This window comes from Anomaloglossus baeobatrachus, chromosome 2 (genome assembly GCF_048569485.1).
Source record: "Anomaloglossus baeobatrachus isolate aAnoBae1 chromosome 2, aAnoBae1.hap1, whole genome shotgun sequence".
NCBI classification, from domain to species: domain Eukaryota; kingdom Metazoa; phylum Chordata; class Amphibia; order Anura; family Aromobatidae; genus Anomaloglossus; species Anomaloglossus baeobatrachus.
The window spans coordinates 750,155,632-750,299,810 of NC_134354.1; the positions used below are offsets into that span (position 1 = coordinate 750,155,632).

The 144,179-nt window shown below is 49.5% G+C and overlaps 1 protein-coding gene across 1 annotated transcript; it reads left to right on the plus strand.

The window, feature by feature from the left end:
• Positions 1-14,362: 14,362 nt before the first annotated feature.
• On the plus strand, positions 14,363-111,026 carry ANGPTL5 (angiopoietin like 5). The gene is made up of 8 exons (XM_075337475.1): positions 14,363-14,461; positions 47,308-47,473; positions 50,515-50,618; positions 55,959-56,052; positions 59,167-59,267; positions 82,674-82,794; positions 107,339-107,524; positions 110,707-111,026. Exons 1-8 carry the CDS (start codon positions 14,363-14,365, stop codon positions 111,024-111,026), a joined length of 1,191 nt encoding a protein of 396 aa, XP_075193590.1.
• The last annotated feature ends 33,153 nt before the right edge of the window (positions 111,027-144,179 follow it).

The window sequence follows — 144,179 nt, forward strand, 5'->3', positions numbered from 1 at the left end:
AAGTCTCCTGCGCATGCTCCAGTAGCGAATAGTGCGAGACGAGTGCGCATGCTCTGTTAGCATTTGTAGTCTGGAGCGGCACATGGAGTCGGAGAATAGGTGGCGCATGCGCATTTGCGCTGGGAGGGAGCAAGTGACAAAAATTAGCTTGTAGGCTCAGCAGCTCATCATTAAGATTTGTCAGTCACTGGCTGCTGAGAAAAGGGGTTGATTTTAAGTTTTAACTATGTTCCTGAGTCATTGCTAACTACCTGCCTGTGATGCCCAGAGCCAGCTCTGCTTTCACACATCAGGTTTTTGGCATCAGGCACAATCTGGCAAAAAAACTGATGCAACGGATCCAGCGAAAAAACGGATCAGTTGCATCAGGTTTTTCCATCAGTTCCTTCAGTTTTTTGACAGATCCATTATAATACTGAGCATGCTCAGTTCAAAAAAACCGTATCCGGCGTCAGTATCCGTTTTTGCCGCATTACACCAGATCCGGCGTCCATAGGCTTCCATTATAAAACAAGCTGTACGACGATGGATTTTCGCCGGAGACAAAAAACGCTCCCCTCAGCGTTCCATCCGGCCGCCGGACAAGCAAATTTTGCCGGATCCGGCGAAAGCCGGATGGAACGCAAGGCCATCTGGCACAATCCGGCGCTAATAGAAGCCTATGGAGGAAAAAACGTATCCGGCGGCAACAGACGCCGGATCCGTTTTTTCAGGTTTTTGCCGGATTGTGCCTGATGGCAAAAAACTGATGTGTGAAAAGCTAGTTTCACACATCCAACTTTTCGCTGGTTTGCCGGATACGCCAGTACAGTGTATACAGTACAATGGCAGCGTGACAAGCGCCGGTCACATGCTGTCATGTGACCGGAGCATGTGACCCGGAAATTGCGGCGCTGCCATTGTACTGTATACACTGTACTAGCATGCACCGAATCCGGCAAACCGGCGAAAAGCCGGATGTGTGAAACTAGCCAAACCAGCCTTAGGCTGCTTTCACACATCAGTTTTTTGCCATGAGGCAAAAAAACGGATCAGTTGCATCAGGTTTTTCCAGCCGTTTCTTCCGTTGTTTGACGGATCCGTTTTGATACAGTTTAAAAAAACGGAAACCGGCGCCAGATTCCAGCATATGACGGATGACGTTCCATTATAAAAAAACGCCGTATGGCGCCGGCGCGATCCTTTTTTTTTGAAGGGGACAAAAAACGTTCCCTTCAACGTTCCATCCGACCGCTGGACAAGCAAATTTTGCCGTATCCGGCGAAAGCTGGATGGAGTGCAAGGCCATCCGGCGCAATCCGGCACTAATAGTAGTCTATGGGAGAAAAAACGCATCCGGCAGGAACAGACGGCGGATGCGTTTTTTCATGTTTTTGCCGGATTGCGCCTATGGCAAAAAACTGATGTGTGAAACCAGCCTTAGAACGGTCACTGATACCTGCGCCTTCTCTTCCAGGCAGCACCTTCTCTTAAGGACAAACCAAAAAAACCTCTAAAAACACTGATATTTTATTTGTATGTACTAAAATCCCCAGGAAACATACCACAAACAAAAAAGTGGTGTGTAAATACTACAAAAGGGTAATTTGTGACAGGTAGGCAGTGGGGGCACCAGGGAGTGACTTTATAGTAAGAACATTACTTGATATAGTCAAACGTGGCGAGGGCTTCACCCTGGATTCAACCTGCCTCACAACGGAACTTAAATCGCGCTAGGTTTTATGGCGCCCCCATTCCTCGGCGGCTATCCCTGTTGCACCCCAATCTATCAGTGATAGACTTATCAAGTAAGTGTAATCCCAAGATGGAATGATCCAGGCCTTAAGTCACCAAAAACTCCTCAACAACCCGACGCGTTTCCCCCCAGGGATTGGGTTCATCAGGTGTCAAGGGACTGAAAAACGTCCCCCAATAAAGGCCACTTGTCCAGCAGTCTCCAATTAGAATAAAATGCCTGAGGATAATGATATGTCTAGTCCTCGTGAGGCATATTAGAGGATCCTGTCATCCTGTAGAGATATAAATGAGCCATCTCTTCCAGGCAGCGCCTTCTCTTCCTTGCAGCACCTTCTCTTCAGAGCAGCGCATTCTCATCCGGCAGTGTCTTCTCTTCCCGGAAACGCATTCTCTCCCAAGCAGCGCCTTCTCTTCCAGGCAGCGCCTTCTTGTCCGGGCAGCACCTTCTCTTCAGGGCAGCACCTTCTCTTCCAGCCAGTGCCTTTTCTTCCGTGCAGTGTCTTGTCTTCCAGGCAGCGCCTTTTCTTCCAGGCAGCACTTTTTCGTCCGGACGTCGCCTTCTGTTCTGGTCAGCACCTTTTTTTCTGTACAGCGCATTCTCTTCCGGACAGCACCTTTTCTTCCAGGCAGTGCCTTCTCTTGTGGGCAGTACCTTTTCTTGCTGGGAGCACCTTTTCTTCCGGGCAGCGTCTTCTCTTCCGAGCAGTGCCTTCTCTTCCGGGCTGCGCTTTCTATTCCTTGTAGCGCCTTCTCTTCCGAGCAGCACCTTCTCATCTGGCCAGCACCTTCTCATCCGGGCAGCACCTTCTCTTCTCAGCACTGCCTTCTCTTCCAGGCTTCGCATTCTCTTCCTTGCAGTGCCTTCTCTTCCGAGCAGCACCTTCTCTTCCGAGCAGCGCCTTCTCATCTGGGCAGCACCTTCTCTTTCAGATAGTGCCTTCTCTTCTGGGAAGCGTCTTCTCTTCCGGGCAGCGTCTTCTCTTCCAAGCAGTGCCTCCTCTTCCGGGCAGCGGCTTGTCTTCTGGGCAGCGCCTTCCCATCCGAGCAGTGCCTTCTCACCTTGGTAGCACCTTCTCTCACGGGCAGCGTCTTAACTCCTGAGCAGCGCATTCTCTTCCGAGCAGAGCCTTATCATCTGGGCTGTGCCTTCTCTTCCAAGCAGCGCCTTCTCTTCCGGGCAGCGCATTCTCTTCCTTGCAGCTCCTTCTCATTTGAGCTGCGCCTTCTCATCTGGGCAGAGCCTTCTCATCAAGGCAGCGTCTTCTCTTCAGGGCAGCGCCTTCTCTTCCAGCCAGCTCCTTTCCTTCCGGGCAGTGTCTTCTCTTCCAGGCAGCGCCTTTTCTTCCAGGCAGCACCTTCTCGTCCTGACAGCGCCTTCTCGACTGGGCAGCGCCTTCTCTTCAGGACAGCACCTTCTCTTCTTGACAGCACCTTCTCTTCCAGCCAACGCCTTTCCTTCCAGGCAGCGTCTTCTCTTCCAGGAAGCGCCTTTTCTTCCAGGCAGCACCTTTTCTTTTTTCCTTTTTTTCTGGACAGCGCCTTCTGTTCCGTGCAGCACCTTTTCTTCCGGGCAGCGCCTCCTCTTGCAGGCAGCGCCTTTTCTTGCGGGAAGCATCTTGTCTTCCGGGCAGCGTCTTCTTTTCTGGGCAGCGTCTTCTCTTTCGGGAAGCACCTTCTCTTCTCTTCTGGGCAGTGCCTTCCCTTCTAGGCAGCATCTCCTTTTTCGGGCATCGCCTTCTATTCCGGGCAGTGCCTTCTCTTCCGGGCAGCGTCTTCTCTTCCGAGCAGCATCTTCTCTTCCGAGCAGCGACTTCTCTTCTGGGCAGCATCATCTCTAATGAGCAGCATCTTCTCTTCTGGGCAGCGCCTTCTCTTCTGGGTATTTGGGTAGCGCCTTCTCTTCAGGGCAGCACGTTCTCTTCCAGGCAGCGCCTTCTCTTAAGAGCAGCACCTTCTCTTCCGGTCAGCACCTTCTCTTCTGGGCAGCGCCTTCTCTTCTGGGCAGCACCTTCTCTTCCAGGTGGCGCCTTTTCTTCCAGACAGTGCCTTCTCTTCCTGGCAGCACCTTCTCTTTGGGATTGTGTCCTCTCTTCCAGGCAGCGTCTTCTCTTCCGAGCGGTGACTTCTTTTCTGGGCAGCGCCTTCTCTTCTGGACAGCACCTTCTCTTCCAGGCGGCGCCTTTTCTTCCAGGCAGTGCCTTCTCTTCCTGGCAGTGCCTTCTCTTTGGGACAGTGTCTTCTCTTCTGGGCAGCGTCTTCTCTTCCGAGCAGCGACTTCTCTTCCGGGTAGCGCCTTCTCTTCTGGGGAGCGCCTTTTCTTCTGAGCAGCATCTTCTCTTCCGGGCAGAGTCTTCCCTTCCAGGCAGCATCTTCTCTTCCGAGCAGCGTCTTCTTTTCCAGGTAGTGCCTTCTCTTCTTTTCTTATTGGCAGCGTCTTCTCTTTCGGGCAGCGCCTTCCTTTCTGGGCAACATCTTCTCTTTCGGGCATTACCTTCTCTTCCGAGCACCACCTTCTCTTCCGTGCAGCGTCTTCTCTTCCTTGCAGTGCCAACTCATCCTGGCAGCGCCTTCCTTTCCAAGCAGCGCCTTCTCATCTGGAAAGCACTATCTCTTCCGAGCAGCACCTTCTCCTCTGGGCAGCGCCTTCTCTTCCAGGCAGCGCCTTCTCTTTCAGGCAATTCTTTCCCTTTCGGGCAGCACATTCCCTTCCGGGCAGCGCCTTTTCTTCCAGGCAGCAATTTCTATTCTAGTGCTATTGTGGTAATACCAAACTTGTTCATTCTTATTGTAATTTTAGTGATGGCAAAAAATTCTGATATTTGTAAAATAAATTGTTTGCGTTACCATTATTCTGAGACCCATAACATTTTTATTTTATCATGCATAAAGCAGGGTGAGGGCTTGCTTTTTGCAGGCAAAGCAGCAATTTTTAATGATACTATTTTGAGCTATCTATAAAGTTTTGCAAGCGCTTAATTGTATTTTTTGGAGGAAGAGCGGCAACTGGATAAGCAGCAATTTTTGAGAAGACAAGTGACAATTCTGGCCTTTGATTTTTTTCTTTTCGGTATTTAATATTGTTTCAATAAATTTATATTTTGATAGATTAACACTAGAACTACTGGACTCGTGACACCTACTAGAACTACATAGTGCGAAGTAGTCAAAATGACTACCTCATTTAGTTCTAGTGTTAAACTTCTATACATAGAAAAATTTGGAATATCGTCAGTTGTCTGCCCTTATACTGAATTCCTGTGGAGCTCGATTGACTTTCACAGTTTGATTTTGTCCTCTTTTACAATCCTAAAGAGAGAAACCTACAGGTCCTCTTCTTCCAATTCTCCACCTAAAAAATGTTCTCTAGCCTCAAAATCTCTTCACTAGGTCTTATTTTAGGTCCATTCTTCTCTTCTCACTGGTCACCCAGGTGTTAAATGAACTGGTGAATGCCTTTCTTGTTTCCATTGGTGGGCCAAATGGAACCAAGACATCAAAAAATGAGTGCCATCTTTTCCTTCTGTAAGCATAACAAACGTTTCTCTGCTAATATTGGTGATGTTCACACAAGTCTGCTATAACTGTGTATAATCTCTACAAAATAGTTTGCCTATTCATCACTGCTGCCTGGCAGTTAACCACTTTTCTGTTGATTGCGTACATCTCTGCTATTGACCATCTGTATGCTGATAACATGTAATTGTGCCTTTAACTATTTGTCTGCTGCATGTCTAAAGGCTGCTTTACATGCAGCGATATCGCTAGCAATATCGCTCGTGAAAGCACCTGCCTCCGTCATTTGTGCGTCACGGGCAAATCGCTGCCCGTTGCGCACAATATATGAATAGGAGAACAGAGGGAGTGGTAGTCAAAGGTCATACAAAAGACCAGCAAAACATAAATGACGTCAGTCACTGCTTTTTTGCAAAATTATGACAAATATTTATTAAATTGAATAAATAGCAAAAAAGTGACATAGAGACATAAACAAGCACATTACATACAGATCAGGCTCAAAAGGAGATGTCACTGAAGTACAATAAACCAAGGATCCATATCCCATCAGGGGAGCAGTGTAGCAAGATAGTACAGAGGGACATGGTCTGATGAAGACTCCGGACAATAGATACAATATAACTCCAATGTCTCAAAGTGTGCACACATATTACAGTAGGCACTCAAGGGGACAACAACTATAAGGAGTCCAATAACCGGAGAATCAGACCATGAACCATGTATTAATCATATCCAAACAGGTAACAGTCATTAAATATACAAAGTAGAATTAGTCCCTGCACTGCACTCACCCATGATGTGGAGGTGGAACCCGAGCAAAACGTGCCCCGACGCGCACGTTTCGATGTCTTCTTCGGGGGGCCGTGGTGTGTCCGTTGCGCACAATATTGCTAGGCCCCATCACACGGACTTACCTTCCCAGCGACGTCGCTGTGGCCGACGAACCGCCTCTTTTCTAAGGGGGGTTCGTGCGGCGTCACAGCGGCGTCCAATAGAAGCGGAGGGGCGGAGAGCAGCCGCATTGTTGACACGCCCACCTTGTTGCCGGAGGACGCAGGTACGCAGTTGTTCGGCGTTCCCGGGGTGTCACACGTAGCGATGTGTGCGGCCTCAGGAACGACGAACAACCTGCGTCCACAACGACCAACGAGATTTTGAAAATGAACGACGTTAACACTCGCTCAGAGCTGTTACACGCAACGTCGTCACTAACGAGGCCAGATGTGCATCACGAATTCCGTGAACCTGACGACGTCGTTGCGTGTAAAGCCCCCATTAGACTGACTAGAAAAAGGGGGAAGGGCGCACCGCCAGAAGTAATAAATAATGGGTGCTCACCCATGCAGTAAAAGGACCATAATGTAAGAGGAGGGAAAGTACTGCACAAAAATAGGGAGCACATCCAAGTCAATATATATAAAAAGTATATCCTTTATTGTAACAAAGTTAAAAGCATTAAAACCAAAAAACACACCCAGAAATGAGTCGAGGTGTAACAGCCCCCATATCAAAACCACAGTAAAATGATTACTAACAATTTAAACAATTGTATCACATAAATATGTGCACAGCAATATATGTGCAATTACATGTCCTCTAGAAATGGTATAAACCAAGTCCATCCATGAACATGTGTATGAAAGCGTATAAGGTTAAAAGAAGGTAGACATATAGATATACACAGAGATCAATAGAGGGACTACTCACAATAGAATATGTAAACAATGATCCTAGTGTCTGGCCAAGGATGATGCAATTACTATGCCGTTTTTTTGAAAAATTGCAATCTATAATAAAGGCAAAGGTACATAGGCCAGAGCAGACCTTGTGAGAAGGCGGGATGCCATAAGACAAGCAAGGGGGTAGTGAAGGAAAGTCCTGTGGGTGAAGCCCCACGCGTATAGCCGCAAAAAGCAGCTTGCTCAGGGGAAATGTTCCACTCTCACTAGAGTAAAGGACCTTTGATGTCCTGACTATTATCTCACCAAAGGTCCTTCTACACTTTTCTAATTTTAGAAACTGCACTAATAATTCAGGCCTGGCATTACTATTACAGTTTCAGGTTTGTAGTCCTGGACACCATGCCCCCGCAAGTCTGTGCCAGCCATACCTGACACTCAGGAAGAGGGACCTGCCGTCCCCTCTCCTCTACCTGCCCCACATGAGAGTAGTGGGGTCAGAAGGTCCACACGCCCTAACTTCGGTCAGCCCCTACTCAGATACAGGGAGACTGCAATCTACGGGTGTTGTATGTTGATTGTTTGAATGAATGTCAATTAACCGAATTCTCACCAGATTAAAAATGTTGAGCGATAGCGGTTCCCGGCTACCATACTGCCCGTCCCCGTTGGGACTTTGTTGACTCCCCGTTTCAGTTTAACCCCCATTCACATAGAGACAAGGCCGAGAACTTGCAGGCCACCCAAAAACATTATTAGGCCTTGTAAATAGTCCCTGGACCACCTTTTCATTGTCCTGCAGTCTCCCGAGAGGCTGGTTGGAGGAAGAGCCTGCGGGATGTTGTAGGCCGAGGTCCCGTCACCATGCAAACTGGTGACAACCTTCCGGGTCAGGGGTCCCCTGGACGTGGGTCCTGTGAGAGACTTATTACCCGGCCCGTGTGGGCAACACCCGGACCCGAACCCGATTCCTGGACTGGGGAAAAGGGGTGCTGACCTGTTTTTAGAGGCAGCATCAAGGTTTAGGTTTGCTTGGGTGGGCAAAATGGAAAGGACCCGGTCCCGTCCCGTTCCCGGTTAATAAAAATGTTTGCAACGTTTAAGTAAACTGCCTCCCGCAAGGGAAGAACATAAGTTTCCATATAATGTAAATATGTTATTATACTTGTAATCTGTTATTTTGTCTTTTACAGTTCAAAACAAAAATAAACCGGTGGTGGTCGGACAGCCCACGGACGGTCTGTGGTTAACCAAGGGGGAGTGTGACGCCCTGGACAAGCCAGGTAGTCACAGATAGAGCCCCGCACAACACCAGTCCCCTCACTAGGTAACACCAGCCAACCACATATCACCCTAGTCACCTCCCTCAGGGCTGGATGGACACACCAGGGGGCAGATCCAGGCGGTTGGACACACCCACCGAGGAGTTCAGAGAGCCTGAGGTAGGAAACCACAGTTCAGTTCTAAAAGGGCAGATCAGTTTGAGAGTGGAGTGGAGGAGGTCAGGCCTGTGTGACAGGCCTGTGACAGACTGACAGGTGCCAGGGTTGGAGCCTGGGCACCTTTGGCTAGGAGGCATACGGAGGCCTCTGTCTGAAGGAGCCGGGAAGACGGCTTGGTGGAACCGTTGTGGACCGGGACAGGGTAGTGGCCCACCGGTACCAACCTGGGGAACCGACTCGGAAACCAGAGCACCAGAGGGGGTACTCAGACCCTGAAACGAGATCTAGAAACTACTGGACTGAGTTAATTAACTGATTGTGGTCTGGACTTTAGGTCCTTTCCCACCCAAAGTCCCTCATAGAAGACAACAGCCCAACGAGGGGGATAGAAGGCCACCGCCAAGGCTCAGAGATCCCACGGGCCAGCGTCTGCGGGCAAACGGGCTCTTCCGACATCCAAAACCCGGTGAGTGGACTCCTGGCGCTGCAAGCGCAGGTAGTCCAACAACTCAAACAGGTGCAGGAGAAAGGCAGAGACCACCAACCAGGTGGGGGAACCCGACTGCAGCCGGCTGCGGGCACCGACCACCATCATCTTGATTTACGAGAGACTCGAGTGTTTCATTCTAATAGTGAGTACACCAGTGCCCTCCGGCCGCCCATCTCCCTGCACCGCCAAAACACCCCCAACGGGTCTTGGGGCCACTATCCCTGCCCACGGAGGGGTTAACAACTTGCTGCATACTATCTCCCCCGGGTGCCCCGTAACAGCAGCGGTGGTGCCCACCTTCACCACATCCCGTGGGTGGCGTCACAAACTTAAAACACGGCTCTGGCCATACACCTACGTCTCCCAAACCGCCAACCCCTTTTTGGTCGGAGTGACCGCAGGACTCCCCGGGTCCGGAGACCCTCGAGCCACCCACTGAAGGTCCGGACCCGAGCGGCTCGGTTGCGGCCGAGCACGGGGCAGCACATGTACACCGTGTGCAGAATTATTAGGCAAGTTGTATTTTAGAGGATTTTTTTATTATTGATCAACAACTATGTTCTCAATCAACCCAAAAGACTCATAAATATCAAAGCTTAATATTTTTGGAAGTTGGGGTGTTTTTTTTTAGATTTGGCTATCTTAGGAGGATATCTGTTTGTGCAGGTAACTATTACTGTGCAGAATTATTAGGCAACTTAATAAAAACCAAATATATTCCCATCTCACTTGTTTATTTTCACCAGGTAAACCAATATAATTGCACAAAATTTAGAAATAAACATTTCTGACATGCAAAAACAAAACCCCCAAAAAATTAGGGACCAATATAGCCACCTTTCTTTATGATGACACTCAACAGCCTACCATCCATAGATTCTGTCAGTTTCCTGACCTGTTTACGATCAACATTGCGTGCAGCAGCCACCACAGCCTCCAGACACTGTTCCGAGAGGTGTACTGTTTTCTCTCCCTGTAGCTCTCATATTTTATGAGGGACCACAGGTTCTCTATGGGGTTCAGATCAGGTGAACAAGGGGGCCATGTCATTATTTTTTCATCTTTTAGACCTTTACTGGCCAGCCACGCTGTGGAGTAGTTGGATGCGTGTGATGGAGCATTGTCCTGCATGAAAATCATGTTTTTCTTGAACGATACCGACTTCTTCCTTTACCAGTGCTTTAAGAAGTTGTCTTCCAGAAACTGGCAGTAGGTCTGGGAGTTGAGCTTCACTCCATCCTCAACCCGAAAAGGTCCCACAAGTTCATCTTTGATGATACCAGCCCATACCAGAACCCCACCTCCACCTTGCTGGCATCTGAGTCGGAGTGGAGCTCTCTGCCCTTTACTGATCCAGCCTCTGGCCCATCCATCTGGCCCATCAAGAGTCACTCTCATTGCATCAGTCCATAAAACCTTTGAAAAATCAGTCTTAAGATATTTCTTGACCCAGTCTTGATGTTTAATCTTATGTTTCTTGTTCAAAGGTGGTCGTTTTTCAGCCTTCCTTACCTTGGCCATGTCCCTGAGTATGGCACACCTTGTGCTTTTTGATACTCCAGTAACGTTGCAGCTCTGAAATATGGCCAAACTGGTGGCAAATGGCATCTTGGCAGCTTCACGCTTGATTTTCCTCAATTCATGGGCAGTTATTTTGCGCCTTTTTTGCTGCATCCCTCTGCAAGACATCTCACAATTTTGGACTTTTCAGAGCCCATCAAATCTCTCTTCTGACCCATTTTGCCAAAGGAAAGGAAGTTGCCTAATAATTAAGCACACCTTATATAGGGTGTTGATGTCATTACACCGCACCCCTCCTCATTACAGAGATGCACATCACCTGATTTACTTAATTGGTAGTTGGCTCTCAGCCTATACAGCTTGGAGTAGGACAACATGTATAAAAAGTATCATGTGATCAAAATACTTATTTGCCTAATAATTCTGCACACAGTGTATACTGTCTGGGTCAGTTACTAATGCGCTAATGTGAAGGACTGTATCCAAATCTATGTGTGATCACTGTGGGTGAGTCCACAGTTAGACCCGCAACACACATCCGTGTAATTTGTACGTGTGCGGTACGTATTTGCACGTACCGGAGACAAGTACACACGGAGACCCATGTTAATCAATGGTAGATCGCACACACACGTAAAATCACACGGAACGTGTGACCGTGTGGTAAGTACGTGTGTGCGCTTTTCTACACGGACAACATGTCCGATTTTGGCCGGCAGCACGCAGGCACGGACCCGCTTTAGTCTATGGGTCCGTGCCTGCACGTACCGCACACGGAGTATGTCCGTCTTCAGCACGTTTCGTGCGTGTGCGTTTTTACACTAGCGATCTTATTTTTTGTTTTTTTTTTAAATTAAATTCAGTATACTTACCTTTTTTTCTGCTGTTCTCAGTCATACTTACATTGGCGCTCGTTTTTTTTCTTCCCCCAGCTCATACCGCTCCCCGATCACCAGCGCCGCGAGGAACAGCTGTGCAGAGAATACGCAGCAACAATTACTTTGAAAATGCCGGCCGCTCATTAATCAATCTCGTATTCCCTGCTTTCCCCACCCACCGGCGCCTATGATTGGTTGCAGTCAGACACGCCCCCCACGCGATCAGCTGTATTCAGTGTTGGCCACGAGTAACCTCAGTGACAGCTCAGCTGATCGCGCTATTGCCTTCATTAGCTGCGTGGAGGTGACAGGAGCGGCGGGGTCTTCTGCAGCTCCGGTCACCTCCATGCAGCAGAGCTGGAAGTGACGCTGGACCATCCTGGAGTAAGCCGGACATGGAGGGCTTTTTCGGGCTTATTAAAGTGGTGAACCAGGGTATATGTTTGAGTTTTTTATTTCTAATAAAGGATTTTTTCGGGTGTGTGTGTTTATTTACTGTAATTTACAGATTAATCATGGAAGGAATCTCGGGGAGACGCCTGACATGATTAATCTAGGACTTATTGGCAGCTATGGGCTGCCAATAACTCCTTATTACCCCGATTTGCCAACGCACCAGGGTAAATCGGGAAGAGCCGGGTACAGTCCCAGAACTGTCGCATATAATGTATGCGGCAATTCTGGGCGGCTGCTGACTGATATTGTTAGGCTGGGGGGCTCCCCATAACGTGGGGCTCCCCATCCTGAGAATACCAGCCTTCAGCCGTATGGCTTTATCTGGCTGGTATTAAAATGGGGGGGGGACCGCACGCCGGTTTTTTTAATTATTTATTTATTTATTTTACTGCACAGTATAGACACGCCCACCGGCTGCTGTGATTGGGTGCAGTGAGACACCTGTCACTCAGCATGGGGGGATGTCTCTGACTGCAACCAATCACAGGCGTCTGTGGGTGGGGAAAGCAGGGAATACGAGATTGATTAATGAGCGGCCGGCATATTCAAAGTAATTGTTGCCGCGTATTCTCTGCACAGCTGTTCCTCGCCGCGCTGGTGATCGGGGAGCGGTAAGTATGAGAGAGGGCTGCTCACTTCAGTCACTCGGGGGATTAGCAGTCACTGGTGAATCCTTCACAGGTGACCACTAATCAGTACACGGCACACAGACAGAGCCGCGGCATGACAATGAAGTCGGGTGAAGTTCACCCGAGTTCATTCTCATCGCGCAACTCTGTCTGCTGTCAGTCGACATGTATCAACGACATTGTGCAACACACAAACGGACATTCCCCACGGACATTCCACGTACACATACACGGGCATTTTACACGCACACACGGACATTTTACACGAACACACGGCTCGCATACGCCATCACACAGATGCCATACGTACCGGAGAAACGCCCCAAAAAAACGGAACACGGACCCGAAAAACGGATCGTAAGACACGTACGTTTTTTTTTGCGGAAGTGTGTTTTAGGCCTTAAACGGACTGGAAAACCATGTTTGTTTATTTTGCCTGTAAAGCTGCAAGAAGCTCATGTTTTGTTTAAGGAGCAGTTTATGCAATACTAGAAGGTGGCCCGAATCTAATGTATCGGGTAGTCTAGAATGTGTATGTAGGTTAGCAGATGGAATAATAATGTAATGAATGGACTGGGTTGGGTTTAATTTAGTTTTCTTATAATTGTTTATTGGTTTTAAAATGACAAACAACAGAAGGAACAGTTTTAATAGAGGAGTCTAATGTTTAATGATGTCCATAGCTTGTAATGAAAGAAGGCCATGAACAGTGTAAAGTTAAGTAAGAATGTGCTGATGCTGTGATGTGGCCCAATGCTGGTCTGTGCCCCCATCATGGTGCAGCCACCATCCTGACATGTGCCCCCATCCTGCGGGGTAATGTGTGCGGGGGGCAGAGTGCGGGGTGTGTGGAGCCGAGCGGGGTCATGGCGCTGAGGATGTCAGTACCGGGGACTGCAGGTCTGGGAACAGGTGACTATTCGTGTGTGTGTGTTGAGTGTATACATGCGGGGGGTGGAGTGCGGGTGAGGTGGAGCCGAGCGGGGCCATAGCGCTGAGGACGTCAGTGCTGGGGACTGCATGGCTGGGGACAGGTGACTATTCGTGTGTGTGTGTGTGTTCAGTGTATACATGTGAAGGGCGGAATGCGGGGGGGGGGTGGAGCCGAGTGGGGTAATGTGTGCGGGGGGCGGAGGCGAGCTGTGGGTATGTGTCAGCTGGGTTACCGGTGTGGGCTCCCGGGGGTGCAGCACTCAACAGGGAGTTGGGGCTCTGCGTGGGTGCGGGGAAAAGTGTTGGGCGTCATCCTGTCGGCCCGTAGTTCGGGCTGTTAGCTGAGCCGTTGGTCGCAGGCTCTTTAGCGCGCGTGGTGTGGCGACGGTTGTCACTGTAATTACGTAATTTTGGAGCAAGACAGACAGACAGAATAAGGCAATGATATATTTAGATGTTTTAATAAACTGCTAGACTTCTTGAAGAGACAGTATTCCTGAGTCTAAAGTGAGTTAAAATCCCCGCTATACAGTATGTGAACTGGGTGCAATCTTACTATATATATACACATACATTACATTACAATTCACATGGCACAATATGTACAAGAAATGCAGGATTACACGACAATACAATAGCGCGATTGGTGTCTTCAAGGGAAGGAACTCAACAGCTCCCAGTCCTTACAGCAGCATGTTTAAGAAGCTTTCCTAGAAACAGATATAACACATTATACAGTAAAAGAAGAAGAATTAAGAACGTGATGACTTTTGCTTGTTTTTTTTGTTAATTTTATCTGGTGAATGCAATTACAATAAAGCTCGTTCTGTCGTTTAACGAATTGCGCTAATTAAGAACAAGTGCATTCTTTTCAGATTCGAAATTAGCTGTGAGCTCCGCTCGTGAGACTTCTTTTTTTTTTTTCTTCTTCTAGTTCTGATTAAATCCAGGCGGGAGAGCTGGCGTTACTTCTACAGCTCTCTATCCAGCAACCTTCATCTCCAGCATCTGCGGTCTTGCTGGGTTTTCAGAAGGAAATCTGAAGGTTCCTCAAGTGTTTGCATTTCTTCAAATAGAGATGATGATGCGCCTCTGTGCTGCTGCACTGATCTTCTGCCACCTTGTTTTCCATAGAGGAGAAAGCATGATGACCAAGGAATATTCCATCCCCAACGCAAAGGTAAGACGATCTAATATCCTATGTGCCAAACTAATAACTTATCATTCTGTAATTCAGCATGGATACATGCCGAAAATCTTAAGGGGGTTCTCTGTATTTATAAATATGGCTTAAAGAAGTCATAAACAATCATATAAAGGTATAGATTTGTAAAAGCAGGCATTACTTTATAGACATAAAAAACATTGATGCCAATAAATGCACCCACCTTTAGACACTCAGAGGAAAGGGGCAATGCCCCAGGGTCTCCACCATTTATGGGTCCTCCACCAGGCTCCTTAGCTAAATCTGGCTGCTAGTTTCTCCAATTAGGTTTGCTAAATTGGAAACCGAGAATCTTGGTATTGTTATATTGGTACTTTTATTTAGGTAGCATATGACAGTATTAAAGTTTTTTCTATTTGGACATAATAATCACATATGGTGCTGATATCTGCCAACATCACTTCTGCTATATCTGTAAAACTAAAATGCATATCTACCCCATCATCAAAAACAGTCATAGACGTGTAGCAATGCCTCATTTATCTATAACTAGCTGTAGTACCCGGCGATGCCCGGGATAGTAACTATCTCTGTCTCTCTCCCAGTCTCTGTCTCTCTCCCAGTCTCTGTCTGTCTCTATCTCTCTCTCTCTCTCTTCGTCTCTCTGTCTCTGTCTGTCTGTCTCTTTCCCTGTCTGTCTCTTTCCCTATGTGTCTCTCTATCTCCTTCCCTGTCTGTCTTCGTCGGTCTCTCTATCTGTTTCCCTGTCTGTTTCTTTCCCGTTCTGTCTCTTTGTCTGTGTCTGTCTCTTTGTCTGTCTGTCTCTGCCTGTCTGTCTCTTTCCCTGTCTGTCTCTTTCCCTGTCTGTCTCTTTCCCTGTCTGTCTCTTTCCCTGTCTGTCTCTTTCTTTCCTTGTCTGTCTGTCTCTTTCCTTGTCTGTCTGTCTCTTTCCTTGTCTGTCTGTTTATTTCCTTGTCTGTCTGTCTCTGTCTGTCTCTTTCCTTGTCTGTCTTTGTCTCTTTCCCTGTCTGTCTCTTTCCCTGTCTGTCTCTTTCCCTGTCTGTCTCTTTCCCTGTCTGTTTTCCTGTTTGTTTCCCTGTCTCTTGTCTTTGTCTGTCTGTGTCTCTCTCTGCCTGTTTGTCTCTTTCCCTGGCTGCATTGTGACACGCCAACATTAAATTCAAGGGCGTGGCTGAACATTGTGACTCCCAGCTCCATTGACTTTAATGGAGGCAGGTTTTTTCAGCGAATAACTGTAAAGCGTGGGGTTAAAATTTCCCCTCAAAATATAGTCTATGATGTTCCCCGAGTCAAATGAGGTGTTTTGTTAGCGGACATACACAAATACATACGCACACACACACACATACATACACTCAGCTTTATATATTAGATGGGTCGGGGTCGTCTCATCATACACTTTTATTGCATATTCAGGTGATATGACGTTTTGCCTGTGCATAAGCGGCTTTGATCATTCACTTCTATGGGAGTTCCGAAAAGCGAATTCACCTGCATACAACCAGAATGGGAAATATCAGCCCCTTTAATATTTTTTGTAGCTGATCTAATTTTTTTTTTATGCCTTTCGCTCAGACATGACATTTGTATTTATTAAAAACCTTTATATGATTTTCTGGTTTTTTTGCTCTTTTTTTTCCAACACCTATAACTTTATTATTTTTATGTCAACTTGTAATTTTGAATGATACTATTTATTTATTTCTGACACATAATGTACTTAAAAGTGGTAAAAAAAATTACTTAAGGGTTAAAAAGGGTAAAAAAGGCAATTTTGCTATTGTTTTTTGGGTTTAGTTATATTTATGATGTTCAATGTATTGTAAAAATGACCCTGACGCACGATTCTTCAGGGCAGTATCGTTATGGGGATATCAAACTTGTACAGTTTTTTTTTAACTATTGTAGTTTTAATACTTTATGGTTTAAAAAAATTCTGAACTTTGTAAAAAAAAAAAAAAGATTTGTATCACAAAATTCTGAAGTTTTTTTTTGTTAGGAAACCAGTGTGAGAGCGTGCTTTTTGCCTGCCGAGTTGTAGTTTTTAATGGTTCTCCATTTTCACATACATGCAACTTTTTGATTTCTTTCTATTGTATTTTTTTGGGGGGAGTTAAATATGGGTTATATAGGCAAGTAGTCTTTTCTTAGAAGAAGAGGGCTTGAACTCTAGCGCCACCTATTGGAAGTAGCAATCCAAAAAGTCAATGTCGACCCGTTAACGAGTCTTGCCAAACCAGACACGCTATTTGCAGACACGTGTTTCAGATTTTTTACCCCTCATCAGTGCAAAGCAGGAGAGCTGATTTGGCTGGGTGAGAGGCCTCTGACAGGGTCCAACAGGTAGCATCCCTCTTTGCGATGCTGGTATAAGGAGACTCTTATAGGCCATGCAATGTTGTTCTGGGAAATTAAATATACAAATAGCCTCTTCAAAGAGGAAGAGAACAGGATTTCTAGTGCCACCCATTGAAAGCAGAAATCCTCAAAATCAGCATCAAATCTTTAAAATAAGGGTTAGATACTATTATATTTTCAGGGATAAAAGTGACAGCATCTAAGTTGCTTTTTTTTTATTCTTAAAGGGTAGCTGTCAGGTCCCCTATGCCCTCCAAACCAGCAGCATTCAAATCTGTATGACCAAAGTCCCTACCTAAGGGTAGGTTCACATTTCCGTCAATTTGTATCAGTCAAAATCGCGGCTCTGGTAAACAACGGAATCCGTTTGGCGGATTCCGTTGTTCCCCTAGACTTGTATGAGCGGCGGATTGTGACTGATGACGCTGTGTTGCATCCTCCGACCCGACTGATCAGTCGTGGAACGACTGACCGTCGGGCGGCAGGAAAGCAACATGTAGTGTTTTTTGAGCAGCGGAATCCTTTTAATTCCGCTGCACATGCTCTCTCTCGGCGGCCAAACGATCAGCTGATCGCCCGGCGGCCGGCTTCTGTGAGCGATCAGCTGATCACCCGGCGGCCGGCTAATGTGAGCGATCAGTTGATCACCCGGCGGCCGGCTAATGAGATCGATCAGCTGATCGCTCTCATTAGCCGGCCGCCGGGAGATCATCTGTTCACTCTCAAAAGCCGGCGGCCGGCTATTGTGAATGATCAGCTGATCGCTCTCTCTCTCACGTTTTACAACGGAATCCGACAATTAATTCTATTATTGTCATCCGTTGTACAACGCATCAGTCACAAGCATCAAGCAACGCATGTGACTGATGAAAAACAACGGAAATGTGAACCTGGCCTAACCAGTCCTGTATAGTCTGCATAGTGTTATTCACCACACTGAATGTCTAATAAAAGCATTTATAACCTCCAGTGTTCCAATGCTAATTAGGGCCTTGACTAGTGGATGGGACGTTAGTTCCCCAATCTAGTCGGCTCTCCTTCCATGTTATCACACTCCTTTCGGTGTGATAACATGATTTCCACAAGCCGGTACATCGCAGCTCCTGGAAATCTTGCGCATGCGCGCAGCTCATTTTGGCAGCGGCACTGCACTTTGTTTGAGACGGATGTAGAAAGGAGCACTGCGCATGATTGGAAGAACAGCTTCTGTATCTCCAACCATGCGCAGTGCACCTCTCTACATCCGTCTTCAGAAGCGCCGTCACACTGCTGAAATGATCTGTGCGCATGCGCAAGATTTCCCGGAGCTGGTGATGCCGACTCGTTGAAATCATGTTATTTTTACAGGGGTGTGATAACATAGAAAGAGGGCTGACTAGTCTGCGGAAATAACACCCCATCAACTAGTCAAGGCCCTAATTAGCATTGGAACACTGGAGGTTATAAATACTTTTTTTAAACATACAGTTAGGTGACTAACACTATACAGGACTGGTTAGGGAGGGACTTTGGTTATACAGCTGTGAATGCTCGGGGGGCATAGGGGACCTGACAGGTTCCCTTTAAAGGATTCTTCTAACGAGTCAGTGTCACACTGTACAAAGGCTAGTAAGATGTTTTACAGCGTAATCCCCACTAGGTGGCAGCAGAGTAGTGAAGGAGAGAGAAAGAAACAATGTAATGGAAAGACAGCTGAAGTACAGCAGAGTAAGTTCAGCAGGCAGTTAACAGGCGAACCACCAGGGGGCAATAGAGTAGTCACACAGTCAGGGTCTAGCCAGGAAAGTCAAGTCACTGCAAAGGGAGGATCATTATCAAAGTTAGAACGGAAAACCGAGTCGGTAGCCAGGAGATCAGGTATGCAGAGGGAACACAAACAGCAGACAAGATCGGGAAGTCAGGGACCGGGACAGGCAGACGAACGGGAGAGGGTACAAGTCAGGACACAGTAGTAGGGAGGCAGATCACCAGAGACAGTATACATGCTGCAAGGCAGAAATATCACTGGCACTGAGCCATAGGTAGAGCGGCAATATATAGTGTCCTGGTATCCAGAACAAGGCAAGGGAAGTTAACCCCTGACATGACCAGGCCAGAGCTGGGTGTAACCACAGCAGGGAAAATCCGGCCTGGATCATGACAGTCAGTTAATGAAGTTATGGTCCCAATAACTGACATAAAAGTCTTCATACAATGACATTTTATACTGGTGGCCTAAAGCCATGGAAAGTAAATATAACTGAAGCACACACGTAGCTGGGTGATGCCAGCCTTCCTGCTCCGCTGACTGTTAAATCCATTGACTCAGAAGCTGGAACATTTTAATACTTGAAGCTTCAAATTGGAATGATGATATATTTTTTGTCTATTTGGAATCCCGGATACATCTAGTACAGAATTGGGATACAGAAACAGAAGACACTACTAGGTTTCTATAAGGTGTAGCTACAACTATGTCTTATTGGAGCAATCTATGTGTAGCCATAAATCAGTACAGTTTAGGCGAAGCACCAGCCTTAGGACTTATTCAGACATTTTATTTTTGTGCATAGTAAAAAAAACTTCTGCACTTCATCAGTGTGCTAGATTAAATTTTCATCAATTTTTTTGTCCATGCATTCATTTGTACCTCCAATATAGCATACATTTTTCTCATCCCCCCCCCCAAAATACAACTTTCGAAGCTTCTTTTATGCTTTAGGCTGTCCTCACACATCCGTGTTTTCAGTACGTGTGTTGTCCATTTCGACACGTACCAGAGACACGGGCACATGTGTAGCCCCATTTAAATCAATGGGTTTGCTCACATATTCCTGCTGCAAACGGCGACATGTCCGTTTTTGGCCAGCACGGGTGTCACACGGACTTCACATCTATGTGATTCATGTGACATCAGTGTGACATCTACCGTAGGACACCCATTCACCGACATTAAATGGAATTTTACACTTACCTGTCCCAACGCTGCTGTCTCTGGCACTGCTGTTTCTTCCGGGTCCCGCTCATTATGTCTGATGAATATTCACTGCACTGACTGCAAAGCAAGTCTGACAGCACTGCTGGAGACAGGTAAGACAACAAGTTCATGCTGTCCATGTGCTATTTGGATGTCACAGGGATAGCACACAGAGAACACACACAGGACACACAGATGGCCATATAGACCTGTACCACAGACAGTGTAAAGGGAGCATTAAAAAGTATAAAATGGAAGTATTTAGATGACTCACAGACAAACTGGTGTACAATGGGATTTTTGAAAATTGCAATGAAATCCTAGCATGGTTCCCCCATATTTATTATTTGCTAGATCGATATTATGTTGAGAAACAATATTTCTCTCAAATACCTTATGTTGGCAATAGTACCTGTGAGTGGCGCTATTGTGGACTGCTCTTCCCCATCGCCTGATCCCAGGCTCCGTGACCCTGGGGATCCGGTAATATCACATCAACTTCCTGCTGACCAGACATCACCGTGGCCGGCCGCAGTCTCCGTGAGTGATTGGCTGTGGGCAGCCCAGCGTGACAGCCCATCAGCTCCCTGCCCCCTCCTCCCTCACAGCAGAGCGCTGCAAGCAGGAGACACGCTGGGCTGTGACGAGCGGTGAAACACCGCCCACCGCTCAGTGACCCAGGAAGACTGGGGCCGGCCGCGGTGAGGTTGGGTGAACAGTAAGTTGATGTGACATCACCGGATTCCCGAGGTCAGGGAGCCTGGGGGTCAGGCAATCAGGAAGAGTGGACTGCAATAGCGCCTCTCACAGGCATTATTGCAAAAATAAGGTATTTGAGAGAAACATAGTTTCTCAATATAATATCGATCTAGCAAATAATAAATATGGGTGAACCCCTTCTTTAAGGCACTCTCCCACTAGGGGAGATACATGAGCAACATGGTCAGTTAGTTAGTGTTGTCATTGTATTTGGCTAGTTGTCAGGTCCCCTTGTTCACTGTCCGTTATCCGTGCCAGTATCCACCTACCCATGCATATCACCCTATCCTGGTTGTGCCCTCTGAAACTCTGCCTGTCTTTCCTGGCCGTACTATCTGCCTCAGCTGTCCCAGCTACACCTGTCAGCCTCAGAAACTCTACCTTCCTCAGTTCTAGAGAATCTGCCTGTTCGCACCTGTGTCTGTCTGTGCCCTGGGAGTCAGCTGCCACAATCCTGGTCACTATCCTGGGAGTGGCACCTGGCGTCTGCTTCGACAGGTGCTTAGTTAAGCCCCTCCTGTTCTGTCCCTACTTAAAGGCGATGGAAGGTGCGTAGTTGTGAGAGGTTGTGAGAATCTTACCTTCGTTTTTCCTATAGGTGAGGCAGACAGGACCAGAGCGCTCCAGAGTGAAACATGCACATGCTGAGATGAAACAATGATGGTTTATTTTCTCCAAAGGTTAGGACATGCAGAGTGCAGTAATCCAAGTACTTGGCATTGTAATTCTCCAGTGATGTTTGTTTCTGAAGCTACTATGTGGTTAGAAGACTTTGCTTCAGCCGCTCCAATAAGGGATGTGTTTCTCACAAAACTCTGGCTGGAATGAACATACCAGGATGTGATGCAAGAGGGTCATCAGACACTCCCATGGGCTGGACAAAAGAAACAGAGGAGCTGAAAGGTCTGACCAGTTGATGGCAGCAGAGACAAGCATGAAAAACATTAAATAACAATTTTAACTAAGACAAATAGAAACAGCACACTCCCCGTCTGAAATTCACTTTGGGGATTTCACTATTGAGTCCATAATACAACCTGAATGGAAAGGCATGTTAAATGCAAAAACAAGCTCAATTGAGTCCAAAACAAGAAGGATGGCTCAAAGTTCAGGTCCGGTAGCGTTCATCCCGTAGGGACGCTCTCTATGGGCAACAGCAGAACAAGTTCGTGGATTGGCCTTGCAAAGGTCTTCGTCTCACCTTTCCTGATGACCTTTAGATCCACCTTCCGAACATTGTCGTCCTGGCTAGGCAGTATCCTAGTAATCAGTCCCATAGGCCAGTCAGTCCTTTCTGTGGTCTGATCTTTCATGAGGACTAGGTCTCCTTCTTTGAGGTTCGGCTTGGGATGTCGCCACTTCTTTCTTCCTTGAAGAATGGTGAGGTATTCCTTCCCCCATCGGTTCCAGAAGTAGTCAGCCAAGTATTGAACCCGTTTCCAGTGTTTTTGATAAGTGTTCGCGTGGGTGAACTCTCCACTGGGCATTACTGCGTTGTCAGTTTTTTGGGTAATAAGAATAGTAGTAGTCAATATGGTTGGTGTTTCTGGATCCATGGTCACCGGCACAAGGGGTCTTGAATTGATAATGGCTGAGACTTCAGCTAAAAGAGTGACTAGAGTCTCATGTGTGAGTCTTGAGGAATTGACGTCCATTAGCATGGAGTTCAAAATGTTGCGTGAAATCCCGATCATCCTCTCCCAGGAGCCTCCCATGTGAGAACTGTGAGGGGGATTGAAGATCCAGGTGCAACCTTTCTCTACCAGCTGATCTTGAATAGGTTTGGTGTCGATGTTCAGTTCTCTACATGCACCGACGAAGTTGCTTCCACGCTCAGACCTCAGCTGTTTCACTGGTCCTCTGATGGCAAGGAACCTTCTCAAGGCGTTGATTAGGCTGGAGGTATCCATGGACTCTAACACCTCAATGTGAGCGGCTCGAACACTCATGCAGGTGAATAACACAGCCCACCGCTTGCTGTTTGCTTGGCCTCCGCAAGTTCTGCGTGTGGACACCATCCATGGTCCGAAAACGTCTAGGCCCACGTAGGTGAAAGGTGGCTCTGTAGAAAGTCTGTCTGTAGGCAAGTCAGCCATTTGTTGGTACAGTTGTTTTCCTCTTGCTTTACGACAGTGCATACAATCACAATCGTGTAGTATTTGTGCTACACGTCTCTTCATCCCAATAATCCAGAGGCCTGCAGACCGTAAAGCACCTTCTGTAATTTGCCTGCCTTGGTGTTCAGTCTTTTCATGGTGGTGTCAGATCAGCAAAACTGTAACATGGTGTTTGTTGGGAATGATGAGAGGATTTTGTTCTGCAACTCCAAGATGAGCCTGGTTCAAACGACCGCCAACTCTCAGTAAGCCGAAACTGTCGATGACTGGGTTTAAATTGGCAAGAGGACTTCTTAATGGAATCTGCTGTTTGTTGTATAAACACATCCATTCTATGGCAAATTCACTCTGTTGGAGGTGGCGTATTATGAGGGACTCGCTATGGGAGATGTCCTCAGCAGAAAGGAGTTTGTGGCAGGCATGCCAGCGATGACAGTCTTTGTTTTTAAGTTCCGTATGATAGCATGTGGCGATGTGCACTAACCTAGCGACAGTCCTGACGAGCCTCATCCAGCTGGAGAAACGTTCAAAACGTTGACAACTGAGGTTGGAAGTTTTTTCTGCACTGGTGGCCAGGGTATTGACTTCAGCTCGGACATCTGGATCGTCGTCTGGATCAAGGATGCTGAAGGCTTCCTGGACACCTTCTTCTGACTGTCTCAGCAGGAACTCTGGACCTGTAAGCCAAGAAGAGTTAGCAAAGGAACTTATAGACATAGGTCTGGTTGCGTGATCTGGATTCAGTTCAGTTGGTACAGGTTCTGCTAGGTTGTTGCAGACTTCTTTGTCCATAAAGGCGACGCTGTGTTCTCTCATTTCAGGCTTGCTGTTCATGGAACCCTGAAGAGAGTTAAATTTGGTCTGAGCTTGATCTCAAGTTGTTTGGGAGTCTTACCCTGGTAGATCGGAAGGGTAATGGAGAGACCCAGTGGTTGGTTTTGTCTTTAGAAGACTCACAGTCCATTATTCCGATGAATTCTTTGTCCTCTACTGACAAGGCTACTTTATCGTCGTCCTTGGTTGTGAGAAAGACTGATCTTCCCAAGTTGTCGATATGCAGAGAAGAAGCGATGTCAGGTAGCTGTATTGTGTCTGGAGACTTCTCTTTCACTCCATAGTGATGAGGACATGGCATTAGGCAGGTTGTGCGCCCATCTCCATACACGTAAGTCTTAAAGGAATCAATTCCTGATCGGTCAACGCACACATTTCCTATGACTACCCATCCCAAGTCCAGTCTCTGGGCATATGGTGCATAGTCAGGCCCATTACACTGCTGTCGCACCTTGTGTACCCTTAGATTGTCTCTGCCGAGCAGGAGTAGAATCTCTGCGTTATTGTCCAGAGGTGGGATAACACTAGCGAGGTGTCTTAGGTGTGGTTGATGAAATGCAGCTTCTGGGGTAGGAATTTCATTCCTGTGGCTGGGTATTTGGTCACATTCAACAAGCGTTGGTAGAGGTATTTCAGTCTTCCCATTGATAGGAGAAGCAATGAATCCCTGGGCTCTTCTGCCGCTAGTCTCTATGCGACCCGAGCAGGTGTTCAAGGTGTAGAGTTCTGATGGTCCATTAATTCCGAAGGCTTCAAAGAATTTGGTTCCTACCAGGGACTGGTTGCTTTGGTCGTCTATGATGGCATACACCTTCATTGCCTTTTCTGGATGTCCCTCGGGATAAACCTTGATGAGGCATATTCGGGCACAACATTTCTGTGTTTGGCCCTCTCCACATACCTCTGACCATGAGCAGGAGATGGCTGTGGTGGTGTCAGTCTGATTCTTGGGCTCCCCGCCATGACTTGGAGTGGGAGTGGTGGTGACTGCAGCCGGTGTGTCTCTAGCTAGCTGGGTTGGGTGCATGGCTGAAACATGTTTTTCACTATGACACTCCTCACACTTGACGATGGATTTACAGTCCTTGGCCATGTGCTCAAGTGATGCGCAGCATTTGAAACAGATCCCAAGCTCTGTGAGGACTTTCTTGCGCTCTTGTAGGGTTTTGGATCTAAACCCCCTGCACTTGTTCAGTGAGTGCGGTTTTTTATGGATGGCACATTCTTGATTGAAAGACTTATCTCGTGATGAGATGGTGTACTGTTTATCTGTGGGTGCTGCAGGTGATGGTAGCTCAGTCTTCCTGACACTCACAGTGTTCTTAATGTCTCTGCGTTTGTGTATGGCACCTTCATACCTTGATGATGATGATATTGCAGCTGCCGAAGTGTTGAACTCTAGCAAGTCGAGGCTGGGGTCGTTCCTCATCTGGGCCTGCTCATCGATGAACTTGCAGAACTGAATAAATGGGGGAAAGGTGACGTCATGCACTCTTTTGTACCTTGAGACTGACATTGCCCATTTCTCCTGCAGACTGTATGGCAGCTTCACCACGATTGGGTTCACTCCATGGGCTGTATCCAGGTAGCACAGCCCAGACAGACGAGGATCTCTTTTGGCGAGCTCCAGCTCCATGAGCAGATCACTTAGGTCTTGAAGCTTGTGGACTTCTTTAAGGTTGATCTTTGGGATGTCCTGCAGTCTCTTGAATAGGGCTTTCTCTATTGCTTCTGCGCTGCCAAAGGTGCGTTCCAGTCTTTGCCATGCAGCAGCGAGACCTGCTTCTGCTTGTCCCACATAGACGGTTCTGAGGCTCTTGATACGGTTTGTAGAGCCTGGGCCCAACCACTTGATCAGGAGGTCGAGCTCCTGTTCTGCAGTTAAGTTGAGATTGGCGATGGCTGCCTTGAAAGTTGCTTTCCAGGCCCTGTAGCTCTCTGCACGATCATCGAATTTCGTGAGACTAGTGTTGATTAGCTCACTGCTCACCATGAACCTGGCAAACTCAGACATATCTGATTTCTCACCACTTTTTGCCATGACGACTCGTGATGCCCCTGGGGCGTATGGGCTGCCTGGCGTGAATGGATGAGATGTTCCCGGGTAGAATGACGTTGCTGTAGGGTTGAGCTGTGGTTTAGCCTCTGTAGATTCTGATGACCACTGCTTGAGCTGTGGAAGTGGGTCAGGAAACACTTGGTTGCCATCTTGCCATGGTGACTGTGTTTGAGAGGGCACCTCTTGGTGACTGTTATTAATTTGCTCAGGTGCTTTAGGTGGTACTGGCACTGGTAGAGGTAAGTTGGAGGTTTCGGTGTTGTCGGCTTGGACGGTACTGCAAACCGGGGTTGCTACAGGTAACTGATTCAGTACATAGTCTCTTGTGCGATCAACTGGATTGTCTGCTTCCAGTGGTGGCGAGTGAGCTGGATCAGGACCTTGGATCAATGCTTGCTCAAGTAGTCTCACTTTAGCCAGTGCAACTTCCTCTTCCATCTGTGACCGAAGAATCTTTATCCGAGCCTCCGCTTCTGCCCTTTTGGCTTCTGCTTTAGTGGCTTCTGCTTTTGCAAGGGCTTCTGCTTTAGCGGCTTCTGCTCTTGCAAGGGCTTCTGCTTCTGCCTTTTTGGCTTCTGCTTTAGCGGCTTCTGCTTTTGCAAGGGCTTCTGCTTTAGCGGCTTCTGCTCTTACAAGGGCTTCTGCTTCTGCCTTTTTGGCTTCTGCTTTAGCGGCTTCTGCTTTTGCAAGGGCTTCTGCTTTAGCGGCTTCTGCTCTTGCAAGGGCTTCTGCTTCTGCCTTTTTGGCTTCTGCTTTAGCGGCTTCTGCTTTTGCAAGGGCTTCTGCCCTTTTGGCTTCTTCCTCTACCTTTCTTTCTGTGAAGGAACGTCTCACTTTGGATTCCTCTGCTCTTATGTGGGCCTCTAGTATCCTGTCGCTCAGGGCTGAGCTTCTTGAGGATGATGACCCGGATGACCGAGAGGAACGTCTAGATGAGGTTGATCGGTGTGATCTAGTTTCTTGCTGGAGAGAGATACGGTGTTCGGCCTTGTCTATGGCATCTTGCACCTTAGCATCTCTTTCCTTGTCCACCTCTTCTGCCTTGCTCAGGTCTCTTGTATCTTTCGTGAGCTGTGTTCAGCCGTTCCATAGTGGCTAGTAAGCATGTGGCATCACCTGATGAGGATTCAAGTCTTGACATGTAATAGGTGACTCGTTCCCACAGTTCCTCCAGGTGTTCACATAGCTCATCTTTTATAGTGTGATAGTTCTCAGTGGCCTTTATCGTGGGTTTGGAAGAGCGCTTCAGTCGGACAACTTGGTCTGCTGGAAGCGTGGGCTCTGCCTCCTGGGCTTCATAATGGACAGTATCAGATTGTATTTGCTCTGTTTCAGCAGTGGGGAACTGTCCGAGGTCTTTTTCGGCCATTTTGATTTAAGGTGTACTGTCTCTTTAAGAAACTTGACTTTTGAATAGGGGTCCGAAAATTGTTCTGCAGCTCTGCAAGGACTCCCTGATGAGATTCCCAAGGTGTCTTTAGCAAAACTTGTGGTTCGCAGTCCAGCAATGTGCAGTAATGAGGTATAATGTACTGCAAGTCTATAGAAGGAGTATAGCAAGAAAGAAGCAGCAGGTGCATAAATTGTCCCTTTACAATGCAAGCAGAGGTGACACAGGACGTGGCAGATGGGAGAGCTTCCCCTTAGGCTTGTCCAGGCATGCACTGTTGCAGGCAGACTAGTACATAAGGCTTGTTGCTAGGCAGATTACATGGGAAGTTACAGGGCTCTTAGGGATCTGTAGCCGGGGTATTGGGCTGTTAAGCAGTCTTCTGACTGATTGGGCTCTCCAGGAAGTTTTAGCTTTGGGCTCTTAAGCAGTCTTCTGACTGTTCTGTCCCCACTTAAAGGCGATGGAAGGTGCGTAGTTGTGAGAGGTTGTGAGAATCTTACCTTCGTTTTTCCTGTAGGTGAGGCAGACAGGACCAGAGCGCTCCAGAGTGAAACATGCACATGCTGAGATGAAACAATGGTGGTTTATTTTCTCCAAAGGTTAGGACATGCAGAGTGCAGTAATCCAAGTACTTGGCATTGTAATTCTTCAGTGTTGTTTGTTTCTGAAGGTACTACGTGGTCAGAAGACTTTGCTTAAGCCGCTCCTATAAGGGATGTGTTTCTCACAAAACTCTGGCTGGAATGAACATACCAGGATGTGATGCAAGAGGGTCATCAGACACTCCCATGGGCTGGACAAAAGAAACAGAGGAGCCGAAAGGTCTGACCAGTAGATGGCGGCAGAGACAAGCATGAAAAACATTAAATAACAGTTTTAACTAAGACAAATAGAAACAGCACACCTCCCACTAAAGGGTACTCCCGGGTACCCCCTGTGGTCCAGTGGGTCCACTCCTGCTCACCGACTCATCATTACCAGTGACAAACGCTACATTGGTTTTCTCATAACCTACAGTATATTCAGGAGCACACATCCAGGATTTCTGCTTGCTGGGGGGGGGGGAGTGCGCTCCTGATGATTGACAATTTAGACTAGCGTCATGGTTGTGCTGGGGGCCCAAACTGTCCTCTCTCTGTGCATTAGTAACATTTTTGGCTCTTCATCATCTTTCACTTTGCAGCATCGGAGTGCAATGTCATCCATCCAGCTTCAGAGCAGCACCGAAAAGCTCTGATGCAGTAATCCCAACCTTTCTTGACTTGATACCCACTTTCAGCTTCGAGACACAACCAGTGCCCAACCCCAAGCATAGTGACACCCATCGCACCTGTATAATGGGTATAATGACAGTCCCCACAGAAAGCAGACCGAGACCTTGTGTCCCCCTTTGTTATAGGCAGTATCCTTTCAGGGATACCCTATTTGGTATTCTCGCATCAAACACGCTCACCACACTATTGCATCCAGCTTCAAGAACTCTTGTAAATGTCAGTATCATTATATCTCCACCTTAGCATATTTATTTCACCACCATCCAGATCTGCACTTCTATGTGGGGATCCTCAAAAAAGTGACCCTCAGGAGACCTGCTCTTCATAGCTTTTTGCTAGATTTTTGGTAACGCACAAAGCTGGCAGACAGCCGCGAGCCACACATCATGGGCCTAAATGTGGCGCCCTAGCCACAGGTTGGGGACCCTTGCTTTAAAGGAAAGAGCTTGTAAGCACTGCGGTTCTTTTCTAGGAATTCGACCACCTCCGATAGAAGTAACCACTAACCAAGATAAGGATCCCATAAACTATAGAATTCTTTGTCCTTGAGAATGGAGAGGATTTTTTAAGCTATGTGCGCACTTTGCGTTTTTTCATGCGTTTCCGCAGCGTTTTGAACTGCTGCGTTTTAATGCAAAAAGGCATGCGTTTTGATTTTTAAGCAAAGTCTATGGGAAATAGGGCTTTCTTGTGCGCACAATGCTTGTAAAAACGCAGCGTTTTAGGTGCAGAAAATTTGTCAAAAACTCTGCATTTGAAGAAGCAGCATGTCAATTGTTTTTGCCATTTTGGCAGCGTTTTGCTAACATTGGAGTCAATAAGATCTTTCAAAACGCACACACAATCAAAATCCAAGCGTTTTACATGCTATTTTGTTGCAGAATACATGCTTTTTTGACCAAATAAATGCATGCGTTTTTGTCATTAAATTGAAGTAATGATGTGTCCCTTTACACATACATATAGTCCGACAATTAAATTAATGGAAAACAATATTTTAAAGTAATTTTAGCCATAAATATAAGATCACAGTTAGCATTTTAATAAAATGAGCTATTTTGTGTATGAATTTAATCATGATATTTTTATTCTTTTTTTTTACATTTTTTTATTAGTGTTTGAATGTTAAAATTTTAGTTAGTCGTGTGTTTGCAATGAAAACGCATTTGAATTTAAACAATGAAAAAGCATGTAAAACGCGGTCAAAACGCGGTAAAACACATGCGTATTTTCAGCGTTTCTGTGATCCAAACAAAATGTGACAGACAAATTCAGCCAGAGGATGCGTTTACAACTGCAAGTACCTCGACGCAAAGTGCGCACATAGCCTTAGAGATGGAGTGCAGTTACCTGCTTTTACAAGCAATTTGAAAGGAAACCCATTTCCTGGCCATGATGGAGCATAACGTCTCTAGTGAGAGGGACAGAAACTTTACAGAAATGATCAATGACACTGATAGTTTCTCATGTATTTCATAGTATCACTTTAAATGAGGTACTTAGCTTCCCTGCTTCATGAGTATCGGGATAGTAAAGGTGACCATACAGATTAGATACCTGTGATACAACCATTAGTTTGGCTGACATGTATCTAATAGAAGCATAGAATAGTAGAGTTGGAAGGGACCTCCAAGGTCATCGTGTCCAACCCCTTGCTCAATGCATGATTCACTACCCAACTTCTCCATACACAAGATCTCTTGGATTGGGTGAGCCTTAAGGGTGCTTTACACGCTGCAACATCGCTAGCGATTGCTAGCGATGTCGAGCGCGATAGCACCTGCCCCCGTCAATCGCTGCTGTAGTGAACATTATCGCTACGGCAGCATCACACACACATACCTGGTCAGCGATGTCACTATGACCACCGAACAATCCCTCCTTCAAGGGGGAGGTGCATTCAGCGTCACGCGACGTCACTAAGCGGACGCCCAATAGAAGCGGAGGGGCGGAGATGAGCGGGACGTAACATCCCGCCCACCTCCTTCCTTGCGCATTGCCGGTTGACGCAGGTAAGGAGATGTACGTTGTTCCTGCGGTGTCACACATAGCGATGTGTGATGCCGCAGGAACGAGGAACAACATCGCTATTAAGCAGACAACGATATTTTCTGTTTGGACGACCTCTCCAAAACCAACGATTGTTGCCCTTTTGCGATTGTTTAAGGTTGCTCGTACCTGTCACACGCTGCGATGTCACTAACGACGCCGAATGTGCATCACAAACACCATGACCCTGACGATAAATCGTTAGCGATATCGCAGCATGTAAAGCCCCCTTTACTGTGTGTTTTGATGGAGCCTTTGCCAGTAATAGCCTATTTTCCCAGTTGGGAAGTACTCATATGTATTAGATGGTTGACCAATATTGCTGAAATTGAGGGACAGTGATGGCATTTACATCTTTAGTATGCAGATACGGTTGAATTCTGTATAATAGTGGAACAGGGCATAGTTGACTCTGTTCCACCATACAGCTTGTGCATCTGAGTATCAGAGCAGCAGGTACATTGACATCACTACTAGATTGTGTCTTCTGCGTGGTGCCTCAGTCCACACTCTGCACAGACTGGGGCAGTATATAGACAAACATGACTAGGAGTATTTTTATATTTTTATTTTATCAGTTAGTAATTGAAGGCTGTGTGACCACATAATGTGACAGAAGGGGCTATGGAGACATCATTCTGTGTGTGGTGGAGCTATAGGGGGGCATCACAATGGGTAGTGGGGCTGTAGGCATAATACTGCTTACGAGTCCTCATAATATGTGATGGTGACTGTGGGAGCCATCATGCTGTATGGTGGCTATTGAGACCATCACACTATTTAGGAGGACATCATACTGTTTGATATGGGGGCCATGAGGATACCATACTGTGTGTGGGGCCTTAATACTGTATGTGGGGCTGTGGGTGTCACCATACTGTGTAGGAGGCTGTAGAGGCATCATACTGTGTGGGGGGGTCTTTGGAAACATAATACTGTTTCCAGTGGCACCATGGGGGCAAGGTGGCAGCATCTTACTATGTTGGGGCAATGTGGGGGCATCATACTGGGCCTAGGGGGGGCTGTGGGGGAATTCACTCTGGTGGTATCATCTTGTGTGTGGCAGACAATTTGGTGGGCATCATACTCTATGGAGGCCATGAAAATGGTATCATAGTGAGAACACTATGGGGCCTAAAAAGGGGCAAAATTACTTTGTAAGTGTTGCAATACATGTCCTCCCTGTCCTTAAATGTTGGGATGTATGCCATGCTTTGACAGTGCTGTAACCCCACCTTGTCTGCTGAATTTTTTTTTTTTTGGGGGGGGTTGTTGGTGAGGCCTAATTAAGAATTTTGCTATAAGGTTCCGTTAGTTCTGTGTACACCCCTGTTGATGGGTTTCACCGACTTTTATCTAACCCTCAAGGCCTCTACAGTGGAAGGCCTTGCTCTCTCCTCAGCTCCTGTCACACCTCCCTCATTTCTTCAGCCTCTGCTGCGGCAATAAATCTCGGTCCCTCTGATCCCTGTCAATAGCAACTCAACACCCCGGGTGGTATTGTGTTGATAGCTCTAAACCCATTTATGTGAGTAGGAAAGACAGTGCCTTTTAGAAAGTCCATACCAGGTTCACGCGAGTGGTGCCCTGCTTCTACATGATTGTCCACTCATGTGATCATGGACCTCTAGACACCGGCCACCAACCATAATGCCACCTGCAGGACACCAACCTGTCAGGATAATGGAGCCTTGTCGTTCGCACTCCAGAAGGCAGAAGTTCCCTTGTAGTCCCAGCATAATATGTCCCATATTATTCGCTTGAGTTCCTGGTTATAGAGCTATGAGAACAGTTTTTAATGTCTTTTTGTGGTTTCAGGGCATTTTTTTGATGTGCTTGTTTTATGTTATGGGAGAACATGTTGTCAGTGGCCTTGCGTGACCTGCCCTGCGACTGCTCCCAGCTCTGCGTTGTTGCTCTTGTTAGGAAGATTTAGCAATTTGCTGCCAATTGTGTTTGGATTTTTTTGACATTTTAAATGTCCCACGTTGTCAGAGAAGGTGTTTTTTGGCTTTAGTTTCTGCTTAGTTTGCACAAATGTCCGGAAATGAGCAATGTATAGCTCTGTATAGTTAACCTCCCGAAGACTCAATTGTATAGAGTCATTTTTTTTCTTTTGCCTCACCAAATTCAGACAAGCATAACAGGTAAAAGGTCTTGTTCTCTCTGAAACAACAATCATAAATGTCCAATCCCCTAAGTGTAGCAGTTGTTTTAGCTTTAGGTGACTTTTTAAAACAAGATTCCTTGTGTAAGATGGTGGAGACAGACTGTTTCTTACATTACAAGTTGCCAAATGTTGGTCCGGTCCGCCCCTACTAATGATTTTTTTTGTTGTGCCATGTTGGCGTTAATCTTTGTTGGGTGTGTCACCCTTTTTATTTTCCACAGTAAACTTATTGTTCTATTTTTTTATTGCCCTTATGTTGTGTTTCTCATTTGTGGGAGTGGGGTGTTTATTGTGATGTAAAGTGAGAACTTCTGACCACTAGATCCAGGCTGTGTTCTTGGGCGAAAAAGGTTATCCTGGAACAATTGGAACAATTAGGCATAAGTGATGGATACTGGGTATATGGTGACTGATGGCGCACAATGACATCATGTCTGGACAAAGAACTTGAGAGAGAGGGTATTAAAGTCTGGAGTCAGTCACAGATGGAATATCAGAGGTGGAAGTTATTTGTTCCAAAACAGCCCTTAATTGGAAACAGGCACTTTCGAAGGTTCGGATTGTTGACATTGCTCTTTGGAGAGGAATGGGTTGCCACCATGTCTGTCACTGGTGTGGAAGACTGGCCATCAATAAAAGAAGGCTGCCACTTGGAGGCTTCGGAGTATGCCAGGTTTGGGAGTATCTTGCAAAACTGCAGATTTAGGAGAAGTCACTAAATGAGAAAAGAGACCACTTGGATTCTACAAACTCTGAAAGCGGGGGTACCATGTCTGTGAGGTTGAAATAGGGAACCTCTAAATACAAAGAAAGGCACCAGGAGCCAGTTGTGGATCGGTCACCCTCCCATATGTCTAATAATCACATCCAGTGGGTATAGCCTCACTTCTACTAGAGACTGAAAAGAACAGAAAGGAAGATTGGTGAGTGCAGGGGACCGGCTAGCTTAGTGGCCTTGTCAAGCTTGAACATAAGCTCACACTATTGTGTTCGGTTTTGACTTGAGAGGGCGTTTTAACATTCAGTACACCTCTTAATGCTAATACAGCACGTCCGTGCACATCAGTCCGATCATGAACTCCAATGGACACATACTGTCTGTAGGTCTACTGATACAAACTCTCCTGACCAATTTGCATAGATGTCTGAACAGCCACTTACATGGACATGAGGAATAACACTTTCTAAGATGAAGATAAAGAAGAGAATCAAACTCTACTCTCAAGATGACGTCTCACCACCTGTGCACTTCACTTGCTTCCATCCCACCTTATCCCAAACCTCACCACAGTCTTCACCCCAACCCTAATTCATCTCTTCAACAAATCACGAACAACTAGTGTCTTCAACTCATGCTTTAATCATGCCTCCATCACACCTATGTTTGAGAAATCCTCCCTTGAGCCATCCTCTGTATCTAGCTATCGCCCCTTATTGCTTTTCCCTTATGCCCCAAAACTACTAGAACAGTATGTCCATCATGAGCTGTCCTACGACCTCTCCTGCTGCTCCCTCTTTGACCGGTTACAATCTCGCTTCCGACTGTACCATTCTACCGAAACTGCCCTAATTAAGGTGACCAATGACCTACTAACCAAAGTCAAGCGACACTACTCTGTCCTTCTCCTCCTGGACCTGTCCTCATCCTTCCACACATTAGAGCATTCCCTCTTACTACAGATTCTCTCATCTCTTGGCATCACAGACTTGGTCCTATCTTTGATCTCTTCATTCTTAACTAATGGGACATTCAGCTTCTCCCACTCTCACACTACCTCCTCATCTCATCCCCTATCTGTCGGTGTCCCCTAAGGTTTTGTTCTATGACCCCTGCTTTTCTCTATCTACAACCTCCGCCTGGGACAGCTCATAGACTCCTATAGCTTTCAGTATCACCTCCTTACTAACCAGAATCCTTTAATGTCCTTCCTCTCTTTCATCCATTTCTCTGCTCAGTTTCTACATGTTAACATGGACAAAACAGAATTCATCATCTTTCCCCCACCTCACTCAACCCCTCCAACAGACTTGAAGTCAATGGCTGCTTACTGTCCCCAGTTCCACAAGTTTGTTCCCTCTGGTTAACCCTTTACTCTGATGTCTCCTTCAAACCACATATCTAAATGCTTTCAACCTCCTGCTGACTGCAACTCAAAATTATTTCCGTACATTCCTTAACCAAGAATTTCAAAAAACACTGGTGCATGCCCTTATCATCTCCCGCCTCGACTACTACAACCTCCTGCTCCGTGGTCTCCTTTTTAACACTCTTCTCTCTGCTAATCCCTTCAGTGGCTTCCCATTGCCCAGAGATTTCAGTTTCGAACCCTAATCATGGCATATAAAGCCATCTACAACCTGTCTCTTCCATACATCTGTGACCTAGTCTCTTGGTACACAACTTTCGATATTCACAAGATCTCCTTCTCTACTCCCCTCTTATCTCCACTTCCCACAATCGCATTCAAGATTTCTCACGTGCTTCCCCCCCATACTCTGCAATTCTCTACCCTAAAATATAATATCACTGTCGCCTTTCGTGGAAACCTTCAAAAGGAACCTGAAGACTCACCTCTTCCGACAAGCCTACAACCTGCAGTAACCCTCAGTCCACTATAACGTCACACGACCCGCTCTACTCTCACCTACTTCATCCTCACCCATCCACTGTAGACTGTGAGCCCTCGTGGGCTGGGTCCTCTGTTCTCTTGTACCAGTCTGTGCCCTGTATTGTTCATGATTATTTTACTTGATTTATTATGTTTACCCCTTTTCATATGTAAGGCATCATGGAAAAAATGGTGCTATTGTAGCGCCCAGGGAAGGGGGTACTCGGTCTCGGCAGAATATACCGTTAGGGATGTCACTTTGGTGGCCGTTGCCGGTTCCGTGCCCTGGGCCCCTTTTTATAAGGAGGGATATTTACAGGGGAAAATAGAGTTAATGTCATGTGACGCCACCTGTGGGTTGCGGTTAAGTATGGAGAACTGTGGCTGCTAAATGTGGGTACTCCCAGAGCTGGGGTGATTGCAGCAATGGTGTTAGGCCCCCTGCAGATAGGGCCGTGCCTGGGAGATTATAAGGAGGGCAATAACGGAGACCACACCAGGTTGTCTTTAACAGTCTGTACTCACTCAGGCCATTGGATTACTGGTTCAGGTCCCAGGAATATCAGTGCCAATGTAGTGACCCAGGTTGCTCTGTCCCCGACACTCTCCGTTAGTTGGGTCCCCGTAGCATGGAGCACTTGGGGCCGACTGTCCTTTTTGGGGTACAGTCTCCTTCTTCGTACGGCAGGCAATGCGAACCCTTTGGAGAGGTAAGTGTCCGAACCCCGATCTTAGTTTACTGCTTATGCCCCCGGATTATTTGGTTCGGTGACGTCCTTGAAGGTGTCCTCACCGGGCAGGTATTTATCAAGCCGTGTAGAACTGGCACCTGATCTAGAGCCCTGTTCCCCGTGCGTTCTCCGGTCGCAGCGATATCTCCGGTACTTGTCCTGACGATCTCTCTCCTGTGCCCCCGGGTCACCGCTGCACAGACCCAGCTCAGGCACATCCGCATACCTCTCCTGTGTGCCACACTCTCTCTACTACTGACTGACTGCTGACCCCTCCCACTAGGCTGGCTAATCCCAGGGACTCGTTCCTTTCTATGGCGATCATCCCCTTACATGGTTAACCCTCTATGCTTGGTGTGGAGTGGAGAATTTAGGATTTTGGTTGTGCTTTGGTGGTATCGGCACTGGTACTCCAAGTCCCAGGGGGTAGGTCCTGCATCCCCAAGAGGATGCAGTTCCCTGTAGTGCCCTGAGTGTCTCAGGGGCGCTACTGACTCGCCCACCCCAGGGCTATGGGACACCCGGTGCCGGGCCGGACTAGTCCGGTGGTAGTCAGTGGTGGCTGGGCCCGGCTCCGTGGCCCTGGTGGGTGTCAGTATAATATGTGGCTGATGACTTTAAGTTTGTGTTCGTGACGCCACCTGTGGTATGCGGCTAGTAAGCCGCCGCTGCCGTGTAAGGCCTCCGGGGTGATGAAGTGGCAGCAATGGTGGTACTGCTCCCCACAGGTGGAGCGGTGGCCCGGGACACAGTTGGTGCTTGTGGAAGTCTATGGTGTGGTGTGACTAGCACGGTGCAGGGCCGACAAGCAATGAAAGAAACAGGCACAAACAGTAGTCTCTTTACCTTCTCCTCTTTTACTCGGCAGAAGTTTAGTCCAGTGAGACCGTCACAGATGGTAAAGATGGTCCGGCCGGCCTGGAAGTGCCTGGGGTGATCTTTGGCCAGTTGAGTATGAGGCCTACTCCTTAATCTTTCTTTGCTGTTTTAGGACACTGCACTTTGGGGTTAGCAATTGCCCTCTTGCTGCTGGGACCGGTGGTTCGTCCCTTTTTCTGTGGGGTAGACTGCGCAGGCCCTCTCTGGTGCTTCTCTGCTGGAGTCCACACCAGGCCCTTGGGATGCAGCTGTACCTTCAGATTGCTTCTGGGCCAGGGGGCTTGCAGCTCTCCTGCCCTCCGGATTCAGCTACCAGGGATGGATTTTATGCCCTGGCAACTACAGACTCCGATGTCCGAGTCTCTGCTGTGCCTCTCTGCTCCCCTTGCTTCACTGGGCCAAGCTATCCCAGCTCTAGGCCCCAGTTTCACAAGGCAGCACTACTCTGCGTCTGCACTCTTTCACTCCTGTGTCCAGACTAACCACTACTTCCTCCCTTCAGCCAGACTTAAGGAATGCTCCCTGAAGTTCCAGGTTCAGAGCTCCCTCTGCTGGCCGGAGGGAGAACTGTGTTGGGTGTTAACTTACTGGCCAATAGATCTCCCAATTACCTCCAGGCTCAGCATTAACACTTTGGGAGGGCAATGCTGTTGTGGCGACCAGGTCCTGGGGCGCCACACTCCCCCTTAGTTAAATTCAGTACTCCCGGACTGTAGAAACAAACATGACATGTTAGAACATTTCATCCCATTATGGGAGGCGCAAATACTTTAACGTTACAAACTTAAACATTACTATAAGAGTCCAGTGTGGCTCCCTGCCGGGTGTCCATTACACTGCTCCATGGGGGACCCGCCGCGATCAAACCCCCAACGTAGGCTCTGGGCGTGCGTCAGAGCATTGATGACCCCACTCTATGCACGCCGGACGGGTTTTTCTTCAGGGGTGTTGAGCACACTGGTGCTAACTATGAACAATTTTTAGGTGTTGGCCACCCATAGTCCAGTGGCCCAATTGTCCATTTTCGCAATCAAAGAAAAAGAAAAACATTTTGTACACAACCTTACAGACATTTTGCATAACTATGTACATTCTAATAAATACTCCTTCTTTTTCCCTTATACAGTTGACTCTCTATACCTTGGAGGGGGTTGTCCCCGAGTGCTGCGTTGGGACCTGCGTAGCTCTGGTGTTTGCCCCTGACTACGTGGTGCGTCTTCTACCTCAGCACTACAGGTGGGCCTAACCCCGATAGGTAAGCGTGATGGTTGCCTATGTGGTCTAAGAGTCGCCAAGGGTATGACAGGTTCACCACTGACAGGGGGTTGATCCTCCTGTTCCACTGCTGGCGTGTCATCTCGTGTTGGAGCGGACGGTTCTTTAGGTGGATCCGGAACCTTTTCTGTTTCTGGCTCGACCAACTGCGGAAACGTCAAAACTGGTACCACTATGGCATTGTTTATTCGGGTCCAAGTTTTGGGGAATTTTCCAAGAATGGTTTGAATCATCTCCCCTTCTTTCTCTTGACTTTGGGGACTTCCTTGTACTTCTTCCATTTCTCTTTGGATTCTGCACCGTTCAGGGCACGCTTTCAGGCGGTCTCGAGAAATTGCTTGATAGGTCTTGCCTTCATCCTTGCTTATGAGGCATACCTTACTATTGTCAAAGTTGGATGGGATAATGGTGTAGGGCTCGTTTTCCCACTGATCATCCAATTTATGCGTCCTCCGCTTCTTCTTGAGGACTTGTTCTCCAGGTGCTAAGGGAGTTGCTGGGGCTGTTTGATTGTAATGCTGCTCTTGTCTCGTTCTTGCTTGAGACAGGCTCCTCTCTACGCACTCCTGGACCTTACGGTACCGCTGCTGCCGTTCTGTATCCCAATCCTCTATTTCTTGAACCGCCTCAGGCGACACAGTCCCCATCTCAAAGTCTACAGGCAACTTGCCAGGTCTGGCTCGCATCAGGTAAGCGGGGCTGCAGTTGGTCGAATTTACTGGGATATGGTTGTACAGGTCTACCAGATCTGGCAACTTCTCTGGCCATTGGTTCCTTTCTTCCAGCGGTAGGGTCTTCAGCATATCGATAACCACATGGTTCATTTTCTCGCACAGTCCATTGGTTTGGGGGTGGTACGGTGTGGTTCGAATTTTCTTACAGCCGTACATGTTACAGAACTCTTGGAACACTTCGGCCTCGAATGCAGGACCTTGATCAGTCAGTACCCTTTCCGGATAACCGTGAGGTCGACAAAAGGATGCCTGGAACGCTCTAGCTGCTGTTCTGGCTGTCTGGTCCTTCACAGGCACTACTACCAGGAAACGAGAGTAATGGTCCACAATGGTGAGGGCGTACACATAGCCTGACCGGCTTGGTGTTAACTTCACGTGGTCCAGGGCCACCAACTCCAGGGGCTGCTTTGTGACAATTGGCTGTAGGGGAGACCTTTGGCTGGCATCATCCTTCCGCCTCAGGTTACACGGGCCACAGTCTCGGCACCACTTCTCGATCATCTTTCTCATGTGCACCCAATAGAACCGATCACGGAGTAGGGCCTCCAACTTCTTCCACCCGAAGTGTCCTGCGTTATCATGATACGCTGCTAGGACCATTGGAGCATCCCTCTGCGGAACCACTATCTGCCAGACAAGTTCATTTGTTCGCCAGTTGACATATCTCTTGCAGAGCTTGCCTTGGTAGGTGAACAGTCGTCCCCTCTCCTTCCACAGCTGCTGGGCTTCCTCTGGAGCGTCTGGGCCAAGATGGGTCTCAGCTTGCGCTAGCTTCTCTTTGACCAATCGCACGGCCGGGTCACCGTTCTGTGTCTCTTCCCAATTATGGTGGAGTAATGGGTTGACCGAGACCTCGTGCTGGCTTGAGCGCTTCACTCCCACAGCATGCTCACACTGGGAAACACCTTGGTGATGGAAAGCCGGTAACTCTATCTCTTCGAGTTCATCCAGGTCTTCTCCAGACTCGGGTAAGTGAGGCATTCTGGACAGCGCATCAGCATTGTTATTCTTCTTGCCAGCCCGATACTTGATGGTAAAGTCAAAGTTAGACAGCCGGGCCATCCATCGCTGTTCCATCGCACCTAACTTGGCTGTTGCCAGGTGTGTCAACGGATTGTTGTCCGTGAAGATGGTGAACTTGGCCGATGCCAGATAGTGCTTGAAGCGTTCAGTCACTGCCCAAACAATAGCGAGGAACTCCAGCTTGAAGGAACTGTAGTTTTCTGGATTCCTTTCTGTGGGCCGAAGCTTCCTACTGGCGTACGCTATCACCCTCTCTCTGCCTCCCTGTACCTGGGACAGAACTGCTCCCAGTCCCACGTTGCTGGCGTCTGTATACAGTACAAACGGTTGGCTGTAGTCAGGGTAGGCCAGAATTTCTTCTCCCGTGAGAGCCCCTTTCAGCTGGACAAAGGATGTTTCTAGTTGGCTGCTCCATTCAAATGGAGGGCTCTGCTTCTTAGCCTGCTTTGGCTGGCCCACCAGGAGATCTTGAAGGGGAGCTGCTATCTTGGTGAAACCATCAATGAACCTTCGGTAGTAGCCCACCAGTCCAAGGAACTGCCGCACCTCCTTCACTGTGGTGGGTCTTGGCCAGTCCTTGATTACAGTGACTTTCTCCGGGTCAGGTGCCACACCTTCTGCGCTGACCACATGACCCAGGTACTGTACCTTTGGCTTCAAGAGGTGACATTTGGACGGCTTGATCTTCAGGCCATATTTCGACAAGGACTCAAACACTTCTGCTAAGTGCTTCAGGTGGTCCTCATAAGTCTTGGAGTAGACTATGACATCATCCAGGTACAACAGCACGGTTTCAAAGTTGTGGTGGCCCAAGCAGCACTCCATCAACCTTTGGAATGTCCCTGGGGCGTTGCAGAGCCCGAATGGCATACAATTGAACTCACAGAGGCCCATTGGTGTCGTGAATGCAGTCTTCTCCTTGTCCGCCTCTGCCACGGGAACCTGCCAATACCCACTGGTGAGATCCAAGGTGGAGAAATAGTTAGCTGACTTTAAGGCTGTTAGTGACTCCTCTATTCTGGGCAGTGGATAAGCATCTTTATGTGTAATGCGGTTAATTTGCCTGTAATCTACACACATTCTCATTGTACCATCTTTTTTCTTTACGAGCACTAGTGGAGCTGCCCAGGGGCTACAACTATCTCTGATAACCCCAGCCTCCTTCATTTCTCGTAACATTTCCTCGGCACACTGATACTGTGCGGGGGGTACAGGGCGGTATCTCTCTTTAATGGGATGATCACCCGTGGGGATTTGATGTTTAACCCCTTTCACCTGCCCAAAATCTAGGGGGTGTTTGCTGAAGACCCGCTCGTACTCCTGTACCACCCGGTAAACCCCATGCTTTTGGTGCGAGGGGGTGGAGTCGGTGCCTACATGTAATTTTTGGCACCAGTCTTCCAGCTGCCCCTTGGAGCCATTGTCTTCCGCCTGGTCGGACGGGATCAAGGGTTCCACTGCTTTAATGGTATTGTTGCTGACAGTGTACAGTTTTGCTACAGTGGCGTACCGGGGCAATTTGGCCTCCTCCTCCCCACAATTCAAGACACGGACGGGCACTCTCCCCTTGCGGACGTCCGCTACCCCTCTGGCTATCAGGACTCCAGGCCTACTGTCTGAATACACCGGTTCTACCAAGGCATGGTAATCCTGACCCTTGAGGCCTATTGCTGCCCGACACCATATCAACATTTCATTTCTTGGGGGTATTGCAATGGGGAGGGGGTCACTTACCCTCACACTGCCAATTTCTCCTCCGGCCAGCTCTACCTGCTGCCTCCTCATCAGGGCTCTGATCTCCCTCTGTAGGGCATGCTGCTGCCCGGAGCTGGCAGTTTCAGACGCCTGTTGCAACAAAATTATCACTTCGGCAATACAATTTTCTATCACATTTGTACCAATGGTTAGCAGTGGGTCAGATTCTTTGCGATCTATATCTACAATTATCATCCCCTGACATGGCAATTCCACCCGCCCCACTTTAATGGTTACTTCTTTGTACCCAATTTGAGGTAAGGGCTGACCATTACTGGCCACAATTGTTAAATCATCATCTGGGCCATGGTCAATGTCTGAATCAGCCCAATATCTTTTGTACAGTTTGTGGGGGATGGTTGTTACCTGGGACCCCGTATCCAGGAGGGCATTCAAAGGGATCCCATCCAGCACAATGGGAAGGACCGGTCGTCCTCCCACATACTTGCTGCGGCTGGGGTTTGAGCCGGGCTTCCTTACACCTGGGGGTTGGCTCCTGGCCCCAGGCTCAGCCCATTTAAAGGACAGCGTCGTGCAATGTGGCCCGCCTGGCTGCAGCGGCGGCAGATCGGTTGTCCTGTTGAATCATACCGGTCTGTGTCTCTGCCTCGGGTCGGCGGAATCCTCCTCTGTCGCATCCATGGGACGTCATCTGGGCTGGAGGCCAACTCGATTTTTGCAGGCGAGGGGGTCATTTGTAGAGACTGCACGGTCTTGGCAAGGGCAGCCACAGTCTTGGTCAGCTCCTGGAACTGCTGTCTGAGCTCTGCAGTGGGATCCTTATCCAGGGACTGCGCCTCAGCCCCTGCAGTGGCTCGTGTTGCAGGCACCACCCCGGGGTACGTGATAGCAAGAGGCCGGAGGGGTACTGGGTCATTCGGTGTAGATTCTCTCAGTACCCTGATGGCCTGGTCCTTAAACTTTGCAAAGTCCAGAGCAGGGTTCTGCAGGGCCAGGATACGCAGCTGGGTCCTGTGGGCGTCTGACAGGAGCCCCTCTATGAACTGCTCAGTTAGGAGTTTGTCTTCTTCACGTACACTCTCTGGGTCCACCTGTTTAACTGCTTTCAGGGCCTCTTGCAGGTTTAAGGCATAGTCCCTTATGCTGTCTGTGGCCCGCTGCTTGCACCCAAAGAATCTCATCTTTATCTCTGCTGCGGTGCGGGTGTCAAAAGTACTCTTTAGCTTGGCCAGTATCTGGGCTGCTGTCCCTTTATCTGTATCAGGCCAGGACTTCGCTTCACGCTGGGCTGCGCCGGCTAGCTGTCCCATTACTATGCCCACCTTCTGGCTCTCAGTCAGCGGATACACCCGGAATAAGCTGTGCAGGCTTTCTCTGAAGTCACTCAAGGTATGGGACTCCCCGGAGTACTGCGGCAGCCATTCTGCTCCCGGTATGTACGGCATGGTGATCGGCATTACCGGCGCTACAGTGGGGGCTGGGGCGACGGCGACTGGGACTGCTTCGGCCGGTGCTGCGGCGCCTTGGGCGATGGCAGCCACCTGCTCTCCCTCTGAGTCGGACATCTTCCTCCCCCTTAGTGAACCTTACCAGGCTCCGTTCACTTTTCAAATTTTCTTCTGGGTCGCGCGGGGTTAACAGCGCTCTGCTCTGATGGCGCGCTCCCTTCGCGCTCTTTGTCAGGCACGCCCCCCTTCTTCCTGCGCTCGGCGCGGCTAATGGCGGCGGCAATTTACAACCAGTACACAGTCTTTTAAGCACAATTCCTGCAGGCGCACAGTACCCGGTGGGACCGGGCACGAAATCCTGTTCGTGACGCCAAAAGTTGACTCGCCCACCCCAGGGCTATGGGACACCCGGTGCCGGGCCGGACTAGTCCGGTGGTAGTCAGTGGTGGCTGGGCCCGGCTCCGTGGCCCTGGTGGGTGTCAGTATAATATGTGGCTGATGACTTTAAGTTTGTGTTCGTGACGCCACCTGTGGTATGCGGCTAGTAAGCCGCCGCTGCCGTGTAAGGCCTCCGGGGTGATGAAGTGGCAGCAATGGTGGTACTGCTCCCCACAGGTGGAGCGGTGCCCCGGGACACAGTTGGTGCTTGTGGAAGTCTATGGTGTGGTGTGACTAGCACGGTGCAGGGCCGACAAGCAATGAAAGAAACAGGCACAAACAGTAGTCTCTTTACCTTCTCCTCTTTTACTCGGCAGAAGTTTAGTCCAGGGAGACCGTCACAGATGGTAAAGATGGTCCGGCCGGCCTGGAAGTGCCTGGGGTGATCTTTGGCCAGTTGAGTATGAGGCCTACTCCTTAATCTTTCTTTGCTGTTTTAGGACACTGCACTTTGGGGTTAGCAATTGCCCTCTTGCTGCTGGGACTTGTTGTTCGTCCCCTCTTCTGTGTGGTAGACTGCGCAGGCCCTCTCTGGTGCTTCTCTGCTGGAGTCCACACCAGGCCCTTGGGATGCAGCTGTACCTTCAGATTGCTTCTGGGCCAGGGAGCTTGCAGCTCTCCTGCCCTCCGGATTCAGCTACCAGGGATGGATTTTATGCCCTGGCAACTACAGACTCCGATGTCCGAGTCTCTGCTGTGCCTCTCTGCTCCCCTTGCTTCACTGGGCCAAGCTATCCCAGCTCTAGGCCCCAGTTTCACAAGGCAGCACTACTCTGCGTCTGCACTCTTTCACTCCTGTGTCCAGACTAACCACTACTTCCTCCCTTCAGCCAGACTTAAGGAATGCTCCCTGAAGTTCCAGGTTCAGAGCTCCCTCTGCTGGCCGGAGGGAGAACTGTGTTGGGTATTAACTTACTGGCCAATAGATCTCCCAATTACCTCCAGGCTCAGCATTAACCCTTTGGGAGGGCAATGCTGTTGTGGCGACCAGGTCCTGGGGCGCCACACTACACTATAATAATAATTATTATTAATAATAATAATAATAATAATAATAATAATAATAATAATGAGATCCTAGTTGTACTTTATTAATACAGACTAGTCACACATGTTTTATCTTCTAGTTTTAATATAGCATTAAAGGTTTTTGCTATGTAATCTAACAGCAGCATGATGTAGGCAAAGAGACCCTGATTCCAGTGATGCATCACTTAGTTTACTGGGTGCCGCAGTTGTGATAGAATCACAATTTTCTCAGTTTTGTACATTTAGCAGAACTCAGATATTCACCAGTGTATAACACGTCCATGTTGAGGAGGACCTTTCCATTAAATACTTAATTAACCTCTTGACAAGGGATTGTGGGAAATATGTCTTGGGGTGAACTCTTAACCAGAGATCCCTAGTTGCCTACTGCCTGGCCTAATTGGTATAGACCAAGTGCATGTGTAAAGAATTCACACCAGACAGTCCATACCACTGATTGGCAGCTTTCTAGGTACACTGCTGGGTAAGGAGTTGGTCTTGGGGGCACAAGGTCAGTTGTCCTGTAGTGATAATCTCCTGTTGACAAAACACTGATTGTATTGAAATATCAAAGCACAGTCCCATGAGTCTCAGCCCTTAAATTATGCTGCTCTTAAGGGTGCTTTACATGCTGCAACATCGCTAACGATATATCGTCGGGGTCACGGTGTTTGTGACGCACATCTGGCGTCGTTAGCGATATTGCAGCGTGCGACACCAAGGAGCGACGATCAATGATCGCAAAATCGTTCAAAAACGGTGATCGTTGACACGTCGCTCCTTTCCTTAATATCGTTACTGCTGCAGGTACGATGTTGTTCGTTGTTCCTGTGGCATCACACATCGCTATGTGTGACTCCGCAGGAACAACGAACATCTCCTCACCTGCCTCCACTGGCAATGCGGAAGGAAGGAGGTAGGCGGGATGTTATGTTCCGCTCATCTCCACCCCTCCGCTTCTATTGGCCGGCCGCTTAGTGACGCCGCAGTGACGTTGCTATGACGCCGAACGCACCTCCCCCTTGAGGGAGGGATTGTTCGACGGTCACAGCGACGTCGCTGACAAGGTATGTGCGTGTGACGCTGCTGTAGCAATAATGCTCGCTACGGCAGCGAGCACCAAATGTCACACAAACGACAGAGGCGGGTGCTATTGCGCTCGACATCGCTAGCAATGTGTACAGTTAGGTCCAGAAATATTTGGACAGTGACACAATTTTCGCGAGTTGGGCTCTGCATGCCACCACATTGGATTTGAAATGAAACCTCTACAACAGAATTCAAGTGCAGATTGTAACGTTTAATTTGAAGGTTTGAACAAAAATATCTTATAGAAATTGTAGGAATTGTACACATTTCTTTACAAACACTCCACATTTTAGGAGGTCAAAAGTAATTGGACAAATAAACCAAACCCAAACAAAATATTTTTATTTTCAATATTTTGTTGCGAATCCTTTGGAGGCAATCACTGCCTTAAGTCTGGAACCCATGGACATCACCAAACACTGGGTTTCCTCCTTCTTAATGCTTTGCCAGGCCTTTACAGCCGCAGCCTTCAGGTCTTGCTTGTTTGTGGGTCTTTCCGTCTTAAGTCTGGATTTGAGCAAGTGAAATTCATGCTCAATTGGGTTAAGATCTGGTGATTGACTTGGCCATTGCAGAAGGTTCCACTTTTTTGCACTCATGAACTCCTGGGTAGCTTTGGCTGTATGCTTGGGGTCATTGTCCATCTGTACTATGAAGCGCCATCCGATCAACTTTGCGGCATTTGGCTGAATCTGGGCTGAAAGTATATCCCGGTACACTTCAGAATTCATCCGGCTACTCTTGTCTGCTGTTATGTCATCAATAAACACAAGTGACCCAGTGCCATTGAAAGCCATGCATGCCCATGCCATCACGTTGCCTCCACCATGTTTTACAGAGGATGTGGTGTGCCTTGGATCATGTGCCGTTCCCTTTCTTCTCCAAACTTTTTTCTTCCCATCATTCTGGTACAGGTTGATCTTGGTATCATCTGTCCATAGAATACTTTTCCAGAACTGAGCTGGCTTCATGAGGTGTTTTTCAGCAAATTTAACTCTGGCCTGTCTATTTTTGGAATTGATGAATGGTTTGCATCTAGATGTGAACCCTTTGTATTTACTTTCATGGAGTCTTCTCTTTACTGTTGACTTAGAGACAGATACACCTACTTCACTGAGAGTGTTCTGGACTTCAGTTGATGTTGTGAACGGGTTCTTCTTCACCAAAGAAAGTATGCGGCGATCATCCACCACTGTTGTCATCCGTGGACGCCCAGGCCTTTTTGAGTTCCCAAGCTCACCAGTCAATTCCTTTTTTCTCAGAATGTACCCGACTGTTGATTTTGCTACTCCAAGCATGTCTGCTATCTCTCTGATGGATTTTTTCTTTTTTTTCAGCCTCAGGATGTTCTGCTTCACCTCAATTGAGAGTTCCTTAGACCGCATGTTGTCTGGTCACAGCAACAACTTCCAAATGCAAAATCACACACCTGTAATCAACCCCAGACCTTTTAACTACTTCATTGATTACAGGTTAACGAGGGAGACGCCTTCAGAATTAATTGCAGCCCTTAGAGTCCCTTGTCCAATTACTTTTGGTCCCTTGAAAAAGAGGTGGCTATGCATTACAGAGCTATGATTCCTAAACCCTTTCTCCGATTTGGATGTGAAAACTCTCATATTGCAGCTGGGAGTGTGCACTTTCAGCCCATATTATATATATAATTGTATTTCTGAACATGTTTTTGTAAACAGCTAAAATAACAAAACTTGTGTCACTGTCCAAATATTTCTGGACCTAACTGTATATATAGTGTAAAGCACCCTATAGACTACATAGCAAAAACCTGCTGACAGATTCTGTTTAATCTCTTATCCAGTAAATTTTTCAATGGACAAACAACCCTGTGCATTGCGTATATTTGGCCTCCTGTCTGTATAATGTTCTCGTTACGTTGCAGGGTCAGGTCGGGTCAGTATCAACCAGTGTTATGGAGGAGGCTCTCAAAAATGTCACATCATCAATAAAGAAGAAAAGCAAAGAAGCAACAACAAATCCGGACAAATGTTTTCAGACATGCAGAGAAATGTCATTAATAGTACGAGATCAAAAATTCGGCATGTGCAGTAAGTAAATTTTTGTCTTACTGCGCCCTGTAGAATATATTATAGGACTGCTCTTGTATACAGAGGAGTATAGAGTAGATGGTGGAGACATTTAAAAAGGGTTGTCCGTTTGTTTTTCTAAAGTAATTGGGGATTGATTTAAAAAAAAAAAAAAAATCCCTCTGAGTCGTCCCACCAACATTCAAAGGGTCTCTAGAACGATGACATGTTGTCCTGACTGCTGAGGCCACTTACATTATTCCTCTCTTGTTTAGTCCGATAGCTGCCCGCCCAGCACATAATATCCATCCCTATTGCCTTTTTGGCCCAATAATTTTCTGTTACTTTTATATTTTTGATTCTCTGCCCCCCACCCCCCCATTGAATTATAACATATTATTACCATTGGTATCATGTCATATTGTGAATTGTGCCTCAAACTCTTCTCTAAATGGTTTCTTTAATGTGTGCACTTAAAGAGGTTGTCCACTACTTTTACATTGATAGCCTAGCCTTACAATAGGTCATCAATGTCTGATTGGCCTCAGTCCGACATCTTGCACCCCCATCGATCAGCAGTTTACAGTGTCGGTGGCAGCAGGAGGCAGCCGTAAATGCTCAGTTCAGCAGCTGCTCCGTCAACTGATAGCTGCTGTGGTTGGGTACTGCACATTCGCCTCTTATTGATTTGCATGTGCAGTACCCGACCGCGGCCACTATTGGCCGCTATTAATTGACAGGGCAGCTCTGGCACTGAGAATTTGTGTCTGACGCCGACAACACTGAGGCGAGGTGATCGGTGGAGGTGTCGCGGGCGGAGGAGGGGATGCTGCGCTCTCCCACTGCTCGGGTCCGGCTGCTGCTGCTCGGTGGTGGCTCGAGCGGTGGGCCGGATCCCGGGGACTCGAGCGGCGTTCCTCGCCCGTGAGTGAAAAGGGGATTTGGATTGGATGGTGGGGATTTGGTGATTGTCCGTGACGCCACCCACGGTTGTGGTGAGATTGGTGACACCACCGCTGCTCTGGACGGGGATCCCGGGAGTGATGACAGGGAGCAGCTTGGATGTTAGTTCTCCCCTCTGTGGGTAGGGGGTTGGTTGTCCCGGGGCCCGGTGATGGGGTAGGGATGGATGGCAGGCGGGTTACGGGGCCTGGTGAGGTGCAGGGTCGCGGGGGCAGCGCTGTGTCGCGCGGCACGGTGGTACTCACTCAGCCAATGATGAGGACACAGTTCTCGGTAAAACACACGGCTGGATGGATGGGTCCCACAGACGGCTGCGGTGTTGTTTCTCCCGGCAGGTTGATGGTGACTGCCTTTCCCTGCACCTATGTACTGTAAACGGTTCCAATGGGTTCCCACCGGTAACCCGCTCCCCAGCTTGGATGGGAGCTGAAGGAGCCCCTTTTGCCCGCAGGCTCTGGCCCTGGGAACGGTAGCCTTGGCGGTGGCTGTGTTTCCCTCTCACGGTTGGACTGTTGCCTTCTGTCGGGACTTGGCTGCTGGGAAACCCAGGAGGTTCCCTTCGCTGACGGATTTGGCAAATTCACGGCGACTCCTAGCCTTGCCGGGGTCCGTAAGCCCCTGCGAGATGGTGCTGACTTCTCTTTGTGTACCGGTCCGGTACCACCGGGCCACCGCTCGTCCACGGTCCTTACGGTAGACTCTGATAGGCCATTCCTGCAGACGATCACCACCGTCTGCCAACCTTGCTGATCCGTCCGGGCCACACACCCGGACCAACTTCAGGCTGCTTAACTGCCACTTTACTCCTCTCTCACCTCTACTCCAAACTAAACTAAAACTGCCTTACTTTTCCCGCCTCCAGGACTGTGAACTCCTCGGTGGGCGGGGCCAACCTCCTGGCCCACCCCCTGGTGTGAACATCAGCCCCTGGAGGAAGGCAATAAGGGTTTGTGTCTGACTTCGGTGTGCCTGACCGGGAGCGTGGGGTGTGTGGGTGTTGTTCTCTGTGGCCCCTGGCTTGTCCAGGGCGCCACAGAGGTGTTGGGTGTTGGACCCCAGATGATCAGACAAAACATTGGAAGGTGGCTGCTATTAGTTGATGGGGCAGCTCCAGAACTGAGCATTTCCAGGTGCCTGCTGCTGCTGCCGACACCGATAACAGCTGATTGGTGGAGTTGCCGGTTGTTGGACCCTGGCTGATCAGGCAAAACAATAGGAGGTAGCTGTGCAATACTCAGCCGTGGCCGCTATTAGTTGATGGGGCAGCTACGGAACTGAGCATTTCCAGCTACCTACTGCCACCACCGATAACAGCTGATCGGTGGAGGTGTTGGATGTTGGACCCTGGTCAATCAGACAAAACAATAGGAGATGGCTGTGCACTTCTTGGCCATGGCCACTATAAGTTGACCGGGTCTGAAACGGAGCATTTCTGGCTGCCTTCTGTCACAGCTGGCCCCGATAACAGGTGATCGGTGGAGGTGTCGGGTGTTGGACCCCAGCCGATCAGACAAAACAATAGGAGGTGGCTGTGAAGTACTTGGCCATGGCCACTATCAGTTGATGGGGCAGCTCCAGAACTGAGCATTTCGGTAGCCTACTGCCACCGCTGGCACCGAGAACACCTGATTGATGTAGGTGCCTGGTGTTGGACCCTGACCGATCAAGCTAAACAATAAGAGGTAACTGTGCAGTACCCAGCCGTGGCAGCTATTAGTTGACTGTGCAGCTCTGGAACTGAGCATTTCCGGCTTCCTGCTGCGCCTGCTGCACCGATAACAGCTGATCAGTGGAGGTGGCAGATGTTGGACCCAGACCGATCCAACAGTTTATGCTATGACTGAAGGGGATATGCACCTCTTCGACAGCAGCAGTCATATCTCCTCCGGTGAGCTGGAGATAGAGCAGTCCGACCTTGAGCTTCTTTCCATGATGTGCTTTTGAGTGCAGCTTTGTGATGACTTGCAGCATTCTCATTTATTATATATTCTGCAAATTTTTCATATAATTTCCATCTAAATGCATTAAGTGTTCATACATGTTTCCTCACATATAAATCACAGCTGTAACCCGTGAAACAAAATATTATTTCACTTCAGAAAATCTGCAAAACTCTCTTTTAACTTATGCAAGAAGTACAAAGAAGATGTTGAAGAGCATGATGGAGGAACATCAAAAATCTCTGGACTTCCTCTTGAATCAGGTGCAAATACTTCTTTTTTACAATTGTGTTGCAATTTCTATACTTGATGAACTCTAGCGCCACTTATTGGAAGTAGCAAGCCTAAAAGTCAAAAGTGGCCCTTTCACGAGCCTTTTCATATGACTAAGGCGGGCTTTGCACGTTGCGACATCGCAAGCCGATGCTGCGATGTGGCACGCGATAGTCCCCGCCCCCGTCGCAGCAGCGATATCTTGTGATTCCTGGCGTAGCGAACATTATCGCTACGCCAGCTTCACATGCACTCACCTGTCCTGCGACGTCGCTCTGGCCGGCGTGCCGCCTCCTTCCTAAGGGGGCGGGTCGTACAACGTCACAGCGACGTCACACGGCAGGCGGCCAATCAAAGCGTAGGGGCGGAGATGAACGGGACGTAAACATCCTGCCCACCTTCTTCCTTCCGTATAGCCGGCGGCGGCAGGTAAGGTGATGTTCCTCGCTCCTGCGGCTTCATACACAGCGATGTGTGCTGCAGCAGGAACGAGGAACAACATCGTACCTGTTGCGGCAGCGTAATTTTGAAGAAGTCGGAGCCTACACCGATGATACGATAACGACGCTTTTGCGCTCGTTAATCGTATCATCTAGGATTTACACACTACGATGTCGAAAGTGACGCCGGATGTGCGTCACTTTCGATTTGACCCCACCGACATCGCACGTGCGATGTTGCAACGTGCAAAGCCGCCCTTAGGATTTATGTCAAATCAGAACCTCAATTTGCAGACACAGTGTTTCGGGGTGATTGCCCCTCATCAGTGCAAATTATGAGATCTGATCTGGCTGTATAAGAAGCTGTAATGGGGGCTAAGTGGAAAACCTTTCTCCTTGCGGAGACTAACAAATCAATGTGGCTGCCAGTGAAGAGTCTTAAGGCCACTTTACACACAGAGATAAAACTGCGGCAGATCTGTTGTTGCAGTGAAATTGTGGACAATCAGTGCCATGTTTGTGGCTGTGTACAAATGGAACAATATGTCCATGATTTCACTGCAACCACAGATCTGTCAAAGAGTTATCTCTGTGTGTAAAGTGGCCTTTAAGGCCGCTTTACATGCTGCGACATTGTTAGCGATGTTGCTAGCGATCGCACCCGCCCCCGTCGTTTGTGCGTCATGGGCAAATCGCTGCCCGTGGCGAACAATATTGCTGGTAGGCGTCAAATTAACTTACCTTCCTAACGACGTCGCTGTGGCCGGCGAGCAACCTCTTTTTTAAGTGGAGGTTCGTGCGGCGTCACAGCGACGTCACACAGTGGGCCACCAATAGAAGCGGAGGGGCGGAGAGCAGCCGCATGAACGTCACTCCCACCTCGTTGCCGGAGGAAGCAGGTACGCTGTTGTTCGTCGTTCCCGAGGTGTCACACGTAGCGATGTGTGCTGCCTCAGTAATGACAAACAACCTGTGTACCAAACGAGCAATGATTTTTGGAAAACGAACGACGTGTCAATAACCAACGTTTTTTTACACGTTTCGGATCGTTAGCGGTCGCTGGTAAGTATCACAAGCAACGACGTTACTAACGAGGCCTGATGTGCATTACGAATTCCGTGACCCCAGCGATATATCGTTAGCGATGTCGCTGCGTGTAACGCGGCCTTTATAGCTGCAATGCTCCTCTGGGAAATATTCCTAAAGGCCGCTTTACACGCTACGACATCGCTAATGCGATGTCGTTGGGATCACGGAGTTTGTGACGCACATCCGGCCGCTGTAGCGATGTCGTTGTGTGTGACACCTATGAGCGATTTTGAATCGTCGCAAAAACGTTCAAAATTGCTCATCGGTGACATGGGGGTCCCTTCTCAAATATCGCTGCTGCAGCGTGTGTATCTCAGAACTTCTGGTATCTCCAGCATTAATCAGAGAGACAGGGTGGATAGCAATGTGAGCAGCCTCTTACTACCCTGGCACCTATGGTATAATACAGGGGGTACTATATTAAATATATAGGGTGGATAGCATTGAGAGCAATCTCTTCTTACCTCAGCAACTATGGTATGCCCAGTTTTAGATCAGATAGACAGGGTGGGCAGCAGTGAAAGCACTTCTATTTTCTCTCAGCACTCCTTCAATTTACAATATTAGATCAGATAGGCTGAATGGATAACAGTGTGAGCAGTCTCTTCTTACCTCAGCACATCTGGTATCTCTAGTATTAGATCAGATAGATTACCTCCCAAGACAAAATGAACATGATTCAATTGAAGGTGTTTAGGGATTTATTTATAATGTACCTTTTTTTTATAAAATGTTCCAGGAGAAACCCTTCTAATATGTATTATACACTAAAGGCCGCTTTACACGCTACGATATCGCTCAAGCGATCTCGTTGGGGGTCACGGAATTTGTGACGCACATCCGGTCGCTTTAGCGATGTCGTTGCGTGTGACACCTATGAGCGATTTGAAATCGTCGCAAAAACGTGCAAAATCGCTAATCAGTGACATGCCCCCCTATTCCTAATTATCGCTGCTGCTGCGTGTACGATGTAGTTCGTTGTTCCTGCGGCAGCACACATCGCTGTGTGTGACACCGCAGGAACGAGGAACCTCACCTTACCTGCGGCCGCCGGCAATGAGGAAGGAAGGAGGTGGGCGGGATGTTACGTCCCGCTCATCTCCGCCCCTCCGCTTTGATTGGGCAGCCGCTTAGTGACGTCGCTGTGATGCCGCACGGACCGCCCCCTTAGAAAGGAGGCGGTTCGCCGGTCACAGCGACGTCGCAGGGCAGGTAAGTAGTGTGACGGGTCCGGCCGATGTTGTGCGCCACGGGCAGCAATTTGCTTGTGCCGCACAACCGATGGGGGCGAGTACCCACACTAGCGATATCGGTACCGATATCATGAAAAGGCTCGTTAAAGGGCCAGTTTTGACTTTGAGGATTGCTACCTCTAATAGGTGGCGGTAGAGTTTGTTTACTTCCTCCTTGAAGAGATAATTTGAATATTTCCCAGAGGAGCATTGTGGCTATAATCCTCCTCACTGACAGCCAGATTGGTTTGTCAGTCTTCGCAAGGAGAAAAGTTTATATACTCCTTATACTTGTACAACGCTCTTTCTAGTTCATTAACAAACTATGACCAGTTCATCTGCCTTTTTGGATTTATCACCAACAAGTATGCTTTGCTCATTTTGGAGATTGCAAAGATTAAATACTACCACAATAGTTCCTCATTTACCCTGTGTTGCCTGATTCCCTTGTAAATTACTGCTGATTACTAGGGGAATCTGAGTTTTTCAACAAAAATATGGATAGCTCCTTTAAAGGCTATGGGCACTTTTGCTAGTGGTAAACTTGAAATAAAAGACTTGCACTTAGGGGTACTTTACACGCTGCGACATCGCTAGCCGATGCTAGTGATGTCCAGCGCGATTGCACCCGCCCACGTCGCACATGCGATACGTGGTGATTGCTGCCGTTGCGAACATTATCGCTACGGCAGCGTCACACGCACATACCTGCCTTGCGACGTTGCTGTGACTGCCGAACAATCCCTCCAAGGGATCCCTCCATGTCACCGCGACATCACTAAGCGGCCGCCCAATAGAAGCGGAGGGGCGTAGATGAGCAGGACATAACATCCCGCCCACCTTCTTCCTTCCGCATTGCCGTCGGGCTGCAGGTAAGGAGATGTTTGTCGCTCCTGCGGCTTCATACACAGCGATGTGTGGAGCTGCAGGAACGACAAACAACATCGTACCTGCGGTCGCATCGACATTATGGAAATGAACGACGTGACACAGATCAGCGAGATTGTACGCTTCTGTGCTCGTTCATTGTTCCACCTAGGATTTACACGTTGCGATGTCGCTACCGGTGCCGGATGTGCGTCACTAACGACGTGACCCCAACGATATAGCGGTAGCGATGTCGCAACGTGTAAAGTACCCCTAAGATTCAGACAGCAATCTTCAGTCATTTTTTGTTAAACCACATGATATACAGTTTACAATGTGCTCCTGTTTTAAACCTTTCTTAAGTCAACTTGTCCCTTCTAGAAATATAGCCTGGATGTAATGTCTGTGCATCTAGAATGCTGCAGTGCTCCTTCACTAGCTCACATGTACTAACACAGCTTCATTCCTGGACTTGTTGCGGGTGACAGACAGTCCTGTGGTGTCCGGCAATAGAACGTCACAGTGTTTGGCTGCGCAAAATGCTCCCTAACTTTCTATTGTTCCTGCTTATCAGTATTCAGTGTGCTGGGTAGCTCCTCTGCTGGGTTTTTATCCTTTTCCCTTTAAGACCCAGGGGAGCTCCTATTCCCTTCAGCTGCTAATCATTTGTATTTCCCCTTGGGTTTAAATACCCTGATTTTCCCTGGACAGGTGCTGGTTGTATTTTCAGTTTATTCAAGCTCTGGTTGCAAGTAGGTGGCTCATACTCCTCTGTAGTATTGTTGCTGAAACTTTGTGGATAAGTAGTTAATGCATTTTCCCCGTATGTCCTCCTTGTGTCTTCTATAGTGTTTAGTGGGGTTGACGAAGAGCTCATCCCATCTGTTCCCTATTTATGGTCCAGCACTAGGGATACCTAGGGTCAGGTATCCGGCTCGGCACATAAGTGCGGAACCTATCTAGGGTGATGATGGACCCCAGAGACCAATTGGAGGTTCGGTCAGGGGTCACCATCTCCCCTTTCCCTAGACACAGGATTTCCCTTACGCCATTCGCTTGGTACTTCCCCATATCTAGCGTGACAGGACACCCTTGTGCAGTCAGAGACAGATGATAACAAGCGTTTGTTCTCCACTTACTTATTCTGTTATAAGTTCTCTTTCATGTCTACACACTTTATACAACCATTCTGATTTATCCCCTCTACTTATACAATGACAGCGTGTGCTTTCCTTACTATGTATACTCTTATACAGTACAGCCTGAATGATCTGCCCTTCCTGAAGACTTGGATGCTTTCCTCCCTGATAACACTTGCCAACATTACTCAGTAGTGTAGGGATATTTAAATCCCACCTAGGAATGCCTCAGACCAATCCAGGAATTCCCACTTTTGTGCAGTTTTACACCATGCAGCAGAAAAGCCAGCCATGTACAGGAGTTGCACATTCTTACAGCATCAAAACTGTAGAAGATGCTGTTAAAGAATCTGCATGTAGGAAGCAAACGAACAATAAAAATATCAGTGCAAAAGTGTCCATAGCCTTTATGTTTCATTGGGATTTGTCTCCTAATTTCTGAATGACAAATCTGCCTAATGCTATACTGCCTAATGTTTACCATTACTATGAATCTTCATCTACCCTGTATTATAACATTCTCTATGGTGCCGTGTACTTAATGTTCTCATTATTACCTATAGGTGAGTGAACTAACCAATAAGGTTCTTCTTTTGAATGCAGAAGTCTTGAAAAAACACAATGATCCTTTTCCTCATAGGCCCTTTCAGACACATGGTAAGAGTTTGTTTTGTCGAATGTTGAATGGGATCTGTCACCAGATTTCACAATGCAAACTGCATGCATTACACTGGATCGGCGTGTGTTCAATATCCAGCCACTTCGCAGCCATTGAAGAGGAGTGTACCACAATCAACAGCTCAATCAACTCAATGCACAGGAGATGATTTCACACTGTGTGAGGCAAATGGTGGTCACACAAGATGTCTGGTTGTATGCCCCGTCCCTCCCGAACCTCTCGATACAGTCAAACTGTACATTTTACAGTGGCCTTATATTGTGGCCAGCATAAGGCATACCTGTGCAATAATCATGCTGGCCAGCCTAAGGCACACCTGTGTAAGAATCATGCTGGCCAGCTTAAGACACACCTGTGCAATATTCATGCTGTCTAATCAGCATCTTGATATGCTGCACCTATGAGGTGGGGGGATTATCTCAGCAAAGGAGAAGTGCTCACCCACACAGATTTGGACAAATTTCTGAAAAATATTTGAGAGAAAAAGGCCTCGTATGTCCATACAAAAAGTCTTAGATCTTTGAGTTTAGCTCATGATAAATGGGAGAAAAAAACTAAAATATTATCTTTATATTTTTGTTCATGCAATTTGTATTGTGGTGAAATCTGGGAACAGATTCTCTTTAAATATACAAATACGATGATGATAGATAATGCAGAAAGGATGATAATATACAGTATTTTTCAGATTATAAGACACACTTTTCCTAGAATTTGGGAGGAAATGAGTGGTGCATTTTATAAGCCGAATGTAGTTTACCGGGGGGGTGGTGGAGAATGGTCACCGGAGGCACGGGCAATGCTGCGGACACTGTTCTGTGCTCGCTAAAGGTGGTTAGACAGGGGTCATCCTAAAAATATCGGCGGTGCGGGCTTCAAATAATGTTCCCCAGAGTTGGCTCTTGCGCAGATTGAGCTCTTGGCACAAGATCTCTTCTGCCCGTGAGCCGCCTCCGGCCCATTGATCTCCCAACAGCGGACTTAAGGAAAACTGTGCCCGGAAGTGGCGCGTGCACAGATGAGATCTCGGCTTGTCATTGAGTCGATAGCTCAATCTGCGCACGTGCCGACTACGGGTGCCATTTCTTTGAAGCCCTCACTGCCGACAGTTTCTGGTCGATCTTGCCTCACAGCGCCTGCAGCGAGCATCCAGGACACCCACCACACTGCCCGCAGCATTGCCCTACTCCACCACCGCCCCTGCCTCCTGTGACCCGCTCCACTATCGCTGCTCCCCCAGTAAAACACCACCAGATTATTAGATGGACCTCATATTTATTTTTACCTTTTTTCTTTTTATCTCAAAATGTGGGGTGCGTCTTTTAATCTAGTGCGATTATAAAACAAAAAATAGGGTATAACATTGATGCCATTTTATTTTCATTCTTCTCTACAAGGGTGGGTAAAAAGTCAGAAACCAAAGAAAAACTTGTAAGATATTTCATATTAGATCGATACGATTCAGTATTAGCCAATTACCGAAACATTTATATCATTTATATGAGCTATGATCACATATCACAGGCTTTGACAATTCGCTTGTTCCACTGTACAACAGATGTCAGCGGTGTCCGATCAGTTTGGTTTCTGTCTCTGTATTTTCCGTTTTCAGAGGAGACAGATGTACTTCCTTTCAGCTCAAAAGGGTCAATTTCTGCACTAAAAATTTCAGTCGTGTGGGGATGAGGTTGGTTGAGATCTCATCTACTTGTCTGCTACTGTATTCCTATGAGGTCTTTCCACATCCAAAACTGCATGGAAGATCCACAGCATTTTTGTCCCATGTGGATGCACCCTTAGATGGATAGTCATGAAAACGTGTATGAGATGTGATCATAGAATATACAATAATCTGTTACTGGAGATAAACAGACCCGTGAAAGTTTGGTCCGGTTGGGTCAACATTGAATCAATTTCAGTTTGGGACCAGAACTTGACCCGAACCCCAATGGGAGTCACTAATTGGGCAGTTTGAGTCCCTGCCCACATGCAGCCAGCCATAAACAGATCACTTCCGGGGGCGTGTGGGCGAGGCTCTTCAATATTTTTTGGGGAGTTGCACATTACATCCAATCACGCTGTTGTTACCTCCAGTGCGGCCCAATCAAACACTGCACAAGGCTCGCACTGGGCCGAGCACCGAGCGTACCTGAGCACAGCGATGCTCTCACGAATTAAGTTCATAGAAACCCACCTGTTACCCATCAAGTCCCATTTCTGCCATGTTAGGATATCCGCAAACAATGTCTTTTTCAGGTGTATTCCAATTGAACCCGCCTGAAAATGCACTAAAAACAACTTAATATTCTAGCCTTTGTAATTTCCTTTAATTACTACCTTGAAGATTGTGGGCCCTAATACAAGATCTCCAACAGGGTCCCCAATTATTTCGAGTCTTTACTAGTAATAGTCTTTTTATATGGGCCAAAGAGCCCTGCACTTTGTAAATCAGGAAAAGGTTTAAAGAATTATCATTTTAAAAGTTTAAATTACAAAAAAATATACTGTACCTGTTCAAAAGTGATGGCAAGGACGCCAACGAGGCATTCTTCTGAAGCATCTTAGTCTTTGAAAACTGGGCAGGTACAATGGTTTATAAAAGGTGCTATAAGCACATTCCCTTAAAGGGAATCTGCAGCAGATTTTTGCTACCTCATCTGAGAGCATCATAATGTAGGCAAAGAGATTCTGAATCCAACGATGTATCACTTAGATCACTGGGTGCAACCATTGTGACACAATCAGAATTTTTAGATTTAGACATGTAGCAGAGCTGAGGGAGCTGTCCCCACCCACACCTGGCTCTCTATAGAGATTGTACATTGGCAGTGAGTTGTCAATCAGAGAAGGTGACATGCCGTACTGCCTTGCAATGATAAGGGTCCATCAACAAATAAGCAACAAATCGGACCTTGACAAAACAGGCATCCCTGAACTCTATGCATTAACCCTTGCAGCATACTGTTTTCAGGTTACATATAAAAAACCCGCTGACAGATTCTCTTTAAATGACAATATGCAGAAAGTCGGTGCTTTCTCGGTGACTACTTATACTAGTAAAGCAGAGACCTTTCCTTTTTTTTTCTTTTCAGGATTTGATTGCACTGATATCAAGGACAATTTTGGAACAAATTCAAAAGCTCCAAGTGGAATATACATTATCCAGCCAGAAGGAAGTCACTTCTCATTCGAGGTAATTACCTAAGAACAGATATCCCCGTGTTCTGCTGTAATGTGTAGGATGCAAACAGTTCTGGTCTCCCATAAATTAATCATGAAATTAAATCCAGAGCCTGTCATACATAAAGAAATATCCCAGCCCTCAAGCTGACCGCTGTTGTGAACTTTTGGCTATGTATAATGTGTATCTGTATATGTTACCGGATCATTTATCTAGGCAGGGAATTTTATTAGTCAAAACTTAAAGGTGTTGTTGAGGATTGACAAAAAAAAAATGGTCTGGATTTTTGCAAAAACAGCTCCACACTAGTTCACAGGTTGTGTGCGGTTTTTCAACCCAATTAAATGGCAATAAGCATGGCGGTCATAGAGCATATGTGGAGCCCCATTACCTTCAGGTCGCCTCAGGTCTTCAGGGACTTCATGTGCTGGGATTCTTCTGACAACAGGCAGGTCAGGTTAACTTCAATAGGAATCGTGACGCCACTCTCGGTAATTGCGGTCAGGGGGTGACCGCCACTGCAGTTTAGGGAGCTTCTGGGGCTGATGGTAAATGCAGTTTGATGTTGTGGCCTCCCGAAAGTGAGGCTGACCCCAAGGCCCGGTGTAAGTGTGTAGTACCACAGGTCGCAGAAGAACTCACACACAAGCAGTGATGTCTTTCAGGGTTTTTACTCACTTTCAGATGGCAGGGGTGAGACAACCCGGGCGATGCTATGATGAACCAGGTGGAACCAGGTATCCCTCCGGCTGATGTAGGGGTGACTGCTGACTCGCCTTCCTAGCCCTTCTTGTTTGTGGTGACGCCTTACTGGTAGTACTGCGGGAATCACCCAGGGAAGTCGCAACTGCCGTTCTCCCCTTTCTGGCCCGTTTGCTGGCAGTGTGGACCAAGGTTAAGATGGCTCCAGGCTCAATCCTCCTTATGGGCTCCCTCGTTGCTGCTGATGCTGCGGACTCTGTGTGGTTCGGTGAAGTACATCCAGTACCCTCACCAGCAGGTTTTGCAGGCCGAGAAAATGGGTACTTGCTCTAGGGATCTGTTTCCCCATGCGGGCTCAGTCTACCGGTAGTCTCCTTACTCAGCCACCTCTTCACTAGGTGGATTTCAGGCTGCACCACTCGGTAGCCGCTCTTCCCTGTCAACAGCCACTGCAGGTGCAGGGTCTGAGCATGTCCTGATCTACTCCACACCTCAGACACGGCTGCTCCACTCCTACTCCTCTGGCTGCCACTGCACACTCCCTGTCTCCAGTCCCACTACCCATTACCCAACACTAGCTGGGATGCAAGGGCTACGCCCCCTTCCTGTCTGCCCAGGGGTCCCCTCTAAGCTGTGTGTCCTGGTTACCAAGTGTCTGTGTGTGTCCACACCCTAGTCATCCTTTGGGATTACCTGTTTTGTACTGACCCAGCATGGGTGCAGTAGTCAGTGGTGCCTGACCAGGTCAGGGGCGCCACACATACACAACAGATTGGCTTGAACCGTGGTAGACAGTTTGCATATAAAACTGTTTAACAGATTTTACAGATTCTTGTTACTCTTTAGTAACACTTGTCACAGCCTGCTGGTAACCTCTTCAGCAGCTCTTCCTTTTTACTGGCACAGCCTCTGTGTCAAACTTAATGTAGCACAGTAAACAATAAGCTTGTGGCAACCCCTCTTGTGATGCCCTGGACTAGCCAGGTAGTCACCGGTAAACCCCCTGCACAAACACCAACCCCTAATAAGGTGACAGCCAACCTAAAATACCTTGTCACCTCCCTCAGGGTTTGATGTACACACCAGGGGGTGGAGCCAGGTGGTTGGCCACGCCCACCGAGGGGTTCACAGGCCCTGAGGCAGGAAAAACAGTGAGTTTAGTTCAGACAGTACAGTGGAGTGGAGTGGAGTTCAAGTGCAGATCTGCCACAGTCTAACACCAGGTGTCTGGGTTGGAGCCCAGTCACCTCTGGCAAGGAGGCAGATGGTGGTTGCCACCTGCAGGAGCCGGGAAGATGGCTGGTGGAACCATAAGGGACCGGGACAGGGTAGTGGCCCGCCGGAACCGAACCGGGGAGCCAACTGGAAACTGGAGCACCAGGTACCACGTCAAATTCACTGATTGAGGTCTGGACCTTAGGTCCTTTCCCGTCCCAAGACCCGAAAGACGGCAACAGCCCACCGAGGGGGATAAAAAGCCACCGCACAGGCAGAGAGATCCCACGTGCCAGCGCCTGCAGGCAAACGGGTTCCCCGACACACATCAAGCCGGGGAGCAAAACCGTTGCTGAAGCATAGGCAGTCAAGTTCTACAAAGAGGTGCAGGAGAAAGGCGGGAGCCACCAACCTGAGAAAGGGGCAAAGCGCAGCCGGCTGCGGGCACCGACCACCATCCTTTCTGGTTTACCAGAGACTCCGGTGTATCTGTTTATAGTGAGTACAACAGTGCCCTCGGGCCACGCACCGCACCACACCATCTTGCCCGCACCTCACAACCACTGGGCCCCGGGACCATCACCCCCTGCCCACGGAGGGGTCAACACCAGGCTGCATAACACCGTCCCCGGGAGCCTAGTTAACGGCAGCAGTGGTGTCCACATTCACCACTACCTGTGGGTGGCGTCACGAACTTACACCTTCAAACTCCATGGCCCCGGACGTGAACCTTCCCCACCGAAATCCCTAAACGTAGCGCCAACTCCCTTTCAGAGCGACGTGACCCCCGGGTCCGGAAGGAGCTCGAGCCACCCACCGATGAGCACGGACCCGAGCGGCTCGGCAGCCGGCCGAGCCCCGGGGCGGTACACTCTCTTGGTCATTTCTATTAGCAGCAGTGCATTGTTGCAGCTCATCCGGCAACTTATAAATGATTGTCTACTCACATGAATATGACGTTTCTGTACGTCCTTCAGGCACCAGTCTCCCAAGCTTTCTCTTTATAGTCAGAAATCAGCTTACAGACTCCCTCTGGTGTGCAAATCCCTAGCCCATCTTGGGCTGCTTATTCTCCCCTATTTAGTGAATGCAGTCTTTACTCAAAGGGATGCTAAGCCTCTTTGTGGGACAAACCACATTGTCTCTTAGGCCCGTTTCACATGTCAGTGAAAAACACTGACGTGTAAAACACGCACATGTCCTTCCGTGTTCCGTTATTTACGGCACACGTGTGTTGTCTATGTGCATTGCAATCCAGGCTCCGTTCTTCGTGGTCCGTTATTGCACATAGCAATCAACTCACTTGTGCCCGCTCCCACTCTCCTTGGTGCTAAACACTTCCGCAGTGCAGCATCCGGCCGGCGCTGACCCCCGCAGCAGCTGCTTCCGGGTCGGCTGTGTCGTGCATTCATGAATATGCACGACATTAATGAGCCGGCTCAGAAGCAGCAGGCAGCACAGGCTGCAGAGAGCGTCGCTGGAGCCGGGTGAGTAAAAATGTTTTTTTATTTTATAAGCACGTTTTTTTCTGGCACATGTTTCACGGATGACACACGGATCACACCACTGCGTGGTCCGTGGGATATCAGTGATGCTAGAAAAAAACGGACATGTCTCCGTGCGGCAATCACGGACACGCGTGCACACCGCACGGAGACACGGTCAGTGAATAATCACTGATATGTTAGCAGAGCCATTGATTATAATGTGTGTGTGTCGCGGGCAGGGAAGGACACCGCTGCGCTCGCTAACGCTCGGGTCCGGCGCTGCTGTGACGGCTGCTCGGTGGCTCGAGCGGTGGGTCGGATACGGGGACTCGAGCAGCGCTCCTCGCCCGTGAGTGAAAGGGGGTAGTTTGGTTTGGGGATTTGGTCCGTGACGCCACACACGGGTTGTGATGAAGTTGGGCACCACTGCTGCTGGTGACGGGGATCCCGGGAGCGATGGCAGGGAGCAGCTGGGATGTTGTTTCCCCCTCCGTGGGTAGGGGTTGGTGGTCCCAGGGCCCGGTGAGGTGACGGGGAGACAGGGTTGGCAAGGTGCAGGGTCGCTTGGACTGCGCAGCGCGGTGCCGGACGGCATGGTAGTACTCACTCAGCCACAAATGTACACAAAGTCTTTGGTAAACCAAACGGCTGGATGGATGGATCACGCAGCCGACTGCTGTGACTTCTCCAGGACGGTTGGTGGTGGCTGCCTTTCCCTGCACCTTTTATGTATGTTCGGTCCCGATGGATTCCCACCGGTAACCCGCTCCCCAGCGTGTATATGTGCCGGAGGAGCCCTTTTGCCCGCAGGCTCTGGCCCTTGGAACTCTAGCTGTGGCGGTAGCTGTATTTCCTTTTGCTGGTCGGACGGTTGCCTTCAATCGGGTCTTGGCTGTTAGGAAACCCCTGGGGTTCCGGTCACTGACGGATTTGACCTCTAATGGCGACTCCAAGCCTGGTCGGGGTCCGCAGGCCCTGCCTGTGTGTGCTGGCTTCACTTCGCTCCCCGGTTCGGTACCGGCGGGCCACCGCCCGTCCCCGGTCCTACGGTTCCGCGTTGATCTGCCTCTCCTGCAGACGGCCACCACTGTCTGCCAACCTTGCTCTTGGTGCCCGGGCCACACACCCGGACATGGTCAGTTTACTCCTCACTTCACTCCTCTCTCTTTCACTTCCCTAACTGATCTGACTCCTTTCCCGCCTCCAGGACTGTGTACTCCTCAGTAGCTGGGGCCAACCACCTGGCTCCACTCCAACTGGTGTGGACATCAGCTCCTGGAGGGAGGCAACAAGGATTTTGTGTCTGGCTGATGTGCCTGTCTCAGGGTGGGGGTGTGTGTTGTTGTACCTGTGATGACCTGGCTAGTCCAGGGCGCCACATTCCCCCTTGGTTAAATGCAGACCGTCCGCGGGCTGCCCATCCATCACCGGTTTTATTTTTTTTTCTATTAACTGCAAAAATATAAAAACATCAACACAGTTTATGCATTTTTGAATCTTCCCTTACGGGAGACAGGTCACTTAAACGTTACAAACCACATAAATTTACATTTTTAATAACAACGGACGGACGGCTTCCGCTCTCCCACCCAAGCAACCTAGCCCTGATGCTGCCCCTAAGAAGTGGGCCGCACCCCTTGACCCCAGTCCAGATCCAGGCTGCCCGAGCGGGAACGGGTACGGTGTCTCGCACCCGGCTGTCACTTCAGGGGACCCCACGTCCATGGGGGACCCCTGACCCCCGGAGGATGGCCACCGGTCCTGGTGGTGGCCGGGCCCCAGCCTCCTCTGCTGCGGGCCCTTCCTCCAATCTGCCTCTCCGGAGGCGGCAACGGTTTCCATCCCACACAACTATTTACAATCCCACCAGTTCATGGGTGCCCTGCAAGTTCTCAGGCATGTCCATGAAGAGTTCCTCATGCCAACGGTACAAAGGGTCCCTGCGGGGACAACTTGCCGGCAACGGCCGGATCAATCACAGTGTCAATCAGGTTACTTTCTCGGTTGATTCATTCATTTACTCATTTACTTAACAGGTTACGGTACTGGTGGTCCCAACGGGGACAACGGTGCAACGGAGGGACCGCTGCCTTACTTCAAGTCCACACCACAGGCTGGAGGAGGGGACTGGGCCGGTTCTTGGGCCTCCTGGCCTCCTCTCAGCTTGGCATCAAGGGCAAACCAGCCCCTCTCTCCACAGTGCCGCGTGTATGTCACTAGGTCGCCTGGGAGCAAGTTACGGCCCGGGTGGCCCTCTGGTAGGTGGGCATTGACATCCCGACGGGCCACAAATACCTCGGCTTCCAGGCCCAGCTCGAAAATAAATCCATACCCCCGGCGGGGGTCGAATCTTCGCACCTGACCCTCGTATATCGGGCCCCATACCCGAAAGGTGGCTCTGCGGAGGTTCTCCTTTTCCTGAATCGTGCGGGCTATCAGCTCAGCCTTCCGCTTCTCCCTCTCCGCAATTTCCCAGCCCAGCTGGCTCGGCTCCCTGTCCCAGTAAGGGGCGTCTGCCTGCCCCTGCACGCGGGTCGGGCCCCGCAGGGCCTCCTTCACAGTGCCTACTACGGGCGTCCTCTGTGGAAGGTCCTGCGGTGTCATGGCCTGGGGTGCTGCCTCACAGCGACGACCCGGCGCAGCCTCAGCCGAGGCGTGGGGTATGGGTACAGGGGTCCTCACCCGCTGAGCCTCCTCCTCCTAGACGGAACGGATCACCGGAGCCAGAACGGTACTGGGTGCGGTCACTTCCGGTGCCGCCGATATGTTTTCGCAGGCTGACGCTGCCCTCGGGAGCTTCCACGGAAGCGGTGCGGGTCGTCTGCGGACCACTTCTGCAGGCTGGTCCACCCGGGCGGACAGGCAGGGTTCCGCTACCGGTTGTAGGGGTAGCGGGCCTAGTGGCGGGGTGGCAGCAGCCAACACGGGCAACGGGAGAGGCAGCAGGGTGAGCGGGCGCAGACCAGGACCCTCAGCCGCAGTGACCGATCCCGTAGGGACACAGGGTCGTGGGTCACTTACCCGCTCCTCCAAGTCTTCCTCCACCCCGCGTCTCCGTATGGCCGCCACCACATCCGCCATGTCGGCCTCCCACTCCTACAGGAGGAGCTGCACTTGTACCTGCAGACGGCTGCTCAGATGGGCGGTCCGGATCTCTACCCACGCTGCGGTGCCGGGCGCGGGCTCGGGGACTGCGGGACTACCGGACGGACGGTGCATGCTGCCAGCGGTATCTTCCAGGAACCAAATGGCGGCAGAGTCCTGTCGTCCCTGCTTTTATGGCCTCGGTTTACATGCAGCCGGACGCCATCCGCCCCCCCTTGGTCTTTTCTCGGCACCTCCTCTTCAGGGGCGGGGCTTCGGCTTTCGCGCCTCCACTGCTCGAGAAGACGCTCGAGCGGGAAAATCTTCGCGCCCAAGATGGCGGATTCTGAAATTTTTCGGCCGGACACCGCCAGTGGGGCACAAGGCGCACTTCTACCAGCCGGCAGAACGGTAAGATCCTGTTCGTGACGCCAAGTTGTCGCGGGCGGGGAAGGACGCCGCTGCGCTCGCTAACGCTCGGGTCCGGCGCTGCTGCGACGGCTGCTTGGTGGCTCGAGCGGTGGGCCAGATCCGGGGACTCGAGCGGCGCTCCTCGCCCGTGAGTGAAAGGAGGTAGTTTGGTTTGGGGATTTGGTCCGTGACGCCACCCACGGGTTGTGGTGAAGTTGGGCACCACCGCTGCTGGTGACGGGGATCCCGGGAGCGATGGCAGGGAGCAGCTGGGATGTTGTTTCCCCCTCCGTGGGTAGGTGTTGGTGGTCCCGGGGCCCGGTGAGGTGACGGGGAGTCAGGGTTGGCAAGGTGCAGGGTCGCCTGGACTGTGCAGCGCGGTGCCAGACGGCACGGTAGTACTCACTCAGCCACAAATGTACGCAAAGTCTCTGGTAAGCCAAACGGCTGGATGGACGGGTCCCGCAGCCGGCTGCTGTGACTTCTCCAGGACGGTTGGTGGTGGCTGCCTTTCCCTGCACCTTTTGTGGATGTTCGGTACCGATGGATTCCCACCGGTAACCCGCTCCCCAGCGTGTTTATGTGCCGGACGAGCCCTTTTGCCCGCAGACTCTGGCCCTTGGAACTCTAGCTGTGGCGGTAGCTGTATTTCCTTTTGCTGGTCGGATGGTTGCCTTCAATCGGGTCTTGGCTGTTAGGAAACCCCTGAGGTTCCGGTCACTGACGGATTTGACCTCTAATGGCGACTCCAAGCCTGGTCGGGGTCCGCAGGCCCTGCCTGTGTGTGCTGGCTTCACTTCGCTCCCCGGTTCGGTACCGGCGGGCCACCGCCCATCCCCGGTCCTACGATTCCACGTTGATCTGCCTCTCCTGCAGACGGCCACCACCGTCTGCCAACCTTGCTCTTGGTGCCCGGGCCACACACCCGGACACGGTCAGTTTACTCCTCACTTCACTCCTCTCTCTTTCACTTCCCTAACTGATCTGACTCCTTTCCCGCCTCCAGGACTGTGTACTCCTCAGTGGGTGGGGCCAACCGCCTGGCTCCACCCCACTGGTGTGGACATCAGCCCCTGGAGGGAGGCAACAAGGATTTTGTGTCTGGCTGATGTGCCTGTCTCAGGGTGGGGGTGTGTGTTGTAGTACCTGTGACGACCTGGTTGGTCCAGGGCGCCACATGTGCGTATGTCAGTGATTCTGGTACGTAGAAAAAAAGCACAAACGTACCAGAATCACTGACGTCTGAAACAGGCCTTATAGGGTAAACTCGGGCATATGGGCTGATCTCCTTCACCTGGGACAAGCTACATAGACAGATGCACGGGCTGGAGTGTTTTGCATGATCCTCTGTGGCCGATCCCAAATTTCTGGAACAGGGCACCTTTGCAAGTTAATAGCTTGCTATCTATCTATGCTGCAATTGTTTTCTATGTGGGTCAGTAGATCTCTTCTCTTTCTGCCTATCTGCATGTGTTTGCTCTCAACTGGCTAAATGCTCTTTGCAGTCCTTAAAATGGGGGTGAAAGCGCTTATGGTGCATCATTTCTTGAAGGACACAGCACAGCGGACAGTGGCACTTCACAATACACCACTGCTACTCAATGACCCTTTGCCTTGGCAATTGTTGACTAGAGCCATAACTAGCATAACACAGTGCTGTAAAGTTCAGGACATAACAGTGTAGTCTGATGGCAACACGCTGTTTAGGTAAATTTGGGGAAATTTTCACAAGCCATCTACTAGGCCATTGGGCAAGACAATGCTCTATCTCTGGTCTTAGGGGGGCTTTACACGTTGCAACATCGCTCCCGATATATCGTCGGGGTCACGTCGTTAGTGACGCACATCCGGCGCCGGTAGCGACATCGCAACGTGTAAATCCTAGGTGCAACGATGAACGAGCACAGAAGCGTACAATATCGCTGAACTGTGTAACGTCGTTCATTCCATAATGTTGGGTCGACCGCAGGTACGTTGTTGTTTGTCATTCCTGCAGCTCCACACATCGTTGTGTGTAATCCCGCAGGAGCGACAAACATCGTCTTACCTGCGTCCCGACGGCAATGCGGAAGGAAGGAGGTGGGCGGGATGTTATGTCCCGCTCATCTCCGCCCCTCCGCTTCTATCGGCCGGCCGATTAGTGACATCGCGGTGACGCCGAACGCACCTCCCCCTTGAAGGAGGGATTGTTCGGCGGTCACAGCGACGTCGCAGAGCAGGAATGTGCGTGTGACGCTGCCGTAGCGATAATGTTCGCTACGGCAGCAATCACCACATATCGCATGTACGACAGGGGCGGGTGCTATCGCGCTGGACATCGCTAGCAATTGCTAGCGATGTCGCAACATGTAAAGCCCGTCTTAGGCTATGCTTCATCCCACAAGGACCCAACTTTAGCTCCTAGACATAGTAGTCTCTAAAGCAGATTCACAAGTCTTTTGGCTACTCTCAGTGGTCTTTCTGACGCCTTTCTTTGTGCTTACAATCTTCCTGAATCCCTTTGTCACAATTTTAGCGTAACAAAAAGTTTTGAAAAATGTACCGTTGTACAGCTGACCACAACTTCTCACAAGCTCTCCATCATTCACCACAGGCGTGCTTCTCGATGGCTGGTGGCTTAGTTATCTGCCAAAGCTGGGGGATGACCCATGTGCTCACTCACAGCCTTGGTGTCATAGACCTACCGCTGCCAGTCATCTATCCATGTTGTGTCTCAGCTCATGTCAGTGAAGGGCTCCCCAAAATGACACCTCCTCTGTTAAACGATCACCCAGGAACCCATTTGTCGTGACTGTTACCAGAATGGGCATAGCGATACTGCGTCCCTTTTACAAATGTGGGCTAGCCCATGCACGGTCAACACAGAAAGGCAATACATTTTTTTAAAAGGTACATTTGCACATTATTTATTATTGGGGTTGGGGAGAATTGAATGCCTCTGATTGCACACCCATTCTTTCTAATGATACTTTGCTTTTCCCCAAACTTTCATTCTTCTTTTACTTTACATTTAATTAGTTTTGTGTTTGGCTATCAGACAAGGAATCCGTTATTTAGCACTCTCAAATCAACTTGTCCGTAATGTCATATGTGGTGCCCTGGACAAGCCAGGACGTCACAGGTACTGCAACAACACACCCTACACCCCGGTTAGGAACATCAAGGTCAGACACAAACCCTTGTTGCCTTCCTCCAGGGGCTGATGTCCACACCAGGTGGGGCGGAGCCAGGCAGTTGGCTCCACCCACCGAGGAGTTCACAATCCTGGAGGCGGGAAAAGGAAGACAGATCAGTTTGGGGAGTTGGAGAGTGAGGAAGTAGTAGTGGAGGAACTGACTGGCCGTGTCCGGGTACGTGGCCCGGGCACCTGACAGCAAGGTTGGCAGACGGTGGTGACCGTCTGCAGGAGAGGCCGATTGACGCACAACCGTGAGGCCCGCCGGTACCGAACCGGGGAGCGAAGAGAAGTCAGCACCATCCGGCAGGGCCTACGGATCCCGACCAGGCTAGGAGTCGCCGTAAAATCGGTCAAATCCATCAGCAACAGGAACCTCCGGGGTTTCCCAGCAGTAAAAGACCCGACTGAAGGCAACCGTCCAAACCGTGAGGGAGATAAAGCTACCGCCAGAGCTAGAGCTCCCAGGGCCAGAGCCTGCGGGCAAAGGAAGGGCTCCCTTAGCCCGCTCCCCAGCGGTATGTTGGCTATCAGTGGGAAGCCATTAGGGCCGAGAACAGAACACCGGTGCAGGGAGAGACAGTTACCGCCAACCTACCGGGAGTGACCGCCGCAGCCGTCTGTGGGACTCGTCCATCCAGCCGTTTGTTTTACCAGAGACTCTGTGTGTGTTACTGGCTGAGTAAGTACCACCGTGCCGTCTGGCACTGCGCTGCCCCGCGACCCTGCACCCGGCCAAGCCCCGCAACCCACCTTCCGACCTTCACCCCCGGGCCCCGGGACCACCAAAACCCCCCTACCCACGGAGGGTAGAAAACATCTCAGCTGCTCCCTGTCAACGCTCCCGGGATCCCCGTACAGAGCAGCGGTGGTGTCCCAACCTCACCACAAACCGTGGGTGGCGTCACGGACAATATCCCTAAACCAAACCACCCCCCTTTCACTCACGGGCGAGGAGCGCTGCTCGAGTCCCCGGGATCTGGCCCACCGCTCGAGCCACCGACCGAGCGAGCAGCAGCAGCAGCCGGACCCGAGCAGTGGGTGAGCGCAGTGCCCTCCCCGCCCGCGACATCATACACTGATTAGCTCTTCACTGCGGCCAATCATAGACATTAAAGTGGGCTTTCCACGCTGCGATATATCTAACGAGATGTCGGTGGGGTCACGTCGTAAGTGACGCACATCCGGCATCATTAGTGATATCGTAGCGTGTGACAGCTGTGAACGAGCAGAAATACTCACCTTTTCGTTCATTGCTGACACGTCGCTCATTTTCTAAAAATCGAACGTCCTGTTGTTCATCGCACCCGAGGCAGCACACATCGCTCCGTGTGACACCCCGGGAACGATGAACTGCAGCTTACTTGCGTCCTGCCGGCAATGCTGAAGGAAGGAGGTGGGCGGGATGTTTACGCTCCACTCATCTACGCCCCTCCGCTTCTATTGTCCGGCCACTGTGTGACGTCGCTGTGACGCCGAACGTCCCTCCCCCTTCAGGAAGTGGATGTTCGCCACCCACAGCGAGGTCGTTTGGAAGGTAAGTACGTGTGACGGGAGGTTACAACATTGTGCGACACGGGCAAGAAATTGCCCGTGCCGCACAAACGATGGGGGCGAGAAATTTTAAGGTGTAAAGCAGCCTTAACAAAGGGAACCTGTCACCATATTTGGCCCCTATAAGCTGCGGCCACCACCAGTGGGCTCTTATATACAGCATTCTAGGATGCTGTATATAAGAGCCCAGGCCGCTGTGTAGAACATAAAAATCACTTTATAATTCTCACCTAAACGGTTGGTGCGGAGCAGATTGGTCAGATGGGCGTCTCCGTTCTGAGCAGGGAAGATCAAAGTATTGTTGTGCGCCTGTACAGGACCTCAATGCCGGCGAGTGTGTATGACGTAGGACGTGTCATGCACCACGACTTCAGAAGAAGTAGGACAAAGATGGCCGAAAGAGGAGGCGCTGGTACTGGAGAATGGAGACACCCATCTGACCAGTCTGTACTGTACCAACCGTTTAGGTGAGTATTATAAAGTAATTTTTACGTTCTACACAGCGGCCTGGGCTCCTATATACAGCATCCTAGATTGCTGTATATAAGAGCCCACTGGTGGTTGCCGTAGCTTATAGTCACCAAATCTATTGACAGGTTCCCTTTAAATAAGTTATCCAGTTAATCCTTTGCTGCTCCCCGAAGTTCTTTGTGGACATAGTTGCAGCGTTAACGACTTGTTATCACATTCACAACACCTCCAAAAAATACTTCTCCCTTCAGGACCAGTAAAGTCCATTGCAACATTATAATATTGTATCCCGGAGGAGCGCTGTAAATTGTTAGTTATAAATTATATACTGGAAGAGCAAATCATACGTTCTGTTCTCAAAGTCTCGTAAACTTGTATTTCTCGCTGTGAATTCCAGCTGTGGTGCCAGAAAATTACATCAGTGTTTTATGTCCGGGAACAGAAACAGGTGTCTGTCACAGCAAAGCTCCTGGTGTTACTAGATCTCTTCTGATCTGTTCATCATACACATGTGCATGCATTTATACACCCAGGATCAGATTTACATCAGTTTGTGCAGTAAACTTAGCTCCAAGCAGTGGAAAATTGAGCAAAAACATCCCAAAAGTTGCATATTGTACACAAACTTTGAAAAAGTTGTAAATTGTCAAAAGTTGAAAAAGTGGACATAAAGTACTATGAGGAGGTGTAATAACCTGCAGGTAACGGGATACGCAAGGACTGCACGGAACCACGGGGGTTAATCAATGCAAATTTAATAACATATTGCACAACACAGGTGGAGGAATAGTGCGGGAACGGAGGGAGAGAAAAGCGGGAAGGTGCACAGCAGTAGATATAATGTAATATACATACAATCACTTTGAATAGCTTGTCAAGGATAGGAAGCCTCAGATTGTACTCCCAAAAGCAAAACACAAAAATCCTTATTAAACAAAAAAAACGCAGGGTCCTTGTTATCTTACTCGTATAACACAGTGCAGAGTCTTTTCCTATCTGTCCCTAACTAAAAGTAGTGTGCACACTTAACTGCAGGTTTCAGCGTGGGGTACCTCGTCACCGTTGGGGCCCGTATTCCGCCGCAGACATCTCTAAAGTTCAGTCTTTGTCCTGTCTCTGTAATTTGCCCGTGCTGTCTGGCACCTCGCTCCACATCCAGCCTTTCTTGGATCTGTGTCTTGGGGAGATGTCACGCAACACTCAGGTACTTGGACCTTGTTCAGTAGGGCAGAATGCGGCCTTGCCTTCTTTAGCACGTCCGAACACACACACCTCAGCATAAACAGCTACCAAACAAAACTAGCTCCTCTTCACATCCTGTTCAGACTGTACCAAGTAAATCAAGCAGCAGGGGGTTTGTGCCCGCTGTTCTTTGTTTTGACAGCAGATGGCAGCATAACAAGGAAAAGTCCACAGTCTTCTAACCTATATATGTAAATGTTAACAAGTCTTACTTTCCCCACCTCTTTAACCTCAGCCGTCTCAGTCGATACTCTGCTGAGGCGCTCTGCACAGGGGCACACGGTGGCAACTCCTGCCCTGCTTCACAACCTGTTGCTTGGGAGCCAATGTCTTAAAACAGGATCCAGTGACAGAACACACAAATTCATCTGCCAAGTACCGATCAGGGGGAATACCAGCATTAGCCCGCTCAGTCCGGCGTGGTACTACGGCTAAGTCACCAGACGTCGGCGCCGTATCAGGGAGTACAGTATTCTCGTCCCCATCTCTGGCGATTGGTGACTCCTGCTCTGCAGGGGTGGCACCTGTGTCTTGAACGGATGGGGGCGTGGATCTCTCCCAGTCTGCTGGGTTGGCCGGGGCCCGCCACCATTCTTCATCGTCAGAGCCCTCTTCGAGGGTAACAGGAACGGGCACGGGCACCGTCTCCGAGGTACTTTGTCTGGTCCTGTCTTCTGAATAGCAGGGCCTCAGCATATTACGATGCAGGATGAGGGTGTCGCCTCTTCGCTCACCTCTCACTTCGTATACTGATCCGTGGGGCGAGATTCTTCTGATCACAATGTACGGCTCTGTTTTCCAGCGCTCGCTCAACTTGTTTCTCGGGTGCTTCTCTGCAACTAGTACTCGGTCCCCTGGCAAGAACGGGGTTTCACACACAGGTTTCCGCTGTGGATGTGTCTTTTCTTGCAGTCGCTTGGTGACAATTCGATGGATAGTCTCCAGCCGTCGACGGTGACAGTCAACCCAGGAACCCACACTCTGACCTTCACTGATCTCGGGGGGAGCCAGGTTGAGCTCTTCTATGCCTCTTCCGGCTCTTCCAAACAGTAGCACGTACGGGGTGTACCCAGTGGTGGAGTGGACACGATTATTGTACGCCCACACGAGTTCTGCGAGATAGCCGGGCCAGTGATTCTTACGATCATCCTCTAACGTGCGTAGCATTTGTAGGAGGGTCCGGTTAAATCTCTCGCAGGCTCCGTTGCCCTGTGGATGATAAGGCGTAGTCCTTGACTTCTGCATTCCGTAAATCCTTTGCAGCTCTCTCATGACACCGCCCTGAAAGCAAGCCCCTTGGTCGGAATGTATTCTTTTGGGGCAGCCGTACACCCGGATAAAGTCATCACTGATGGCTCGAGCAGCTGATTCAGCCATCTGATCTCTGGTGGGCGTCACCACCGCAAATTTGGAGAAGTGATCTGTCATCACAAGGCAGAACTGATAGCCCCGGTGGGAGTGACCAATCTTCAGATAATCGATCATGAGTACTTCCAATGGCTCTTTGGTTGCAATAGTCTGTACTGGTGCTCGCTGTGGGGGAGCTTTACTTAACTCACAGGAACGGCACAGTTTACAGGCCTTCTCTACTGCCCGAAGCATCTGAGGACAGTATACTATTCTTTGCAACCACTGGTAAGTCTTGTCCGGTCCAAAATGGGCTCCCTTCTCATGCGCCTCTCGGGCCAATGGTACTGCCATCTTCTGGGGTATCACTACTTGCCACCGCACTTCCAACTCTGTAGCTAGGTGCACCTTCCGATACAGCATCCCTTCTTGCACCGACAGCTTATCTCACTGGCTGAGAATCTGGAGGGCCACGTGCGACAGCGTGGCCCGTATTTCCTTTCTAGGCTTGCGCTGCTGGATCACCCACTCTTTCACTTGAAGCAGTTCTGGGTCAGATGACTGGATTTTCACCCATTCCTCTCTGGTTTGGCCAAGCAGGCGTGATGTCGTGCCCGACGTAATTTCCAGCATACGAGCCTCTACCAATTGAGCGGTGAATTTACTGAAGTCCGGAATTTCGTCTTCCTCCAACTGTTCATCTCTCTCCCCCACTGGGGCTTCGGTGGTAACACGAGAAAGGGCATCCGCATTCTGATTTTCATACTTGGAGCGGTACTGCACATGATAATTGTATCTGGAGAGTCGTGCCAGCCACCTATGTTCCATTGCTCCCAGTTTGGCGGTGGAGATGTGAGCCAGGGGATTATTATCCGTATAGACTTCAATTTGGGCTCCCGTGAGATATTCCGAGAACCTTTCGGTTATTGCCCATACTAGTGCCAGTAACTCCAGCCGAAAGGAACTGTAATTCTCGGGGTTGCGCTCGGCTTCCCGTAACGTCCGACTTCCATATGCAATCACCCGTTCAGTACCATTCTGTACCTGGGCCAGTACTGCACCCAGGCCGTAGAGGCTTGCGTCTGTATACAACCGAAAAGGGAGGTTATAGTCTGCATAGGCAAGCACAGGGGCGCTAACCAAGGCCTCTTTCAATCGGTGTAAGGCTTCTGCTTGTCTTGGTCCCCAGCAAATTTTCTGTGCTTTTGGTCCTTTCGCAGTCCCTCGGAGCAATTCGTGCAAAGGTTCTGCCTCCTTCGCGAAATCTTTGATAAAGCGACGGTAATATCCGGCTAGCCCCAGGAAAGCTCGAACCTCCCGCACTGTGCTGGGTGTGGGCCATTGTAGCACTGCTCTCACTTTCCCATCGGAGGGCTGTACGCCGGCTTCCGACACCTTGTGTCCGAGATATTCAATCTCTTCCTGAAAGATCCGGCATTTTTTTGGTTTCAGTTTAAGCCCATGGGCCCGTAACCGCTGAAACACTTGACCCAGGTTTTCTAGATGTTTTTCGAAGGTTGCAGAATACACTACTATGTCATCCAGGTAAATCAACGTGGCCTCGAAGTTCATGTCTCCAAGGCAACTTTCCATGAGGCGCTGAAAAGTTCCTGGGGCATTATTTAGTCCAAACGGCATGCGATTGAACTCGAAGAGTCCCATGGGTACAATAAATGCGGTCTTGGCCTTGTCTTTCTCTGCCACAGGGACCTGCCAATATCCGCTGGCCAGATCAAGGGAGGAGAAGTAACGTGCCTTTCCCAGCGCCGACAGGGACTCCTCTATCCGGGGCAGAGGGTAGAAATCACGAACCGTGCATCCATTAAGCTTGCGGTAGTCAACACAGAAGCGGGTAGACCCATCCTTTTTCTTGACCAGCACGATTGGGGCAGCCCATGGACTCTGACTTTCTCTTACCACCCCGCTCTTCAGCATCTGCGCCCAGAGCTCTTTCACCTCTTGGTAGTACTTTGGGGGTATTTGTCTGTACCTTTCCCTGATCGGTGGGGCATCTCCCGTGGGTATTTCATGCTGAATCTTGTCAGTACAGCCAAAATCTTCTGCGTGACGGGAGAACGTGGCTTGATTCTCCCAAATAAAGTCTTCTATGGCTTGGGCTTGCTCCGAAGCGAAGGGGCTCAGGTCCACTCCCATCTGCCCTAAGATGACGCGACTGTTCCACTGATCAGTGGGTTTCTCTTTTCTTTCCATAGAAACAGCCCAAGTCCAGGCTTCCCCTGCCATGGGCTGCAATTCAATCGATTCTGCGGTCGCCACCTCTTCAGGCGCCAGGTAGACATGGACCAGAACAACTCCCGAGGTCAAGGTGTAGGCCTGTTCACCGGTGTTCACGCAACGGAAAGGGACTCTTCCATTTCTTACTGTTGCTAAAGTGCGAGCCACCAACGGTTCATCTCCGTTCTCTTCACCACGGTAAGGCTCCACCAACACCTCCATCCCCTCGAGTGTACGGTGGGCTCCGACTGGCAAGGTGAGGACTGTCTCACGATTTGGAGGTAGAGTAATTGTTGTCTGTCTTGGGACTCGAACCCTCCCCACCGGGTAGCGGCTCCCACCATTCCTCCACAGTCCTCGGGCACGGATAAGGTGTTGGAAGACCTTTTGGGCGGGCCTATTAGCAACTGTCATTTTCCAGTAATCACAGCCCCCCTTGTTGAAGAGCAACTGGTCTAATTCTTTCAGGACGTTCATACCCACGATAGCCGGCACCTCTCTGTCGTACCGGCCCTCCGTTAACACAATCCCTTTTTTGCCTAAGTTCTGGCCACATGCACGTATGTTCATACACACGACTCCTACAACCGGAATGGGAAGATTGTTTGCAGCCCTCAGTTTGATATGTGCCCCTTTGTCAATGGATACAGTTTGTCCAAAATGTTGGTAGAAGAACTGTTCTGGCATGGTGGTCACTTGGGACCCAGTATCCATCAAGCATCTTACTTCTTTCCCTTCAAATTCGGCCATGATCGTCGGCGTGCTGGCTGCTATATCTTCAGGGCGTTGGTTTTCTCTAAGCTCAGTTGGTCTCCCCGCCATGTGCCCATCCATGGAGGGAGGCACTAGTTTAACGGCGGTCTTTCTTGAGACGTCTTCCTCTCCGGACAGTGTCGGAATAAATGGTTCTGATTTCCACAGTTCCAACACTGGTACTCTCCAGCGGGTCTCGATCGTCTCTGCTCGATCTGTCCCCTCTCTTCTTGATAGGTATGCGTGCGGGTATTTGCATATTCTTCAGCAACTCTTGTAGAGCAGTAACCATCTCGAAAGGGAGATGTGAAGGAAGGGGAGATGGTGGGAGTAGTTGTCTTGTGACGCCATCTGTGGTATGCGGCTAAGATGGAAGCCACCGCTGCGGGATGTCGCTCTCTTCCGGGGTGGATGGTAACGCAGCTCGGGTGTTTCAGCTCTCCACAGGTAGAGCTAGGCCCCAGAGAGGACGATGATGGTGGTGATAGTAGCCGATGGCGCCTGAGTGCGGGACAACGGCATCGGCAATGACAGAGAAGACACAGGGGCTGCGGTTCAAAGTTCTTTTTACTCACTGCACCTGTATTCACCCTTGGAGTGTCGGTTTTCACTATGATGGGCTCCAGCTGATCCCGGATAGTTCCGAGACCAAAACTGGTGTTGTGAAATGTGAGCCCTTTCTTTGCTGTGTGATGTAAGATGAATCCCAGGGACCTATAGTCCTCCAGGAACTCCTGTTTCGGTTTGTTAGTTCTCTTCCCATATAGTAGGCAGCATGAGTCCGTGCTGAGCTGGACCATGATCACAACTCCTGGCTCTCTCTGCTGCTGTGCCCCGGGAACTTGAGGGGGCAAAGAAACCTGCAATCCCCCTGCCCGGCGGTTTCTGATGGCATAACGTGAAGTGTAGATCACTCTAGGGCTCTGCACCCTGACTGCACCGGTCCTGAGGGAGCTATCAAGCTCACCCCTTGGCGACTGTATAGACTCCTTTGTTCCAAAGACTTCACTGGTGATTCTCCTCTCTTGTCGATTAGTCGTCCCGGACCTCATCCAGGTATGACCTCCCCGTCTGCTGGCTACAGACCTTCTCTTTCCTAACTGTATGTGTCACTGCTCTCTTCCCCTGGCTGCAACTCTCCTACCTTGGGTCCCTGTCACTAGTGTGTGGAAGCTCCAGTGTTTGGTGGCGACCTTAAGACCATACCCTTGCCCAGTCCCCAGTGGAGAGGGCTACTGCTGTGTGTTGTGTTTTGAAGTGGAATCGGCACTGACCTCTTCCAAACCCGGGATGAGTACTGCACCTTAAGCGAGATGCAATACCCTCTGGCGACTGAAGCCTCACAGGCGCCACACATGAGCAGATATGACTTTGGGTGGGGTGCATGACACTGGTTTCTCCGGGCCGGTGTCTATCACCCCACTGATTGTCGTTGTCATAGACAGTTAGTAACACACGCAACACTGGAGTTTACTTGGCCAACCAAGATTGTTCACTTTTGTTCTTCACACAGTTATGACATACATGACTTTCTTTCTCTCGGTATCGGGTATTGCTCTTTGACCTGTCTCTTCGCTATCTTGGACCTCGTCTTCAAGCTCCGGAGTCTGTGTTTCTTTTCCCCCTTCCTCCATTCACCTTTGTCCAATTCTGTGCCTCGACGGCTCTCTAGCTGGACAACTCTCTAAGCCCGACAGGGTGAGCCATAGGCTCCGGACCTCTCTGTTTGAGTAAGGATCTGTTGGATCTGAAACGCATCATCTGTTTCCCTTTTAATGGAGAACCATGGAATTTTAAAATATGAAATAAAGGCTTGGAAATTTTTTTCCTTTGGAACTGAATTTTTCTTGGATTTTTTTTGGATTGCTTCTTCTGGTGACCAGCTGGACTCTGATCCGTGCATCTCCTTCCCTATACCAGGAATTGCAGTAAGTGGTGGAGTGGTTCATAAGTATTTTTTGGTTCTTGTCTGGACCTATCGAGATTACATCAAGGTTCCCTGACTGGCCCTAGCACCGCGGCCACGTCTTCTCTCACTTGAACCCTATTCTCTACTGATCCCCTCTCGAGCCTTCCCTCCTGTCTTGTTTCCCGCCAATTGCCACTCCTCCCTTCTCTACCTTAACCCTATATGTTTAAGCTCTAATCTAAAGTTGACTTGCCGCTAGATGGCAGCCGTCAATACCAACATATAAATCTGATAATAGTCAGCAGTCTATTAAACATGGTACATGTACATGGTAGAGCTCGGTTGAGCCTATAGTTGACATGTGGAATATTATCGGATAGAGCAACCTTGATGATAGTGTTTATTTGAACAAGGATGGCAGAAGTAAAGCAGGTATACACAGATGACCGTTCAACAATTTTACTTACAGGGAGGCAATAAGCTTGGTGGTTATAAAGTCTTGCATGAGACAACAGAGTCAAATGTGAAAATATTGCAGCCTGAGTCCATACAGACACAGTCATACCAATGTCTTTTTCATTTATAAAAAATTTAGGTTTATAAAAAAAAAACATACACTTTATTAAAATCATTTTTAAATCTTTTGTCTGGTCATTTGTTCACATTTTTAATACTCTGCAGTACTTTTGTATTGTAGTGCACTATATCTATTTGTGATATCAACACACATCCTCTTGGGTTGAAAAACTGCAGATTTGTGGATTTTTGTAAGGGGCGATGGTTGCATAGAAACATAGAGGGTTTTCTGTTTAGATGCAACTGTCACCCACCCAGTTCCTTGACCACTTCTCAACTTGGCTGCCGCACTTTATGTCCTCAGAATTACCAACCCTTATCCTGAGACTTTAACATCCCCATGAACAGCCCGACCTCCCCATCTGCATCCCAGCTTCTATCTCTAACCACCTCCTTTGACCTCTCACAGCTCTCATCCTCGGAGACACATGAAGACGGTAACATCCTTGACCTGGTCTTTGTCCGCCTCTGCTCAATTTCTCACTTTGACAACTCACCCCATCTCCTCTCTTGCCACAACATCCTCTCTTTCAGGTTCACAAACCCTCGTCCACCCTAGCACACTCCCACCTATCACACCTTCAGAAATCTTCAGGCTATTGACTCTCAGATACTTAAAGACTCTCTACACTCATCACTGTCCCCTATCTCCTCACTTTCCTGTCCTGATTTGGCTGTAAATCACTACAATCGCACACTCAGAAGAACCCTAGACCAAGTAGTGCTCCTCACCCTCAGAACCTCCAATCACAGAGTAAAACAGCCCTGGCTCACATCATAACTCGTTTTCTCCAGCGATGCTCTAGGAGTGCTGAACGTCTCTGGAGTAAAACCCGCACACCAGAAAACTTCATCCACTACAAGTTCATGTTAAGAACCTACAACTCTTCCCTTCACCTCGCCAAACAGACCTACTTCACCACCCTGATCTCCTCACTATACAACAATCCAAAAAAGCTCTTCGACACCTTTCACTCCCTCCTCAGTCCGAAAGAACAGACCTCTATCACAGACCTTCATGCTGATGACCTTGCCTCGTATTTTATGGAGAAAATAGAAAACATCCGCCAAGAGATCAGCTCCCAGTCACCAAGCATCGTGATTCCCATCCCTCCCCACATCCCATCCAGCTCACTTTCCACTTTTGACCCAGTCACAGAGGAAGAAGTCTCCAGGCTCCTCTCTTCTTCTCGTCTTACCACTTGCACTACTGATCTCTTCGCCTCACACCTACTCCAGTCTCTCTCTCCAATCATCACTACTCACCTAACTAAAATCTTCAATCTCTCTTTCTCTTCTGGTATCTTCCCCTCCTCCTCCCTCAAACACTCTTTCATTACTCCATTATTAAAAAAAACCCATCCTGCACAAACAACTACAGACCAATCTCCAACCTCCCCTTTATCTCCAAACTCTTGGAGTGCCTAGTCTATTCCCGCATCCCCTGATAACTCTCCTCTCACTCTCTTCTAGATATTTTACAGTCTGGCTTCCGCCCCTTACCCCTGACCTTCTGACAGTAAAACATAATGGTGACTACTCTCTGCTTATTCTTCTTGACCTCTCTGCAGCCTTCGATACTGTTGACCACCATCTCCTTCTCTCTATGCTCCATTCAATTGGCCTAAGGACACTGTACTCTCCTGGTTTTCTTCCTACCTGTCTGGCCGCTTGTTCAGTGTATCATTTGCTGGCTCCACATCTTCTCCTCTTCTTCTCACTGTTGGGGTCCCTCAAGGTTCAGTCCTTGGCCCTCTTCTTCTCTCCATCTACACTGCCCCAATTGGAAAGACCATCAGTAGATTTGGCTTCCAGTACCTTTATGCTGATTACACACAACTATATACTTCATCCTGTGACCTCACCCCGGCTGTACTACAGAACATCAGTGACTGTCTGGCTGCAGTTTGCAACATCATGTCTGCTCTCTATCTGAAACTTAACCTTTCAAAAACTGAACTTCTTCTTCTCCCTCCATCTTCTAACCTTCTTAAACCAGACATCTCCCTCTCTATGTGCGGCACCATGATAACTCCCAGGCAGCAGGCTCGCTGTCTGCGTGTTATACTTGACACCGATCTCTCCTTCACTTCCTATATACTATCTCTTGCCCGCTCCTGTCGTTTGCACTTCAGGAACAACATTTCTCACAATGGAAACTACAGAAACCCTCACCGTGGCCCTGATCCACTCCTGCCTTGACTACTGTAACTCTCTATGAATTGGGCTCCCCCTAACTAGACTCTCTTCTTTACAGTCCATCCTTAATGTAGCAGCCAGGGTCACCTACCTGGCTAACCACTACTCAGATGCTTCTGCTCTGTGCCAGTGATTACACTGGCTGCCGATATATCACAGGATCCAAAGATATAATCCCTTAATGACCTGTGGTCATAGTGTTAATCCACACCTGCTGCTGCAGGTAGGGATCCACACATATGTCAGCTGAATTGTACAGCTGACATGTGTGCCTCGCAGGTACGAGTGGAATTTTACCCACCAGTACCTGTTAACCCCTTAAATGGTGCTGTCAAGATGTGACAGCGCCATTTTAACGGCAATCGCGGTAATCGCATACTCACAGGCCACCACCGGAAGTCACATGCCGTCATCACGAGGATGCGATGGTTGTCATGGTGGCACAGGGTCATGTGATGACTCCTGTAGCTCACATGACTCAGGTCCTGTAACCAGCAGCCGAGTACTGCAGGTTACAGGAGATGAGCATTTCTCCCGATCTCAGCGATGCTGCTCTGATTGGGAGAAATGAATGAGCGACCAGACTGCTCATCCTTATAGCCCCCTTAGGGGGACTAGTAAAATAAAAAAAAAGTTTAAAAACAGTTTTGAAAAATTAAAAAAAAATAATAAAAAAAAAAAGGTCAAATCATCCCCCTTTTGCCCCATTGAAAATTAAAGGGTTAAAAAATAAAAAATTCAGTTACTGTAGCTCTGCTCCAATTTCGGCCAATAGCAGATGAGCTGCAGTACCCGAGAACGGCCACCAGGGAGCTGCTGTGGTTCTATACACTGTATATTCATCTGGCAGCATCAGGAGATGATTGGCAGGGGGGGGAAACCAGATGTCAGATCCAATATTGATGACTTATCATAAAGATCCAGCACAACCTCGTGTAAAGGTAGAGTCTTTCAAGAATCACGGTGACTTATGGCCCAAAAGCTAAGATAACTAATAAACCAGTGCATGGCAGGGAAGATATAGATAATACATCTCATTCATCATTATGTCGCTCTAGGCTTTCTGTGACATGGATTATAGAGGCGGAGGGTGGACTGTTCTTCAAAAAAGAATTGATGGAACCATTGATTTCCAGAGAACTTGGCCGGACTACATGGATGGGTTCGGAGAACTGTCAGGTAACTGTGTATCTTTGATCCATACTGCACGCACTGTTTCTACCATTCTCTTATAGGAGCACATTTAGCAAAGTTGAATTAGCTAAAGCTGAATTTGACATTTGAACTCATCTGCGTTTTATAAGTGGTACTAATTTTACATTATAATTAGTGATGAGCAGACTCGCAGATAACCGGAGGATCCCGATGATCCGGTTTTTAAAATACGGTTCCAGGCTGGTTTCTGTTCCCCATATACATCTATGGGGACCAGAATCCAGCGACTAAAAATGTTGGTAGAAGGATAGGGAGATGGGAGCAAGCGTGCTGTACTTATCGAGGATCAGATGCGGCTGTAACTGCTTCCCGACCTGCACATTCCCTTCTGGTGTCGCGCATTAGCATTCATTGCACATGCACTACTTTTCACACCCACCGACGCCTGTGATTGGTTGCAGTCAGACACACCCCCACCTGCGTGGCAGCGTGTCTGACGTTTCCAATCACAGGCGCTGTGTATAAAAATAAACAACTAAATAAAACAATTGGTATAGAGTCCCCTCTGTATTGATACCAGCACAAATAAAGCAAACAGCTACAGGCTGCAGGCCTCAGCCATGCGCTTATCTTGGCTGTGTATGAAAAGAGAATGAACTGCATGCAGCTTTTTTTTAAAATTATTTAAATAAATAATTTAAAAAAACAGCATGCAGTCCCCCCCAATTTTGATGCCCAGCCGAGATAAAGCCCGACATCTGGGGGATGGTATTCGCAGACTGGGGAAGCCTATGATTATTGGGCCACCACCCAGTCTAAAAATAGCAGCCTGCAGCCACCACGGATTGTCGCATCCATTAGATGCGACAAGCCCGGCGCTTAACGCGGCTCTTCCCGATTGTCCTGATGTGGTGCTAATATAAGAGGTTAATGGCAGCCCACAGCTGTCACTAAACCCTGGATTAGTAATTGGGATGGTGTATGAGACCCCCCATTACTAGGCAGTAAGAAAAGGTAAATAAATACAAACACCGAAAAAATCCTTTATTTGGAAAAAAATACAAAAAAACACCCTCTTTCACCACTTTATTAACTCCCAAAACACCCCTGCTGGTCTGATGTAATCCTCACGAGGTCCCACGATGATTCCAGCTGTGCTACATCTGAAGGCACTGCATGCGATCATGCAACATGACTGTGAGCTCCATGCAGAGAATGAATGAGCCGTGTGCAACTAACTCAGGTTAGTTGCAGTCACAGCTGGAGTCCTCCACCTATGACCGCAAGTAACTTGACTCCAGAGGACCTCAGGTGACCTCATTAAACTCAGTGAACTCACCTGCATCTCCTGGCAGAAAACCACGTTTTTTTTTCCTAGAGATGCAGATTTGGGGTGGAAATTTTTACACCATATTCCTGCACCCATTCTACACCTTCTGGCAAAAAATTGCATCACTACCACATCATACTTCATGGGGTTTTGATGCTTTTTTTTTGCCAGGATGTATAGATTGGGTGATTGAATATGGTGTAAAAATGTCTTCATGAAATTTGCATTTCTTTTCTTGGCACAAAAATAACCCTGAGTTTTCTTCCAAGAGTTGCAAATTTAGTGCTGAAATCTGGTGCAGACATTTCAGCACCAAATTTACACCTACTGGCCGAAAATTGTACCAAAATCGTGTGAAAAACTTTTTTTTTTTGCCTTTTTGGGCCAAGAGTTGCAAATTTGGTGATTCAGTTTTTACACCACATTCATGCACCCAATCTACACCTGCTGGCAAAAAAAACACATCAAAACCGCATGTGGTATGATGCAGTGGTGATGCATTTTTTTTGACAGGAGGTGTAGATTGGGTTCAGGAATATAGTGTCAAAATTTTTTTTTTTTATAACTGAATGTTTTATTAAATTTTTTAACAGACATGGAAAAAGTACATGGATGCATAGGTATGTCTCACAAGCATGTGAGCAATAACTGTAAACCAAAAATCAGTATACATATCTTATTATCCACTGATACAATAAAAACAGGGGATGTGACAAGACAAACAATACAAGACTAAACAGGGAAGTTTAAGGAAGGGGGGGTGGAGTGGGGAGGGTGAATATATCAGGCTTCCATCAAGACCATACCTCACTATTATTCTTTATTGGCCCAATAAGTGTCCCAAAGTGACCAAACACTCTCAAAATGATCTACTGTATTATTTGACAAGGCAGATAGATACTCCATCCTTCTCACATCTTGGATCCGAGAATGCAGATCTGTAAGTGAGGGTGGATGGGCCGATCTCCAGTTACGGGCAATCAGACATCTAGCTGCTGTAGTTATATGTAACAATAACCGCTTCACTCTTTTCCCCAGCTGAACAAGTGGTATATTTAATATATAGAATTTAGGATCCAGGGAAACCCGAAGGTTAGTTACTTTATATATAAGGGATTGCACCAACCTCCAGAAACGCTGGACATTGGGGCATACCCAGAATATGTGCGGTATGTCTCCTCCTGTGGCTCCACACCTCCAACAATTGTCAGGTATAGCTGGGTTTAGTTTATGTAGTAGTGCTGGGGTGTGATACCAATACATAAGTAATTTATACTGATTTTCCTTATAGACATAGCATGAGGATGTCTTAGAGGCAGTATCCCAGATCCGTTTCCACATACACAAGGGAATGGACTCACCAAGGAAATCTTCCCATTTCCTCATATATGTATGCTTTGGCTTGTCTTCTGGGCAGGGGGTACCGTATTTTTCGCTTTATAAGACGCACCGGAATATAAGACGCACCCCAAACTTAGACATAAAAAAGGTAAAAAAAAGAAAAATGGGGTCCGTCTTATACTCCGGTGTTCTCTTACCGGAGGGGGGCAGCAGTGGTGGTGAAGCGGGGTCACAGGAGGCACAGGTTGTGCTGGCAGGCGCGGCAGGTCAGTGGCAGCGGGGTCCGTGGTTGCAGGTGCCGTGGTTGCAGGCGCGGTGGCGTCCGCGGTGGCAGGATCCGTGGGGTCCGTGGTGGCGGCAGCAGCCGTGGCGTGTGAGCCGTGCAGCAGGCCGGTGCAGTGAGTGTCCGCGGTCCCGGTTCAGTGGTGGCAGCGGCGGCGGCAACTGCTCAGTGGTGGCAGCGGCAGGGACTGCTCAGTGGTGGCAGCGGCAGGGACTGCTCAGTGGTGGCGTGTGTCCGCGGTCCCGGTTCAGTGGTGGCAGCGGCGGCGGCGGCTCAGTGGTGGGAGCGGCGGCAACTGCTCAGTGGTGGCAGCGGCAGGGACTGCTCAGTGGTGGCGTGTGTCCGCGGTCCCGGTTCAGTGGTGGCAGCGGCGGCTCAGTAGTGGGAGCGGCGGCGACGGCTCAGTGGTGGAGTGTGTCCGCGGTCCCGATTCAAGTAATGGCGCCCGGAGCGACGCATGCGCAGATGGAGCTCTCATCCAAGGGCTCCATCTGCGCACGCGCTGACTCCCGGAGCAGCGCGTGCGCAGATGGAGCTCTCATCCAAGAGCTCCACCGGCGCCATCATTTGAAAGTGGGACCGCGGACAACTGGTAAGCTGCACAGCCGCCCGCCCCGCATGCACAGAGTGGCAGCCAGCAGGCTGCCCGCCCACCCCGCGTACAAGCCGCCGGGTACCTGTGCTTGCGTGCGGTGGCAGCCGGGTACCCATGGCTGTGTGCGGGCGGCAGATGGGTGACTGTGTGAGGGCGGCAGCCGAGTACCTGCACGGGCACCCGACTGCCGCTCGCACACAGCACCCGGCTGCCGCCCGCACACAGCCATGGGTACCCGTCTGCCACCGCATGCAAGCACAGGTACCTGGCTGCCGACCCCACACAGCACCCGCTGCCGCCCGTACACAGCCACGGGTACCCGGCTGCCGCTGCATGCAAGTACAGGTACCCGGGCGCTTGCATGCAGCCACAGGCACCCGCCCGATCGCCTCAGACAGGACCCCCCCCCCCCCCGCTACCGCTTTATAAGACGCACCCCCCATTTTCCTCCCAAAATTTGGGGAGGAAAAGTGCGTCTTATAAAGCGAAAAATACGGTAATTAAAATACGATATATATCTGAGATGAGGCCTTTAGTAGAGACCCCAGCTCTGCACAATCTCTCAAAAAGTGTAGGGATAGAGACTTCTAATGAGGTAAAAAGGGAGTGCATCAGGTGTCTAACTTGTAAATAGCGATATTGGGAATTGCCAGGGAGATTAAATTTAGCAGCTATGGTGGCGTAGGGGAGAAGGACTCTGGAACGTGCGTCTACTATGTCAGCAAAGCAAAAGAGTTTCCTGTCAAACCACGTTTTAGTCGCTGTACCCTGCATACCGTCCGGCATTCTGGGATTAAAAAGAAAAGAAGTCAAGGGAGAGTGTTCGGATTGAAGTGGAAACTTTTTGACACAACAGTCCCATATCCTCTTCGTGAAGGCTATAGGGCCCAGGGTTTGTGGGTCAGGCTTGTCTGATGAGGTGCCCCAGAGGTAGGAATTGGGGTGTATTGGGGCGAGCCATAACTTCTCTATTTCCATCCATCTAGAGAAGGCACTGCGATTAGACCATGCAGGGATGTGACGTAAGTGTACTGCCCAATAGTACCTAGTAATATCAGGGACTCCCAGGCCTCCTCTCAGTTTACTGTCAAACAAAGTCGCTTTCTTAATTCTATGTCTCTTGTGGGCCCAAATGAATTGAAGTATAACAGACTGAATGTTGCGCAATTCTTTGTATGGTACACACACCGGAAGGGTCTCAAACAGGTAAAGGAGCTTCGGCAGGACAGACATTTTGACTGCAGAGATTCTTCCAAACAGAGACAATGGGAGCTTGTTCCAATTGAGCAGGAGCCTTTTTATCTCAGTAAATAAGCTAGGATAGTTCTGCTGGTATAATAGCTTATACTTAGATGTTAGTTGTATCCCCAGGTATGTCAAGGATATGTTTTTCCATTTATAGTTGTAGTTTTCCTGTAAGGAGGAGACCCGCACCTGTGGAATATTAAGAGGCAGAGCTTCCGTTTTGCTCTGATTGACCTTATACCCTGACAACCTTCCAAATTGTAGTAATAAGGAATGCAAATTCGGGAGGGTGATATGTGGTTGGGACAAAATCAATAGGACATCATCCGCATATAAGGATAGCTTAAACTCCTTGTCTCTCACCATTACTCCACGTATATTAGGGTCAATGCGAATAGCAGCAGCCAATGGCTCAATACACATAACAAAGAGAAGGGGGGACAAAGGGCATCCCTGACGAGTGCCATTGTGTATTTGAAAGGGTTGAGATGTGGCATAAGGAAGCTTGACCGAAGCTGAGGGGCATGAATATAGACTTTTCAGGGCAGTAATGAATGGACCTGAAATTCCAAATTGATGCAATGTTTCGAACATGAATGGCCACCCCAGACGGTCAAACGCCTTCTCCGCATCCAAACTAAGAAGGAGTGCTTCACTCTCTGTCTTATTAACAACCTCTACTAAGTCAATGATCTTCCTAGTATTGTCCCCTCCCTGCCTACATGGGACAAAACCCACCTGGTCTTTGTGTATTAGGTGAGGGAGCAGGACTGAAAGACGTAGAGCCAGTAGTTTAGTAAAGATTTTCAAATCAGCATTAAGGAGTGCTATGGGCCTGTAATTGGCACATTCCATAGCATCCTTCCCAGGTTTGGGTATAAGCGTAATATAAGAATGTAACATACTTGTGGGTATAGGGGAGCCCGTGAGGAAGCTATTAAATAATTTAACCAAATAAGGGGTAAGTCGATCCGCAAATGCCTTGTAGTAAAAATATGTCAGACCGTCTGGACCCGGTGATTTTCCATTAGGAAGTAATTTAAGCACCTCTCCTACCTCTTCACACGTGATTTCTTTATTCAGTGTGTTTACAGCATTCTTAGTAAGAGTAGGCAGCTTACACTGCTCAAGAAAGGAGTGGATTAGCTCCCTCTGTCTTCCTGGGTCTGTAGGAAGAGGGCTAGACAAAGAGTACAGTCTCGACAAATAATCCTGAAAGATCTTTGCAACTTTAGTGGGGTCATAAAAAATATTCCCCCCCCGAATCTCTCAAGGCATAAACGGATGAGTTCCCCCTATCCTCTCTAAGTTGACGGGCCAAAAGAGAGTGAGATTTATTTCCTTTGTCATAGTATTTATGCCTGCTATAGAGTAGTAATTTTTCTGTTATATTGACCTCTAGGTCCTTCAGTTGGGCACGAGTCTTTACTATACCTCTAAGGGTACGTATTGATGGGTTAAGGGTCATCCTATTTTCTAAGTCTCTGAGACTTTTAAGGAGCTGATCTCTCTGATATAGTCTATCTTTTTTGATACGGGAGCTTAATGCTATGCATTGCCCTCTAAAGATGGCCTTATGGGCTTCCCAAACAGTGGAAAAATTAGGCACTGACCCCTCATTGTTCTCGAAGTATTCTATCAGCCCTGCTTCCAGTTTGTCTCTGTAGGGAGTTCTCTTGAGGAGGGACTCATTGAGCCTCCAGTGGCAGACTCTTGTACGTGAAGTTGTCTGATCTAGGGTGAGAGTCATTGGCGCGTGGTCTGACCACGTTATTGCACCAATATCTACACTGCTCGTCAATCTAAGGGCTTGAACGTTGCCAAAGAAGAAATCGATCCTGGTGTGTGTACCATGAGGGGGAGAGTAGAAGGTAAAGGTTTTTTCTGAGGGATGTTTAACTCGCCACAAATCAAATAAGGCAAACCTGCGGATTAATCTTCGAAAGGCAGCTGTCAATTTACGCTGAGACGGGCTCGACAATTGATTGTTAATGGTCAACCTGTCTAAAGAGTCAGAGAAAATAGTGTTAAAATCTCCACCCACAATCCACGCTGAGGAGGGAAGGCGTGTGAGTTTGAGGAATACCCGGTTCAAAAAGAGGATCTGGGAGGTGTTAGGGGCATAAATGTTACACAAAAGGATTGGAACTTCCTTATATGTCCCTTGTAGGATAAGGTATCTACCCTGTGGGTCTGCCAGGGAGGTAGTAACTTGAAAGGGACAGGTTCTTGATATCAAAATCGCCACACCGGCTTTTTTCCTTTCCTGGGAGGCTAGAAAAATCGTGGGGTAAAGGTGTTTAGCGAAATTGCAGTTCCCATTGAGGTTCAAGTGCGTTTCCTGCAAGAAAACCACATCAGCTCGCTGGGTCCGCATCTCACCTAATGCCATTCGCCTCTTAATGTTTGAGTTTAGACCCTTAACATTTAACGTTAAAATTTTAACCATATTTTAAGCTGTAGTAGTATAAAGAAAAATTAGCATTACATACGAAGGCTAACCGGGTATTGCCCATCTCAAAATTGCCTAAGGGCCCATGCTGAGTGGTTCTCAATGGGGTACAGAGGATTCCCTCACCACAATTAGGGTAGACACATAGGGGATGGGAAAGCACAATGACAAAACACATAACACATAGATCATAACATAGTGTCAAAATTTCAGCACCAAATCTGCATCCCTTGTCAAAGAAACCGCGGTTTTCTGCCAGGAGATGCAGGTCTGTGAAACTGAGTTTAGTGAGGTCACCCAAAGTCCCCTGATGTCAGATTTGCTGCGGTCATTGGTAAAGGACCATGGGAACCTATCGCTCTGACCGCAAATTACCTGAGTGATGTCACCGCTGAATGCGTGGCTCATTCTTTCTCTGCCTGAACCTTACAGCATTCGTTTATGTACTTCGTGTGGATTACATCAGACCTGGGTCTCTTGGGGGTTAATAAAGTGGTGAAAGAGGGACATTTTTGTATTTTATTTCGAATAAAGATTTTTTTAGTGTTTCTGTTTAATTACTTTCACTTACAGATTAGTAATGGGGAGGTCTCATAGACCCTCGCCATCAAAGGTAAAAGGTAAAAAGGTATATGGGTCAGCCCATATGATGATGTCATATCTTTGGAAGATTCTGATAGGTTTATTGTCAACATCTGATTTAATTAGAGACACACCTATGGATGTATTTTAATGCACACGTGAAACACACTGCATCTCTGTGTAGCATAATGGGAAAGTCAAAAGAAATCAGCCAAGATCTCAGGAAGAGAATTGTGGACTTGGACAAGTCTGGTTCATCCTTGGGAGCAATTTCCAGATACCTAAAGGTGCCTCATTCATCTGTACAAACAATTATACACAAGTAAAAACAAAATGGGAATGTCCAGCCATCATATCGTCCAGGAAGGAGACAGGTTTTGTGTACCAGAGATAAATGTGCTTTGGTCAGACATGTGCATATCAACCCAAGAACAAAAGCAAAAGACCTTGTGAAGATGCTGATGGAAGCTGGTAAGATTGTGTCATTATCCACAGTGAAACAAGTACTGTATCAACATGGGCTCAAAGGCCACTCTGCAGGAAGAAGCCATTACTCCAAATGAAACATAAAAAAGACAGATTAATGTTTGCAAATGAACACAGGAACAAAAAGCTTAATTTTTGGAGACATGTCCTGTGGTCTGACAACACTAAAATTGAACTGTTTGGCCATAATGATCATCGTTACATTTAGTGGAAAAAGGGAGAAGCTTTGAAGCCTCAGAACACCATCCCAACTGTGAAACACAGGACTGGCAGCATCATGTTGTGGGGTTGTTTTGCTGCAGGAGGTACTGGTGCAATTCACAAAATAGATGGCATCATGGGAAAGAAGATTACGTGGCAATACTGAAGAACATCTCAAGACATCAGCCAGGAACCTAAAGCTTGGGCAGAAATGGGTCTTCTAAAAGAATAATGACCCAAGGCATACTGCCAAACTGGTTACAAAGTGGCTTAAGGATAATAAAGTCAATGTTTTGGAGTGGCCATCACAAACCCTGATCTCAATCCTATTGAAAATTTATGGGCAAAGCTGAAAAGGCCGGTGTGAGCAAGACGACCTACAAGCATGGCTCACTTACACCAGTTCTGTCAAGAGGAATGGGCTCAAATTCCTACCAACTATTGTGAGAAGCTTGTGGAAGGAGATACAAAATGTTTCCCCCAAGTCATACAGTTACAGGGCAATAGTACCAAATACTAATGAAATGTACGTAAGCTTTTGACTTGGCAGAAAGTAATAAAAATGCCTTAAAACATTCTCTCTCTCTCATTATTCTGGCATTTGGCAAATATACATAATTTTGGTTCCTAATTGAGCTAAAACGGGAAAGGTTTATTCTGATTTCATGTCAGATAGTGAGAAAAGCATGTAGATGTCTCTTTATAGAAAGAGGAGGGAAAAACTTTCAGATGTATCTTTATAGAGAGGGAGGGAAAAACCTGCAGATGTGTCTTTTTAGAGAGTGGATGGAAACTTCTGATTTCAACTGTATGTAATTAAAAAGTAAACCATGTAATTACGAATGGTGCTATACATAAAGCTACTTTCCTGCATCCATGTGAAGTGTCAGTGTGCTGCTTGATTTTTTTTTCTTGGACAGCACACAGACCGATTATGTCCCATTGCTCATAATCGGATCTGAACAGCACATGCTCTAAAGGGGGCTTTACACGCAGCAATATCGCTAGCGATGGCACCCGCCCCCGTCGTTTGTGCGTCACGGGCGATTTGCTGCCCGTGGCGCACATTATTGTTTGGAGCCGTCATACGGACTTACCTGCCTAACGACGTTGCTGTGTCCGACGAACCGCCTCCTTTTTAAGGGGGGCAGTTCGTGCGGCGTCACAGCGGCGTCACTAAACAGCCACCCAATAGAAGTGTAGGGGCGGAGATGAGCGGCCGTAACATCCCGCCCACCTCCTTCCAGGGGTGTCACACGTAGCGATGTGTGCTGCCTCGGGAACGACAAACAACCTGCATCCTCAACAATCAACGATTTTTTGAAAATGAACGATGTGTCAACGATGGACAATTTGGTGAGTATTTTCCATCGTTAACACTCGCACGTTGGTGTCACACGCAGCAACGTCACTAACGATGCTGGATGTGCGTCACGGAATCCGTGACCCCGGCGATATATCGTTAGATACGTTGTTGCGTGTAGCGGGTCCTTTAAGCGGGCTTTACACTCTGCGATCTCGCTAGCGAGATCGCAAGCGATCGTACCCGCCCCCGACAGTTGTGCGACACTGGCAAATCGTTGCTCGTCGCGCACAACTTCACTTACCCCCGTCACACGCACTTACCTGTCCTGCGACGTCGCTCTGGCTGGCAATTCGCCTCCTTTCTAAGGGGGCGGTTCTTGCTGCGTCACAGCGACGTCGCACGACAGCCGTCCAATAGAAGCGGAGGGGTGGAGATGAGAGGGATGTAACATCCCGCCCACCTCCTTCCTTCCACATTGGCAGTGGAGGCAGGTATGGAGACGTTCCTCGCTCCTGCGGTGTCACACATAGCGATGTGTGCTGCCGCAGGAACAACGAACAACATAGCTAATTAGAAGAAAACGATTTTTTATTTTAGGACGACCTTTCTGCGACAAACGATTTTTGCCACTTTTGCGATCATTTTAGGTCGCACATAAATGTCACACACTGCGATATCGTTAATGATACCAGATGTGCGTCACTGTGACCCCGACGATAATTCATTTACGATATCGTAGCGTGTAAAGCCCGCTTACGTCTCGCAGCTCTCATTCTTGGCTTTGTGATTTTCATAGATATGTGAATGGATCTATTAAACTCTATATGTGCTGTCCAATAAAAAAATCTGGCAGTACACGGATATATCACACGAATGTGAGAATGTGGCCTAAAGGCTGCTTTACACGAGATGATCTATCGTGCGATAGATCGTCGGGGTCACGGTTTTCGTGACGCACATCCGTCATCGCTTGCGACGTCGGGCTGTGTGACACCTCCGAGCGACGCAGTATCGTTCACAAATCGTGAGTCGTGTACTCGTCGCTCGGTTTCATAATCTCGTTTAATTAAAATGGCGCCGCTTACTCATTGTTCCCGGGGTAGCACACGCCGCTCCGTGTGACACCCCAGGAGCGATGAACAGCAGCTTACCTCCGTCCCACGGCACCTTCCGGCTATGCGGAAGGAAGGAGGTCGGCGGGATGTTTACGTCCCGCTCATCTCCGCATCTCCGCTTCTATTGGCCGGCGGCTGTGTGACGTCGCTGTGACGCCGAACGTCCCTCCCACTTCAGGAAATGAACGTTCGTCGCCAACAGCGAGGTCGTCCAGAAGGTAAGTGCGTGTGACGGGGTTTAAACGAGTTTGTGCGCCACGGGCAGCGATTTGCCCGTGACGCAAAAACGACGAGGGCGGGTACGATCGATTGTGAAATCGCACAATTGGTCGTCCCGTGTAAAGCAGGCTTTAGGGATTAACAAATAATAGCATAACTCCAAGTCATACAATGCAGAATACAGAATTACATGCAGTGACCACTGACATCCTATCTGATTAGTTTTCAGTTGTTTCTTCTCCATCTGGTCAGACCTTCATGTTGACTTATTTCAGCCACGACTCGTCTTGTCACACTGATCACTGCAGCCCTGACAATAATAAGGTCATATGTATTGTATATATACATTTGCCTCCTGAATAAAAAATCCCCCATACTGCACCCCTGACTAGAAATATGTACTTCACCATTAATATGCAATTAGCCACACAGCATTCACAATATACAGTGATAAATAAATCAGCACTGTGCCCCCCATTAACTATAATCTCTGCCTCCCAATAATTATAAATTAATCATTCTCTTTGACTCCCCCCCATTCATTTTAAGGCTATGTACACACGTTACATTTTGTCACTGAAAATAGGTAGCATTTTACAGTACAGTATAAGCAAAGGGAAATTCAGATCTGCAGCATGTCAATTTTTGTAACTTTTTTTTGCGGCATATCTCACCCATACTAATGAGTGAAGGAACATATAGGCAAAAATGCATGTAAAAACACATTTTTGCAGTGTTCTTCCTGCCAACACATCAGCATTTGAAGCAGAATTTTTCCTGACAGTGTGCACATGGCCTTAGTTCCTGTCTTTTGTCCTCCCCACACAGGATGATATGAGGACCATAAAATGAATTGTGGGGAGGATGCTATGAGGGCATGTAATGAATTGTGGGCTGGGGGAGGATGCTAAGAGGGCATATAATGAATTGTGGGCTGGGAAGGGTGCTATGATGGCCATATAAAGAAATGTGGGGTTGGTTAGGATGCTATCAGGGCCATATAACGAATTGTGTGGTTGGCGAAAGCGCTATTGTGACGCCCCTGGACTATCAGGTCGTCACAGGGTATTGCACAATCTGCCCTCTCGTGCAGTATCCACCTCCATCCACCTCTTGGTTTTGGGTCTCTAACCATATGGTGTTGCCTCCATCGGCTAATCAAACCCTAGATACACCCAACACCACACCCACCAAACACACCAGTGGATGGCTTGAATGGAATAGAGTCGCCCACCTAGGGGGTTAGGAAGGGGAAGTGAGCAGTGTCAGAGCGTCGAGAGCGAGTAGTGAAAGTGAGAGGAGGTCAGGAGCGGGGCTCCTGTATAGGTTCAGACGGTGTCTAGGTCTGGGCCTAGAGGAGTCGGACCCCTGGTCGCAGGGGATCATGGCAAGGGGCATGGATCTGTCGAGGAGGACAGCCGGCGGCCTTGCACCATCACCGGTCTGGGACCGAGGCACGACGGGGTACGTGGATCCTAGGTCGGGGAGTAGCTTCAGGCAACCCGATAAATTATCCGAGGAGAACGGAGCTTTCAAGATCCGTTCGCAACCGCTCCAAAATCAGGGCACTAGCACAACGAGGGGGATAGGACTTCCCATCCAAAACAGTCCAGAAAATCCCAAGCGTGAGCCCTGAGAGCAAGCTCCCACACTTAGCCATAGTGGGGAGCGGGACCCGGCAAGTTTCACACTACCGGGACCACCAGAGAAGTAAACAGTGCCAGGAGGCAGGTCACGGATCACCAGGCAGGGACCCGAACTAGCTCCCCTCAGCAGCAGTGGTGTCTGCCTAATGGACTGAGTGAGTACCAGAGTGGCCCCTGCACCCCACGGCGTTTACCCAAACACCGAGTCCCAGGACTTTCCCCCTACCCGTGGAGGGTAGCAACACCTTGTTGCCCCACTTCACCACCCCGGGTACTCCCAGCGGCAGGGGTTGGTACTTCCCAAATTGCTGTACACCACGGGTGGCGTCGTGAACTCTATAATATCCCTTGTAAATACCCCTTTCATTTGAGCAGCCACACGACAACCGGTTCCGGAGACCCTCGAGCCACTGAGAACCCAGATCCAAGCAGCTCGGCTGCTACCAAGGGGGTGGCACACTATCAGGGCCATATAATGAGTTGTGTTGTAGGCAAGGACGCTATCAGGGCCATATAATGAATTTTGGCGTAGGCGAGGACGCTATCAAGGCCATATAATGAATTGTGGAGTAGGACACAATGATGGACTTAACATTATATACATATATACAGTATATATATACAGTGTATATATATATATATATATATATATGTATATATGTATATATATATGTACATATATATATTTATATATATATATTCATATAATAAATTGTGCGGTGTGGAGGATGAGATAAGGGTCATATAATGAGTTGTGGGGAGAAGGGGGATGCTATGAGGTCTATATAATGAATTGTGGAGTGAGGAGGATGCTATCAAGGCCACATAATGAATTGAGGGGTGGGGAGGATGCTATTATGGCCATATAATGAATTGTTCGCTGAGGAGGATGCTAATAGGGCCATATAATGAGTTGTGGTTTGGGGGAGGATGCTATTAGTGCCATGTAATGAATTGTTGTGTGAGTAGGATGCTATCAGGGTCATATAATGAATTGTGGGATGAGGAGGATGCTGTCAGGGCCATATAATGAATTGTGGATTGGAGAGGACACTGTTAGGGCAATATAATGAATTGTGGAGTAGGACACAATGATGGACTTGGCATCCTCGCCACCATCCAATTCATTTTAACATTGATATATAGAAAGTCCTCCTCTACCTGTTCATTACAAGGCCCTGAAATCCCTCTTTCACCCATTACTCCAATCCCAATCCTCCCAATTGTCCTCTTCCCAGTGTATTTTAAAAAAAAGTCCATAATCTCTCCACATGGTTCCCTGCAGCACCACTTCTCTTGCAAGAATGACACAGGCATGTGTGGTGTGCTGACATCTCCAAGCTTCACGTGCCTGTGTAACAGAGAAAGCATCAGGCAGGAAGCTGAGAATGGATTATTGTGGCTCTGCTGTCTGAACTGTGTAGTGGAGTAGAGGGATTGCTCCCAGCCTTGCATTCTGCTGCGGATTATGTTGGCGCTATATAAATAAAAATTATTATTATTATTATTCCGATTATAATGAGGGAAATTTGACCATGGGCCTCCTGGAGCCTCAGGCTCCAAACAACAGGCCAGATTGCCCTCATTATTACCTACCCTGCAGGGCCCTTCCTCCACCTCCGGGCCCCGATGCAGCTGCACCGGCTGCACCAGCGGTGTGTCCACCCCTGATCGTCACCACTCCACTGTATCGCTCTCTGTGTCCGTTGGCAGCCTACTCTCCTTTTCTTCAGTCTGGCTAGAACCTGAGCGTTGCAGCCAGTTATTGGACGCAGCAAGGGCCCGCTGATTCTGGTAATGATAATGGTACAGTTTTTACATGAGAACATGTAGAATATATAGAAATGCCTCTGCTCATGCCTGTAAAGCAATTATCTAAAAGCCTCTAATTTCCTTTGCACGAAAAAGTTTCTCACCACATTTTGGCCAGACTGTTTTGCACTGACTCATTCAGCCCCTGTGTCTCATAGGTCTATACGCGTGCAGCAGCTTAATAAGTGCATGGAAAATATGGCTAAATATAAAAATGAAATACTTTTAAACCCCTATGTTTATAGACAGGCAGCCCTGTGTTTTAGGCAGGTGCAGGTAGTTCTGTCTTATGGTCAGGTAGTTCTGTGTTGTACAAGTCCTGTGTTATCATTGTACCGCCCCCGTGACAGCTCGAGCCGCTCGGATCCAGAACCGTGGTGGCTCGAGGGGTCTCCGGACCCGGGTGGTCGCGCGGACACTCGAAGTGAAAAAGGGGGAATATGTACAGGGGGTTTAGAAGTTCGTGACGCCACCCATGGTGCATGGTAAGATGGAGTACCACCGCTGCTGTTGGGCAAGCCCGGTGGCAGTGGTATGGCAGCAAGGTGTTTAACACCTCCGTGGATAGGGGGTTTTGCCCCGGGGCCTGGTGGTGGTGGTAGTGAAGGGGTGCCGTTGGGGAGGAAAGGGTTTTCTGCATACTCACTCAGTCCAAGAATACTGACACCGACAGCTTGTAAACCAGAGTTCTGAGCACCGCTGCAGCAGGGAGGGAGCACGCATGGATCCGTGCCCCTTGGTGTTGCTTGTTAGCCTGTGACCTTTTCCGTGGCACTCTCTTCTCTATTTGGGCCTTGTAGTATGGAATTAGTTGAGTCCTGCTCACCCGTATTCCTAACGGAGTGAGCTTGCTCTCAGGGTTCATGCTTGGGATTTTCTGGACTATGTGTTGGGAAAGTCCTATCCCCTCATTGCGCTAGTACCCCGATTTTGGAGCAGGTGGAGGATGAATCTTGAAGACTTCACCCTCGTCGGGTAAATTACCGGGCTGCGTGAAGCTACTTCCCGGCCTAGGGTCCACGTACCCTGTCGTGCCCTGGCCCCTGCCTGGAGATGGTCAAGGCCACCGTCTGCCCTCCTTGGCAGATCCGTGCCCCTTCACACGATCCCCTGCAACCGGAGTTCCAGCTCCTACCAGGCCCAGACAAACGTCTGCCACCTGGTAGTCTCAAGGAGCCCTGCTCCTAACCTGTGACCTCTCACTTCGAGTGTCACCGCTCCACACTCTTTCCCTCTTCACTGCTCCTCACACTTCTTTCTACTGCTCCTAACACTTCTGACTTTCCCCTACCAACCCCCCAAGTGGGCGGCCCTATTCCCTTCAGGCCCCCCAATGGTGTGTCTGGTGGGTGTGGTGCAGAGTGTTCCTAGGGTTTTGACTGGCTCTGCTCTTAGCAACACCGAAGAACAGGGATCCGTAACCAAGGAGGATGCAGACACTGTGCAGAAGGGCAGATTGCACAATACCCTGTGATGACCTGATAGTCCAGGGCGTCACATCATCACAAGGCAGTCCAGTGTTAATGGAAAGGCAAAGCTTAGAGGCGTAACTGTATAGGTGCAGAGGTTGCAATTTCACCCGAGCCCTTGAGACTATAGAGGCCAAAAATGTCCTATTGGCAGTTATGACAAGACAATTACTTTTAGGCCCCATGTGCACACTGCAGTTTTTGATGCTTTTTTGGTGCATTTTGTGGTGACCTTTCAGTCACCACAAACTGCATGCTTTCCCTTCCTCCGCAAAGTCTATGAGATTTCCGATTTACTGTGAGCACGTTGCTTTTTTTTTTTGGGCCGCATTTTTGTTGTGACCACAAAAATGCAGCGTGCCACTTCTTTTTGCGTTTTCCTTGAGTTTTTCACTCATTAGTGATAAAAAACACCTCAATGCACGGTCAAATAACGCATCAAAAATGCACTAAAAATGCATCAAAATGCACTAAAAAACATTTGCGTTTTTTGTTGCTTTTTTTGGCCACAAGATGCGTATTTTTTGGCCACAGGGTGCATTTTTGTGGTGACCTAAAAAATACAGCGTGCGGACATAGGCTTAGACACTTCTGTTAGTTGTGAGCCCTGTGTTGGAGATTTTGCATTGGAGCCCCAAAGCTTCAAGTTACACTACTAGCAACGGGCAGGCATTTCTGTGTTATGTGCAGGCAATACAATTTTTTGGGTGGGCAATCTTCTGTTATGGGTGGGCAGTCTTCTGTTATATTATGGGCAGGTTGTCTTGTGTTATAAGCAGACAGTCCCGTGTTATGGGTAATCAGTTCTGTGTTATGGGCAGGCAGTATTGTGTTATGAGCAAGTATTCCTTTGTTATGGGCAGGAAGTCCTTTGTTATGGGCAGGCATTTCTGTTTTCTGGGCAGTAGTCCTTGGTTATGGGCAGGTAGTCCTTTGTTTTGGGCAGGTAATCCTCTATTATGGGCAGACAGTCCTTTGTTATGGACAGGCAGTCCTGTGTTATGTGCATGCAGTTATTTTTCAAGGTCAGGCAGTCTTCTAGGTGGGCAGTCTTCTGTTATGTTATGGTCAAGTCATCCTGTGTTATGAGCAGGCAGTACTTTGTTATGGGCAGGTAGTCCTTTGTTATGGGCAACTATAAATAAATAACTGACGTGCACATCGAAACAGATAAATGTGAACAAATGCAAACTGAAAAGGCAATGTACTGCTAAAATATATACAGCTGCACTGGAATGCTAAGGAAGGAAAACACTGACTAAATGAATTTTGGAACTACATTACTGCTATTGAAAATAAGTTTTAAGAATTAGATACTTAGGCTCTCACAAACTGGCAATTTTATGTTCTAACAACCAGTGACAAGGTGTATCTCTTTGTTTTGTCCCTTGCCTAATATGCCTGTTGCTGTCACGGTGACTTTGGGATAGCGGGGAACTGAGGCTCCAAAGCTGTCCCTCAAGCTAAGGGACCCTATGCTATTGCTAATCTCAGGGATAATCCGAATGGTGGAGATGCCGGAGTCTCATTCCTGGCCCTGTAGAAACCCACAGAAAAAGACAGTCACGGGAAAACCAAAACTATATCACACACCATGCACATGCAAAGGTCAAGACAATAAGAGGTTCAGGAGGAAAAACAAGAGCAGGAAGGAAGACAAAACAACGGGGTTAAATGCCACAACCACTCCAAGCAATGAGTACAACTTTTGTCGCGGGCGGGGAGGAGGGTGTCAGCACACCGCGCTCACCCCTTCTGCTCGGGTCCGGCAGTTGCTCCTGGTGGCTCGAGCTGCGGGCCGGATCCCGGGGTGTCTCGAGCGACGCTCCTCGCCCGTGAGTGAAAAGGGGGGGGGTGTTTGTTGGGATTATAGTTCGTGACGCCACCCACGGTTGTGGTGATGGCACCACCGCTGCTCAGTGTGGGGGTCCCGGGGATGGTGATGGGAGCAGCCAGGTGTTGTGTTGCCCCTCCGTGGGTAGGGGTTGGTGATCCCGGGGCCCGGTGAAGAGATGTGAAGTGTAGGGCCTGGAGGGCGCAGGGTCGCGGGGGCAGCGCTATGCCTTGCGGCACTGTGGTACTCACTCAGCCTGAGACACGGACACAGTTTGTACGGTAAACCAACGGCTGGTAGGACGGTCCCACAGACGGCTGCACCTGCACTCCCGGTAGGTGACGGTGACGTCTCTCTTCCTTGCACCTGTTTGACTGATGGTAGCGGTGGATTCCCTCCGGTTACCCGCTCCCCGACTGCAATCTGGGCCGGAGGAGCTCTACACTTTGCCCGCAGGCGCTGGCCCTGGGGAAACTGGTGCCTTGGCGGTGGCGGTGTCTCCCCGGTAATGGTCGGGCTGTTGCCGTCAATCGGGACTTTGTTGCTGGGGGATCTGCGTCCCCTTCACTGACGGATTCGGCAAATTGGGCGACTCCTAGCCTTGCCGGGGTCCGAGAGGCCCCTGCCCTGGTGCTGACTGTCCTTCGGAACACTGCTCCAGACCACCGGGCACACAGCCAACGGGGTCCTTCCAGGAACTTCCAAACGGTCCCCCTCCGGACAGTCACCGCCGTCGCTGACCTTGCTGTTCTAACCCTACACACAGCTGGGCTCTCAGGCTTCTCCTTCTCTCTGCTCTGTCACCACTTCTTGCTTTCCTCCTTTTCCACTTTCCTTTCCTTCACTTTCACTTCTGGTTGTTTACTCTAGCCCTTCACTGGACTTCACTCTTGCCCTCCCCGGGCGAATCTGCCTGGTAACTTCCTGCCTCCAGAGTTGTGAGCTCCTTGGTGGGTGGAGCCAACCGCCTGGCCCACCCCCTGGTGTGCATCAACAGACTCTTGGAGGAAGGCAACAAGGATTTCTGGTTAGCAGGTGTGCCTACCTGGAGTGTGGGGTGTAGTGGTGTTGTTATCTGTGTCCCCTGGCTTGCCCAGGGCGACACATTCCCCCTTAGCAAAATGCAGACCGTCCGCGGGCTGCCGTCCTACACCGGTTTTATTTTTCTGTAAAAAGGGGATAACAGGTTAAACATAACATAAGCATTTTCAATCAACTCTTCCCAAGACGGGAGGCACATTTTACTTTTAACGTTTCAACGGTGTACGGTCACGGTTTCCGCTCTCTCCCACCCAAGCAACCTGGCCCTGATGCTGCCCCTAAAACCCAGGCAGCACCCCTTGACCCACAGTCCAGCACAAGTCACCCGAGCGGGATCTGTCCTTCCCTCCAGAGGGTAGCCACCGGTTCCTTTGGTGGCTGGGCCCTGGCCTGCTCTGCTCAGGGCCCTCCCTCCAACCTGCCTCTCCGGAGGCGGCATTGCGGAAACGGTAACGGTACCCAACATATTTACAAGCCACTAACGTTTGTGGTTGCCCTGCAGAGTTCACGGGCTTGTCCATGGCTAGTTCCCATGCATTAACTTTTAACGGTCCCCACGGGGACAACGGTGCCGGCTCCAGCCGGTTGCAAATCAACAACAAATCAGGTGACTTCTCGGGTCAATCAGTGTTTTTCATTTTTCAAAACTTTCAAACTTTTTCAAACAATGGTGGTCCCAACGGGGACGGTGCAACGGGCATCCGCTGCCCTACTCGATGTCTTCGTCCTCTTCACCCGGTTCGGGGTGGAAGGACACGGGCACCAGCCCCTCCAGTGCGTAGCAAGCACGGCGTGGAAGGGCCGCTCGATACCCATTGCCCCCGGCTCGGGGAATATAAGTGGCCTCCATGCCAGACAGGGCAACGACTCCCTCCTCTTCCTCTGACACAGGATCGGTGTCAGGCCCGGAGTCGCTATCTTCTGCCCCCGCTGCCGTCACATAGGGAGGCACACCCGACGGGCCAGGTGCGGTGCAGCGCGCGAGCGAGCAGGACGGAGGTAACACAGGAGCCAGGGGTAGACCGGGTCCCTCAGCCGCAGCGACCGGTCCCTCGGGGACACAGGGGCGTGGGTCATTTTCCAGCTCCTCCATCACGGCCTCCACTCCATACACTCGCGCCACAGCAACTAGGGCCTCCACCTCCGCGGCCCACTGCTCCATCAGCCCGCCGATCTGACTCTGGTAGCGACGGCAGATCCCCGCCGCCCGGGCTCTCAACCATGCTGCTGTTCCAGACACCGGCTCGGTAGTCTCCGCAGAACTAGGTGGGGCGGACATCTCGGCAGTTATGCTTTCCAGGAACCCAGTCAGTCTGCAGAGTCCTGGCGTCCCTGCCTGTATAGCCGCAGCTACATGCGGCCAGCCGCCATCGCGTCCCCCTTAGCTCTTTCCGGCCCCTCCTCTCTCGGGGCGGAGTTTTGGCCTTCGCGCCTCTACTGCTCGAGAAGACGCTCGAGCGGGAACTTTTCGCGCCAAAGATGGCGACTTCTGAAATTTTTCTGCCGGATACCTCCGGCGGTAACAAGGCGCACCTCTACCAGACGGCAGAGCGGTAAGATCCTGTTCGTGACGCCAAGTTGTCACGGGCGGGGAGGAGGGTGTCAGCACACCGCGCTCACCCCTTCTGCTCGGGTCCGGCAGTTGCTCCTGGTGGCTCGAGCTGCGGGCCGGATCCCGGGGTGTCTCGAGCGACGCTCCTCGCCCGTGAGTGAAAAGGGGGGGGGTGTTTGTTGGGATTATAGTTCGTGACGCCACCCACGGTTGTGGTGATGGCACCACCGCTGCTCAGTGTGGGGGTCCCGGGGATGGTGATGGGAGCAGCCAGGTGTTGTGTTGCCCCTCCGTGGGTAGGGGTTGGTGATCCCGGGGCCCGGTGAAGAGATGTGAAGTGTAGGGCCTGGAGGGCGCAGGGTCGCGGGGGCAGCGCTATGCCTTGCGGCACTGTGGTACTCACTCAGCCTGAGACACGGACACAGTTTGTACGGTAAACCAACGGCTGGTAGGACGGTCCCACAGATGGCTGCACCTGCACTCCCGGTAGGTGACGGTGACGTCTCTCTTCCTTGCACCTGTTTGACTGATGGTAGCGGTGGATTCCCTCCGGTTACCCGCTCCCCGACTGCAATCTGGGCCGGAGGAGCTCTACACTTTGCCCGCAGGCGCTGGCCCTGGGGAAACTGGTGCCTTGGCGGTGGCGGTGTCTCCCCGGTAATGGTCAGGCTGTTGCCGTCAATCGGGACTTTGTTGCTGGGGGATCTGCGTCCCCTTCACTAACGGATTCGGCAAATTGGGCGACTCCTAGCCTTGCCGGGGTCCGAGAGGCCCCTGCCCTGGTGCTGACTGTCCTTCGGAACACTGCTCCAGACCACCGGGCACACAGCCAACGGGGTCCTTCCAGGAACTTCCAAACGGTCCCCCTCCGGACAGTCACCGCCGTCGCTGACCTTGCTGTTCTAACCCTACACACAGCTGGGCTCTCAGGCTTCTCCTTCTCTCTGCTCTGTCACCACTTCTTGCTTTCCTCCTTTTCCACTTTCCTTTCCTTCACTTTCACTTCTGGTTGTTTACTCTAGCCCTTCACTGGACTTCACTCTTGCCCTCCCCGGGCGAATCTGCCTGGTAACTTCCTGCCTCCAGAGTTGTGAGCTCCTTGGTGGGTGGAGCCAACCGCCTGGCCCACCCCCTGGTGTGCATCAACAGACTCTTGGAGGAAGGCAACAAGGATTTCTGGTTAGCAGGTGTGCCTACCTGGAGTGTGGGGTGTAGTGGTGTTGTTATCTGTGTCCCCTGGCTTGCCCAGGGCGACACACTTTCACCAGAGTCTAGGACACCACTTCTCACAGACCAACAGAATAAGCTATAACTGGCATGAGTAGAAGGATTCCACCAGCATATATAGGAGAGGAGCAGGTGAGATAGGTCTCACCACAACATGTGATTACAGGAACAAGCAGATTAGCAGAGAAACCATCCGGCAGAGTGTCAGAATCTGCAATCTGAATAGAACCCAATGCCACCATGACAGTCTGTGAAGTTTGTGCAAAACTCTGTGTGACCGTTGCTGACTGTTAAGTGGGATTTACACGCAACAACATCGCTAACGAGATGTCGTTGGGGTCACGGAATTCGTGACGCACATCCGGACTTGTTAGCAATGTCGTTGCGTGTGAAACGTACGAACGACCGCTAACGATCAAAAATACTCACCTTATCGTTGATTGTTGACACGTCGTTCTAATCCGAAATATCATTGCTGTTGCAGGACGCAGGTTGTTCATCGTTCCTGAGGCAGCACACATCGCTATGTGTGACACCGCAGGAACGACGAACAACACCGTACCTGCGTCCTCCGGCAACGAGGTGGGCGTCACTTTCTTTCGGCTACTCTCCGCCCTTCCGCTTCTATTGGACGCCTGCCGTGTGACGTCGCTGTGATGACGCCGCATGAACCACCCCCTTAGAAAGGAGGCAGTTCGCCGGCCACAGCGACGTCGCTAGGCAGGTAAGTCCGTGTGACTGGTCCTAGCAATATTGTGCGCCACGGGCAGCGATTTGCCCGTGACGCACAACCGACGGGGGCCGGTGCTATCGCTCACGACATCGCTAGCGATGTGGCAGCATGTAAAGCCCGCTTTAGGCTCTTATAAACTGGCTATTTTATGTGCTAAAGCGTCAAAGAGCTCATTACTCCAGGAGTATTTAGCTTCTGCACACCCGACCTGAGAACTACACCTTCTACTGAGCAGTGTGAGATATCAGCAGCAGCAAAGGGGAAGGACATTGAGGATCGGTCAATCAAATAGGTGGGTGGAGATTGGGTTAAATTCCCATAAAGGGGAAATACAGCCATTCTGACATGAATTTTTAAACTAAGCACACTGGTCTTATTAGGGCCAAGAGATCTTTTGATTTATGTATGTAATTTGCATTGTATAATCTGGTGACAGATCTGCTTTAAATTACGCAGAGTTCATAATATCCATTTACAAATACCTTGTTCATTGATTCTGAGTTAATAAAATTGACTAAAAAGAACTTCAGAATTAAGCACAATTGGGAGCAGCTATAAAGAGTGTCTGTCTATCTGTTATCAATACATAGATGGCAAGAAGAACAAATTTTGGAACAAATCTAACCAAACATGTCACTCGAAGCAAGGATCACCAAGCTATGACTTGCCTACTGTGGACACATCACATGAAGAGAGCAATCACTGGAGAAGGACATCATGGTCAGAAGAATAGAAGGAACAAGGCAAAGAGGAAGACCAGCAACCCAATGGCTTGATACTATCTAGATAATGGCAGAGAAGACCCTGGTGGACCTATCTAGGCTGCACAAGATTGATCTTTCTACAGAGCGTTCATCCACCAAATCACCATGGCTCGAGATCTAACTGAAGGGCATTAAAAAAAAAAATCTCACTATATGACCCCAAATGTCAATGTGTTACATGGTCAGCGTATTGGCTTCAGTTGGGCATCATGTAATGCATCATTTATCCCGTGATGGTGCTGCTGAAAAATTAAACACTTGCTCCTGGTTTATCCATCAACTACAGATGACCACTGTGGTCTCCAGCAGAAGGTTACTCTATAATCAACTCTTTTTAATAAAACAGGAATATCTAAATTGAATACTCTTATTGGTTTTACTTTCACAATTTTATAATGTAACTACCTGTAATACCTGGCGTTGCCCGGGATAGTAACTGTCTCTGTTTCTCTCCCTCCCTCTCTCTCTCCCAGTCTCTGTCTCTATCTCCCTGTCTGTCTGCCTCTATTTGTCTGTTTCTCTCTGTCTGTCTCTTTTCCTGTCTGTCTCTCTTTATCTCTGTCTTTCTCTGTCTATCTACCTCTTTCCCTGTCTGTCTGCCTCTTTCCCTGTCTGTATCCGTCTGTTTGTCTCTGTCTCTTTCCCTGTCTGCCTCTGTCTGTCTGTATCTTTCCTTGTCTGTCTCTTTCCCCGTCTGTCTGTCTGTCTATCTCTTTCCCCATCTGTCTGTCTATCTCTGTCTGTCTTTTTCTCTGTCTGCCTCTGTCTGTCTTTGTCTGTCTATATCTTTACCTGTCTGTCTCATTCCCTGTCACTCTGTCTCTTTCCCTGTCTGTCTCTTTCCCTGTCTGGTTCTGTCTGTCTCTGTCTATCTGTCTCTCTCTCTCTCTGTCTGTTCCTATGTCTGTCTATGTCTGTCTGTTTATGTCTGTCTCTCTAGCTGTCTCTCCGCCGAAATTATATTAACTCACACATAAGCTGTCCTTCGTTTCTATAGCAACCAATCACAGCTCGTATTAATGACCTGTAGCTGCCAGCTCCATTGACTTTAATGGAGGCAGGTTTTTTTGGCGAATAACTGTAAACTGCAGGGTTAAATTTTGCCCTCAAAACATAGTCTATGACGTTCCCTGGGTCACAGGAGGCGTCTGTGCAAACATTTGTAATTATAAATGCGACGGTGCGGATTCCTTTAGCGGACATAATACATACACACACATACACACACACACACACACACACACATACATACACACAGATACATACACACATACATACACTCAGCTTTACAGTATATATTAGATTTTTTATTTTTGGATTTGGTTTTATTTGTAGGTGAATTCTGGCTCGGTTTAAGGAAAACATTCTGCATTCTGAACCAGAAGAACACCAGCTTTATGCTGAACATCGCCTTAGAGGCAGAAGACGGCTCGTCGGCATATGCCACTTATGATAACTTTTGGATTGAGGATGAGAAGACTGCCTTTATAATGCATGTCGGACGCTACTTTGGAACAGCAGGTAAAGTATTTTTCTGATGTTTTACTTATTTAGAATTTACAAAAAGCTGCGAAGATTTGGCAGTTGTCAAGCATGGCCGATTAAAGGTTTGTCTATCAAACCTTCACAAAAACGCTCATCCAACTTGCATCAGTCTGCTTGATAATCTCAGTATAGTGTAGGTACCTCAGTGGCTTTGAAGAAATTTCAAGGACACTAGACGCGTTTTAAATGACATCTTGTGACAAAGAACTGGAGCAATTCGAAACGCGTTGCATACTCACATCCATCTATGGCTCAGTGTACCAATTTTTAATAGATTAATCAGTAATAAAGTTAGAATTTTATGGACATGCTGGACTGAAGAACCATTCAAAAGGTCCTATTCATGCCTATGGAGGTCATAGAGAAGGGGTTTTTGTCAAGGTGGTTCCTGACAAGCTGCCCACTCATTATAAGCGCCATTATGCCAGGAATGGTCTTTCTAGTGAAAATTTGCCTGTCCCCACCCTTTTTGTAATTTGTGTAACCTTTCACTTAAAGGGGTTCTCCAGGAATAGAAAAAAAAATTAATGCAAAAAAGCCCTTTAAATAAATTCCTCAATTCCATTAACCCCCTTAAAGACTGGAAGATTTTTCATTTTTCAATTTTTTTTTTTGTTTTTTCTCTTATCCTTCTTCCGAGACCCATAACTTTTTCATTTTTTTGCAACATAGCCATCCAAAGTCTTGTATTCTGCCAGATTAATTGTAATCTTGAATGACAACTCTTATTTTACTATATAATGTACTGTAAAACTTGGGAAAAAAAAAATCCAGGTGAAATTGCAAAAATAAAAATGCAATTACACCATTATTTTTTGGGTTTTGCTTTTATGATTTTTGTTATGTGATAAAAATACCAAACTCGTCCAGTTTATTTATTATTTTAATGGTGAATAGACCCGTAAATTCCTATTATTTTTTTGTCAATGGAGTTGCATAAGAGCTTCGTTTTTTGAGTGCAAGCTGACATTTTTATTGATACTATAACTTTTATTATACATTATATAGTAAAAAAAAAAACAGTCTCCTATGAAGCCCAACCATCATGGCAGTCACAGGTGTCTTCAGGAGAGCATGGCTACCATGGAACTTGTCTAAGGGGTGCAATGAGCGGATGGATCTGCACACCCCCCTTGAAATGCCGCTGTCAGAGATCAACAGCGGAATTTAAAACATTAACAGCAGCTGTTAGAGGCAGATGATGGCTGAATAGCACAACCATCATCTGCCGGGAATGGGGAGAGTTCAGCCTCTGAACTGACTGCATGCACTCACTCCCAAGTTGTGCTATACAAATACAGCAGATTTTTGGAAAGGGTTACTTATGAAATAACACCATTGTTGAGGTAAGTACATTAAAATGGCCGTCGTTTTGTTACTCTGACAGAAAGCTGGCCTAGAATTTTAGTAAAATAGGTGCTTGTGAGCATCTGTAGTAGGACGTTCTGCTGCTGCTATCTGGAGATAGCTTGACATTACTTGCTATAGGCAATTCCCAGGTTACAACAGCAGCTTGGCATACAGACAAGGTGGACAGCAGTTTGAGCAGCCTCTACTTACCTCAGGTCACCTGGTAACTCTAGTATTAAATTATCAGATAGACAGGGTAGGTAGCAGTGTGAGCAGCTTCTTCTTACCTCTGAACCCCTGATATCTCTAGTATTAGATCAGAAAGACAGGGTAGACAGCAATGTGAGCAACCCGCTCCGTACCTCAGCACCTCTGGTATCTCCAGTATTAGATCAGAAAGACAGGTTGGTACTATAGTGCAAGCTGACTCTTGGTATCTCAGAATCTCTGGTATCGTCAGGATTAGATCAAATAGACAGGGTATATATCAATGTGAACAGCCTCTTCTTACCTCAGCATCTATTGTATCTCCAGTATTAGTTCAGATAGACATTGTGGATGACAATGTGAGCAGCCTCTTCTCATCTCAGTATCTATGGTATCCCCAGTATAAGATCAGATAGACAGGGTGGATAGCAGTGTGAGCAGTCCTTGTGCACACATAGTATCTCTAGTATTAGATCAGAAAGTCAGGTTGGACAGCAGTGCACGGTGACCCTTGGTATCTCAGAACTTCTGGTATCTCCAGCATTAATCAGAGAGACAGGGTGGATAGCAATGTGAGCAGCCTCTTACTACCCTGGCACCTATGGTATAATACAGGGGGTACTATATTAAATATACAGGGTGGATAGCATTGAGAGCAATCTCTTCTTACCTCAGCAACTATGGTATGCCCAGTTTTAGATCAGATAGACAGGGTGGGCAGCAGTGAAAGCACTTCTCTTTTCTCTCAGCACTCCTTCAATTTACAATATTAGATCAGATAGGCTGAATGGATAACAGTGTGAGCAGTCTCTTCTTACCTCAGCACATCTGGTATCTCTAGTATTAGATCAGATAGATTACCTCCCAAGACAAAATGAACATGATTCAATTGAAGGTGTTTAAGGATTTATTTATAATGTACCTTTTTTTTATAAAATGTTCCGGGAGAAACCCTTCTAATATGTATTATACACTAAAGGCCGCTTTACACGCTACGACATCGCTCAAGCGATCTCGTTGGGGGTCACGGAATTTGTGACGCACATCCGGTCGCTTTAGCGATGTCGTTGCGTGTGACACCTATGAGCGATTTGAAATCGTCGCAAAAACGTGCTAAATCGCTAATCAGTGACATGCCCCCCTATTCCTAATTATCGCTGCTGCTGCGTGTACGATGTAGTTCGTTGTTCCTGCGGCAGCACACATCGCTGTGTGTGACACCGCAGGAACGAGGAACCTCACCTTACCTGCGGCCGCCGGCAATGAGGAAGGAAGGAGGTGGGCGGGATGTTACGTCCCGCTCATCTCCGGCCCTCCGCTTCTATTGGGCAGTCGCTTAGTGACGCCGCTGTGACGCCGAACGAACTGCCCCCTTAGAAAGGAGGCGTTTCTCCGGCCACAGCGACGTCGCTAGGCAGGTAAGTAGTGTGACGGGTCCGAGCAATTTTGTGCGCCATGGACAGCGATTTGCCCGTCACGCACAAACGATGGGGGCGGGTGCGCCGCTAGAGATATCGGTCACGATATCGCAGCGTGTAAAGCGGCCTTAAGACTGCTCAAATATGTTGCTAATAATTAATTGACTGTCTTTTAATATTAAGGTGATGCTATACGAGGAAGCAAGAAAGAGGATAATCAAAATGCGTTGCCCTTTAGCACATATGATGTGGACAATGATAACTGTGATCCTTCCTGTTCCTTCAATGGCACCAAAGTTACCAGCTGCAGCCAGCACAAGAGCCGGAGCGGCTGGTGGTTCAGCCAGTGCGGACTAGCCAATCTGAACGGTGTCCACCGAGTGACTAGAGGCGTGGACATACCGGGCATCCAGTGGGATACATGGATGGAAAACAACACGACAATTAAGATCAAATCGGCTTCAATGAAAATTAAGAGAACTCATTACCCATTTTATAAATGAATACTTTTGTTATTTTTTTTATTTTTTTTGTTTAATTTTTTTTTTTAATGACATAATATTATAGCGTATTTAAAACCTAACTTTTTGGTAATAGCTTATACCTAGCTGGTATTACTTATCTTTAATGCAAAACAAGAATGCCGCGGAGACATCATCACATGTTTCTCAACGTTGGCAAGAAACTAGCCAGGTCTTTCACCGAGAAGGAACAACCACGGGAAGGGCAGTCTCCAGTCAAGGAGACCACCTATGCCAAAACATGGTATCCATCCACAGACAGCTGTTTCGGGGTATTTGCCCCTCATCAGTGTGGAGTAGGAAACTGGCTAGTGGGAGCAATGCCTAGTAGAAGACACATAGGTACAGATGGTTGACCTCGGGGAGATCAACATCCAACACTGCGGAGACACCATCACGTGTTTCTCAACGCAGTGACACTAGAATAAGGCCCCCTGGGAAAATATGCAAAACAAGAATGCCGCGGAGACATCATCACATGTTTCTCAACGCTGGCACGAAACTACCCAGGTCTTTCACTGGGAAGGAACAACCACACTGATGAGGGGAAAATACCCCAAAACAGCTGTCTGTGGATGGATACCATGTTTTGGTAAAGGAGGTTTCCTAGACTGCCCTTCCCGTGGTTGTTCCTTCCCGGTGAAAGACCTGGCTAGTTTCTTGCCAATGTTGAGAAACATGTGATGATGTCTCCGCGGCATTCTTGTTTTGCATATTTTCCCAGGGGGCCTTGTTCTAGTGTCACTGTGTTGAGAAACACGTGATGGTGTCTCCGTGATGTTGGATGTTGATCTCCCCGAGGTCAACCATCTGTACCTATGTGGTCTTCTACTAGGCATTGCTCCCACTAGCCAGTTTCCTACTCCACACTGATGAGGGGCAAATACCCCGAAACAGCTGTCTGTGGATGGATACCATGTTTTGGCATAGGCGGTTTCCTTGACTGGAGACTGCACTTCCCGTGGTTATTCCTTCCCGGTGAAAGACCTGGCTAGTTTATTGCCTCCGCAGCATTCTTGTTTTGCATATTTTCCCAGTGGGCCTTGTTCTAGTGTCACTGCGTTGAGAAACACATGATGGTGTCTCTGCGGTGTTGGATGTTGATCTCCCCGAGGTCAACTATCTCTACCTATGTTATCTTTAATGCAGTTATGCTTAAAGAGGTTGTCCACTACTTTTACATTGATGACCTATCCTTAGGATAGGTCATCAGTATCTGATTGGCCGGTGTCTGACACCCCCACTGATTACGTGGTCCGGGGTACTGCACATCCGCCTCCTATTGATTTGAATGGGAGGTGGATGTATAGTAGCCGGCCGCGGCTGCTAATAGTTGTCAATTTCTTTGCTTCCATTTCCAGTGATCAACTGCAACAGTCACATGCCCGTCCTACCTTAATCTGATGCTTTTTTTGATTAAACAGATATGTAATCTCTGCAGCCAAACACTGGCATACATAAAGAAGAGTGGTGGGGGATCAGTGGTTGGTTGAGTTTATATTATTTATTAGACAATATTGGAGGTATACATTTTGGTTTAAAAAAAGTCACCTTTGTCCAAATTGAACTGAAGAATGGGAGAGAATACAGGGAAAGACGTGTGTATAATATATATATATATATATATATATATATATATATATATATATATATATATATGTGTATATATATATATATATATATATATATACATACACACACAGCATATATATATATATATATACACACACACGCAGTACAGACCAAAAGTTTGGACACACCTTCTCATTCAAAGAGTTTTCTTTATTTTCATGAAAATTGTAGAGTCACATTGAAGGCATCAAAACTATGAATTAACACATGTGGAATGAAATACTTAACAAAAAAGTGTGAAGCAACTGAAAATGTGTCTTATATTCTAGGTTCTTCAAAGTAGCCACCTTTTGCTTTGATTACTGCTTTGCACACTCTTGGCATTCTCTTGATGAGCTTCAAGAGGTAGTCACCGGAAATGGTTTTCACTTCACAGGTGTGCCCTGTCAGGTTTAATAAGTGGGATTTCTTGCCTTATAAATGTGGTTGGGACCATCAGTTGTGTTGTGCAGAAGTCTGGTGAATACACATTACACAGCTGATAGTCCTACTGAATAGACTGTTAGAATTTGTATTATGGCAAGAAAAAAAGCAGCTAAGTAAAGAAAAACGAGTGCCCATCATTACTTTAAGAAATGAAGGTGTCAGTCCGGAAAATTGGGGAAACTTTGAAAGTGTCCCCAAGTGCAGTGGCAAAAACCATCAAACGCTACAAAGAAACTGGCTCACATGAGGGTTGCCCCAGAAAAGGAAGACCAAAAGTCACCTCTGCTGCGGAGGATATGTTTATCCGAGTCACCAGCCTCAGAAATCGCAGGTTAACAGCAGCTCAGATTAGAGACCAGGTCAATGCCACACAGAGTTCTAGCAGCAGACACATCTCTAGAACAATTGTTAAGAGGAGACTTTGTGCTGTAGGCCTTCATGGTAAAATAGCTGCTAGGAAACCACTGCTAAGGACAGGCAACAAGCAGAAGATACTTGTTTGGGCTAAAGAACACAAGGAATGGACATTAGACCAGTGGAAATCTGTGCTTTGGTCTGATGAGTCCAAATTTGAAATCTTTGGATCCAACCACCGTGTCTTTGTGCGATGCAGAAAAAGTGAACGGATGGACTCTACATGCCTGGTTCCCACCATGAAGCATGGAGGAGGAGGTGTGATGGTGTGGGGGTGCTTTGCTGGTGACACTGTTGGGGATTTATTCAAAATTGAAGGCATACTGAACCAGCATGGCTACCACAGCATCTTGCAGTGGCATACTATTCCATCTGGTTTGCGTTTAGTTGGACCATCATTTATTTTTCATCAGCATAATGACCCCAAACACACCTCTAGGCTGTGTAAGGGCTATTTGAATAAGAAGGAGAGTGATGGGATGCTACGCCAGATGACCTGGCCTCCACATCAGACCTGAACCCAATCGAGATGGTTTGGGGTGAGCTGGACCGCAGAGTGAAGGCAAAAGGGCCAACAAGTGCTAAGCATCTCTGGGAACTCCTTCAAGACTGCTGGAAGACCATTTCCGGTGACTACCTCTTGAAGCTCATCAAAAGAATGCCAAGAGTGTGCAAAGCAGTAATCAAAGCAAAAGGTGGCTACTTTGAATAACCTAGAATATAAGACCTATTTTCAGTTGTTTCACACTTTTTTGTTAAATATTTCATTCCACATGTGTTAATTCATAGTTTTGATACCTTCAATGTGAATCTTCAATTTTCAGAGTCATGAAAACATAGAAAACTCTTTGAATGAGAAGGTGTGTCCAAACTTTTGGTCTGTACTGTATATATGTACCGCCCCGTGCTCGCCGGGAGCCGAGCCGCTCAGATTCGGACCTGTTTGTGGCTCGAGGGTCTCCGGACCCGGGGGTCCTGCTGTCACTCCAACTGAAAAAGGGGGATTTGTGGTATAGGGATGTAGGTGTATGGCCGGAGCCGTGTTTTGAGTTCGTGATGCCACCCACGGGATGTGGTGAAGGTGGACACCGCCGCTGCATACCATCTATCGGGGAAGATGGTATGCAGCAAGTTGTTAACCCGTCCGTGGGCAGGGATGGTGGCCCTGGGACCCGTTGGGGGTGTTTTGGTGGTGCAGGGAGATGGGCGGCTGGAGGGCACTGGTGTATTCACTATTATAAATGAAACACTCGAGACTCTGGTAAACCAAGGTGATGGTGGTCGGTGCCCGCAGCCGGCTGCAGTCGGGTTCCCCCAGCCGGTTGGTGGTCTCTGCCTTTCTCCTGCACCTGTTTGAGTTGTTGGACTACCTCCGCTTGTAGCGTCAGGAGTCCGCTCCCTGGCTTGTGGATGTCGGAAGAGTCCATTTGCCCGCAGACGCTGGCCCGTGGGATCTCTGAACCGTGGCGTTGGCTGCTTATCCCCCTCGTTGGGCTGTTGTCTTCTATGAGGGACTTTGGGTGGAAAAGGACCTCAAGTCCAGCCCACAATCAGTTAATTAACTCAGTCCAGTAGTTTCTAGACCTCATTTCAGGGTCTGAGTACCCCCTCTTGTGCTCCGGTTTCCGAGTCAGTTCCCCGGGTCGGTACCGGCGGGCAACTACCTTGTCTCGGTCCACCACAGTTCCACTGAGCCGTCTTCCCGACTCCTGCAGACAGAGGCTTCCGTATGCCTCCTAGCCAAAGGTGCCCGGGCTCCAACCCTGGCACCTGTCAGTCTGCTACAGGCCTGTCACACAGGTCTGACCTCCTCGACTGAACTCTAAAACTGCACTGTTTGTCAAACTGAACTGTTTTCCTGCCTCAGGCTCTCTGGACTCCTCAGTGGGCGTGCCAACCGCCTGGCTCCGCCCCCTGGTGTGTCCATCAAACACTGAGGGAGGTGACTAGGGTTTAATGTGGTTGGCTGGTGTTACCTAGTGAGGGGACTGGTGTAATGCGGGGCCCTATCTTTGACTACCTGGCTTGTCTAGGGCATCACACTCCCCCTTGGTTAACCACAGACCGTCCGCGGGACTGTCCGACCACCACCGGTTTATTTTGCTTTGAACTGTAAAAGATAAAAATAACACATTACAAGTATAATAACATATTTCCATTATATGAAAGCTTATGTTCTTCCATTGCGGGAGGCAGTTTACTTTAATGTTACGAAACATTTTTATTAACCGGAAACGGGACGGGACCGGGTCCTTTTCATTTTGCCCACCCAAGCAAACCTAAACCTTGATGCTGCCTCTAAAAATAGGTCAGCACCCCTTTTCCCCAGTCCAGGAAATGGGTTCCTTATCCAGCAGTCTCTCTCAGAGGCCCCACGTCCAGGGGACCCCTGACCCGGAGGGTTGTCACCGGTCTGCAGGGCCGGCTCCAGGTTTTTGTGGGCCCCGGGCGGAAGAGTCCGAGTGGGCCCCATCCACACACAGACACCGATATGAACACGTACATATACATATTTAAAGACAAACTCACAAAAATACATACAGACAAATCTATACAGTCATATACACTTACAGACACACACACACACACACACACAACTCTGCTACATACAGACAAACACACACAACTCTGCTACATACAGACAGACAAACACACACACAACTCTGCTACATACAGACAGACAAACACACACACAACTCTGCTACATACAGACAGACAAACACACACACAACTCTGCTACATACAGACAGACAAACACACACACAACTCTGCTACATACAGACAGACAAACACACACACAACTCTGCTACATACAGACAGACAAACACACACACAACTCTGCTACATACAGACAGACAAACACACACACAACTCTGCTACATACAGACAGACAAACACACACAACTCTGCTACATACAGACAGACAAACACACACAACTCTGCTACATACAGACAAACACACACAACTCTGCTACATACAAACACACACAACTCTGCTGCTCTGTGGGGCACCCGCGGCATCGGCGGGGCCAGCACACGCGGCATCGGCGGGGACAGCACACGCGGCATCGGCGGGGCCAGCACACGCGGCATCGGCGGGGCCAGCACACGCGGCATCGGCGGGGCCAGCACACGCGGCATCGGCGGGGGGGGGATTGGCAGGGCATACATCTGGGGTGGAAGAAGCAGCTCACCAGGGCCCATAATCGGGAGGCGGGGAGGGCACTTACCCTATTAGGTCACGGTGGAGAGGGGGCCCACACAGCGCCGGACAGAAGCTCGCCTCCTTCATCTGTGGGACTGAGAAGGCGGTAGCTCCACCCACAGATAAAGTTCAAACCAGGATGTCTGCGCGCCTTAAAGTGACGGCGCCGCAGATTGCTGCCGAGGACTGCGGTCCCCGGAACTCGGCCGGGGGCAGCAGAACTGTAAAGGCGAGTGGGCCCCGGCCAAGGGACAGGAGAACTGACGAGGCCGAGTGGGCCCCCCCGACTCTCCAGGGCCCCGGCATTTGCTCGGGTTTGCCGGGTGCTGACGCCGGCCCTGCCGGTCTGCATGGTGACGGGACCTCGGCCTACAAATATCCCGCAGGTCTTTCCTCCAACCAGTCTCCCCGGAGACTGTAGGACCTGAAAAGGTGGTCCAGGGATTATTTACAAGGCCCAATAACATTTTTGGGTGGCCTGCAAGTTCTCGGCCTTGTCTCTATTTCTACCTTTTTGAAACGGGAACTTAACTTGGTCCCAACGGGGACAGGCAGTATGGTAGCCAGGAACCGCTACCTCTCAACATTTTTCTTCATCCTCGGGACTGTATGGCGGGGGAGGGGAATGAGTGGGGGAACTGCGGCTCACCCTCCTCTTCACATCGAGGGCGGACCATCCCCGCTCCCCGCAATGCCGGGTATAGGTAACATAGGTAACAAGCTCCCCGGCTTCCAGGTCCTGGTCTGGGTGGCCCATTGGAAGAGGGGGGTAGACGTCCCTTGAAGACACGAGGGACGACACGAAGATCTCTGCGACCAGGTCAGGCTCGAAGATAAATCCCCATTCACGTCGGGGGTCGAAGTGCCGGACCTGGCCTTCGTGCATCGGGCCCCGTACCCAATAAGTGGCGCTGGGGAGGTTGTCCTCACACATGGTCCGGGCCACCACCTCCGCTCTCCTCTTTTCCCGGGCCACAATCTCCTGGCCCAGCTGGTTCTGCTGCCGCTCCCAATACGGAGCGTCTGCCTGCTCCGGGTCACTCTGTGCTGGGGTATGGCCCAGCTGGAGCTCCCCGTGCCGGCTACGACCATCACCTTCTGCATGGGGCAACCCCGCGACGCCTCAGCAGAGGCCTGGATCCTGGGAGCGGCCAGCTTTGCCCGCTGGGCCCTCTTCCGGTCAACATCCACCTCCATCTCAGCCGAGCGGACTGCCGGGGCCTTGGTTAGCTGGGGCGCGGCTTCTTCCGGGACCGGCTGGTTCACTCCGGGGCCGGGCACCTTCCGGAGGTTAATCTTCTACGGGAGCGGTATTGGCGCCGGTCGGGTGACTGGCCATCCGCGGGATGCTTCTACAGGCGGGTCCTCACAGGCGGATAGGACGGGCTCCACTGCCGGTGTTGGGGGCAGCACTCCAAGCGGGGGTTCAATGTCAATGGGTCAATGGGTTAATGTGGTTGGCTGGTGTTACCTAGTGAGGGGACTGGTGTAATGCGGGGCCCTATCTGTGACTACCTGGCTTGTCCATGGCGTCACATATTCATATATGTATTACGATGGCCTATCCTTAGGACAGAACATCAATGACTAATCCACTTGGGTCTGACACCCAGCACTCCTGCTGGTCAGCTGCTTCCTAAGCCAGTGACTGCAGCAGGCAATGCTCAGTTCCGGAACTGCTCCGCCTTCTGATAGCTGCTGCTGCCGGGTACTGCACTTCCGCCTTCCATTCAAATCAATAGGAGGTGGATGTGCAGTACCCGACTGAGGCCGCTATCAGTAGCGGGGCAGGTCTGGAACTGAGCATTTCCGGCTTTCTGATGCCGCTGTCAGCACCAAGAACAGCTGATGGGCGGGGGTGGGGGGTGTCAGACCCCAGCCGATCAGATGTTGATGACCTATCCTAAAGATAGGACAGCAATGTAAAAGTAGAGAAAAGGACCCTGATTACAGTGATGTGCCAATTTCTGTCCTGCTTGCTGTAGTTTGAATAAAATCACTGTTTTATTGTCAAGAGATTATCTCTAGAGGACTAGTAAACCTGATGCTGTGTAGTCCTCCATATTCATGAGCCACTTATAATCCAGCCCCCTCCACTGATTTGCACCTTTTTGCCTATGTATAGTGCACACAGAAATCTGCCAGTCAGTTGTGTTTGTGGGGTCACTGGCGGACACAGACAGAAGAGGTCCCCTGTGCAAGGACAGTATATGGGCCCTTTGCAGCCAAAGAGCTGCAAATCACCCTGCTTTGGAAGTGCTGGTGGCCCCCTTACCTCTTGGGCCCTGTGCTGCACCAGTGATATGTCCGCCCCTGGGTGGGGTCATACAGAGCTCAGCATTCAGATAACTGCTAGATCTGCAACAAACGTTTTATCAAAAAGACAGCAAATAGCCCACTAACTGACACATAGCTAGAATTAGGATCTCTGCTTCTACATTAAGCTGCTCTCAGATGGGGGAGCAAAAACCTGGTGACAGATACTTTTTGACTCAAAGTTAAAGGGGTGGTCCACTACACAGCATAGTAGCCATATATCGATGTAAGGCTCATAAAGAAGGCTTTTCTCAAATATCTTGTACAGTGGAACCTTGGATTACGAGCATAATTGGTTCCGGGAGTTTGCTCTTAAACCAAGTTACTCTTATATCAAAGCGAATTTTCCCATAGGAAATAATTGAAACGCAGTCAATTCGTTCCACAACCCAAAAATATTTACAGTATTTATACAAGATTATTACAGTAATATAAAATAATGTCCTGTATTCATATAAAATTATTATAGTACAATAATAAAAAAATACTGTACAGTAAAAACATATAAAACAAATTAAACTGTACGTCAGCTTACAATAGAATTGTTGGTGTGCGGGAGATACAATACAAGCAATGTGCTGCACTGGTTATCAATAAGAAAGTACAATACTGTATCTACAAATGCAAATTGATAGACATGTTGTATACTGTGTACAGTATACAGTACATATGTATAGAAAGTTACCTCTAGAGTGGGTCAGAACACGGTGAAAGGGCGGAATCGAAAGTGTGCACGGTGGGTATTTGATCTTATTGCAAAGCATTGCTCTTAAACCAGGTTACAAATTTGTAAAAAGGTTTTCTTGCCAAGCAAAACGCTCTCAAACCAAGTTACTCTTACTCCAATGTTCCACTGTATAGTCAATTGTGCCTCTGAGAGGCGCTATAGTGGACCACTCATCCCCATCATGTGAACCCTTTACGACCTTTGAGATCCGTTGATGTCACGTCAACTTCCAGTTGACCCGACATCACTGAGATGAACCTCAGTCTTCCCGAGAGACTGGGCTGTGGTCGAAGTTTTACCGCTCGTCACAGCCCAGCATTTCTACTGCTTGCGGAGCCCTGTAATGTCCACCATTGCTTGCCCTCAATGTTTTTCATGTTTTGTACCCTCCATTGATGCATTATTATTTGTTCTTTTTTCCTTATGCTTAGTGTTCCCCATCTTTTAAAATCTCGCACTTCGATATTGTTTGAGCCTCTGTAAGTTTTTCTCTCCTGTTTGGATTGTTTGTTATTTTAGTTTTTAGTTATTTTTTTTGTCCATGTAATAGAATTAAAAATAAAGTAAGCAATGTATTAAGTTTATCATACTACTATAGTTCTATGAAATGTTGATGTTTTTTGCTTCTGTTTTACTCTTCTGACTTTCCTTTAATGACATCCGACGGCCACGGCCAATACAGTATTTTACTGTGAGATTATTTTAATTACTTTTCTCATGTTTTATTCATTTTCACAATTCAATAAATAGAAATTGTAAATCACCCAGTTATTCCTTCATATTTTAATATTATTACATCACAGGATGAGCATTCTTCTGGTGTTTATTATGTTATTTTATGTGTCAGTGAGTCTGTTGCGGATTGAGGAGGTCTGTTAGTGATTGGATGGTAATTACAGCAACTTCTCCTCTGAAATGAAAACATATTTTTAGTCCTTAGAAAGTTTAAGTGATGTAATAATGTTTGATGAATCGTATTACATCAGGCTCAGAAACAAAGCTACCAATTAAAATCATAACATCTTACACGCTAGAGACTAAAGATGAGTGGATGTTTTGACATTTGAATTTGCTAACTTTGCTGAATTTTCCCCCAAAATTTGATTTGTAGTGAACAAATTTGTGCAAATCTCAATACTGGAAAGCTTACACTGTACAGGAGAGAGAGAGAGGACCCCACTGACCATAGAAGCTTACAGTCTACAGGAGAGAGAGGGCCCCGCTGACCATAGAAGCTTACAGTCTACAGGAGAGAGAGGACCCCACTGACCATAGAAGCTTACAGTCTACAGGAGAGAGAGGACCCCACTGACCATAGAAGCTTACAGTCTACAGGAGAAAGAGGACCCCACTGACCATAGAAGCTTACACGCTACAGGAGAGAGAGAGGACCCTACTGACCGTAAGAGGTTACACTCTACAGGAGAGAGAGGACCCCACTGACCATAGAAGCTTACACTCTACAGGAGAGAGAGAAGACCCCACTGACCATAAGAGCTTACACTCTACAGGAGAGAGGAAGTACGCTGACTAAAAGACCTTAAACTCTACAGGAGAGAGAGGAAGTACGTTGACCAAAAGAGCTTACACTCTACAGGAGAGAGAGAGAGAGAGGACCCCACTGACCATAGAAGCTTACACTCTACAGGAGAGAGAGGACCCCACTGACCATAGAAGGTTACACTCTACAGGAGAAAGAGGACCCCACTGACCATAGAAGCTTACACTCTACAGGAAAGAGAGAGAGGACCCCACTGAAACATAGAAGCTTACACTCTATAGGAGAGAGAGGAAGTACACTGACCAAAAGAGCTTACACTTTACAGGAGAGAGAGGACTCCGCTGACCATAGGAGCTTACACTCTACAGGAGAGAGAGGAAGTACGCTGACCAAAAGAGCTTACACTTTACAGGAGAGAGAGGACCCCGCTGACCATAGAAGCTTACACTCTACAGGAGAGAGAGAGAGAGGACCCCACTGACCGTAAGAGGTGACACTCTACAGGAGAGAGAGGACCCCACTGAAACATAGAAGCTTACACTCTACAGGAGAGAGGAAGTACGCTGACCAAAAAAGCTTACACTCTAAAGGAGAGAGAGGAAGTACACTGATCAAAAGAGCTTACACTCTACAGGAGAGAGAGGAAGTATGCTGACCAAAAGAGCTTACACTCTACAGGAGAGAGAGGACCCCACTGACCATAAGAGCTTACACTCTACAGGAGAGAGAGGACCCCGCTGACCATAGATGCTTACACTCTACAGGAGAGAGAGAGGATCCTGCTGACAATAAAAGCTTCCACTCTACAGGAGAGAGAGAGTGGACCCTGCTGACCATAAAAGTTTACACTTTACAGAAAAGAGAGAGGACCCTGCTGACCATAACAACTTACGCTCTACAGGAGAGATGATTCTGCTGACCAAAAGAGCTAACACTCTACAAGAGAGAGAGTGAGAGAGACTTACCCAGTGACTCTGGAGTTGGAAAAAGACTCTGCCATACAAACTGTGCTCCATTAAGAACCCCTGATCTGTGCAAGGTATGATAATCGTAAGATGTCGTAGCTGCAAAGCATTATGAGGAGGTCTGCGCTGCCATGCAAACAGATTTTAGCCTCTCTCTGATGCTTCAGCAGTGTGGCAAATTGTGTAGAGCAAGGATTTTTGGGGAGGAACAACAAAAAGAACTAATTCAAAATAGCTTTATTGACAGGTCCAAGTACATGTTGGCATTGCCAAAGCAAGTGGTAAAAATGGGGATAGGAGTTCGTCCATGGTCGGGTATAGAGGCCTATCCAGGGTGGGGGATGGAGGTTCCTCCAGGGTGGGGTATAGAAATCTATGACATATCAGGCTCCTCTTGGTCTGTGACAGGCGTGAAATTGAACATTTTGGGAAGTTTGACTTGAACTTGATCCTCCATGTCTGAATCTGCTCTTCTTCTTTATTAGGGACAGTGTGGGATCATGCACACAGCCATATTACGCACCAGCTCCAAACTGTACAGAGCTGTAATACGCTGTCCAGAATACAGCAGTCTATATAGTGCCGTACTGGACCCTAAGGGCCGCTTTACACACCATAACATCGCTAAAGCGATGTCGTTGGGGTCACGTAATTTGTGACGCACATCCGGCCGCGTTAGCGATGTCGTTGCGTGTGACACCTTTGAGCGATTTTGAATCGTTGCAAAACGTTCAAAATCGCTAATCGATGACATGGGGGTCCATTCCCAATTATCGTTGCAGCTGCAGGTACGATGTTGTTCGTCGTTCCTGAGGCAGCACACATCGCTATGTGTGACACCGCAGGAACGAGGAACATCTCCTTACCTGCGGCCGCCGGCAATGTGGAAGGAAGGAAGGAGGTGGGCGGGATGTTCCATCCCGCTAATCTCCACCCCTCCGATTCTATTGGCCAGCCGCATAGTGACGTCGCGGTGATGTCGCGGTGACGCCGAATGCACCTCCCTCTTGAGGGAAGGACTGTTCAGCGGGCACAGCGACGTCGTGGACAAGGTATGTGCGTGTGACGCTGCTGTAGCGATAATGTTCGCTACGGCAGCGATCACCACATATCGGCCATACGACGGGGGCAGGTGCTATCGTGCTCGACCACCAACAAATGCTAGCGATGTCGCAGTGTGTAAAGTGGCCCTAAGTCTCTGATTTTGTGACATAAGTCTTATAGTGATATAATTACACTACATATATTTTGGATTGCCATACAAGATAATGTAGCACCCCTGAGGTATCAGGTGCCACAAAATATGTAACCAACTGTGGACAACCCAAACCCTGGAATACTAGTGGTGGTAAACACACCAGTACCATCACACATACACTAAACCCCATGTCCAACCTGGGAAAACTGCCTAGAGACAGATTTAAAGGATGGCCACCTATTGGTTGGTAAGCATCCAATCTGCTAGGGAGAGACACAAAAAGTGGCGGGGCTAGTTGCCAGGTGGGGAGTTGGCGGGAGGAGAAAAGTCACTTGTTGTTGGAGAGAGACTGAGGGAGTCAGAAGTGAGAGAAAGGAGAAAGTGAAGTGTTTTAGGACAGTATTCTTAGGTGTTAAAACCTGAAGAAAGAACTGGAGCTAAAAGAGAAGGGTTGCTGTGGAGTAAGGAACCAGTGCTCAAGGAACCAAGGGTTGCCAGAGGAGTGCGGGACCAAAACTCACAGAATCCAGCACAGGCGGGGTGCAGAACCCTTGAACAGGAGTATGCTTCAAGCTACCTGTTAAATCTGCCAGGTGAGGGGGATCATCAGGGTCCCCCACACACCTGAGTGTCCGAAGCAAAGCAGCAAAGAGGGGACCTGGGGACAGGAGTTCAGCCCATTAAAATTGTCCAGGCTGCTTGCTATATGGATAAAGACTGTGAAACGGTGGGGATCCCAAGACGCTTTAGGCCACAGGGACCCATCAAAAACTAAAGTGTGCACGGAGGACAGCTCACCAGGTCACCAACTGGCACTGGGAACAAAGGGTAAGGAAACACCTGAAAACCAGCACCACCAGGGCACTGGTACCAGAACAGTGAGTAAAAAACAGTTTAAACTGCAGTCCCTGTGTGGCTTGAATCCTTTCTACATTGGTGCATCATCAGCTCACACTGCACACTACAACCACCATCATCCTCTTCCGGGGCCTAGCCCTACTTGCAGAGGGCCAGAACACCTGAGCTGCATTATACTACCCGACCCAGGAAGATCACGCAGCGGCAGCTCCCACAAAATAGCCGCAACCCGCAAGTGGCGTAGTCAAAAACTCTTCTATTTCTTTTACTTTTATTTTTCCACTCTTTTTCGGATCGACCCCCTGGGTTACAGAACCGGGCATCGGCCGCAACCACCACTCCCCTGTTCACCACACGCCCGGGACCGAGTATCCCACTGCCCTGGGGAGTCACAATAGAAACAGCCGATTTATTTGTGGGTTACATATTATTAATTGAACAAACTATGTTACAGTAGAACATGAAAAAATGAGAATGACTTTCTAAGTAAAACCAATGATATCTGCTACAATACTAAAAAACGCAATAACTCATGGGCTATGTTTACTAACCTAATTGCAGGCCTCACAAAGTCATCCATACAGATTAATGGGCCCCACATAGCCCTCCATTCAGATTAATGGGCCCCACATAGTACTCCATACAGAATAATGGGCCCCACATAGTCCTCCATACAGAATAATGGGCCCCACATAGTCCTACAAACAGAATAATGGGCCACACATAGCCCTCCATACAGAATAATGAGCCCCACATAGCCCTCTTTACAGAATAATGGGCCCCACATAGCCCTCCATACAGAATAATGAGCCCCACATAGCCCTCCATACAGAATAATGGGCCCCACATACAGTAGCCCTCCACACAGAATAATGGGCCCAACATAGTCCTCCATGCAGAATAATGGGCCACACATAGCCCTCCATACAGAATAATGAGCCCCACATAGCCCTCCATACAGAATAATGGGCCCCACATAGCCCTCCACACAGAATAATGGGCCCCACATAGCCCTCCATATAGAATAATGGGCCCCGCAGAGCCCTCTATACAGAATAATGGGCCCCACATAGAATAATGGGTCCCACATAGCCCTCCATACAGAATAATGGGCCCCACATAGCCCTCCATACAGAATAATGTGCCCCAAATAGCCCTCCATACAGAATAATGGGCCCCACATAGCCCTCCATACAGAATAATGGTCCCCACATAGCCCTCCATACAGAATAATGGGCCCCACATAGCCCTCCATACAGAATAATGGGCCCCACATAGCCCTCCATACAGAATAATGCGCCCCACATAGCCCTCCATACAGTATAATGGGCCCACATAGCCCTCCATACAGAATAATGGGCCCCACATAGCCCTCCATACAGAATAATGGGCCCCACAGAGCCCTCTATACAGAATAATGGGCCCCACATAGCCCTCCATGCAGAATAATGGGCCCCTCATAGCCCTTCTATATAAAATCCCACACATATGCTGCCCCTCTCTATACTATCCCCCCACACAAGCTACCCCGCTTTATAATATCTTCCACACACACTGCCCCTCTGTATATTGCCTCCACATACTACCACTCTGTATACTTTCCCCTCCCACACACTGCACCTCTGTATAATATCCTCCTGGTATATATGCCCCCCTCCTGGGCACTTTCTGGTATATTGGTAAATATGTTCTCCTCTTGGCATATATGTCCCCTTCCTAGGTTCCTCCTTGTATATTTGTCTACTGCAAAATTAAAAAAAAACAAAAAAAAAAACCCAAAACCAAAACATTTTACTCGCCCTATGACACACATCCAGCTGAAGCAAAGCAGGGACTGGGGTCAACGGGCCCCCCACCACCCTCGGCGATCGTCCTGCTCCTGTCTTCAGCTCACACAGCGCTTACCTTTCCCTGCCAGCTGACGCGTCCTCACCACCTCCGCAGCTCTGCATTGCCTGCAGTAGTATGATGAGGTTGCAGACTGAGAACCTCATTACACTGCTGCACGCTGGGCTGGAGGGTGATGCTCCGATACCCTGCTCTGCTCTACTGACCTTGACTCCTGTACATGGCTAATTTGCATGCGATGTCCCTGAAGTACTTCACATGCAAATTAGCCATGTTTAGTTGTCAAAGCTATACGTCAGGGCCCCTCTGCTGTGGCTGTGACTGGGGCCCACTGAAGACGGCGGCCCGGGGTTTAATAAAGCTAAGTAATTACCCCGGGCCCTGGCCGGGCGCCCCTCTTCACTGGACCCCATATACCAATAATGGTTGTCATGCTCTGATGGCAGCCCTGCATACAGGTATTGCTAATGTCACCTCTATGCCACCTGTTTGCCAATATTAATAACAAAAAAAACGCAAAAACGTGACAGATTCCCTTAAAATCTGTGTGCACATGTTGAGTTTTTTGTTGTAGATTTGGTGCAGTTTATTGTGCAGTTTGTTGCCCAAATCTGCATGTCTATCCTTAAGGGCACTTAAGACCCCGACCCCCGTCGGTTGTGCGTCACAGGCAAATCGCTGCTCAACATCTCTAAGAACGGTCACACGTGACGTCACTAGTGACGTCACTGTGGCCGGCGAACCGCCTCCTTTCTAAGGGGGCTGTTCATGCGACGTCACAGCGACATCACTAAGTGGCCGCCCAATAGAAGCGGAGGGGCGGAGATGAGCGGCCGTAACATCCCGCCCACCTCCTTCCTTCCTCATTGCCGGTGGCCGCAGGTTCGGTGATGTTCCTCGTTCCTGCGGTGTCACACATAGCGATGTGTGGTGCCAAAGGAACGACGAACAACCTGCGTCCTGCAACAGCAACGATAATTGGGAATAGAACGACGAGTCAACGATCAACAATAAGGTAAGTAATTTTGATCGTTAATGGTCACTCGTGCGTTTCACACGCAATGACGTCACTAACGAGGCCGGATGTGCGTCACGAATTCCGTGACCCCCAACAACATCTCGTTAGCGATGTCGTTGCATGTAAAGCGGCCGAAGTCGATAAGAATTCTGAAGTGGTGTGTGCACTTGTAGTTTTGGGTGCAGAGAAAATCTGCAGCTTGTTAATTGTTGGAGCGTTTTTTCCTATGTTTTTTTATTAGCCCTTCCAGGCCTTGATTTAACAAAAAAAGCGTGTAAAAAAAAAGCATTAAAAATGCATTGAAAACGCACCAAAATGCATGCTTTTCTTGCCACAAAGTGCATTTTTGGTACAGAAAATTTCTGCACCCAATCTGCAGCGTGCGCACATATCCTCAGAATTTTAGAAAAGTTCAGAAATTATTATTTTCTGGTCAGTTTGATTGTCCCCAACCCCCTTTAGGTCCAATTGTATGAGAAACAGGCCAGCCAGAATGCATGGCTGTCATAAAAAATAGTAAATACATGAAACGGTTGTGGTCTCCAATAGCCACTTACTATCTTACATGTACAGGAAATCACTGAAATTCAGGATAAACAGACACAGAAATATCTATGAAAAGCTCTCCTAATTCATCTCTTATGTCATGGACTTTTGGTGTCACCTCGGGACAAACCATTACTTTTCTCAGTGTGTAAATTACATGCAGATGTTGGATGCATATAATTGGAAACAATGCTGTTTGTATACATGGATGTCGGAGCGCCGCGCACCATGTGGCCGCAGCGTGCACGGACCTCTTTGTATTTACATTTTATATATATTTTTATCTTTCATTATCTCACAACTTCCTACTAATGATTGATTCAATAAGCCTGAAATTGGCAGAAGAATAAGATATTTCGTCCAATGCGACTATAAAAATTAGATAAATGGGATGGGGTTGAGGTCAAATTGAAAGAATAACATCACACCCTTCCTGCATTAAAGGGATCTTTAAAATGAAGATTTAATAAAAAAATTTAATTTGTGTTCTCACAATAAAACAAAAAAATATATATTTTTTTAAATATCACTATTTATATAGAAATTATATAAAATTATATAAAGTGAATGATCTGTACCATCTCCTATTGTGAATGGTGGCTCGTGTATTATTGTTAGGGGTCACCTGGTAACATGAATTCACTAAGGCACAGGATTTTGGAGCGGGTGGAGAACGGATCTTGAAGACTCCGTCCTCGTTGGGTAAATTGTCAGGACGCCTGAAGCTACTCCCTGACCTAGGGTCCACGTACCCCGTCATGCCCTGGCCCCTGCCCGGTGATGGAACAAGGCCGCCGGCTGTCCTCCTCGACAGTCCGTGCCCCTTGTCACAATCCCCTGCAACTGGGGTCCAGCTCCTACCAGGCCCAGACCAACGTTTGCTACCTAGTAGTTCCAAGGAGCCCAGCTACTGACCTCCTCTGTCTCTCTCTCCTCCAACACTACACTCCCCATGACCTCTCTTCTTGAGAGTCACTGCTCAACTGACTGTCTCCTGACACTCCTGACCCCCCCTTAACTAACCCCCCAAGTGGGCGACCCTATTCCACTCAGGCCGTGAACTGGTGTGTATGGTGGGTGTGGTGCAGAGTGTTCCTAAGATTTTGATTAGCTTGTTCTTGGCAACACCAATGGGACCCGTAACCAAGGAGGAGGTGGATATTGCACAGAAGGGCAGATTGCACAATACCCTGTGACGAATAGAGATGAGCGAACCAGCCATGGTTCGGCTCGAGTTCGGTTCGTCGAACGGAGGTCTCGTTCGAGTTCAGTTCGGCGAACGTTCGACGAACCGAACTCGAACCAATAGGATATAATAGGAGGCAATCACAAACACATAAAAACGCATTATAAATGTACACATACAGTTAATAAACATTGCCATAACACTTACCGGTCCCCGCGATCCCTCCTGCACTCTGTCTCCTGCCGCTATTCCATCCGATGATCGCTGAATCCTCCCGGTAACCAGCACTGCCAGCAGTGATGCAGGACCTATCGTGACGTCAAAATAGCCATGTGACCAGTCACGTGGCTATTATCTCATTGGCTACAGACTGGTCACATGACTATGACGCGTCATGTAGGACCTGTCATTGCACTGTCCGGTACACGGTGCACATTTGTGTATCGCTGTGTACCGGCGACATGCTCTAGCACACGGTCGACTCCCCGTTCCGTTAGGGACCGGCTGACACAGCCGGTCATTAACGGAGATCACCGTTGCCATAGCAACGCAGTTAGCGGTGACGTCACCGCTAACCGCGGCTCCGGGAGCACCGTTGCTATGGTAACGCGTCTGTCAGCGTTACCGCTGTTACCGCTAGCAGCACTGATCACTCACGGAGTGAAGGCTGCACGCTGCTTCTCGTGCAGCTTTCACGGAGTGAAGGCTGCACGGGAAGCAGCGTCTTCCCCCATGCAGCAGTGATGTAGCAGAGCTGCATTTGTTGAACGAGAAAGACAGAAGACCATGGATCGTGGAGGGCTGACAGGGGGTAATAAAGATGGAGTCTCTAATGTGTCTGTGTATTTATTTCTATTAAAGTATTTTTTCTCTGTGTGGTGTTTTTTTTAACCCTTTATTGGAGATTCTTAATGGCCGGGTCAAACGTGCCTGACATTAAGAATCTCTGGCTTAATACTGGCTAGTAAAACAAAGCCAGTATTAACTCATGATTACCCAACAAGCCACCCGGCTCCAGGGCTGTTGGAAGAGTTGGATACAGCGCCAGATGATGGCGCTTCTATGAGAGCGCCATTTTCTGGGGCGGCTGCGGACTGAAATTCGCAGCAGAGGCGCCCAGAAACCTCGGGCTAACCTATGCTGCGGATTCCAATCCCCAGCTGCCTAGTTGTACCTGGCTGGACACAAAAATGGGGCGAAACCCACGTCATTTGTTTTTTAATTATTTCATGAAATAAGTGAAATAATTAAAAAAAACGGGCTTCCCTATATTTTTGGTTCCCAGCCGGGTACAAATAGGCAACTGGGGGTTGGAGGCAGCCCGTGGCTGCCTGCAGTACCTGGCTAGCATACAAAAATATTGCGAAGCACACGTCATTTTTTTGGCGGGCAAAAAACTTCTGCATACAGTCCTGGATGGAGTATGCTGAGCCTTGTAGTTCTGCAGCTGCTGTCTGCTCTTCTCCATACAGACAGACAGCAGCTGCAGAACTACAAGGCTCAGCATACTCCATCCAGGACTGTATGCAGAAGTTTTTTGCCCCCTGAAAAAATTATGTGGGCTTCGCCATATTTTTGTATGCTAGCCAGGTACAGCAGGCAGGTACAGCTGCCCCCAACCCCCAGTTGCCTATTTGTACCCGGCTGGGAACCAAAAATAAAGGGAAGCCCTTTTTTTATTATTTCATGAATTTCATGAAATAATTAGAAAACAAATGACGTAGGCTTCGCCCGATTTTTGTGTCCAGCCAGGTACAACTAGGCAGCTGGGGATTGGAATCCGCAGCACAGGTTGGCCTGAGCTTTCTGGGCCCCACTGCTGCGAATTGCAGTCTGCAGCCGCCTCAGAAAATGGCACTTTCATAGAAGCGCCATCTTCTGGCGCTGGATCCAACTCTTCCAGCACCTGCCTGCTATACCTGGCTAGCATACAAAAATATGGTGAAGCTCACGTCCTTTTTTTGTAGTTTTTTGGCAAAAAAAATAAAAAATGCTTCCCTGGATTTTCCATTGCCAGTGAAGGTAACACCAAGCAGTGGGGGTTAGCAGCCAGTAGCTGCTTGGATTACCCTTAGCTAGTGTCACGCTCCCCGGGTCCCCTGCCACGCTTCCCGGCTCCCCTGCCACGCTCCCCGGCTCCCCTGCCACGCTCCCCGGCTCACCTGCCTCGCTCCCCGGCTCCTCTGCCAGGCGTCCCCCGCTCCACAGCCTCCATGCTCCAGTACCTGCGGTCCCCAGGCAGCCCGGTCCCCGCTCCCGGCGCCCGTCGGCATCCCTGCTCCAGCCCGGCTCTTCTGCCTCCTGCTCACCGCTCCCTGCCCTGGCTTCTGGCACCCGGGCCTCGCGCATGCGCATTAGGGCGCGCGCGCGGTCATTGACCCTCTCTTAAAGGGCCAGCGTCCACTGACAGGATATTGAACACACAGGTACAGGGTATAAAGGGGTTTAATGTCCAAGTGGGCGGGGCCTGTTCTTCGTGTTTTGCTAGCTAGGAGTCAGGTCTCCTTGTGTCTTGCAGTATACTCACCTATCTCTCTCCTAGAGCCGCTCCTGCCTCGCCATCCGGTCCTGACGATTCCCGAACCCCGAACGGTGACTGTCCGCCATCCCGTCAGTCCATACCATCTCTGATCCCTATGGTGACCCGTCTTCTCACTCCATCGGTTCCGGACTCTGCCTGACAACATCTCGGCCTCCGAACCTGAGCTCCGTCACCCGGACTACCTTCGGTGACTCCGTGGTCCCAGGGACTTCTTCACTCCACTCCTTCGAACGGACTGTCCTGCTACCTGTAGTGCTCTGGCTACCGGACCCCTTGCCTTCAGTGAGGTGTTCGGCCCAGTGGATCCACCTCCTGCGTCTACCCGTCCACCTGGCCCTAACAGTAAGAACAGCCCATGGATCCCGCCGAAGCACTAGCGGCCCAGCTGGGCACCCTGCAGCAGGAACTCGGACGTCAGCGCGAGACTCAGTCCCGCATGCTGGCCTTCATGACCTCGGTGGATACCCGCCTGCACACACTGCAAGCATCTGCCACGTCCCTGGCATCTCAGGTTACCACTGCACAGTCCACGGTCACGGTTCCCGTGGCGGCTCCCTCGGAAGCATCTAAACTTCGCTTGGCCTCTCCACCCCGATATTCCGGAGATCCCAAGACCTGCAGAGGATTTTTTAACCAGTGCTCCCTCCATTTCAAGCTACTTCCGCACCTGTTTGCCTCCGACCAAGCTAAGGTGGCGTTTGTGATGTCCCATCTAGAGGGTGATGCACTGGCCTGGATGAACCCCTTGTGGGAAAAGGAGGACCCTGTAACCACTAACATCCAGGACTTCCTGCAGGCGTTTAGAACCACCTTCGACGAACCCGGCCGTGCCGCCGCATCCGCCTCATCACTCCTCAGGCTACGTCAGGGGACCATGACGGTGGGGCAGTATGCCATCCGCTTCCGCACTTAGGCCTCAGAATTGGGCTGGAACAATGAAGCCCTCACCGCCGCCTTCTGGGAAGGACTCTCCAGTCGTATTAAGGACGAGCTGGCAGGCCGCGATGTTCCTTCTACTCTGGATGCCCTGATCGCACTAGCCACCCGCGTGGACCCCAGATTCCAGGAACGATCCAAAGAGGTGTCCCGTGAGAGACGTCCGATACGGCATTCCTCTCCTCCGCAGAAGCCCGCCGTACTTCAGTCAACGTCGTCTGGTGTCTCTGTCCACGAGCCCATGCAGATTGACCGTTTGCGGCAGTCCGAACAACGCCGAGCAGAACGGCTCGCCAAGGGCCTCTGCTTCTACTGCGGAGAGGGCACACACCTTCTACGCTCCTGTCCAGAGAGGCCGGGAAACGCCAAAGCCTAGGGTTGGTAGGAGAGGCCACCCTAGGTGCTGGGACTCTCTCAGACCCGGTTACGTGGACTGTTCAAGTGACAACGGGAGAGACGCGGTTCACGGCCGAGGCGTACCTCGATTCCGGGGCAGCAGGCAATTTCATCCAGCAGGCCACGGTGGGCAAGTACCAGGTGCCTGTTACTCCACTCGACAAGCCCCTCGTGATTGCCTCTGTAGATGGGAGACCCCTCTCTGACACCATCTCGTGGATCACCAAGCCGGTGGAACTACGTATCGGTGCCCTGCACACCGAGAACATCGCTCTCTACGTCCTCCCACACATGTCTCATCAAATCCTGCTGGGACTCCCCTGGTTACGGACACACGAACCGTCAGTCAGCTGGGGTACTGGTGAAATCACCCGATGGGGCTCCTCTTGCCACGAGAACTGTCTGAAGACTATACAGCCCATCCGACGACCTCCGGTTCCGGAGTCCCTACCGGGACTGCCCTCGGCCTATTGGTCCTTTGCGGACGTCTTTGATAAAAAGGAGTCAGAGGTACTGCCGCCACATCGTCCTTACGACTGTGCCATCGACCTACTCCCGGGAACTACACCACCTCGAGGACGGATATATCCGCTGTCTCCTGCTGAAACAAGGGCCATGTCTACCTACATCACAGAGAACCTGGCAAGGGGATTCATTCGGAGATCCTCCTCTCCTGCTGGAGCAGGTTTTTTCTTCGTTAAGAAGAAAGAGGGCGACCTACGCCCATGCATTGACTACCGGGGATTGAACCAGATCACCGTGAAAAATAAATACCCCCTGCCGCTCATCCCCGAATTGTTTGATCGGCTTAGAGGAGCTCATGTGTTTACCAAGTTGGATCTTCGGGGTGCCTACAACCTGGTCCGCATCCGCTCTGGGGACGAATGGAAGACCGCATTCAATACTCGCGATGGGCACTATGAATACTGTGTGATGCCCTTCGGCCTGTGTAACGCACCAGCAGTCTTTCAGGAATTGGTGAACGACGTGTTCCGGGACCTTCTCTACGTCTGTGTGGTGGTGTATCTTGATGATATCCTGGTCTTCTCTCCGGACCTCCAGACCCACAGAGAGAACGTGCAGCTGGTACTACAAAGACTGAGAGAGAATCGGCTGTACGCCAAGTACGAGAAGTGTGTCTTTGAGCAGTCTTCTCTTCCCTTCCTGGGTTACGTAATCTCCGATACCGGCCTGCAGATGGACCCAGAGAAGGTATCTTCCATTCTCAACTGGCCCCCTCCTTCCGGACTGAAGGCAATCCAACGCTTTCTTGGATTCGCGAACTATTACCGTCAGTTCATTCCTCACTTCTCTGCCCTGACTGCACCTCTCTCCGCCTTGACCAAGAAGGGGGCTAATCCGAAGGACTGGTCACCTGCGGCCGACGCCGCGTTTGGCTCCCTGAAACAGGCATTTGCTTCCTCCCCTGTGCTCCACCGTCTTGAGTTAAACCGACAGTTCACCTTGGAGGTGGATGCCTCCTCCTCGGGAGCTGGAGCAGTGCTCATGCAGAAGTCCTCCTCCGGGAAGATGGTTACTTGCGGTTTCTACTCCAAGAGCTTCTCAGCGCCTGAACGCAACTACACCATCGGTGACCGAGAGCTATTAGCAGTCAAACTGGCTCTGGAGGAATGGCGCTACCTTCTGGAGGGAGCAGTGTACCCCGTGATCATCTACACGGATCACAAGAACCTGGAATACCTGCGGTCCGCTCATCGACTGAACCCACGGCAAGCCAGGTGGTCCTTGTTCTTTGCCAGGTTCGATTTTCAGCTCCATTTTCGACCCGCGGACAAGAATGTGCGAGCAGATGCCTTGTCCAAGTCATTCATGCCCATGGAACAGGAGGAGGAGACATCCCAGCCCATCATCTGCCCAAGTAAGATCATTCCGGTGGCCCCTGTCACCCTGGCCCAGATACTGCCCGGGAAGACCTATGTCTCTGAGACTGACCGACAAAAAGTGTTGCTCTGGGGCCATGCCTCGAAAATAGCCGGCCATGCTGGTCAGAAGAAAACATGGAGCACAATTGTACGTCACTACTGGTGGCCATCCCTTCGCACTGACGTCGCCTCTTTTGTCTCAGCCTGCTCCTCGTGTGCCAGGAACAAGACGCCCAAACACCTACCATATGGTCGTCTTCTGCCTCTGCCTATACCCTCCGTTCCGTGGCAACACATTGCTATGGACTTTATTACAGACTTGCCCCTGTCCTCCGGACACACAGTCATATGGTTCGTGGTGGATCGGTTCTCCAAAATGGCTCATTTCGTCCCTATGGCTGGACTGCCCTCTGCCCAGGAACTCGCTGACGCCTACATACAGCACATCTTCCGCTTGCATGGCTTTCCATCACACATTGTGTCCGACAGAGGAACTCAGTTTACCTCCCGCTTCTGGAGAGCTCTCTGCAAACATCTGGGAGTGACTCTGGACTTTTCTTCAGCCTACCATCCTCAGTCGAACGGCCAAGTGGAACGGGTCAATCAGATCTTGACCTCCTTCTTACGTCACTACGTTAACGCCCATCACGACGACTGGTCCACGCTTCTTCCTTGGGCTGAATTCTCACATAACCACCACGTCAGTGAGTCCTCCTCCAGCTCTCCCTTCCATGTCATTTACGGACTTCAGCCTTCCGTCCCATTACCCGTATCCTCTTCCTCGGATGTCCCTGCTGCTGATGCTGTAGTCCGTGACTTTAGAACAATTTGGGACTCTGTCAAGACGTCCCTTGGACGTGCTTCCCTGCGGATGAAGAGACACGCAGACAAGAGGCGCCTGGATCCTCCGTGTTTCTCTCCAGGAGATCTGGTCTGGCTTGTGTCGCGGGCGGGGAGGAGGGTGTCGGCACACTACGCTCACCCCTTCTGCTCGGGTCCGGCAGCTGCTCAGTGGTGGCTCGAGCTGTGGGCCGGATCCCGGGGTTCCTCGAGCGACACTCCTCGCCCGTGAGTGAAAGGGGATTGTTGTTGGGTGTGGGGGATTGTTATAGTTCGTGACGCCACCCACGGTTGTGGTGATTGCACCACCGCTGCTCTGAGTGGGGATCCCGGGGATGGTGATGGGGAGCAGCCAGGTGTTGTGTTGCCCCTCCGTGGGTAGGGGTTGGTGATCCCGGGGCCCGGTGATGGTTTGTGAGGTGCGGGGCCTGGTGGGCGCAGGGACGCGGGGGCGTCGCTGTGCCTTGCGGCACTGTGGTACTCACTCAGCCTGAGACATGGACACAGTTTGTACGGTAAACCAAACGGCTGGTAGGACGGTCCCACAGACGGCTGCACCTGCACTCCCGGTAGGTGACGGTGATGTCCCTCTTCCTTGCACCTATGTTTGACTGATGGTAGCGGTGGATTCCCTCCGGTTACCCACTCCCCGACTGCAATCTGGGCCGGAGGAGCTCTACACTTTGCCCGCAGGCGCTGGCCCTGAGAAACTGGTGCCTTGGCGGTGGCGGTGTCTCTCTGCTTCAGGTTGGGCTGTTGCCGTCAATCGGGACTTGGTTGCTGGGGGATCTACGTCCCCTTCACTGACGGATTCGGCAAATTTGGCGACTCCTAGCCTTGCCGGGGTCCGAGAGGCCCCTGCCCTGGTGCTGACTGTCCTTCGGAACACTGCTCCAGACCACCGGGCACACAGCCAACGGGGTCCTTCCAGGAACTTCCAAACGGTCCCCCTCCAGACAGTCACCGCCGTCGCTGACCTTGCTGTTCTGGCCCTCCACAAAGCTGGACCCTTCAGGCTTTGCACACTCTCTGCTCTGTCACCGCTTCTTGCTTTCCTCCTTTACTACTCTTCTTTCCTTCACTTTCACTTCTCTGTTGTTTACTCAAGCCCTGCCTGGGCTACTCCTCCACTCCTTCCACTTCCTCCTCCCTGACTGTACTGCCTGGTACTTCCTGCCTCCAGAGCTGTGATCTCCTTGGTGGGCGGAGCCAACCGCCTGGCCCACCCCCTGGTGTGAATCATCAGCCTCTGGAGGAAGGCAACAAGGATTTCTGGTTAGCTGTGATGTGCCTACCTGGAGTGTGGGGTGTGGTGGTGTTGTGACCTGTGTCCCCTGGCTTGCCCAGGGCGACACATTCCCCCTTAGCAAAATGCAGACCGTCCGCGGGCTGCCGTCCTACACCGGTTTTATTTTTCTGTAAAAAGGGGATAACAGGGTTAAACATAACATTTTTAATAAATCTTCCCAAGACGGGAGGCACATTTCTTAAACGTTGCAACGGTTTACGGTTACGGTTTCCGCTCTCTCCCACCCAAGTAACCTGGCCCTGATGCTGCCCCTAAAACCCAGGCAGCACCCCTTGACCCACAGTCCAGCACACGGTACCCGAGCGGGATCTGTCCTTCCCTCCAGAGGGTAGCCACCGGTTCCTTTGGCGGCTGGGCCCTGGCCTGCTCTGCTCAGGGCCCTCCCTCCAACCTGCCTCTCCGGAGGCGGCATTGCGGAAACGGTAACGGTAACCAACATATTTACAAGCCACTAACGTCCGTGGTTGCCCTGCAAGTTCACGGGCTTGTCCATGGATAGTTCCCATGCATTTTTAAACGGTCCCCACGGGGACAACGGTGCCGGCTCCAGACGGTTGCAAATCACACGGTAAATCAGGTGAACTACGGATCATTTTCATTTTCATCATCATCAGAACTTTCAAAACTTTTCAAACAAACAACCACTCCTTCACATTTGCGGACCCATTTTACTCACAGAACGGTCTCCCTGTACCTAAGTGGGGGTCTACCTAGGTTGGAACGGGTGGACCTTCGGGGCCCGGTGTCAGTGTTGCTAGACAGTGGGGTAGAGGGAACAATCGGTTCCTCTTCTCTGCTATAGTGTGGAGCAGGCGGAGGTGTAGGGGGGCTGGGTACAGGTTCATCCCTGGGCACTGGCACTGGTTCTGGCTCACGGTTAACCGCTTCCACTACTTCTTCATCCACGGGTTGTGGGAACAGTATCACTGGAAGTATCACCGCGCCGTTCTGTGTAGGCCAGTTTACTGGGAAGTCACCCATCACAGTGTGGATTACCTCTGCCGCCTTTTCCACTGGTGGAGGAACCGGTACTTCAGCCTCTGCCTTCAACGCTGGGGGGGCATTTTTTTAGATGGTCCCGAGAAACGGTGGCCAGGGTACCCCCTTGGTCACGACTGATCTGGTAGGTCTTCCCATCGTCCCACTCTGTGGGTTGTATGACGTAAGGGACTTGCTCCCACTGATCATCCAGTTTGTGGGCTTTCCTCTTCCGTTTCAGCACCACATCTCCTGGCTGGAAAGGACCTGCGGGTGCCTTCTGATTGAACCGGTGCTCTTGCTGTTCTCGACTCCGACTGAGGTTTTTCTCCACATACTCCTGGATTTGCCGGTATTGGGCCCTCCTCCGACTTTCCCACTCTGCCGTTGAAGGGAGTGCTTCCGGGGCCTCCAACCTCATCTCCAGATCCACCGGCAGGCGGCCAGGACGAGCCCTCATCAGGTACGCTGGGGTGCACTTCGTCGAGCTGGACGGGATATTATTGTACATGTCGACCAAGTCGGGTAACTTTTCTGGCCACATATTCCGTTCTTCCAGCGGTAGCGTCTTGAGGAGCCCCAGGACCAAATGGTTCATTTTTTCGCACATGCCGTTGGTCTGGGCGTGGTACGGAGTGGTCCGGATCTTCTTGCAGCCGTACAACTGGCAGAATTCGTGAAACACTTCTGCTTCAAAAGCCGGGCCTTGGTCAGTCAGCACCTTCTCGGGGTACCCATGGGGTCGGCAAAAATAGGCCTGGAACGCTCGAGCAGCGGTTCGACCAGTCAGGTCCTTAACGGGGACTACCACCATAAATCTTGAGTCTACCATGGTCAAGGCGTAGGTGTATCCACTTCGGCTAGGGGTGAGTTTGACATGGTCTAGGGCGACCAGCTCCAGCGGCTGATGGGTGACTATGGGATGTAACGGTGCCCTCTGGCTAGTCTCGTCCTTTCTTCTCAGCGTACAAGGACCGCACTCTCGGCACCAGGCTTCCACCGATTCACGCATCCCACTCCAATAGAACCGCTCCCTCAACAGCATCTCCAGCTTCTTCCACCCGAAGTGGCCAGCACCATCATGGTATGCCTGTAGGACAGTAGCGACATCAGCTTGAGGAACGATTAACTGGCATATTTTCTCATGGGTCTTCGGGTTGATCAGCTCACGGTACAGCCTCCCTTGGTGTAGGTAAAGCCGCTTCCGTTCTTTCCACAAGCGTTGGGCTTCGGCTGGAGCGGCAGGGTCTATTCCCATAGCACCTTGTTCCACCAGGGTCTTGACAAGGTGGACAGCCGGCGCTTGGTCCTGGGCGTCCTGCCACTCTTGACTGGGCCGCGGGTCCAGATCCACCCTTTGCTGACATACTTGTACCCTCTCAGTAGGCGGCTGGTGAAACGCAGGCAACTCAATCTCCTCGAGGTCGTCATCCTCGCACCCCTCTTCTGACAAATGGGGCATCCGGGAGAGTGCATCTGCATTGATGTTGACACGACCAGCTCGGTACTTTATGGTGAAATCATAGTTGGCTAACCGGGCTACCCACCGCTGCTCCAGCGCGCCCAACTTGGCCGTGTTCAGGTGAGTCAGCGGATTGTTGTCCGTGAATGCGGTGAATTTTGCTGCCGCCAAATAGTGACGGAACCGCTCCGTGATAGCCTACACCAACGCTAGTAGCTCGAGCTTGAAGGAGCTATAGTTCTCAGGGTTCCTTTCGGTCGGCCGGAGTTTTCGGCTGGCGTAGGCAATCACCTTCTCCTTTCCATCCTGGATCTGGGAGAGGACCGCTCCTAGCCCCACGTTACTGGCGTCCGTGTGGAGGATGAATGGGCGCCCATAGTCAGGGTACGCCAGGACCTCTTCTCCGGTCAGGGCCGCCTTCAACTGGCAAAAGGACTCCCCATGCTTGTCCTCCCACGACAGTGGGGCTCCGATGGGTCTACCACCTTTGGTCTGTCCCACGAGGAGATCTTGCATGGGGGCAGCCATCTTCGTGTACCCCTTTATAAAGCGCCGATAGTACCCCACCAGACCCAGAAACTGCCTTACCTCCCTCACTGTAGTTGGTCTCGGCCAGCTTTGGATGGCAGTGATCTTCTCAGGGTCGGGGGCGACACCATCCGCACTCACCACATGCCCTAGATACTGCACCCTGGGTTTCAGCAGGTGGCATTTTGAGGGCTTCAACTTCATCCCGTACTTGGCAAGGGACGCGAACACCTCGGCCAGGTGCTCCAGATGGGCTTCATACGTCTGGGAATAAACAATCACATCATCCAAATACAGCAGGACGGTCTCGAAGTTTAAATGTCCCAGACAGCACTCCATCAACCGTTGGAAGGTCCCAGGGGCATTGCACAGCCCAAACGGCATGCTATTGAATTCGCAGAGCCCCATCGGGGTGGTGAAGGCGGTCTTCTCCCGGTCCTCTGGAGCCACGGCCACTTGCCAGTACCCACTGGTGAGGTCAAGGGTCGAGAAGTAGTTTGCGGTCCTCAGTGCGGCCAAAGACTCTTCAATACGCGGTAATGGATAGGCATCTTTATGGGTTATCTGGTTGATCTTCCGGTAGTCCACACACATCCGCATGGTACCGTCCTTCTTCTTAACCAGTACCAACGGAGCGGCCCAGGGACTACAGCTATCCCGAATAACCCCCGCCTCCTTCATATTCCTCAACATATCCTTGGCACACTGGTAATGTGCAGGGGGAATAGGTCTGTACCTCTCTTTGACAGGGGGATGTTCACCTGTGGGAATGTGGTGTTGGACCCCCTTGATCTGCCCGAAGTCTAGGGGGTGCTTACTGAAAACCTGTTCGTACTCCTGCACCACCCTGTGTACCCCTGCCCTGTGATGTGTAGGGGTATCATCAGTGCCCACATGTAGCTGTTGGTGCCACTCTTTTATGTCCCCCTGGGGTGGGGGAGTGTTGGTGGCAGGTTGGGGTGTGGAGGGGCTGGCTTCATGGATAGTGTGAGGGTCCAGGGTAAGCAGCTTGGCAATGGTGGCATACCGGGGAAGCCTGACTTCTTCCTCCCCACAGTTCAACACTCTCACAGGCACTCTCCCTTTCTTCACATCCACCACCCCTCGGGCGGCCATTACAGTGGGCCAGTGCTCGGAAGGCATGGGCTCCATCATTGCGGGGTAGTCACGCCCCTGAGGCCCTACTGCTGCCCTACACCAGATCATCATCTCACTCCTAGGGGGCACAGTCAATGGAGCAACATCCATCACTCTCACTCCACCAATCTCTCCTCCTGTTGAGTTTACATGCTGGCGGTACATCAAGGCTCGGATCTCATGCTGCACAGCTCTCTGTCGGCTCCCCGCCGCCGTGGCGGCCAGCTGCTGCAGTAGGGCCAACACATCCCCCATACAGTGCTCCATCACATTGGTTCCTAGCACTATCTTCGGGTTATGATCACTGGGTTCATTCATGATCACAATCATACCCTGGTGTTGTAGTTCAGCTTGCCCCACTGTCATAGCCACTTGTTTATACCCCACCTGGGTCAATGGAAGTCCATTAGCGGCTATCAACGTTATGCTATTGTCTGGGGGCGCCAGCTCGTCTACGGCCCAATACCGCTGGTACAACTTGTACGGTATAGTAGTTACCTGTGATCCAGTGTCCAAGAGAGCCATCACTGGTATGCCGTCCACAGCCACGGGGATGATAGGGCGGGCCCCGATATATCGGTCTCGCCAGTCCGGGGGGCCACGATGTTCTACTCCTGAGGATTGGCCCGGGGCCCCAGGGGTTGCTCGTTTAACGGGCACTGTCGGTAGTAATGGCCCGGCTTACGGCACTTGTAGCAGATTGGAGGTCTGCTCCGCGGGTTGTTAGCACTTCTCTGCTGCATCCAGGGAACATCCTCGGGACTGTCAGCAAGCTGTATCTGCACTGGAGGCTGAGATCTGGTCAAAGGTTGCAGTGCAGCAAGGATTTTGGCAAGGTCTCCGTCCATGCGATGGACCTGGGCTGCCAACTCTTCGACTGTGCTGCTTGGGGCTGCAGGCATTACAGAGGTTGGTTTGGCTGAGGCCGCCACAACAGGAGCTGTCTCGACGGGCCACGGGACGGGTTCCAGAACTTCAGCAGCCGGGGGCTGGAGTGCTTTGATAGCCCGCTCTTTTAACACAGCAAAGTCCACATCAGGGTGTTCCAGGGCCCACAGCCGGAGTTGTTTACGATCCTCAGGGGACCTCATCCCCTGCGCAAATTGCTCCACCAGCATCTTGTTGCTATCCGCCTCATTAATAGAGTTCACCCGCTTCAGCGTGCGGAGGGCGGTCTGCAGACGTAGAGCATAGTCCCGAATGCTATCCCCGGCTCGTTGCCGGCACTGGTAAAACTGCATCCTCAGCTCAGCTTCAGTCCGGGTCTCGAAGGCAGTCTGTAGCTTCTCAAAGATGGTGGCTACATAGAGCCGGTCCCCCTCGGCCCAGGTCTCCGCTTCCTGCTCCGCCGCACCGGTTAGCTGGCCTAGCACTATCGCCGCTCGTTGCTTATCAGTCAGGGGGTACAGCTCCAGCAATGGGTTAAGCTTTTTCCGGAAGGCCTGTAGGGCATCCGGTTTCCCATCATACTGCGGTAGCCAGGCAGCTCCGGGTGCATAGGGCAAGGAAAACGGCATGACCTGAGCGAGCGCGGGGGTCGCGGCACCTCCCGCCGGTACAACCGGGGCTTGGGCAGGCCCATTCCCATCCGCGGGTGCCGCTGCGGCTGCGACCACCGCTCCTCCAGCGGCTCCGTCGGGCGCAGACATCTTGTTTTCGTCCCCCTTAGCTCTTTCCGGCCCCTCCTCTCTCGGGGCGGGGTTTTGGCCTTCGCGCCTCTACTGCTCGAGAAGACGCTCGAGCGGGAACTCTTCGCGCCAAAGATGGCGGCTTCTGAAATTTTTCTGCCGGATACCTCCGGCGGTAACAAGGCGCACCTCTACCAGACGGCAGAGCGGTAAGATCCTGTTCGTGACGCCAAGTTGTCGCGGGCGGGGAGGAGGGTGTCGGCACACTACGCTCACCCCTTCTGCTCAGGTCCGGCAGCTGCTCAGTGGTGGCTCGAGCTGTGGGCCGGATCCCGGGGTTCCTCGAGCAACACTCCTCGCCCGTGAGTGAAAGGGGATTGTTGTTGGGTGTGGGGGATTGTTATAGTTCGTGACGCCACCCACGGTTGTGGTGATTGCACCACCGCTGCTCTGAGTGGGGATCCCGGGGATGGTGATGGGGAGCAGCCAGGTGTTGTGTTGCCCCTCCGTGGGTAGGGGTTGGTGATCCCGGGGCCCGGTGATGGTTTGTGAGGTGCGGGGCCTGGTGGGCGCAGGGACGCGGGGGCGGCGCTGTGCCTTGCGGCACTGTGGTACTCACTCAGCCTGAGACATGGACACAGTTTGTACGGTAAACCAAACGGCTGGCAGGACGGTCCCACAGACGGCTGCACCTGCACTCCCGGTAGGTGACGGTGATGTCCCTCTTCCTTGCACCTATGTTTGACTGATGGTAGCGGTGGATTCCCTCCGGTTACCCGCTCCCCGACTGCAATCTGGGCCGGAGGAGCTCTACACTTTGCCCGCAGGCGCTGGCCCTGAGAAACTGGTGCCTTGGCGGTGGCGGTGTCTCTCTGCTTCAGGTTGGGCTGTTGCCGTCAATCGGGACTTGGTTGCTGGGGGATCTACGTCCCCTTCACTGACGGATTCGGCAAATTTGGCGACTCCTAGCCTTGCCGGGGTCCGAGAGGCCCCTGCCCTGGTGCTGACTGTCCTTCGGAACACTGCTCCAGACCACTGGGCACACAGCCAACGGGGTCCTTCCAGGAACTTCCAAACGGTCCCCCTCCAGACAGTCACCGCCGTCGCTGACCTTGCTGTTCTGGCCCTCCACAAAGCTGGACCCTTCAGGCTTTGCACACTCTCTGCTCTGTCACCTCTTCTTGCTTTCCTCCTTTACTACTCTTCTTTCCTTCACTTTCACTTCTCTGTTGTTTACTCAAGCCCTGCCTGGGCTACTCCTCCACTCCTTCCACTTCCTCCTCCCTGACTGTACTGCCTGGTACTTCCTGCCTCCAGAGCTGTGATCTCCTTGGTGGGCGGAGCCAACCGCCTGGCCCACCCTCTGGTGTGAATCATCAGCCTCTGGAGGAAGGCAACAAGGATTTCTGGTTAGCTGTGATGTGCCTACCTGGAGTGTGGGGTGTGGTGGTGTTGTGACCTGTGTCCCCTGGCTTGCCCAGGGCGACACACTTGCTTCCAAGTACGTCCGATTGAAGCTTCCATCTTACAAGCTGGGTCCTCGCTACATCGGGCCATTTAAAGTCCTCAGCAAGATAAATGAGGTCTCCTACAAGCTGCAGCTCCCGGCCACGATGAGAATACCCAACTCCTTCCACGTCTCCCTGCTCAAGCCGG

What these genes read in the sequence shown, in the direction of transcription:
- ANGPTL5 (XM_075337475.1), top strand. Translation starts at nt 14,363, where the DNA reads ATGATGCGCCTCTGTGCTGCTGCACTGATCTTCTGCCACCTTGTTTTC. An exon ending in TGGACTTCCTCTTGAATCAG is followed by an intron (nt 50,619 to 55,958) that starts GTGCAAATACTT and finishes TATTACCTATAG; the next exon opens with GTGAGTGAACTAACCAATAA. An exon ending in TGGGTTCGGAGAACTGTCAG is followed by an intron (nt 82,795 to 107,338) that starts GTAACTGTGTAT and finishes TTTTATTTGTAG; the next exon opens with GTGAATTCTGGCTCGGTTTA.